General features: G+C 41.3%; 2 protein-coding genes across 2 annotated transcripts in view; both read right to left on the bottom strand.

Annotated features, from left to right (window-relative positions):
• LOC128665100 (perilipin-2-like) overlaps window positions 1-3,149 on the bottom strand; it is a 102,799-nt gene extending 99,650 nt beyond the window's left edge. Inside the window, exon 1 of the mRNA XM_053719848.1 lies at window positions 2,995-3,149. The gene's annotated coding sequence lies outside the window, so the exon portion shown is untranslated. The remainder of the gene's footprint in view (window positions 1-2,994) is intronic.
• A 23,748-nt stretch (window positions 3,150-26,897) lies between these two features.
• PEX11B (peroxisomal biogenesis factor 11 beta) lies at window positions 26,898-135,578 on the bottom strand. Its single transcript, XM_053704492.1, has 4 exons — window positions 135,445-135,578; window positions 99,350-99,465; window positions 31,474-31,675; window positions 26,898-29,951 (listed from the first exon to the last, which is right to left on the bottom strand). The coding sequence occupies exons 1-4, from the start codon at window positions 135,498-135,500 to the stop codon at window positions 29,591-29,593; spliced, it is 735 nt and encodes a 244-aa protein (XP_053560467.1). The 5' UTR covers window positions 135,501-135,578; the 3' UTR covers window positions 26,898-29,590.
• Window positions 135,579-144,179: the final 8,601 nt, after the last annotated feature.

The raw sequence follows: 144,179 nt of genomic DNA, 5'->3' as shown, positions 1-144,179 counted from the left end.
TTTGATTGAAGGTATGAAACTAAGTAATGGATGATCCGTGGACTGGATACACTTAACAAGAGAAAAAATATTTTGCAATTATGCACCAACTATATATACAGATGAACAGCTGATGTAATGCTGGCAATTAATTATTCTGTTTGCTGCACAAAATTCAATAAATAATTAGCTCCTGTGTAGCCAAAAGGGTTATGCGGTAATAATATCAATTACGATGTAGGTAACATCTCAATATAATATATAGCAATCGGTTTGAGTTAAGATAACATGTATTTATATTAATATCCGCAACCGGTATTGCAGATAAACCATATAGAGGTAAGTTTATAATAACCAGTGTTCTAATATATCTAGCATCTCAACAACAACATGTATCTACACTGCATGTGTCCTGTACGCTAGCCTTCCTGTGTCTTGGTCTCCAAGCTAACAGTCTATGTTTTCTATTCTCTCAGCTAGCAGTCTGTGTTCCTGATCCAGATTTATCTTTTACATAAATTGGGAGGCTTAACAAATTAATACAGCCACACTTCTAATGGATTTAAATGCCATTTAAAATAACAGGCAAAAAACACACAAGAAACATATGCATTCATGAAGTAATCCAATATTAAATATAATATAAACTTGTGTTACTTCAAGCTTTAAAGGAATAGGAAAGTCAACATTAAATGTGCATGATTTAGCATGTCATTTTAAGACACTTTTAAATTCATGTCTATTTTCAAATATGCTTTGTTCTCTTGGTATCCCTTGTTGAAAAAGAATATGCACATATCCTACACCAGTGGGAGCTGCTGCTGATTGGTGCCTGTACACATTTGTATCGTGATTAGCTAACTAGATGTGTTTAGCTACCTGCCAATGTTCCTTCAGCAATGGATAACAAGAGAATGAAGCAAATTTGATAATAGACGTAAATTGAAAAGTTTATTAAAATTGTATGTTCTATCCAAATCACAAAATAAAAATTTGGGGTTTCCTATCCCTTTAAGCCTTCACTATCAAATAAAACAAATGAACTACCATGGGCAGTGTTCCCTCTAAGGACAGTTTTGTGTGCAGCCCAGCAGTGAAACAGTTAACAAGAGAACCATACCTTACCATCTGCATTGTGCAGTGTTTGCTAATTGCAGGGTGTGGTTAACTAATTAACTGTTTCACTGCTGGGACGCACAAAAATCTGGCTTTAGAGGGAACACTGACCATGGGTGTCTAGGGGAGGTGCAAATATCTCCCCCCCCCCCCCCCCAGAATTTTACTCTTTAAAACCAAGGATAAACACCCAATTGAGTCAGCCTTTTGATGCCAATGAGCTTCCATTTTTAAAATGATGTGCAGCCCATTAATACAATAAGCAACTATTTCTGGAGAGAAAAGCCCCCTTGTATGTAGAATAACACACTAACCAATAGCCATAGCAACACAATACAACGCTGACCTCTTATGTTGGCATTTTGCTATACCATTTAATTAAAGGGATCTACTCTTGGGTTTTCTTTACACAAAGTTTCCAAAATAGTCCAAGTCCAACTTAGAAATTCTCAGTGTAGCTTCTGCCTATTTTTGCAGCAGAAGTCATCTTCTGATCATGGGCAATAAACTGACTGGAGCTATTTTACGTTGTCTCCTAGCAACACTTCAAAGGAAAAACAACTTCCTGTAGAGCGCCCAGCTTCATTGAGGTGCTGTGACAGGAAGTAATTGGCACTGCACTGCACAAATGAAGATAAAAAAAATAATAATTAAAGGTAAAATACTTTTAAAATTATAAATAATACATATTGCAATGATTTATATTAAGTATAGCCCACTGCTTAGTGCTTTTTTGTTACAATAAAACAGACTGTTTCATATCCCTTTAAAGTGACAGTCAACTCAAAAAGGTTATTGTTTAAAAATATAGATTATACCTTTATTACCCATTCCCCAGTTTTGCACAGCCAACATGTTTATATTAATATACTTTTAACCTCTGTGATTACCTTGTATCTAAGCTTCTTTTGACAGCCCCCTGATCACATTACTTTTTATTCATTATCTATTGACTTGCATTTTAGCTGTGTTGTGCAGAACCCTCGAGCGTGAGCACAATGTTATCTATGTGGCCCACATGAACTATCAGTCTCCTGTTGTGAAAAGCAAAATAAAAAAAGCATGTGATTAAAAGGCTGTCTATAGTAGTTTAGAATCAGGCAGAAAATTAGAGGTATAAATGTTATAAAGTATATTAATCTAGCAATGTTGGCTGTGCAAAGCTGGGGAATGGGTAGTAAAGGTATTATCTCTCTTTTTAAACAATAACCATTTTAGTGTTGACTGCCCCTTTAATCATCACAACATAGATAAACTCTACATTTTAACCCTAAAAGGTCCTGAAATCAACACTGAAATATAAGATATGGCATTATAATCAAAACAGGACCATATTAGACAGTATGTGAAACCACAATTAATATATTTATCAATACAAGTGTGCTTCCACAAATATCATCAAGCATCATACAGGACAAAAAATGTGTTTCAGTGTTCCAAACATTAGACACACTTGACAGCACATAAAGTAAATATTACAAAGTAAATATTATAACATCGGTTGCTAGTCTGTGTGTCTATAAATACCTCTATTATCTATGTCATAGAGTTCTGTACTAGAAATGGACACATCTAACCAGAAGGCTAAAGAATAAAGTTAGGAAACAATACAACACAGTGAACTTGGAATCTGAAACAAATATTCCTTTTGCATTGCAGAAAATCTGACACTGCCATATCAGAATAAAGAATTTTAGAGAAACAAACTAACCATCATGCTTAGAAGACAATTACATACAGCAGAGCTTGCAGCACAATACATGTCACATGATGAGAGACCCCTTATACAGCAACACGGCTCCCTAACAAACTTAGTAACAAATTATTATTTTATTATTGTGTTACCTTTGCATAATCTCTAATTTTATCACGCCAAAAGTACTTTGCATTGTATTATACCTTGTCTGTCCAGATAAAACGCCTTGAACAATCTGCAGAACCCTTCCAGTCTGTTTTAACATCAGGATGACAAAGGACTGTAAGGCTTATAAGTCCCCAGCACCTCCCAAACCATCTAAATGGGATTTCCCAGGCTGGTGTCTGAATAAACTGGCTCAGGGATTTGTGTATTGGTTACCAAACAGCATGATAACGTGTGACAAGTATTAGATATGGGAAGCTGACTCAACAAACATTATCAAACCATGGCAAATAATAAAAAATGTATCTTGGTTAACATTCTGGCTTCTACTGTCCAATTATATATAAGCACCCCATTGTTAATATAGTTTCTGTTTTCCACCAAGACCTGATATATATAGAAGCATTTAATCAAAATTATATAAAACCTAAGACCATGGCCAGTAGGAACATAGATTTACATGACCGTAAGACGTTAGTAAGAGAAGCTGAGTCTGATAGTGTACGTGTGAGAGGGTAGCATGCAGTAAGGCAAAACTGATCATTTACTATACGTATCCCAAACCTTTATGAAAATAAGACGCGCTCAAAGACCCAAAATAGTCCGAATGTAGCTCAAATGGAAAATATCAGAATCCAAATAAAGGTAAATTATATCACAGCTACTCCTTTCTTTCTTCAAAGGAAAAGTATTAATGCCACAGAAGCTGTAAAACAGTAAGATGGCACAACATTGTGTAGAAACACCTTTGTATGTTGAATGGTAGTTGTGAACAGAATGAACTCACAAAATGAATAGCACCCTCATGTGCTAATAGACACAGACTGGACTTTTGGCATTGGGCATCAGGAACGCTCCCAGGGCAGGAACAAAACAGCAGCAGCAGGAAGTGGATATATAAAAGTGTTTCTTAAAGCATCAACTAAACAGGGAAACTTTTAGTTAGAAGTCCCAAAAAAGATGCAACACGTTTCTTAGCAGACCAACCCCAGTTTCATCAAGCATATTCAGGGCCGTCTTTAATATTGACTGGACCCTGGGCAAAAATGTTCTTGGGCCCCCCCACCCCATGCAATTTCGCTCTCCACCCCAACATCCCAAAAAACAACTAAATCAATTTATTTTATTAAAAAATATATATATTAGCCCAGAAGTGAATCATGCACTGCAATATTTGAAACTGGACCTAAGCAGTGCTAATAAGTAAATAAATATATAAATTCCTCCACTTTGGATTCATTTAATATGCTTTTTAATGTGATTCTGGTGTGAGGTTAGCTGGTTAAAGAGATTTAGGACAGCTAACAGGAGCAAAGCAAGGTAAAGACTGAGGAGGAAGCTTGGAGGTGCAGACAATGTTTATTGACTGGAACAGCAGAACTACTATGTGAAGCTGTAAACTCTGAGACAGAGAGAAAACAAAAACTATAAAAATAAACCTTACATTAATGTGTGAAGTATCAGCATGACACTATACATCAGCCACAGCAGCACATGTCCCTTCTTTACTAGGAACAAGTTCCCTCTCACCCTGTACTAGACAATGCTGCATGGGGAGGGGCATGTGTGCACTCACTTATTCTTCTCACTGACACCTTTCTACAAAGCACTGTTCCCCTAACACACTTCAGTTAGTTGATCTTAGGGCCACAGCAGAAAGAGCGGGGCTAAGGGGACCAGCAGACTGGATGCTGCCTGCCCAAGGCTGCATGTATCCAGTGTGAGACAAGTCACACAGCCTCAAGACTGAAGAGAGCAGTGTATCCAGCTGTACAGATGCTCAAATCCTCACGTGCCTGCCACTCCAGCTTTTTGCTGCATGTCAGCCCTACCCAGAAACAATCCCCACCATCAGAGCAGTTACCTGGTAACAGTGGTAACCCCAGCAGGACCTTTTCTGATGCAGTGGGAATGGCTGGATGCCGAGTTAGGGTTTAGCATTCAGTGCTGCACAGTGCACATCTAAAACAGCACATGGCAATAGCTTGGCATGTCACATGACACTGGCACGGTGTGGCAGTTTCTCACAAATAAATTCAAGCAGAGAACTTTTGACTGTGACAATATTAGGACTGACTGTGTGTGTTCCCCATGTCACATCAGCAATATGAACCCAAAAAAATAAAAAAATATTTTTATTTTTTTTTTGGACTCTTGGGCCCCTCAACAAATACTGGGCCCTGGGCAGCTGCCCCTTTTGCCCTGTGTTAAAGACAGCCCTGAGCATATTTTACAAAACCAATTACAGGTTTAAATATACACCCGACACCAATCCAAATGCAAATTATTTTAATAAATAAACTCCCCCACAGTTCTATTCTTCTATTCAGTGCTCTCCTTGAACACAGACAGTGAACTCCGCAGTGGCAGCAAGAAGACACTAGCCTGTATGTACCTGCAGTGTGTGTGCACTAAGTGCTAGATAGATAGACAGATAGATAAAAAGACAGACACATATATTATTAAGAGTGAAGTTATCTGGACACGATTGCGCCCGTGTTTTTGCAATTGTTTGTTCGCCAGTTAAATTGCGCTCATATTACAATTTGAGTGCAATTGGAATTTACCCTAGAATCATTACCGCGTCTTCAGAACTGTGGTTAAGTGCTTTGCGAGTCAAAAAAGTGTCACAGAACACGTCAAAAAACAGAATTTATATCTTACCTGATAAATTCCTTTCTCCTACGGTGTGTCCGGTCCACGGCTTAATCCTTACTTGTGGGAATATTGTCTTCCCTAACAGGAAATGGCAAAGAGGCACACAGCAAAAGCTGTCCATATAGCCCCTCCTCTGGCCCCGCCCCCCAGTCATTCGACCGACGGTTAGGAGAAAAAGGAGAAACTATAGGGTGCCGTGGTGACTGTAGTGTACAGAGATAAAAAAATTTAAGCCTGACAAAAAAGCCAGGGCGGGCCGTGGACCGGACACACCGTAGGAGAAAGGAATTTATCAGGTAAGATATAAATTCTGTTTTCTCCTACATAGGTGTGTCCGGTCCACGGCTTCATCCTTACTTGTGGGAACCAATACCAAAGCTTTAGGACACGGATGAAGGGAGGGAACAAGTCAGGCCACCTAAACGGAAGGCACCACAGCTTGCAAAACCTTTCTCCCAAAAACAGCCTCCGAAGAAGCAAAAGTATCGAATTTGTAAAATTTTGTAAAAGTATGCAGTGAAGACCAAGTCGCTGCCTTACAGATCTGATCAACAGAAGCCTCGTTCTTGAAGGCCCATGTGGAAGCCACAGCCCTAGTAGAGTGAGCTGTAATTCGTTCAGGAGGCTGCCGTCCGGCAGTCTCATAAGCCAGTCGGATGATGCTTTTCAGCCAAAAGGAAAGAGAGGTAGCAGTAGCTTTCTGCCCTCTCCTCTTACCAGAATAAACGACAAACAAGGATGAAGTCTGTCTGAAATCCTTAGTTGCGTCTAAGTAGAATTTTAAAGCACGGACCACATCTAGGTTGTGTAACAAACGTTCCTTCTGTGAAACTGGATTCGGACACAGGGAAGGAACAACTATCTCCTGGTTAATATTCCTGTTGGAAACCACTTTTGGAAGAAAAACAGGCTTGGTACGTAAAACTACCCTATCTGTATGGAACACCAGATAGGGAGAAGAACACTGCAAAGCAGACAGTTCAGAAACTCTTCTAGCAGAAGAAATAGCAACCAAAAACAAAACTTTCCAAGATAGTAACTTAATATCTATGGAATGTAAGGGTTCAAACGGAACCCCTTGAAGAACTGAAAGAACTAAGTTTAGACTCCATGGAGGAGTCATAGGTCTGTAGACAGGCTTGATTCTAACTAACGCCTGTACAAACACCTGTACATCTGGCACGGCTGCCAGTCGTTTGTGTAACAAAACAGACAGAGCAGATATCTGTCCTTTTAAAGAGCTAGCTGACAAACCTTTATCCAAACCCTCTTGGAGAAAGGAAAGTATTCTAGGAATTTTGATTTTACTCCAAGAAAATCCTTTGGAATCGCACCAACGGATATACTTTAGCCATATTTTATGGTAAATTTTCCTAGTCACCAGTTTTCTGGCTTGGACCAGAGTATCTATAACCGAATCTGAAAACCCTCGCTTAGATAAAATCAAGCGTTCAATTTCCAAGCAGTCAGTTGCAGAGAGACTAGGTTTGGATGTCTGAATGGACCTTGTATTAGAAGATCCTGCCTCAAAGGTAGCTTCCATGGTGGAACCGATGACATATTCACCAGGTCTGCATACCAAGTCCTGCGTGGCCATGCAGGAGCTATAAGAATCACCGAGGCCTTCTCCTGTTTGATCCTGGCTACAAGCCTGGGAAGGAGAGGAAACGGTGGAAACACATAAGCCAGATTGAATGACCAGGGCGCCACTAATGCATCCACCAGTGCCGCCTTGGGATCTCTGGATCTGGACCCGTAGTGAGGAACCTTGAAGTTCTGACGAGACGCCATCAGATCCATCTCCGGAATGCCCCATAGTTGGGTTAACTGGGCAAAGACCTCCGGGTGAAGTTCCCACTCCCCCGGATGGAAAGTCTGACGACTCAGATAATCCGCTTCCCAGTTGTCTACTCCTGGGATGTGAATTGCAGATAGGTGGCAGGAGTGATCCTCTGCCCATTTGATGATCTTGGAGACCTCTCTCATCGCTAAGGAACTCTTTGTTCCCCCCTGATGATTGATGTACGCTACAGTCATCATGTTGTCCGACTGAAATCTTATGAACCTGGCCTTCGCTAGTTGAGGCCAAGCCAGGAGCGCATTGAATATCGCTCTCAGTTCCAAAATGTTTATCGGGAGAAGAGACTCTTCCCGAGACCATAGACCCTGAGCTTTCAGAGAGTCCCAGACCGCGCCCCAGCCCAAGAGGCTGGCGTCGGTCGTAACAATGACCCACTCCGGTCTGCAGAAACTCATTCCCTGAGAGAGGTGATCCTGAGTCAACCACCAGAGGAGCGAATCCCTGGTTACCTGGTCTACTTGAATTTGGGGAGACAAATCCGCATAATCCCCATTCCACTGTTTGAGCATGCACAGTTGCAAAGGTCTTAAATGAATTCGAGCAAAAGGAACCACGTCCATTGCTGCAACCATTAGTCTGATTACTTCCATGCACTGAGCTATGGAAGGCTGAGGAATAGATTGAAGAACTTGACAAGCGTTTAGAAGTTTTAACTTTCTGACCTCTGTCAGAAAAATCTTCATTTCTACGGAATCTATTATTGTTCCTAGAAAAGGAACCCTTGTGGACGGGGACAGGGAACTCTTTTCTATGTTCACCTTCCACCCGTGAGACCTGAGAAAGGCTAAAACAATGTCTGTATGAGTCTTTGCCTTTGAAAGGGACGACGCTTGGATTAGGATGTCGTCTAGGTAAGGTGCTACAGAAATGCCCCTCGGCCTTAGAACCGCTAGAAGGGGCCCTAGTACCTTTGTGAAAATTCTGGGAGCAGTGGCTAAACCGAATGGAAGAGCCACGAACTGGTAATGTTTGTCCAGAAAGGCGAACCTTAGGAACTGATGATGATCTTTGTGGATCGGAATATGCAGGTACGCATCCTTTAAGTCCACGGTAGTCATATATTGACCCTCCTGGATCGTTGGTAATATTGTCCGAATGGTTTCCATTTTGAATGATGGAACTCTGAGGAATTTGTTTAGAATTTTTAAATCCAGAATTGGCCTGAAAGTTCCCTCTTTTTTGGGAACTACAAATAGGTTTGAGTAAAAACCTAGACCTCGTTCCGCTGTTGGAACTGGGTTTATCACTCCCATCTTTAATAGGTCTCCTACGCAATGTAAGAATGCCTGTTTCTTTATCTGGTCTGAAGATAAGCGAGACATGTGGAACCTTCCCCTTGGAGGAAGTTCCTTGAACTCTAGAAGATATCCCTGGGAGACTATTTCTAGTGCCCAGGGATCCGGAACATCTCTTGCCCAAGCCTGAGCAAAGAGAGATAATCTGCCCCCTACTAGATCCGGTCCCGGATCGGGGGCTACCCCTTCATGCTGTCTTGGTAGCAGCAGCAGGCTTCTTGGCCTGTTTACCCTTGTTCCAGCCTTGCACAGGTTTCCATGCAGGTTTGGGCTGGGCAGCATTGCCCTCTTGTCTAGAGGCTGCAGAGTTAGAAGCCTGCCCGTTCCTGAAATTGCGAAAGGAACGAAAATTAGACTTGTTCTTAGCCTTGAAAGGCCTATCTTGTGGGAGGGCATGGCCCTTTCCCCCAGTGATGTCTGAAATAATCTCCTTCAATTCCGGCCCAAAAAGGGTCTTACCTTTGAAAGGAATATTAAGTAATTTAGTCTTGGACGACACATCTGCCGACCAGGATTTTAGCCAAAGCGCCCTGCGCGCCACTATAGCAAAACCTGAGTTTTTCGCCGCTAATTTCGTTATTTGAAAAGCGGCATCCAAAATAAAGGAATTAGCTAACTTAAGTGCGTGAATTCTGTCCATGACTTCATCATATGAAGTCTCCTTCTGGAGCGAGCTTTCTAATTCCTCGAACCAAAAAGACGCCGCTGAGGTGACAGTAATGATGCACGTAATTGGTTGAAGAAGGAGACCTTGCTGAACAAAAATCTTTTTAAGTAATCCTTCCAATTTTTTATCCATAGGATCTTTGAAAGCGCAACTGTCCTCTATAGGAATAGTTGTGCGCTTTGCTAACGTTGAAACTGCCCCCTCTACCTTAGGGTCCGTCTGCCAGGCGTCCCTTCTGGGGTCTACGATGGGGAACATTTTCTTAAATATAGGAGGTGGGACGAACGGTATACCCGGCTTCTCCCACTCCTTATTCACTATGTCCGCTACCCTCTTGGGTATCGGAAAAGCATCAGCGTGCACTGGGACCTCTAAGAATTTGTCTAATTTGCACAACTTCTCTGGGATTACCAAAGAATCACAATCATCCAGAGTAGCTAGTACCTCCTTAAGCATGGTGCGGAGATGTTCTAGCTTAAATTTAAATGCTACTATATCAGGTTCTGCCTGTTGAGAAATTTTTCCTGAGTCAGAAATTTCTCCCTCAGACAGCCCCTCCCTCACTGCCAATTCCGATTGGTGTGAGGGTAAAACAGATAAGGTATCGTCAGCATCTACTTGTTCATCCTTTTCTGTATTTAAAACTGAACAATCACGCTTTCTCTGAAATGCTGGCAGTTTGGATAAAAGATTTGCTATAGAATTATCCACTACTGCTGTTAATTGCTGCATAGTAACAAGCATTGGCGCGCTAGATGTACTAGGTATCGCCTATGCAGGCAAAACTGGTGTAGACACAGAAGGAGAGGATGATGAACTATCCCCACTACCTTCATTAGAAGAATCATCTTGGGCAATTTTATTAAATGTGACAGTATTGTCCTTACTTTGTTTGGACGCCATGGCACAATTATCACATACACTTAAAGGGGGGACCACCTTGGCCTCTATACACACAGAACATAAGCTATCTGATGGCACAGACATGTTAGGCAGATTTAGGCAGGCTATTAATGCAATAAAAACGATTTTAAAGAAAACCGTTATTGTCTCTTTAAATAATAAAATGACACACTTTATTTCTGAATGTTCAAAAAACTATGAAGGCAATATCCGATCTTTATAAAATTTATACCCCAGTGTCTTAATGCTTTGAAAGTATTGCACACCAAATATGAAGTCTCTAGACCCTTAAATAAGCAAACCGGAGCTAATTGTTCAATTTAACCGGTTTGACACACTACAGTCCCTGCTACAGCCTTTGCTGCAGCTTTTACCTTCCTTAGGGGTTATTCATCACAGAAATAAGCCTTCCGGAGTCTGTTTCTTATCCACAGGACCCTCTCACATGAAGCTACATGCACTGCCTTTGAAATTAACTGCGCAACTGAGGCACGAAAATGGGGCCTCCTCCCTCTGCATACTAGAGTGAAGGGGCCTTCCTGACTAGATTAGGCGTCTAAACCAATGCCAGGAATAAATAAAACGTTCCCCAAAGTGTATTAATGTTCACAAAACATTTAAAATGCCATAAAAATGTGATATAAGTGAATCGATTTGACCCACAACAGTGTCTACCAGTACAAAAACCCCAAAAAATAAGCCTGTAATCTGTTACTCAGTCTAAGAAAATGGCTTACCGGTCCCCTGAGGGAAAAACGGACAGTCATCTAGCATTACCATGTGTTGTTAGAAAAGAGACTGGTCATACCTGGAGCAGATGAGTCTGCAAACTGTTACCCCCAACTGAAGTTCTCTGGCTCAACAGTCCTGTGTGGTAACAGCAATGGATTCTAGTTACTTGTGCTAAAATCATATTCCTCTTTAACAGAAATCTTCATCACTTTCTGTTGTAGAGTAAATAGTACAAACCGGCACTATTTTAAAATAACAAACTCTTGATAGAAGAAATAAAAACTACAACTAAACACCACAAACTCTTTACCATCCCCGTGGAGATGCTACTTGTTCAGAGCGGCAAAGAGAATGACTGGGGGGCGGGACCAGAGGAGGGGCTATATGGACAGCTTTTGCTGTGTGCCTCTTTGACATTTCCTGTTAGGGAAGAGAATATTCCCACAAGTAAGGATGAAGCCGTGGACCGGACACACCTATGTAGGAGAAATACATTACAAAGTACAGTTACACTCATAACAACACTATCTAATAAAAATATATATTTTTTAAATTGCACAAAAAAGTTATAAGGGCTCAAAGATATGAGATCTCAGGTGTTAGGAAAAAAAGGCAGGCACTGGGATTTAACACTGAGATAAATACATATACATGTCTAAATATGTATACATATGTATTTATATGTGTATATATGAATTTACAGACATATTTCCACTTTTTTTTTTCTCCAGAAGTCTAATTGTGCTTGAAGTAAGCTCTTTGCGCTGATCAGGTTAGCGTGAGAGGGTTAACTTTTAACTTTCAGCTCATAATACCAGCACAAACCAACTAGAGCAAAAAGTTTAATTCTAGCGCAATTAGCACTCTAGTGGAAACGCAAAATACTGCTCCACTTGTAATCTGGCCCTTGATGGCAGACAAAACTGAGGCAGTGGCAAGAATTATCTGAGGTTTGAGTCCAAAAGAAATCAAAGCCAGCAGGTACCCACATAACAAGCATACAAAGAGAGAAGCGCTCTACCAGGAACGAACAACAGCTCAGTGGCTTGTTCTATGGCGATTTACCACCCGGAAGCAGCCTCTTTTAGACCAGTGTGCTTTTCACAGAAGAAAACTTTCCTGAAGTATATCAGTCTGATCCCGCCAAGTAAGATCAGTCCAACCCCCGAAATACCAGGCAATTCTCCTCTGAACAAGGAACATGACAACCCCAGACGATCGTTTCGGCCTCCTATGGGCCTCGTCAGTGAGGTGCAGCCACATTCCTCTAAGCACACTGGGCAAGGAGTCCACGTCTGGTTTCCCCCATCACCCATAGGGAGACTTCCCCAGGGTCATAATAATTTGCATACAAAGAGAGAAGCGCTCTACCAGGAACGAACAACAGCTCAGTGGCTTGTTCTATGGCGATTTACCACCTGGAAGCAGCCTCTTTTAGACCAGTGTGCTTTTCACAGAAGAAAACTTTCCTGAAGTATATCAGTCTGATCCCGCCAAGTAAGATCAGTCCAACCCCCGAAATACCAGGCAATTCTCCTCTGAACAAGGAACATGACAACCCCAGACGATCGTTTCGGCCTCCTATGGGCCTCGTCAGTGAGGTGCAGCCACATTCCTCTAAGCACACTGGGCAAGGAGTCCACGTCTGGTTTCCCCCATCACCCATAGGGAGACTTCCCCAGGGTCATAATAATTTGCATACAAAGAGAGAAGCGCTCTACCAGGAACGAACAACAGCTCAGTGGCTTGTTCTATGGCGATTTACCACCCGGAAGCAGCCTCTTTTAGACCAGTGTGCTTTTCACAGAAGAAAACTTTCCTGAAGTATATCAGTCTGATCCCGCCAAGTAAGGTCAGTCCAGCCCCGAAATACCAGGCAATTCTCCTCTGAACAAGGAACATGACAACCCCAGACGATCGTTTCGGCCTCCTATGGGCCTCGTCAGTGAGGTGCAGCCACATTCCTCTAAGCACACTGGGCAAGGAGTCCACGTCTGGTTTCCCCCATCACCCATAGGGAGACTTCCCCAGGGTCATAATAATTTGCATACAAAGAGAGAAGCGCTCTACCAGGAACAAACAACAGCTCAGTGGCTTGTTCTATGGCGATTTACCACCCGGGTGCAGCCTCTTTTAGACCAGTGTGCTTTTCACAGAAGAAAACTTTCCTGAAGTATATCAGTCTGATCCCGCCAAGTAAGGTCAGTCCAGCCCCGAAATACCAGGCAATTCTCCTCTGAACAAGGAACATGACAACCCCAGACGATCGTTTCGGCCTCCTATGGGCCTCGTCAGTGAGGTGCAGCCACATTCCTCTAAGCACACTGGGCAAGGAGTCCACGTCTGGTTTCCCCCATCACCCATAGGGAGACTTCCCCAGGGTCATAATAATTTGCATACAAAGAGAGAAGCGCTCTACCAGGAACGAACAACAGCTCAGTGGCTTGTTCTATGGCGATTTACCACCCGGAAGCAGCCTTTTTTAGAGAGGGATTGCCTGGTATTGCGGGGCTGGACTGTACTGTGAAGTCAGGATCAGACTGATATGCTTCAGGATAGTTCTTCTCTGTGAAAGGCACATGTTGAGCAAAAAGAGGCTGCTTCTTGGGTGGTAACTAGCCATAGAGCAAGCTATTATGCTTTTGTTCGTTCCCAGGTTGAGCGCTTCTCTCTTTTTATTTACCCACATAACAAGGCCTAGGATAACAGGACACTGGAGCAGGCAATGATCAGCTAAAGGTTAGCGAGACTCGATAACAGGTAAGCATCAGTTAGGATTGAGTAGTAGGTAACGGTCAGCAAACATGGTAGCAGGTGCCGAAAACCTATGGCAATTGCAAAAGCAGACTTGCACAATAGGCTGTGATAGATAATGGTCACTGGACAGTAGTCAGCAGGTAAAAATTGTATGAGCTGACCTGCAAGACAAAGAAGGAGGTAATAGCCTGCAGTATACAGACAGGACAATAGGTCAGAAAATGACCAGGAGCAAATTACATCACACAGGGAGCAAATAAAACATCCTTGTATCTATAAGATGCTTGTATTGTTCTTATTTAGATCGTTAGTGACATTTCAAAGCAACATCAGATTATTAGGGAGTGTGCAGGAAGGGAGCACATTGCCTAAAAGATAGATATCCCTGGAATAGAAGAAGACAGGCAAGAACAGTTTAGTTACTCGTTTGTGGCTAACTGGAAAACTGTAGCAACCTAAAATTATGTTTTCAACAAGTTACCAACAACAGACTCCGCCTGGGCTAAATATGAGTGTTATATTGTGCAAAATACTAGGGTATTTATGGAGGGTGAAATTAGGACACTATTTATGCTCCGGGAGAAGTGTTACAACTACCAGTGGAAAAGCTGATAATTGCTGTGGAGACCTTACTGAAGATCAATTAACAGTTCTTCTTAAATGGGACATGGTAGTGACCTTAAAGTTGTAAACATTTAATACAAATAATGCTTATTTTTCCAGGTCCTGAAGACCAAAATGCAGAGCCACTTATTATCTAACGATTTACAGTATAATCAAAACTTGGGAGCTCTGAATATTACATATGATTAACACCATTATTCTAAAGGTGAGAAAAGCTTTTCTGCACTATTCAATAACCATCCAACAATGTCTTTGTCAGTATGATTTCTGTATCAGCCACTAGGTATGTAAGCTTAAATTTTGTTCTTGACAATCCTGACCGCATAAAGAACATACATATATAACAACACACAGAATAGTCAGCACTTGGATACACACAGCTAGGCTAAAATCATAAAAGTGAAGAGTTAGTTACAGCATTTGGCCAAATGGTGATAAGCCCAGGAACCACTCCACAGTCTCTTCTTATGTTGGTAATAACCTACAGCCTTACATACTGCCTTCCAACCAAATGCACAGAGTGCTGCTGGTCCCGTGCAGAAAGAAGCTTTACAAATGGTCTCTGTGAACTACAAACTGAGAACCAAAATCTACATTCTCTTAATCGGAATATACTTTCAACAAGACCTACCACTTAAGATCCACCTAAACGCAAATATCTCCCCCCGAAAAAAATTCTGGAGACTGTTCCCAATTCAGAGAGTTTAAGAACACCTGTTTACTTCTGTTTTCTCAAAAACCAAAGACATTCAACTGACACAATAAAAGTCTGTACCGTTATCTCCTATCTTAGGGGTGAGCCCAGAGCTTGGGCTGATACTTTCTTTGAGTCCGAAGATACTATCCAAGATTCCATTTACTCCTTCAAGGCTATGTCCCTTTTATACGAAGATCCAAATAAGCAGATCACCGCTGAAAATGCTATACGATCATTGAAACAGGCGAAAAAGTCTGTTGAAGGTTGCATAGCAGAATCCAAAAGGTGGGCTAAGGATACTCAATGAAATGGCATCTAATTGAGAAATCAATTCAGACTCAACCTGAATTAGCCAGAACAGATCTAGCCCCCACATTGCAAGCTCTTAATACACTCTCTATATCCATCAACCGTCCTATAAGAGAAAGGAGACTAGGGCGAAACATACAAAAGATCAACACATCAACACAGATAGTTGAGACTCCCAGGCATACAACAGAACCTATGGAGATCGGTTTTGTTAAGGGTCCCCTATCACCAGAGGAAAAGAACAGTAGGAGATGCCAGAATGTATGTATGTACTGTGCATCAAAGGACTATGACGTAAAAAATTGCCCTTAACTATCAAAACAGAAAAAGGGTAAAACAGTAATAACACCTAGATTGCCTAACAACAAAATCTGACTCTAATTCTTACTGAACTCTCTTTGTTTCAATAAAGGCACCTCCCAGCTGAAGCAATTATAGACTCAGGGGCATGTGGATATTTTATTGACAAAACACTTGTAACACATACTAAAATTTCTCTTATTCAAAAGCATCAACCAGTGTCAATCTGTGTAATTGATGGTTCTCACATAATAAATGGACCCATTACTCATCATAGAGTTCATTTTGAGACAGGGTATTATATTAATACTTGCTTACCTTCAACTCCTATATTTCATACCTCAGAAACAGTTCTTCCACCACAATATGCAGATTTCAATGATGTTTTTGACTAAAAAAAGAAGCAGAAACCTTACCACACACAGGCCCTACAACTGCCCAATAGATTTACTACCTGGATCCTCTGTACAATATGGACATATTTATCCACTCTTACAGCCAGAATTACAGTACTTGAAAGGATACCTTGATGAGAACCTAAAAAAAGGTTTTATTCAACATCTACATCTCCAGCTGGAGCAGGGATTTTTTTTGTCCGGAACAAGGACAATACTTCGAGCTCTATTATAGAATATCGTCAGTTAAACAAAAGGACTATTAAGAGTTGGTACCCTCTTCCTTTGATACCTGAGCTAATCGAAAGATTACAAGAAGCAGTTATCTTCACCAAATTAGATCTTCATGGTTCACACAATTAAATAAGAATTAAATCTGGGGATGAATGGAAAACCGCTTTTAGAACACGCTATGGCTTATATGGAGTATACAGTGATGCCTTTTCAGATTGTGCAATGCACCAGCAACTTTCCAGCATTTTATAAACAATATCTTTAGGGATTTGCTGCGATATCCTGATATACTCTCAGTCCTGAAGAACATAAAAAACATGTTTGGTGGGTCCTGACAAGATTACGAACACATCAATTATATGCCAAACAAGAAAAATGTATTTTTGAATCAGATACCATTTCATTCTTAGGGTATCTTATTAGTCCCCATGGTATTCAAATGGATCCTATCAAAATACAAGCTATAATAGATTGGCCAATACCTACTACAAAAAAAGGCTATACAATGTTTTTTAGGTATTGCAAACTTCTATAGGAAACCCATTAAAGATTTTTCAGAGCTTGTGAAATGGACCTCGGCAGCCCAAAAAACATTTGACTTCCTTAAACAATGTATCACTACTGCTCCAATACTTCAACTACCTAACCCAACACAACATTTTTATCCTGGAAGTGGACGCTTCTGAATATGCATTGGGTGCAATACTATCTCAGAGGAAATCCCTCCATGACCCCATGCACCCAATAGCCTATTCTCCAGAGTTATAACGCAAGCAGAAATACAAATAAACTATCCAATTGGAGAAAAAAGAACTACTCGCAATAAAATCCCCCTTAGAACATTGGAGACCTTTCCTCGAACTAAAAAACATAATTTATGCGTACCTGATAAATTTATTTCTCTTGTAGTGTATCCAGTCCACGGATCATCCATTACTTGTGGGATATTCTTCTTCCCAACAGGAAGTTGCAAGAGGATCACCCACAGCAGAGCTGCTATATAGCTCCTCCCCTCCCTGCCATATCCAGTCATTCGACCGAAACAAGACGAGAAAGGAGAAACCATAGGGTGCAGTGGTGACTGTAGTTTAATTACAATTTAGACCTGCCTTAAAAGGACAGGGCGGGCCGTGGACTGGATACACTACAAGAGAAATAAATTTATCAGGTAAGCATAAATTATGTTTTCTCTTGTTAAGTGTATCCAGTCCACGGATCATCCATTACTTGTGGGATACCAATACCAAAGCTAAAGTACACGGATGATGGGAGGGACAAGGCAGGAACTTAAACGGAAAGAACCACTGCCTGTAGAACCTTTCTCCCAAAAACAGCCTCCGAAGAAGCAAAAGTGTCAAATTTGTAAAATTTTGAAAAGGTGTGAAGCGAAGACCAAGTCGCAGCCTTGCAAATCTGTTCAACAGAGGCCTCATTTTTAAAGGCCCAGGTGGAAGCCACAGCTCTAGTAGAATGAGCTGTAATCCTTTCAGGGGGGCTGCTGTCCAGCAGTCTCATAGGCTAAGCGTATTATGCTACGAAGCCAAAAGGAGAGAGAGGTTGCCGAAGCTTTTTGACCTCTCCTCTGTCCAGAGTAAACGACAAACAGGGCAGATGTTTGACGAAAATCTTTAGTAGCCTGTAAGTAAAACTTCAAGGCACGGACTACGTCCAGATTATGCAAAAGACGTTCCTTCTTTGAAGAAGGATTAGGACACAATGATGGAACAACAATCTTTTGATTGATATTCCTGTTAGAAACCACCTTAGGTAAAAACCCAGGTTTGGTACGCAGAACTACCTTGTCTGAATGAAAAATCAGATAAGGAGAATCACAATGTAAGGCAGATAACTCAGAGACTCTTCGAACCGAGGAAATAGCCATCAAAAACAGAACTTTCCAAGATAAAAGTTTAATATCAATGGAATGAAGGGGTTCAAACGGAACTCCCTGAAGAACTTTAAGAACCAAGTTTAAGCTCCACGGGGGAGCAACAGTTTTAAACACATGCTTAATCCTAACCAAAGCCTGACAAAATGCCTGGACGTCTGGAACTTCTGCCAGACGCTTGTGCAAAAGAATAGACAGAGCAGAGATCTGTCCTTTTAAAGAACTAGCTGATAAGCCTTGGAGAAAGGACAATATCCTAGGAATCCTAACCTTACTCCATGAGTAACTCTTGGATTCACACCAATAAAGATATTTACGCCATATCTTATGGTAGATTTTCCTGGTGACAGGCTTCCGAGCCTGTATTAAGGTATCAATGACTGACTCGGAGAAGCCACGCCTTGATAGAATCAAACGTTCAATCTCCATGCAGTCAGTCTCAGAGAAATTAGATTTGGATGATTGAAAGGACCTTGTATTAGAAGGTCCTGCCTCAGAGGCAGAGTCCATGGTGGAAGAGATGACATGTCCACTAAGTCTGCATACCAGGTCCTGCGTGGCCACGCAGGCGCTATCAGAATCACTGATGCTCTCTCCTGTTTGATTTTGACAATCAGTCGAGGGAGCAGAGGAAACGGTGGAAACACATAGGCCAGGTTGAAGAACCAAGGAGCTGCTAGAGCATCTATCAGCGTTGCTCCCGGGTCCCTGGACCTGGATCCGTAACAAGGAAGCTTGGCGTTCTGGCGAGACGCCATGAGATCCAGTTCTGGTTTGCCCCAACGATGGACCAGTTGAGCAAACACCTCCGGATGGAGTTCCCACTCCCCCGGATGAAAAGTCTGATGACTTAGAAAATCCGCCTCCCAGTTCTCTACGCCTGGGATGTGGATCGCTGACAGGTGGCAAGAGTGAGACTCTGCCCAGCGAATTATCTTTGAGACTTCTAACATCGCTAGGGAACTCCTGGTTCCCCCTTGATGGTTGATGTAAGCCACAGTCGTGATGTTGTCCGACTGAAATCTGATGAACCTCAGTGTTGCTAACTGAGGCCAAGCTAGAAGAGCCTTGAATATTGCTCTTAACTCCAGAATATTTATCCTGAGTCCACGATCCCTGAGCCTTCAGGGAGTTCCAGACTGCGCCCCAACCTAGAAGGCTGTCATCTGTTGTTACAATCGTCCAATCTGGCCTGCGAAAGGTCATACCCTTGGACAGATGGACCCGAGAAAGCCACCAGAGAAGAGAATCTCTGGTCTCTTGATCCAGATTTAGTAGAGGGGACACATCTGAGTAATCCCCATTCCACTGATGCAGGCGCAGAAATGGCACTATGTCCATTGCCGCTACCATTAAGCCGATTACTTCCATGCACTGAGCCACTGACGGGCGTGGAATGGAATGAAGGACACGGCAAGCATTTAGAAGTTTTGATAACCTGGACTCCGTCAGGTAAATTTTCATCTCTACAGAATCTATAAGAGTCCCTAGGAAGGAGACTCTTGTGAGTGGTGATAGAGAACTCTTTTCCATGTTCACTTTCCACCCATGCAACCTCAGAAATGCCAGAACTATCTCTGTATGAGACTTGGCAATTTGAAAGCTTGACGCCTGTATCAGGATGTCGTCTAGATACGGAGCCACCGCTATGCCTCGCGGTCTTAGAACCGCCAGAAGTGAGCCCAGAACCTTTGTAAAAATTCTCGGGGCAGTGGCCAACCCGAAGGGAAGAGCTACAAATTGGTAATGCCTGTCTAGAAAGGCAAACCTTAGGAACCGATGATGATCTTTGTGAATCGGTATGTGAAGGTAGGCATCTTTTAAGTCCACTGTGGTCATGTACTGACCCTCTTGGATCATGGGTAGGATGGTCCGAATAGTTTCCATTTTGAATGATGGAACTCTGAGGAATTTGTTTAAGATCTTTAGATCCAAGACTGGTCTGAAGGTTCCATTTTTCTTGGGAACCACAAACAGATTTGAATAAAATCCCTGTCCTTGTTCCGTCCGCGGAACTGGATGGATCACTCCCATTACTAGGAGGTCGTGCACACAGCTTAGGAATGCCTCTTTCTTTATCTGGTTTGCTGATAACCTTGAAAGATGAAATCTCCCTTGTGGAGGAGAAGCTTTGAAGTCCAGAAGATATCCCTGAGATATGATCTCCAACGCCCAGGGATCCTGAACATCTCTTGCCCACGCCTGGGCGAAGAGAGAAAGTCTGCCCCCCACTAGATCTGTTTCCGGATAGGGGGCCGTTCCTTCATGCTGTCTTGGGGGCAGCAGCAGGCTTTCTGGCCTGCTTGCCCTTGTTCCAGGACTGGTTAGGTTTCCAGGCCTGTCTGGAATGAGCAACAGTTCCCTCTTGTTTTGAAGCGGAGGAAGTTGATGCTGCTCCTGCCTTGAAATTTCGAAAGGCACGAAAATTAGACTGTTTGGCCTTTGATTTGGCCCTGTCCTGAGGAAGGGTATGACCCTTGCCTCCAGTAATGTCAGCAATAATTTCCTTCAAGCCAGGCCCGAATAAGGTCTGCCCCTTGAAAGGAATGTTGAGTAATTTAGACTTTGAAGTCACGTCAGCTGACCAGGATTTAAACCATAGCGCCCTACGCACCTGGATGGCGAATCCGGAATTCTTAGCCGTTAGTTTAGTCAAATGAACAATGGCATCAGAAACAAATGAGTTAGCTAGCTTAAGCGTTCTAAGCTTGTCAATAATTTCATTCAATGGAGCTGTCTGGATGGCCTCTTCCAGGGCCTCAAACCAGAATGCTGCCGCAGCAGTGACAGGCGCAATGCATGCAAGGGGCTGTAAAATAAAACCTTGTTGAATAAACATTTTCTTAAGGTAACCCTCCAATTTTTTATCCATTGGATCTGAAAAAGCACAACTGTCCACAACCGGGATAATGGGACGCTTTGGTAAAGTAGAAACTGCTCCCTCCACCTTAGGGACCGTCTGCCATAAGTCCCGTGTAGTGGCGTCTATTGGAAACATTTTTCTAAATATAGGAGGTGGGGAAAAGGGCACACCGGGTCTATCCCACTCCTTGCTAATAATTTCTGTAAGCCTTTTAGGTATAGGAAAAACATCAGTACACACCGGCACCGCATAGTATCTATCCAGCCTACACAATTTCTCTGGAATTGCAACTGTGTTACAGTCATTCAGAGTAGCTAATACCTCCCCAAGCAATACACGGAGGTTCTCAAGCTTAAATTTAAAATTAGAAATCTCTGAATCAGGTTTCCCCGAGTCGGAGATGTCACCCACAGACTGAAGCTCTCCGTCCTCATGTTCTGCATACTGTGACGCAAGAATCAGACATGGCTCTAACAGCATTTGCGCGCTCTGTATCTCTCCTAACCCCAGAGCTATCGCGCTTGCCTCTTAATTCAGGCAATCTAGATAATACCTCTGACAGGGTATTATTCATGATTGCAGCCATGTCCTGCAAGGTAATCGCTATGGGCGTCCCTGATGTAATTGGCGCCATATTAGCGTGCGTCCCCTGAGCAGGAGGCGAAGGGTCTGACACGTGGGGAGAGTTAGTCGGCATAACTTCCCCCTCGATAGAACCCTCTGGTGATAATTCTTTTATAGATAAAGACTGATCTTTATTGTTTAAGGTGAAATCAATACATTTAGTACACATTCTCCTATGGGGCTCCACCATGGCTTTCAAACATAATGAACAAGTAGGTTCCTCTGTGTCAGACATGTTTAAACAGACTAGCAATGAGACTAGCAAGCTTGGAAAACACTTTAAAACAAGTTTACAAGCAATATAAAAAACGTTACTGCGCCTTTAAGAAACACAAATTTTCCCAAATTTTGAAATAACAGTGAAAAAATGCAGTTACACTAACGAAATTTTTACAGTGTATGTAATAAGTTAGCAGAGCATTGCACCCACTTGCAAATGGATGATTAACCCCTTAATACCAAAAACGGAATAACAAATGACAAAAACGTTTTTTAAACAGTCACAACAACTGCCACAGCTCTACTGTGGCTTTTTACCTCCCTCAATACGACTTTTGAAGCCTTTTGAGCCCTTCAGAGAAGTCCTGGATCATGCAGGAAGAAGCTGGATGTCTGTGTCTGTAATTTTTGCTGTGCAAAAAAAACGCTAAAATAGGCCCCTCCCACTCATATTACAACAGTGGGAAGCCTCAGGGAACTGTTTCTAGGCAAAATTCAAGCTAGCCATGTGGAAAAAACTAGGCCCCAATAAGTTTTATCACCAAACATATGTAAAAAAACGATTAAACATGCCAGCAAACGTTTTAAAATACACTTTTATAAGAGTATGTATCTCTATTAATAAGCCTGATACCAGTCGCTATCACTGCATTTAAGGCTTTACTTACATTACTTCGGTATCAGCAGCATTTTCTAGCAAATTCCATTCCTAGAAAAATATTTTAACTGCACATACCTTATTACAGGAAAACCTGCACGCTATTCCCCCTCAGAATATGTGAGAACAGCAAAGGATCTTAGTTACTTCTGCTAAGATCATAGAAAACGCAGGCAGATTCTTCTTCTAAATACTGCCTGAGATAAACAGTACACTCCGGTACCATTTAAAAATAACAAACTTTTGATTGAAGAAATAAACTAAGTATAAAACACCACAGTCCTCTTACGACCTCCATCTTAGTTGAGAGTTGCAAGAGAATGACTGGATATGGCAGTGAGGGGAGGAGCTATATAGCAGCTCTGCTGTGGGTGATCCTCTTGCAACTTCCTGTTGGGAAGGAGAATATCCCACAAGTAATGGATGATCCGTGGACTGGATACACTTAACAAGAGAAAGGTCCTTTTGCGGGGCATTGCCCCAAAGAAATCAGCTCTTTTACCTGTAAAAAAAAAAAAATACAAACACCCCCAACAGTAAAACCCACCACCCAACCAACCAACCCCCCCAAATAAAATCCATATCTATAAAACCTAAGCTCCCCATTGCCCTGAATTTGTATGGGCATTGCCCTTAAAAGGGCAGTTAGCTCTTTTACCTGCCCAGACCCTACTCTAAAAATAAAACCCACCCAAAAAAACTTTAAATAAACCTAACACTAAACCCAGACGATCCACTTACAGTTTTTGAAGTTCCGCTTGAAGGATCCATCCAGCCAGCAAGAAGTCTTCATCCATGCGGCGCAGAGCAGGTCCATCCTGAAGTCCGGCGAGGTGCTCCTCTTCAATACGGTCTCCCTCCGTAAACTGGATCTTGAATGCAAGTGACGTCATCCAAGATGGCGTCCCTTGCATTCCTATTGGCTGAAATGTTACAATCAGCCAATAGGATTAGAGCCTCTAAAATCCTGCCAACAGGATTTGAGCAGCTCTCATCCTATTGGCTGTTTTTATTTTTGATACTGTGTTTTTTTTTGTAACTTAGTGGGGTTTTTTTTAATGTAATTTAGTAATTTTTAATAGTAGATTTAAATAATTTGAGTAGGGTTAGTTTTTTTTTTTAATATGTAATATAGTTAATTTAATTGGTAGTTTAATGTTATTTTAGTATAATAGTTACGGTAGGTTAATTAATAGTTTAATTTAATTCTACAGGTAAGTTTTAATTTATTATAAGATAGGGATGTTGTAATTTTAATGTAAAGTTAGCGGGTTGTTAGGTTTAGGGGTTAATAGCTTAATTTAGTTTAAGGCGATGTGGGGGGCTGGCGGTTTAGGGGTTAATACTTGTATTTAGTTGCGGTGGGATCCGGGAGCAGGGGAATAGGGGTTAATACTTTTATTTAGTTACGGTGGGGTCCGGGAGCGGCGGAATAGAGGTTAATACTTTTATTTAGTTGCGGTGGGGTCCGGGAGTGGCAGAATAGGGGTTAATACTTTTATTTCGTTGCAGCAGGGTCCGGGAGCGGCGGGATAGGGGTTAAATTTTTTAAAGTGGGTAAAAAGCCGAATAGCCACAAGATCAATGACTGCTAGTTAACAACAGACTGCTGCTCATCGCTCCGTATTTGATGTGCGGCTTTTTGCCGTCTTTTTTTTATTAATATGGAGATCGTATTCAGGTCCGCGACCGCGATGTTAGGCAAGCGTATTGGTGCCGTTGAATGCAACAAAGTTGACGGCTTGATAGATATCCCAAGTATGGATTCAACGCAAAGTTCCATTTCTTGCCACAATATTCTTCACATTGTCCTTCTGTAACTGAGACATCCAAACAATTAAGGTTTCAAGACTATTTATGAGAACATAAAAGACACTTAAGGTAAACAAAAGCTGTAATTCGATTCACACAAATGACCACCACCTGTATATCAGATAGGAGATGTTTGGTTGTCTACAAAAAAAATCTGGAGCTACATACTCCTAGTAGAACACTCTGTAATCTCTACATATGTATGTATGTATTGGGTACTTGTAAAGCGCGGATAATCACCCGTAAGGGTCTCAAGGCGCTGCTCATTTTAGCAACCTCGGAAGGATGAAAGGCTGAGTGGACCTCGCCGGGAATCGAACCTGCAACCCTTGGGTTGCTACAGAGCTCAGCCACAGTGCCTTAGCATGCTGAGCTATCTGTCCGGGGTACATAGGTCCCTTCAAAATTATAAAAGAGATTAATACAAATACAATTACCCTGAAACTGCATGATTCATATAACATTCATCCAACCTTCCATGTATCTCTCTTAAAACGAGATTGTTTCTCTGAAAGAACTCCACCGCCTCCTCTTCCCCCAACTCTGGTGTAAGGTCAGGAGGAATGTGAAGTGGAACGCATCCTTAATTCCATTTTCCATAGGGGAATGTTGCAATATCTAGTCAGATGGAAGGGGTATGGACAAGAGGAGGATGCCTGTGAACCTGCCATTAATCTCAGAGCACATAGGTTGATATTGCAATACTATGGTCCTCATCTGGATAGACCTCATCCCTGAGTCACGCAGTGGTTTCCCTGAGGAGGGGGTATTGTAACATACCTGCTCCTTTAAATCAGTACCTTTCACTTCTCCTTACACCTGCTTACCTACGTCAGGAAGGCTAATAAAACACCAACCCACTATCTAACCTTGCTTGGTAACATCAAGCTCCGTTGAGAAGCTGCGCAGTTCTATCACGTAATTTATTCTCCTCTCAGCTTTTCCCCCAGACTGCTCCTGACTCTGGTGCAAGAACCCTGCTTACAACTTTGTTCACTCTGAGAAAAGAACCCAAATCCACCAGCAAGAATAGTTAAGGGATCTCCATTAACTTACAAGGTCTGTTCCTCCTCCTGACTGACGTCATCTCGGCAACATCCGTATACCAAGATGTACTGCCATCTCTTGCAGGGCTTGTGACCGAATGTCTTTTACTTGTCCATCTCATACAAAATATATTCCCATACTAGAAAGGAGTGGTTTCCTCAGTACAAGAATCATGCAGTTAGCTGCTGATTGGTGTATGCACATATATGCCTCTTGTCATTGGTTCATCTGTGCTGAGCTAGCTCACAGTGGTGCATTGCTGCTCCTTTAACAAAGTATACAAAGAGAATGAAGCAAATTTGATAATAGAAGTAAATTGTAAAGTTGTTTAAAATTGTACGCTCTACCCGAATAATGAAAAAAAAATTTGGTTTCACGTCCCTTTAAGTTTAAGCTGCTGTCCAACTGCTGCTCTACTACCCTGAAGACTACCACATAGGAAATAGCAGACGAATGAATATTCATTAAAGGGACATCAAAACCCATTTTTTTTTTCTTTCCTGATTCAGATAGTGAATGCAATTTTTACTCCTAATATCTAATTTGCTTTATTCTCTTGTTATCCTTTGTTGAAGAAGCAGCAATGCACTACTGGGAACTAGCTGAATGCATTAGGTGAGCCACAATTCAACCCGATCGAGTACGATCGGGTTTACTGACACCTCCCTGCTGGCGGCCCATTGGCCGCGAGTCTGCAGGGGGCAGCGTTGCACCATTAGCTCTTGTGAGCTGCTGGTGCAATGCTGAATACGGAGAGCAATTCAGCGATGTCTGTCGAAACCTGATCCGCACTGTCGGATCAGGTCCGACAGACATTTGATAATTCGGCCTCTTTGTCCAAAATAATATAAAAAATGTCTCAGTGTCTATCACCTATAACCAATGTACTGGCAAATTCTCCAAACTAATTATTAATTTTTTCCTTGAAATCACAGAACTTCCTACTCAAAAATGTATAGGTTTTCTATGTATAAAACCCCAGACTACTTTCTTTTTAGGCATTATGTTCAGTGCATGAATGATGTTGAATATTTCTGGTATGACTTTACTAATTACCTGGTTGCATTACATTTAATTGGAACTGATTGTCATACTTTGTATGTCTGTGATGCTACATGGAATGCTGTGCACTGTTTTCTTCTCAGCCAATAGATATCATCTTCATATTACTTTGTTAAATTCTTAGTCACAAAACAAGACATGCTTTTATGTTATCTAGGTGACAAAAGCGTAGGAGCGACAGGTAAACTTGGGGTAACAAGATTTTAAAAAAGTGTAGGAACAAGATGGAGTATAAAGAGCAACTAATTGTCGTAAGTTCAGTGTAAGATGTGAAAGTTCTATTTGTTTTTTTTATAATGTGACCCTAGACAAAAATGAAGTACAGAACAAGACATGAATGAGTTAACTGTTTAATTTTAAAACATTGGAAATCTGTATATACAAAATTACAGTGATACAATATTTACAGAAAGTCATTCTCCAAATTCCACCTATTGTGACTGAACAGAACATCACATGAAATATTAGTAGCCATTGCACAGGACAATGAATCCTCTAGTTTGGCATTTCAGAAACTTACACAAAATCATATTCCAGATTTGGGGACCATTTCCTTTACAATTTTGTAAAATGTCCGATTCATGCAAATCAAATCTTCAAGGGATCTGAATCAAAATCACCTTCTTTCTTTAGAAAATGAGAATTTCACAGTTAAGTGCTACACATCAGCTCGCTGAATTAGTGCAATCAGACAAAGTATTTTGTATAATTACAGTTATAGAAAATTACAGTAGGCAACCTGATAAAACTGGCAAGAAAAAAAAAAAAAAAAGATGATGAACATACATTGGTAATACATAGAGGGATATTTTCTTTATGAAATGTTCAGAATGCCCAAAGCTTTAGCAAAACTTAACCCATTATTAAAAAATATTTCATTATAAAGGGGGACATTATGTTAATATCACCTATAATACAAATAATGAGACAATTTACATAGAATAAGTTCCAAATAATGAATTGGGTTCATGTTACTAAAAACCATCTGGTGCTGTGGAAGTTAAAAGGACCTTGAGAAGATGTTAGGTCAGGATTATCTCAGTCTATCCATAAAGCTGTTGGTGGTTTCTCTTTTAGCCAGTAAGCAGGAGCTGTGCACAAACATTTTTTGTAATGTTATATTATATGTGTGTGGTGTGGATGTGGAGAGGGTATAGGTGTGGATGTGTGTGTGTAAATGCTGTTCTGAAATATACAGAATATGTCCCTTTAAAGATTACATATCTTTATAATGGAAATCCAGTGTTACAATCTCATTAAAGTTATGCGTTAACAAATGTAATTCATATAAAGTGATATTTATATTAGTGTGTTAGAAATATGGCTACACTAGGTTACTGATCCTATATTTAGTATTCTGAAAAGCTCTTCTTAGTGTGATTATTAAACCTGCTTCTACCTCATCATATTTAAATGCTACTAAAGTATGCTTAGAAATTCTCTATATAATTTGTGTCTGTGGAGATCTGGTGGATGTGTTCACTTCTGGGTAAGGCAAACGGCAGCTCCATTGTATAAACAACTGAAAATTGGTTATAAGATTTTACAAATGTGGGTAAAGCTAAACATTTATATAGATTGCAGGCAGCATCGCTATACAGGTCTACTCTATTAAAAATGTGAAACATTATAAACCGTGGTATGGGGATTACAGATTTTAAATGAACATGAAACTCTAAACGCTTCAGATACAGCATATCATTTTAAACAGCTTTCCAGTTTACTTTACTTGTCAAATTAGCATTGTTCTCTTGGTATCCTTTGATAAAGAGCATGCATCTAACTGGAGCATTATATGGTATCTATTTTACACCAATGTTTTTAATACTGTTCAAAAGAGAACAAAGTTATTTTGATAACAAATGTCATTTTGAGAAGTTGTTTCTTTGCTTTTTTATTGCTTGTTCTAGCTGAAGCATGAAAGAAAAAGTTTGTTATTCATGTCCTTTTTTCTTTTGCAGTATCGGACCTCCAAACCTCTGAAACCATGATCAGACCACACTCAAATAATTGCTCTGACCTGTTAGAGAACGTCATTTTAGGACTATCTACTCTACACTACTGTGTTTTGAACCACCACAAAGGGGTTAAACACACAGTAGAAATACAGTTCAGTACTTGCAGAGCACTGCTGGTGCTGAGCGGAATACGGCTTCCTCCAATTGTGCTTCCTTTGGCGTCCAGCTCGTGGGGCACGCAACGATTGGAGGAGGCCGGATCGTCATCAGAATGCTAATGAAAGCAGGAGATGAGGGCGAAGGTATTTTAAAAAATAAGTGTCTTTGTAATCTTTCATGAATTAAAGTGCCCCTGTTTTTAAGATTATTATTTAATACTGGGCTTTATTCATTAAAGTTTACAATCACTTTAAGCTTTAAGTGCTTCAAATCAGTGTGATTGACCTGCACTCAGATAGATAAATCCTTTATAGATGACATGTTTATGTACTTCAGGAATTTATTTAAATCATCATTTTTTTTAAATTTAACTGGTTAGATTTTAAGCTTTTCCAGATGTTGCTAATTAGTAAAACAATAATTAACTAGAACAGGGAGCTCCTAGTGTCTTATGGATACCCGCGGACTGACATGTAAAACTTAATCTAACTTGCTATGCTGCAGGCCGAACCTAACTTGACTAATATTGTGGCACAGAAATATGTCATTTATTCATGGAGAATGAATCTTGGTGCACAGACCCCTGCATAAGACACCCTACTGCGAGCCTCTCTGTTGTACCCTTAAGTGCAAGGTCCCTCCCGCAAGCCCCTGTGCAGAACCTTAAAGCACACAACACAATGCATTATCATCATCCATCTTCAGAGGCAACATTACACATCTAATGCAAGATGAGAAAATACATAGGTTTTCCCATTCCCCGTGCTGAAATAATGAATTTACTAATTATACGTGCTATGTTTAGCTGGGTTTCCCTTTCATTTAATCTACCACATTCTGGTTTGCAATGCAATTATTCACCAGGGGGGGGTTCCCCTTACACTTGCTGTTCCTATAAGGAACACTGGATGCTCAAGGCTTCAGTTTAAGCCAAGGATAAACAATGGTCAAGATGGACAGTATAGAAGAGGTCAGACCACAAAGACCAATGAAGCCTGGGTTGGTCTTGTATAGGCCCAGCTTGTCAAGTGGGATAAATATGTCACAGGTGTTCTTCAGGACATCAAGGAGGACTGGGGGATTATTCCTCAAGATGTTTAAAATCAGGTAAAGCTGGGTCTGTAGAGCATGGTATGGGGGATCATCACCTGGAAGGACTGCTTCATTCTCAGCATTTAGCCTGGAGTGTTTGCCACTGGTTTCCACCTCCATTAGAAGCTTAATCTCATAAAGGTCTCTGCTTAGATTCATGATGAGGGAGAAAAGGTAATACCTGCAAGATGAATGTAAAATGTTTAAACAGACAATAAATGTAAAATAAAATGTGCAATTATAAGCAATAAAAATATTTTTTTAAAAAAACTTTGCAAAACTATTTCATAATTTCTTCTGTCTTCTTTTTTTTTTTTTTTTTTTTTTTAATTGCTGACTTTCCAGTTCCAGTTAAAAGAGGAAGTGCAGATTTAATATTTAACACTGCAATATTCCACACAGTGATTGATTACACACTCTAGAGACCCATTTCTAACTGTCCCTTACTTGGCCCAGCAGACAAGAAAACCTAGGTTACAACATTTAGGTGCCAATGGCTTTAACAAAAAAAAGCTGCATATTATTCTCAGGCAAATCATTCACTTAGTGTCTAACATGCGTTTAATGTGCGCCTGCACCACAGAGATGGCGAACATACGCATTCTATATTGGTAGGAGAGTGCTAACGCAGAATGACTCACTGCCAAGAGAGATTTACAACACAAGAGACGGTGACTGTACTTATTACTGCCAAAGAGAGAGAAAGCAGAGAAGAATGCAACAAAAGGCAGAAGTGAAAGCATAGAATAATAGATCTGACACCACGAGAGAGGAAAACGCACAGCCAACAACACACAACCACGGAGAAGAATAAAGTTAATATGTATGGGGGATGGAACAGAAAAATAGAACAGGAAATGAGAGAGAAGAAGATGCAAGAGAGACAATAACAGGAGCTCAGCAGCAACAGATCTACAGGAACAGAATCAGCACTCGAGTGACTACAAGAATAGCGTATGTGCACGTGCATGCACAACGGCCTACAGGTTGCAAGCAGAAGAAAATGTGTCACAAAAGCTGTAATACATATTAAAGAAACACTTTTCCAAAGTAAACATAAAGCAAAAATGATTCCCATTTAATTTTAAAGCTTGCTGAAAATTTCACATTCTATTTTATGTTCCATTAAACGTGCTCACGTATGGGAGACTAAAAAACAAACTAATACGGTTATCTTACAGCTTAGGAAATGCAGAGGGAGAGGTTTTTTTATGCCCACATCGCTCTAGAATAGAACGGAGCAAGTGTTACAGCAGATTTGTATGGGTGATTGTGTATGATCTTATACAGCATATTTATTTTATACACACACACAAAACAATACATTACACTAGCCCTGAGCACAAGGCAATTTTTGTACATATTATATTATTTAAAAAAGGCAATTGAAACCCTATATTGTATACCACTAATTTGAAAGAAAATGTAATAAATATTAAAAAGATTTATTTGTGTGTCATTAGAAACAAGTGACCCTATAAAGGGACACCAAAGTAAAATAAAAAAAATAAACCACTTTCTTGTGCTGGACAAGTTTATACATTTTGATGATTAGGCCCATGTTCAGATTCTTTATAAGTTTCTATATCTCAAATAAAAAAATAAAAAAGGAGAGCTGTATTTGTCGCACTGACAAAAGGATATAAGTCTATTCCTTTATAAATATATTAATAGCCAAGATAGGTTAGAGAAAGCTTACTAACCTGAATGAACGCTGACTCCATTTGTCCTGGTCCATATCGCGGGAAAGGCCGGTTTTCCCTGCCCACAGGATGTTGTCGCAGGCGAAGTACATGGCTCTGTTGAGGTGACTGACTGTGATACAAAAGCGTAGCACCACATCCGACAAGTGAATGGCACGCTTAGCTGATTCTATGGCGTCCGTTGAATTCCCCAACCGGAACACTGCAATAGAGATTGTATAAAAAGCCTCATTTACTTCTAGAATGCATGTGCCACATAGATAAGAGGGATTTATTTGAATTAGCATAAAAGTATGTTCTCTCTCAGTGATGTAAAAGCATTCAGCAACAAGCTTAGGTGCACCTCCAGTCTGATGGACAGGAACAGGGTAATACTCACTCAGATGCTGTGAAATAGCTATCCTGGCTCTCCAATGGCAAGAAATCACAAACTAAATATAACATTAAAAATTCATATATTCCTATATAACATGGTCCATAACCTGCTTAATACTTACCAGATGAGAGACCTCTGATCCAGAGAAAAATAAAAATGATATGTTTACCTGATAAATGTATTTATTTCCGGGTATGGAGAGTCCACAACGTCATTCCAATTACTAGTGGGATATTCACCTCCTGACCAGCAGGAGGCGGCAAAGAGCACCCCAGCAGAGCTGTTAAGTGTCACTTCCCTTACCCATAACCCCCAGTCATTCGGCCGAAGGGAAATGGAAAAAGAAGATAACACAAAAAGGTATAGAGGTGCCTGAGGTTTAACAAAAAAAACTGTCTTATTTAAGGGTGGGGTCGTGGACTCTCCATGCCCGGAAATAAATACATTTATTAGGTAAGCATACATTTTCTTTTCTTTCCTATAGCATGGAGAGTTCACGCCATCATTCCAATTACTAGTGGGAACCAATACCCAAGCTAGAGGGCACGGAATGTACAGGGAGGGAGACCTAAATAGAAGGCACAACCGATTGAAGAACCTTTCTTCCAAAAGAGGCCTCAGCCGAGGCAAAAGTATCAAATTTGTAGAATTTGGAAAAAGTATGCAGCGAGGACCATGTTGCCGCCTTGCAAATCTGTTCCACAGAAGCTTAATTTTTGAAAGCCCAAGATGAGGAGACATCCCTAGTGGAATGAGCCGTAATTCTCTCAGGATGCTGCTGTCCAGCAGTCTCATACGCAAAACAAATCATACTTCTTAATCAGGGAAAGAATAGTAGAAGTGGCCTTCTGTCCCTTACGCTTTCCAGAGAAAACAATGAACAAGGAACAATGAACAAGGCAGAAGAAAATCTTTAGTAGCTTGAAGGTCAAATTTTAGAGCAAGCAAAACATTCAAGTTATGCAAAAGATGTTCCTTATGAGAAGAAGGATTAGGACAAAAAGAACGAACAACAATTTCCTGATTAATGTTTTGATCCGACACCACCTTAGGGAGAAAACCCAATTTAGTATGAAGGACCGCCTTATCCGCATAAAAAATAAGGTAAGGGGAATCACACTGCAGAGCTGAGAGTTCAGAAACTCTGCAAGCAGAGGAAATAGCAATAAGGAACAAAACCTTCCAAGATAACAGCTTAATATCCACAGAATGCATCGGCTCAAACGGAGCCTGTTGCAAAACTCTAAGAACAAAGTTTAAGCTCCAAGAAGGAGCAACAAGTTTAAAACACAGGCCTGATTCTGATCAGGGCCTGAAAAAAAAAGATTGAAACTCGTACATCCGTCAGACATTTGAGAAAAAGAATAGACAGTGCAGAAATCTGGCCCTTCAGAGAACTGACTGACAAACCCTTCTCCAGACCTTCCTAGAGAAAAGATAAAATTCTGGGAATCCTGAACCTGCTCCAAGCAAAACCCTTTGATTCACACCAATATAGGTATTTGCGCCATACCTTATGGTAAATCTTACGAGTAACTGGTTTACGAGCCTGAAGCATGGTAGCAATAACCGGCTCTGAAAAACCATGCTTGGCCAAAACTAAGCATTCAATCTCCAAGCAGTCAGCTTTAAAGAGACTAGATTTGGATGGAAGAAAGGACCCAGAGTTAGAAGGTTCTTCCTCAGAGGTAACCTCCAAGGTAGAAAATATGACATCTGCACCAGATCCACGAACCAGATCCTGAGAGGCCATGCAGGAACTATTAAAATTACCGACGCTCTCTCCTGCTTGATACAAGCAATGACTTGTGGAAGGAGAGCAAATGGAGGAAATAGGTAGGCCAGACCAAAATCCCAAGGAATCGCCAGAGCATCTATCAGGGCGACCTGAGGATCTCTTGACCTTGAACCGTACCTTGGCAGCTTGGCGTTCTGGCGAGACGTCATCAGACCCAACTCCGGCACCCCCCACCTGAGGGTTATCCTGGTGAACACCTCCGGATGGAGAGCCCACTCCCCAGGATGAAAAGTCTGTCTGCTCAGAAAATCCGCCTCCCAGTTGTCCACCCACTGTATAATGCGAGTCACCTCCTTCATAGCCAAGGAACTCTGAGTTACTTCCTGGTGGTTGATGTAAGCCACTGAGCTGATGTTGTCGGACTAGGATCTGATAAACCGGACTAAAGACAACTGAGGCCAAGCTATCAAGGCATTGAAGATTGCCCTCAAAAAGATCTTTATGGGAAGAGAGTACTCCTCCCGAGTCCACAGGCCCTGAGCTTTTAAAGAGCCCCAGACTGCTCCCCAGCCTAAAAGACTGGCGTCAGTGGTCACAATCACCCAGGAGGGTCTTCGGAAGCATGTGCCCCGAAACAGATGATCCTGAGAAACCCATCACGAGAGAGAGTCTCTTGTTAGGGGATCCAGATCTATCCTCTGAGATAAATCTGAATGGTTTCCGTTCCATTGGCTGAGCATGCATAGCTGCAGAGCTCTCAGATGAAACCAAGCAAAAGGAATGATGTCCATGGAAGCAACCATCAGACCAAATAGCTCCATGCATTGAGCCACTGATGGACGAATAGCAGACTGGAGAGAGAGACCATGAAGAGAGAAGTTTGGATTTTCTGATATCCGTCAGAAAAATCTTCATGGATAGGGAATCTATGATGGTCCATAAGAAACACACCCTTGAACAAGGGAACTCTTCTCCAGATTCACTTTCCATCCGTGGGAGCATAGAAAAGACAACAAGATCTCTGTATGAAAGTTTGCTAGTTGAAAAGAGGACGCTTAAACCAAGATGTCGTCCAGGTAAGGCGCCACCGCAATTCCGAGATCTGACGACTGCCAAAAGAGCCCCCAGAACCTTTGTAAATATTCTGGGAGCTGTGGCAAGGCCAAACGGAAGAGCAACAAATCAAAAGTGCTTGTCTAGAAAAGCGAATCTCAGGAACTGGTGATGATCCCTGTGAATGGGAACATGAAGAAACGCATCCTTCAAGTCTATGGTCGTCATGAACTGACCCTCTTGGACCAAAGGAAGAATGGAACAAATGGTTTCCATCTTGAAGGACGGCACCCTGAGGAATTTGTCGAGACATTTTAGTTCTAAAATGGGTCAAAAAGTTCACTCTTTTTTGGGAACCACAAGTAGAATTGAATAGAATCCTTGACCCTGTTCCCTTACAGGAACTGAAACAATCGCTCCCAGGGAGAAAAGGTCCTGAACGCAGCTTAAAGGGACACTGAACCCAAAGTTTTTCTTTCATGATTCAGATAGAGCATGCAATTTTAAGCAACTTTCTAATTTATTCCTATTATCAAATTTTCTTCATTCTCTTTGTATCTTTATTTGAAATGCAAGAATGTAAATTTAGATGCCGGACCATTTTCGGTGAACAACCTGGGTTGTTATTGCTGATTGGTGGATACATTCATCTACCAATAAAAAAGTGATGTCCAGCTTAGATGCCTTCTTTTTTAAATAAAGATAGAAAGAGAACGAAGAAAAATTAAGGAGTAAATAAGTAAGTTGCTTAAAATTGCATGCGCTATCTGAATCACAACATTTTTTTGGGGGTTCAGTGTCCCTTTAAGAAGGCCTCTCTTTTACCTGGTCTGCAGGAAAATCTTGAGAGGATGAATCTGCCCCTGGGAGGACAAGTCTTGAATCCTATTTTGTAACCCTAAAATACTATGTCCACAGCCCAAGGATCTGGGATATTGCGTATACAAGCTTGATGAAAAAAGGAAAGTCTGCGCCCCACTTGATCCAATACCAGACCGGGGGCGGACCCTTCATGCTGATTTAGCCTCAGATGAAGGCTTATTTGCTTGCTTCTCCTTATTCCAAGGCTGGCTGGATCTCCAAGAGGACTTGGACTGCTCCGGCTTGGAGTAAAAAAGAGAGAGGGGAACTTTTGTCCTTTGAAGTTACGAAAGAACGAAACTGAGAATTTTGGCGACCCTTAGGTCTATTCTTCTTGTCCCGAGGTAGAAAAGACCCCTTTACACCTGTAATCTCAGAAATTATCTCCGCCAGACCAGGATCAAAAAGGGTTTTACCCTTATAAAGGTAAAAACAGGAGCTTGGACTTGGAAGTAACATAGAGCCCTGCAAGCTAGAACCGCGAAGCTAGACATCTTGGCTCCCAGTCTAATGACTTGCATGTTGTCATCAGAGATAAAAGAATTGGCCAGTTTAAGAACCTTGATCCTATCTTGGATCTCCTCTAAAGAAGTCTCTTCTAAAATCAGCTCAGATAAGGCATCACACCAATAAGATGCTGCGCTTGCAATCAAAGCAATACTATCAGCAGCTTATATCCCTGATGAATATACATCTTTTTTTAAATAAGCCTCAAGCTTCTTATCCATGGGATCCTTAAAAGAACAGCTATCCTCTATAGGAATTGTGGTTCTTTTGGCCAGAGCAGAAATAGCTCCTTCCACCTTAGGCACACAGTGTGCAAGAAATCCCGAATGGAGTCAGCAACAGGAAACATTTTTTTTAAAAACGGGAGAAGGGGAAAAAGGAATCCCTGGTTTATCCCATTCCTGAGTTATAATTTCCGACATACAGTCTGGAACAGGAAATACCTCCACAGAAGAAGGAACATCATAGTATTTATTAAGCTTACTAGATTTTTTAGGGTTGACAGCGACAGAAGGGTCGGAGTCGTCCAAAGTACTTAGTAGCTCCTTTAAAAGTTAACGAAGGTGTTCAAGCTTAAATCTGAAATTAACTTCTTCAGAATCAAAGGATTTATACTGTCCGAATCGGAAATCTCACCCTCAGAAGCTACCGTGTTACCATCCTCATCAGACTTATGGGAGAGATCAACCATCGCAGAAGAAGATGAGACAGACACCTTACTAGCAGTAAAATGATTTCAATCCCTCTTGCGCTTACCTGCACTAGGGAAAGTAGATAAAGCTGCAGACACCGCAGAAGATATCTGTGCAGCAAAATCCCCTGGCAAATAAACGCCTCCAGGAGGCTGAGAGGAAACCGCAGGGCACTGTATGTGAAACCATTGAGGCTTGGGATGCTTGAGGAGAAAGCTGTGGCATATCCTGAACAGCATTATCCTGAGAGACAATAGGCTCAGAAGGCAGTAATTTATCTTTAAATTTTAGAGTCTTAGCTAAACATGAGGAACAAAATTGCATAGGCAAAACAATTTGGGCCTATAAACACAATAAACATTTATCAAGAAAAACAGACTCCTGTTCAGTGTCCATAGCTGTATTAATACCCAAAAATTAAAGGAATAAAAAATACTGTCACATTAAGCAGGAAAGTATTCCTTCAGAGCGCTTAAGCACAAGTATACTAAAATAAGGAAAAATAAAGTATGCACCTCTACACCTCAGTCAGCCTGAGGTGGTGCTCTACCTTAACCTTCAATAGTTGCCCAAATGTAGAACTCTTCTGCAGATCGGCCAAACGATAGCACAGCCGTCACAAAAGAAAAAGTCACAGAAAAAGACATTGTTCCGCTCAGTATCTCAAGCGGAAGAGCGGGAAGTCACGTAAGCGGCAGAAAAATAAACTGGGCAACAGCATAAAAGCGCGCGTCTCTAACAGAAGCCTCAGAGGTATAAAAAATAAAACGGGATGTAAACGTTATCCAAAACATCTGAAAATCCCCAAATAATAACATCATTTCCAAACATCAGAAATCGACTAGGCTAATGAAATAAAGATATCCTTCAGCCTCAGAGGTACCAACCCATAAACTTTAAGGGAAGACAATAACCCCCTAGTCTCCAAACATACATTCAGTGCCTGCACACTGCCCCAAACAAAATCCTACATAAAGGAATAATTATGTCCCATGAGAATTATTGCAGAGATAATCATTCCAAGTGCAAGTCTCCAGAACCTAGAAGACAAAAGCACTTACCTGCAAATCTAGCTGTCGGAAAGAAAGACAGTTCACAAGGTGTGAAAGGACACATACACCTATCAGAGACCTGTAGAAAAAGAGAGAACAGAGTAACGAACTCTGGCTTTCTATAACAGGGGTAGCAGTAATGTTAGAAGTAAAGCAAAAACAACCTTGCCGCCTTCTAACTGCTAAAAGGCACCACTACTCTTACTAAAGAGATTGACATGGACACAGCTAGACCCCAATCCTTGCTTGCAGGGTAAAGTACCCATTAAAGGATCAAATCTTCTCAGACACTCATCTTCGCCGTCCTCCTGGTTACAGAGGCAAAGAATGACTGGGGGTTATGGGGAAGGGAAGCTCTGCTGGAGTGCTCTTTGCCTCCTCCTGCTGGCCAGGAGGTAAATATCCCACTAGTAATTGGAATGACGTTGTGGACTCTCCATGCCATAGGAAAGAAAACTCTACACCGCCCCTTACCACTCCAAGAGGTTTCCCAATTTCTTAGTGGATGTCCATACAAGCTTGGGAATTTTCTAGTTAAAAGTTAATTCCTCTCCGGAGTAGTCACTCAAGATTGTTCAGTAAGTTTACCCTAATTTTTATATGTGGGGACTCTATATTATATTACCCTGGATCCTCGGGTGCCACAATATAAATGGAGCTACACGGTGTATTGACAAGCTTTACCAACCACTAAATTAATTCAGTCTAACTCCCATTGTCATATATGAACGCATAGCCGGCAAGATTTTAGGGGATGCATCTAGTGGTGCTTTCCTTAACAACTACATTTGTCTTTTTTTAATATATTGTCTGCCTTTTAGGATTGGGTTTTATTGTTGCTATGGGATTTTTATGTGTGATACAATGTGCATAATTTATACCTTAATGCTGTGGCCATAACTATACTGTGATGCATAGCCTTATCTCAAAGCACCTGATACACATCTGATGCAGGCTGGTCCTACATTTATATTATTTTTACTCAGGGTCTCCTACCTTACAGCATCCTACATGTACCATTAATCTAGTGTGTGGTCAGCCTCTCTCTACCCTTCTCCTAGCAACTCATACGCCCATGAGACTTAATATATGGATACTATCCTGAGACTCTATATTTGATTCTTAACATACTTAAGTTACCACCTCCCCCCCCCCCCCCCACATAATATACCTCCTATTCTAGGAGGGTTAACTATGCGGTCTAGTCTATATCGCACCCTATTTATTCTTCTCATACAAACAACCTGCGGTTCAGCATACTATTGACCTTTTTTTTTCTCTCCAACCCTAGCTTAGCAGGAATATCTAGCATTTTTTCCTACAAGTTAATCTTAGTTCTCTATATTTAATGCAATGTACCTATAGGTGTCTAGTACACATAAACATGGAAGTTCCAAGTTCCTAAACAGCATTATCTATGATGTGAATCTTATCTATGATATGGAAACTGTTTTCTGAACTGTACCATCTATATATGTCTTATGATATGTTAGTCTGCACAAGCTTCTCATACAAACAACCTGCAGTTCAGCACACTATTGTCCTTTTTTTCTCCAACCATAGCTTACCAGGAATATCTAGCATTTTTTCCTACAAGTTAATCTTAGTTTTTTTATATCTAACGCAGTGTACCTATAGGTGTCTAGTACATATAAAAATGGAAAAGAGGTTCCAAGTGTCGAAACAGCATTATCTATGATGTGAATCTTATCTATGTATATGGAAACTGTTTATTTGAACTGTATCATCTATATATGTCTTATGATATGTTATTTTGTACAAAGTGTATTTGTTTTGCACAACCTCAATAAAATAATAATAATAATTTAAAAAAAAGTTAATTCCTCTCAATGGCCTAAGATGATTATTTTGGATATATTTTCCAACCATAAAGTTCTGGTGAGCTATTTAAAATGATAGCTTGAGTAACTTTTACTGATTAGAGGCAATTTATTTTTACTGTTGTATTGTATTAGCTTCATTGACAAGTATCAACAAAAACACAGCCAGACAAAATTCCAGACTAGGCTATCTCAAGATAAGTTTTAATGTGTATATGTTACAATGAGTCATGCAAATCACGTCTCAATTTTTTTTTTTTTTTACTTGTTTCCACAATCTGATTGAGATTATATGCATTATTACTAAAGGTACATGTTTAAATGTATAATGTAGTTCATATTCTTAGATAGGTCTTGGGAACTGGTTTATTATCCACCATAAATAAGACATTACACCCCTCTGCTCTCCCTGAAAGAAGGAAACAGGCTAGTAAATGGAGAAATGGAGTAAAATAACAAAATGTATGCTTACCTGATAAATTTCTTTCTTTTGTGATGTACAGAGTCCACGGTTTCATCATTACTTGTGGGATATTATCCTTTCTAACAGGAAGTGGCAAAGAGAGCACCCACAGCAGAGCTGTCTATATAGCTCCCCCCTAAACTCCACCCCCCAGTCATTCGACCGAAGGCCAAGGAAGAAAAAGGAGAAACTATAAAGGTACAGAGGTGACTGAAGTTTTCAATAAAAAATACTATCTGTCTTGAATAGACAGGGCGGGCCGTGGACTCGGTACATCGCAAAAGAAAGAAATTTATCAGGTAAGTTTTGTTTTCTTTTGCAAGATGTACCGAGTCCACGGTTTCATCCTTACTTGTGGGATACCAATACCAAAGCTTTAGCACACGGATGAAGGTAGGGACAAGACAGGAACCTAAACGGAAGGCACCACTGCTTGCAAAACCTTTCTCCCAAAAATAGCCTACGAAGAAGCAAAAGTATCAAATTTGTAAAATTTGGAAAAGGTATGAAGCGAAGACCAAGTCGCAGCCTTACAAATTTGTTCAACAGAAGCATCATTTTTAAAAGCCCATGTGGAAGCCACCGCTCTAGTAGAATGAGCTGTAATTCTTTCAGGAGGCTGCTGTCCAGCAGTCTCATAAGCCAAACGGATGATGCTTTTCAGCCAAAAGGAAAGAGAGGTAGCCGTAGCCTTTTGACCTCTACGCTTACCAGAATAGACAACAAACAAAGAAGATGTTTGACGAAAATCTTTGGTTGCCTGCAAATAAAACTTCAAAGCACGAACCACGTCCAAGTTGTGCAACAGACGTTCCTTCTTAGAAGGAGGATTAGGACACAGAGAAGGAACAACAATTTCCTGATTGATATTCCTGTTAGTAACAACCTTAGGGAGGAACCCAGGTTTGGTACGCAAAACAAGATAAGGTGAGTCACATTGTAAAGCAGATAGTTCAGAAACTCTTTGAGCTGAAGAGATAGCAACTAGAAACAGAACTTTCCAAGATAGAAGCTTAATATCTATGGAATGCATGGGTTCAAACAGAACCCCCTTAAGAACTTTAAGAACTAAATTTAGACTCCATGGCGGAGCAACAGGTTTAAACACAGGCTTGATTCTAACTAAAGCCTGACAGAAAGCCCGAACGTCTGGGACATCTGCCAGACGCTTGTGCAATAGAATAGACAAAGCAGATAGCTTTCCTTTTAAGGAACTAGCTGACAATCCTTTCTCCAATCCCTCTCGGAGAAAAGACAAAATCCTAGGAATCCTGATCTTACTCCATGAGTAACCTTTGGATTCGCACTAAGAAAGATATTTACGCCATATCTTATGATAGATTTTCCTGGTGACAGGCTTTCGAGCCTGAATCAAGGTATCTATGACCGATTCAGAGAAACCCCGCTTTGATAAAATCAAGCGTTCAATCTCCAAGCAGTCAGTTGCAGAGAAATTAGATTTGGATGCTTGAACGGACCTTGAATCAAAAGGTCCTGCCTTAATGGCAGAGACCATGGTGGCAGAGATGACATGTCCACCAGGTCTGCATACCAAGTCCTGCGTGGCCACGCAGGTGCTATCAAAATCACCGAAGCTCTCTCCTGTTTGATTCTGGCAATCAGACGCGGAAGGAGAGGAAATGGTGAAAACACATAAGCCAGGATACTGCTAGAGCATCTATCAGTACTGCCTGAGGATCCCTTGACGACCAGGATACTGCTAGAGCATCTATCAGTACTGTCTGAGGATCCCTTGACCTGGACACGTAACAAGGAAGTTTGGCGTTCTGACGAGACGCCATCAGATCCAATTCTGGTGTGCCCCATAACTGAACCAGTGTAGCAAACACCTCCGGATGAAGTTCCCACTTCCCCGGATGAAAAGTCTGACGACTTAGAATATCCGCCTCCCAGTTCTCTACCCCTGGGATATAGATTGCTGATAGATGGCAAGAGTGAGTCTATGCCCATCGGATTATCCTGGAAACTTCTATCATCAGGGGGGAACAAGGAGTTCCTTAGCGATGATTGATATAAGCCACAGTCGTGATGTTGTCCGACTGAAATCTGATGAATCTGGCCGAAGCCAGCTGAGGCCATGCCTGAAGAGCATTGAATATCGCTCTTAATTCCAGAATATTTATCAGAAGGAGGGCCTCCTCCCGAGTCCACAAACCCTGTGCTTTCAGGGAATTCCAGACTGCACCCCAGCCCAGAAGGCTGGCGTCCGTCGTCACTATAACCCACTTTGGCCAGCGGAAACACATTCCCTGGGACAGGTGATCCTGTGACAACCACCAAAGAAGAGAATATCTGGTCTCCTGATCCAGATTTATCTGAGGAGATAAATCTGCATAATCCACATTCCACTGACTGAGCATGCATAGTTGCAGTGGTCTGAGATGTAAGCGAGCAAACGGAACTATGTCCATTGCCGCTACCATTAGTCCGATTACCTCCACACACTGAGCCACTGACGGCCGAGAAATGGAATGAAGAGCTCGGCAGGTGGCTAGAATCTTTGATTTTCTGACCTCCGTCAGAAATATTTTCATGTCCACCGAGTCTATCAGAGTCCCTAGGAATGAAACTCTTGTGAGAGGGGAAAGAGAACTCATTTTTTACATTCACCTTCCACCCATGAGATCTTAGAAAGGCCAACACGAAGTCCGTGTGAGACTTGGCTAGTTGGAAAGTCGACGCTTGAATTAGAATGTCGTCTAGATAAGGCGCCACTGCTATGCCCCGCGGCCTTAGGACCGCCAGAAGGGACCATAGCACCTTTGTGAAAATTCTGGGAGCCCTGGCAAACCCGAAGGGAAGAGCCACAAACTTGAAATGCTTGTCCAGAAGGGCAAACCTGAGGAATTGGTGATGATCTTTGTGGATAGGAATGTGTAGATACGCATCGTTTAAATCCACAGTGGTCATATATTGACCCTCCTGGATCATTGGTAAAATAGTCCGAATGGTCTCCATCTTGAAGGATGAGACTCTGAGGAATTGGTTTAGGATCTAGAGATCTAAGATTGGTCTGAAGGTTCCCTCTTTTTTGGGAACCACAAACAGATTGAAGTAGAACCCCTGCCCCTGTTCTATTTTCGGAACTGGGCAGATCACTCCCATGGTAAATAGATCTTCTACACAGCGTTAAAACGCCTCTCTTTTTGTCTGGTTTACAGACAATTGCGAAAGATGGAATCTCCCCCTTGGAGGAGAATCTTTGAAATCTAGAAGATACCCCTGGGTTAAGAAAGAAAGTCTGCCCCCTACTAGATCCGCTCCCGGATCGGGGGCTACCCCTTCATGCTGTCTTGGTGGCAGCAGCAGGCTTCTTGGCCTGTTTACCTTTGTTCCAAGCTGGCTTGGATTGAGCAAAGTTCCCCTCTTGCCTTGCAGCAGGGGAAGAGGAAGCGGGACCACCTTTCGAAAGGAAAGAAAATTATTTTGTTTGGTCCTCATCTTATTTGACTTATCCTCAGGGAGGGCATGACCCTTCCCTCTAGTGATATCTGAAATGATCTCTTTCAGTTCAGGCCCGAATAGGGTCTTATCCTTGAAAGGGATGGTCAAAAGGTTAGATTTTGATGACACATCAGCCGACCAGGACTTAAGCCATAACGCTCTACGCGCTAAAATGGCAAAACCTATATTCTTTGCCGCTAATTTAGCCAGATGAAAAGCGGCACCTGTAATGAAAGAATTAGCTAGCTTAAGAGCCCTAATTCTATCCAGAATATCATCTAATGAGGTCTCCACCTGAAGAGCCTCCTCCAGAGCCTCGAACCAAAAGGCAGCTGCAGTGGTTACAGGAACAATGCACGCTATAGGCTGGAGAAGAAAACCCTGATGAACAAAAATTTTCTTTAGGAGACCCTCTAATTTTTTATCCATAGGATCTTTGAAAGCACAACTGTCCTCAATAGGTATAGTTGAACGTTTAGCCAGAGTAGAAATAGCTCCCTCCACCTTAGGGACCGTCTGCCACGAGTCTCGCATGGTGTCGGATATGGGAAACATCTTCTTAAAAATAGGAGCGGGAGCGAACGGAATACCTGGTCTATCCCACTCCTTAGTAACAATGTCCAAAATCCTCTTAGGGACCGTAAAAACATCAGTGTAGACAGGAACCTCTAAATATTTGTCCATTTTACACAATTTCTCTGGAACTACAATAGGGTCACAATCAGCCAGAGTCGCTAAAACCTCCCTGAGCAATAAGCGGAGGTGTTCTAGCTTAAATTTAAATGCGGTCATATCTGAATCTGTCTGAGGTAACATCTTTCCTGAATCAGAAATCTCTCCCTCAGACAGCAAATCCCTCACCCCTATCTCTGAACATTGTGAGGGTACATCGGATACGGCTACTAAAGCGTCGGAAGGCTCAGCATTTGTTTTTCTTAACCCAGAGCTACTACACTTCCCTTGCAACCCAGGCAGTTTAGATAAAACCTCTGTGAGAGTAGAATTCATATCTATGGCCATATCTTGCAAGGTGAAAGAATTAGACGCACTAGAGGTACTTGGCGTCGCTTGTGCGGGCATTACTGGTTGTGACACTTGGGGAGAAATAGATGGCATAACCTGATTTCCTTCTGTCTGAGAATCATCCAGTGCCAAACTCTTATAAGTCAAAATATGCTGTTAGCAATTTATAGACATATCAGTACATGTGGGACACATTCTAAGAGGGGGTTCCACAATGGCTTCTAAACATATTGAGCAAGGAGTTTCCTCAATGTCAGACATGTTGAACAGGCTAGTTATGAGACAAGCAAGCTTGGAAAACACTTTATTCAGTGAAAAAACAACAGTTATCAAAAACAGTACTGTGCCTTTAAGAGAAAAAAAGGCATACACAAACTGCGAACTGCTTAAAAATACCTCAAATCTTTCAAAATTTTTACAGTAGATTCAACAAGCTTTAGGAAGATTGCACCACAAGCAAATTAAACAATTAACCCCCAAAAATGGAAACCGGATTGACAAGTGTCAAAAAAACGGCAAAAACCTGTCAGCACCTTGCCACAGCTCTGCTGTGGCGCCTACCTGCCCTTAGGGATTGGTAATGTGGGGATAAAGCTTAGATTTGGCCCAAGAAGAGTACCAGGACCCTCCGGTGTTGTAGCTTGCTGCTTGTCAAGAGAAAATAAATGCGCAACTTAGGCGCAAAATTAGGCCCCGCCCATCTCACTCAATGTTACTAAGGCCTCAAAAAAACACACCAAGCGTTTTACCAGCCATGTGGGTTCTAAAAACCCCAAAAAGCCAAGTGTACCCTCAAAACAGTTGTCCCTTAAAGGATTATTAACAGCACTTCCCAAAACACACAACCGTTTGTTATAGTATTCAAACTGAGTGTCAACCATAAATATAGCCCTTTATGCAAGCTTAGTAATGCCTGTCTAGCTCTTAACATTACTGCTTACCCTTACCCTCATGGGGATACTGTCAGCCTTTCTGAAATATCACAGTCTCTCCAGAAAAAATGACTGAACATACCTCATTGCTGTATAGCAAGAAACCGTTCCTCACACTGAAGTTTTCCTGTATTCCTCAGCTTCTGTGGGAACAGCAGTGGACCTTAGTTACAAATGCTAAGATCATCATCCTCTAGGCAGAAATCTTCATCCTTCTCCTGCCTGAGAGTAAATAGTACACACTGGTACCATTTAAAAATAACAAACTCTTGCTTGAAGAAAAATAAAAACTAACAGTTTATCACCTCGTTCACTTTACCCTTCCTGCTTAGAGCCGGCAAAGAGAATGACTGGGGGGTGGAGTTAAGGGGGAGCTATATAGACAGCTCTGCTGTGGGTGCTCTCTTTACCACTTCCTGTTAGGAAGGATAATATCCCACAAGTAAGGATGAAACCATGGACTCGGTACATCTTGCAAAAGAAATAGTATGTGTACTGTGATACAGAACATTTGGTATTCACTTGAAAGCCAACAATCAATTAGATTAATATCTTTTCTTTCTCCAATCTCCCTTGGGCAGAAAACTAAAATGTTATTTTCTGCTTTTTATTTTAATCCGTTTGAATTTTCATCTCTTTTTATGAAGATGCACTGTTACTATTTTTTGTTCATAATAAATATTCCTTTATAAAAGTTCTCCTTTGTCTAATATATGAATTATGTTACTGAAGAAACAGTTATATCAGTATTGTCTTTTATATATATATATTTTTTTTTAGTGATTTGTGTTTCTGTGTTTTAATTTATTACAGCTAGATTACAAGTTTGTGCGTTCGTCTTTTAACTCTGAAAATATGGTATTTTCAGCGTTAAAACAGCACCGCAGCCATTACGAGTCTTGTCGGTATAGGTATAACGCAAGCCTTTTAGCCTGTAACGCAACGTCAGTACCGCACTTGTATTACGAGTTTTGCGTTCTGGCTAAAAAAACGGCGTTACAGCCTAAAACGACAAGATCCGTAACGCAATCTAAAAGCAGTAGTTATGAATGTTACGCTACAAATCTGTAACATTAAAACTCATAACTAAACTGCTACAAAGTACACTAAACCGCCATAAACTACCTATAAACCCCTAAACCGAGGCCCTCCTGCATCGCAAACACTATAATAAATTTATTAACCCCTAATCTGCCGCTCCCGATATCGCCGCCACTTAATTTTTTTATTAACCCCTATTTTGCCGCTCCCCAACATTGTCACCACTATACTAAAGTTATTAACCCATAAACAGCCTCCTCCCGCATCGCAAACACTATTTAAATATTATTAACCCCTAATCTGCCGTCCGCCCACATTGTCCCCACTATACTAAAGTTATTAAGCCCTACACCGCCGCCACTATAATAAATCTATTAACCCCTAAACCGAATGCCCCCCACAACGAAATATAATAAATTAAACTATTAACCCCTAAACCGGAAGTCCCCCACATCGCAATTAACTAATTTAAACTAGTAACCCCTAAACCCAACGTTCCCCTAACGTTATATTAAAATTAAAATTTTCCTATCTTAATTTAAAACTTACCTGTCAAATTAAAAAAACAGAATTTATGCTTACCTGATAAATTAATTTCTCCAACGGTGTGTCCAGTCCACGGCGTCATCCTTACTTGTGGGATATTCTCTTCCCCAACAGGAAATGGCAAAGAGTCCCAGCAAAGCTGGTCACATGATCCCTCCTAGGCTCCGCCCACCCCAGTCATTCGACCGACGGACAGGAGGAAATATATATAGGAGAAATCATATGATACCGTGGTGACTGTAGTTAGAGAAAATAATTCATCAGACCTGATTAAAAAAACCAGGGCGGGCCGTGGACCGGACACACCGTTGGAGAAAGTAATTTATCAGGTAAGCATAAATTCTGTTTTCTCCAACATTGGTGTGTCCGGTCCACGGCGTCATCCTTACTTGTGGGAACCAATACCAAAGCTTTAGGACACGGATGAAGGGAGGGAGCAAATCAGGTCACCTAAACGGAAGGCACCACAGCTTGCAAAACCTTTCTCCCAAAAATAGCCTCCGAAGAAGCAAAAGTATCAAATTTGTAAAATTTGGCAAAAGTGTGCAGTGAAGACCAAGTCGCTGCCTTACATATCTGGTCAACAGAAGCCTCGTTCTTGAAGGCCCATGTGGAAGCCACAGCCCTAGTGGAGTGACCTGTGATTCGTTCAGGAGGCTGCCGTCCGGCAGTCTCATAAGCCAAACGGATAATGTTTTTAAGCCAAAAGGAAAGAGAGGTAGAAGTCGCTTTTTGACCTCTCCTTTTACCAGAATAAACAACAAACAAGGATGATGTTTGTCTGAAATCTTTAGTAGCCTCTAAATAGAATTTTAGAGCACGGACAACGTCCAAATTGTGTAACAAACGCTCCTTCTTTGAAACTGGATTCGGACACAAAGAAGGTACAACTATCTCCTGGTTAATATTTTTGTTAGAAACAACTTTAGGAAGAAAACCAGGCTTAGTACGCAAAACCACCTTATCTGCATGGAACACCAGATAAGGAGGAGAACACTGCAGAGCAGATAACTCTGAAACTCTTCTAGCAGAAGAGATTGCAACCAAAAACAAAACTTTCCAAGATAGTAACTTAATATCTACGGAATGTAAGGGTTCAAACGGAACCCCTTGAAGAACTGAAAGAACTAGATTTAAACTCCAGGGAGGAGTCAAAGGTCTGTAAACAGGCTTGATCCTAACCAGAGCCTGAACAAATGCTTTAACATCTGGCATAGCTGCCAGTCGTTTGTGTAGTAAGACAGATAAAGCAGAAATCTGTCCCTTTAGAGAACTTGCAGATAATCCTTTCTCCAAACCTTCTTGTAGAAAGGATAGAATCTTAGGAATCTTTATCTTGTTCCATGGCAATCCTTTGGATTCACACCAACAGATATATTTTTTCCATATTTTATGGTAAATTTTTCTAGTTACAGGCTTTCTAGCCTGAATCAGAGTATTTATTACAGAATCTGAAAACCCACGCTTTGATAAAATCAAGCGTTCAATCTCCAAGCCGTCAGCTGGAGGGAAACCAGATTCGGATGTTCTAATGGACCTTGAACAAGAAGGTCCTGTCTCAAAGGTAGCTTCCATGGTGGAGCCAATGACATATTCACCAGGTCTGCATACCAAGTCCTGCGTGGCCACGCAGGAGCTATCAAGATCACCGAAGCCCTCTCCTGATTGATCCTGGCTACCAGCCTGGGAATGAGAGGAAATGGTGGGAATACATAAGCTAGGTTGAAGGTCCAAGGTGCTACTAGTGCATCTACTAGAGTCGCCTTGGGATCCCTGGATCTGGACCCGTAGCAAGGAACCTTGAAGTTCTGACGAGACGCCATCAGATCCATGTCTGGAATGCCCCATAATTGAGTTATTTGGGCAAAGATTTCCGGATGGAGTTCCCACTCCCCCGGATGGAATGTCTGACGACTCAGAAAATCCGCTTCCCAATTTTCCACTCCTGGGATGTGGATCGCAGACAAGTGGCAGGAGTGATCCTCCGCCCATTGAATTATTTTGGTCACTTCTTCCATCGCCAGGGAACTCCTTGTTCCCCCCTGATGATTGATATATGCAACAGTCGTCATGTTGTCTGATTGAAACCTTATGAATTTGGCCTTTGCTAGTTGAGGCCAAGCTTTGAGAGCATTGAATATCGCTCTCAGTTCCAGAATGTTTATCGGGAGAAGAGATTCTTCCCGAGACCATAGACCCTGAGTTTTCAGGGGTTCCCAGACCGCACCCCAGCCCACCAGGCTGGCGTCGGTCGTGACAATGACCCACTCTGGTCTGCGGAAGCTCATTCCCTGTGACAGATTGTCCAGGGTCAGCCAACAACGGAGTGAATCTCTGGTCTTCTGATCTACTTGTATCGTCGGAGACAAGTCTGTATAGTCCCCATTCCACTGTCTGAGCATGCACAGTTGTAATGGTCTTAGATGAATTCGTGCAAAAGGAACTATGTCCATTGCTGCAACCATCAATCCTATTACTTCCATGCACTGCGCTATGGAAGGACGAAAAACAGAATGAAGTACTTGACAAGAGCTTAGAATTTTTGATTTTCTGACCTCTGTCAGAAAAATCCTCATTTCTAAGGAGTCTATTATTGTTCCCAAGAAGGGAACCCTTGTTGACGGAGATAGAGAACTTTTTTCTACGTTCACTTTCCACCCGTGAGATCTGAGAAAGGCCAGGACAATGTCCGTGTGAGCCTTTGCTTGAGGAAGGGACGACGCTTGAATCAGAATGTCGTCCAAGTAAGGTACTACTGCAATGCCCCTTGGTCTTAGCACCGCTAGAAGGGACCCTAGTACCTTTGTGAAAATCCTTGGAGCAGTGGCTAATCCGAACGGAAGTGCCACAAACTGGTAATGCTTGTCCAGGAATGCGAACCTTAGGAACCGATGATGTTCCTTGTGGATAGGAATATGTAGATACGCATCCTTTAAATCCACCGTGGTCATGAATTGACCTTCCTGGATGGAAGGAAGAATTGTTCGAATGGTTTCCATTTTGAACGATGGAACCTTGAGAAACTTATTTAGGATCTTGAGATCTAAGATTGGTCTGAATGTTCCCTCTTTTTTGGGAACTACGAACAGATTGGAGTAGAACCCCATCCCTTGTTCTCCTAAAGGAACAGGATGAATCACTCCCATTTTTAACAGGTCTTCTACACAATGTAAGAATGCCTGTCTTTTCATGTGGTCTGAAGACAATTGAGACCTGTGGAACCTCCCCCTTGGGGGAGGCCCCTTGAATTCCAGAAGATAACCTTGGGAGACTATTTCTAGTGCCCAAGGATCCAGAACATCTCTTGCCCAAGCCTGAGCGAAGAGAGAAAGTCTGCCCCCCACCAGATCCGGTCCCGGATCGGGGGCCAACATTTCATGCTGTCTTGGTAGCAGTGGCAGGCTTCTTGGCCTGCTTTCCCTTGTTCCAGCCTTGCATTGGTCTCCAGGCTGGCTTGGCTTGAGAAGAATTACCCTCTTGCTTAGAGGACGTAGCACTTGGGGCTGGTCCGTTTCTACGAAAGGGACGAAAATTAGGTTTATTTTTGGCCTTGAAAGACCTATCCTGAGGAAGGGCGTGGCCCTTACCCCCAGTGATATCAGAGATAATCTCTTTCAAGTCAGGGCCAAACAGCGTTTTCCCCTTGAAAGGAATGTTAAGCAATTTGTTCTTGGAAGACGCATCCGCTGACCAAGATTTCAACCAAAGCGCTCTGCGCGCCACAATAGCAAACCCAGAATTTTTCGCCGCTAACCTAGCCAATTGCAAAGTGGCGTCTAGGGTGAAAGAATTAGCCAATTTGAGAGCACGGATTCTGTCCATAATCTCCTCATAAGGAGGAGAATCACTATCGATCGCCTTTTCTAGCTCATCGAACCAGAAACACGCGGCTGTAGTGACAGGGACAATGCATGAAATTGGTTGTAGAAGGTAACCTTGCTGAACAAACATCTTTTTAAGCAAACCTTCTAATTTTTTATCCATAGGATCTTGAAAGCGCAACTATCTTCTATGGGTATAGTGGTGCGTTTGTTTAAAGTAGAAACCGCCCCCTCGACCTTGGGGACTGTCTGCCATAAGTCCTTTCTGGGGTCGACCATGGGAAACAATTTTTTAAATATGGGGGGAGGGACGAAAGGTATACCGGGCCTTTCCCATTCTTTATTTACAATGTCCGCCACCCGCTTGGGTATAGGAAAAGCTTCTGGGGGCCCCGGGACCTCTAGGAACTTGTCCATTTTACATAGTTTCTCTGGGATGATCAAATTCTCACAATCATCCAGAGTGGATAACACCTCCTTAAGCAGAGCGCGGAGATGTTCCAACTTAAATTTAAATGTAATCACATCAGGTTCAGCTTGTTGAGAAATTTTCCCTGAATCTGAAATTTCTCCCTCAAACAAAACCTCCCTGGCCCCCTCAGACTGGTGTAGGGGCATATCAGAACCATTATCCTCAGCGTCCTCATGCTCTTCAGTATCTAAAACAGAGCAGTCGCGCTTACGCTGATAAGTGGGCATTTTGGCTAAAATGTTTTTGATAGAATTATCCATTACAGCCGTTAATTGTTGCATAGTAAGGAGTATTGGCGCGCTAGATGTACTAGGGGCCTCCTGAGTGGGCAAGACTGGTGTAGACGAAGGAGGGAATGATGCAGTACCATGCTTACTCCCCTCACTTGAGGAATCATCTTGGGCATCATTTTCAGTGTCACATAAATCACATCTATTTAAATGAGAAGGAACCTTGGCTTCCCCACATTCAGAACACAGTCTATCTGGTAGTTCAGACATGTTAAACAGGCATAAACTTGATAACAAAGTACAAAAAACGTTTTAAAATAAAACCGTTACTGTCACTTTAAATTTTAAACTGAACACACTTTATTACTGCAATTGCGAAAAAGTATGAAGGAATTGTTCAAAATTCACCAAAATTTCACCACAGTGTCTTAAAGCCTTAAAAGTATTGCACACCAAATTTGGAAGCTTTAACCCTTAAAATAACGGAACCGGAGCCGTTTTTATCTTTAACCCCTTTACAGTCCCTGGTATCTGCTTTGCTGAGACCCAACCAAGCCCAAAGGGGAATACGATACCAAATGACGCCTTCAGAAAGTCTTTTTTATGTATCAGAGCTCCTCACACATGCGACTGCATGCCATGCTTCTCAAAAACAAGTGCGCAATACCGGCGCGAAAATGAGGCTCTGCCTATGATTAGGGAAAGCCCCTAGAGAATAAGGTGTCTAAAACAGTGCCTGCCGATATTATTTTACAAAAATACCCATATTAAATGATTCCTCAAGGCTAAATATGTTATATATGAATCGATTTAGCCCAGAAAATGTCTACAGTCTTAACAAGCCCTTGTGAAGCCCTTATTTATTCTGTAATAAAAATGGCTTACCGGATCCCATAGGGAAAATGACAGCTTCCAGCATTACATCGTCTTGTTAGAATGTGTCATACCTCAAGCAGCAAAAGTCTGCTCACTGTTCCCCCAACTGAAGTTAATTCCTCTCAACAGTCCTGTGTGGAACAGCCATCGATTTTAGTAACGGTTGCTAAAATCATTTTCCTCTTACAAACAGAAATCTTCATCTCTTTTCTGTTTCAGAGTAAATAGTACATACCAGCACTATTTTAAAATAACAAACTCTTGATTGAATAATAAAAACTACAGTTAAACACTAAAAAACTCTAAGCCATCTCCGTGGAGATGTTGCCTGTACAACGGCAAAGAGAATGACTGGGGAAGGCGGAGCCTAGGAGGGATCATGTGACCAGCTTTGCTGGGCTCTTTGCCATTTCCTGTTGGGGAAGAGAATATCCCACAAGTAAGGATGACGCCGTGGACCGGACACACCTATGTTGGAGAAATGAGGCTCTGTCTATAACTAGAAAAGGAGAAAAAGTGATTGGGATAGCGCTACGCAGCTGCGAGTCTTATAAAGTGAAATAAATATATATTAGTTTGGATCTATTTTTATCTGAATATGAAGGTGTCCCTGTTTTGGGTTGTTCAATTATGGGATTACTATTTTGATATATAAGGATCCCCGGTTTATTTTGATCATATAACCTGGATGATAGAGTAATTTCTATATTTTTAAAATAGTCTTATGTCCTATGTTTTTTATATATAAGTATCTTATAGATATTATTATAAAATATGATGTAAAAGAAGAGAGAGGAGCAAGTGCTTTAAGATATATGTATTTTATTCCTATACAGATAAGGTTCTTATCGTATAATAGTCAACAATAAAATCTAACACATAGATGCCGGCATCTAGATTTAAAACCACATTAAAACAGTTTTTTATTTGAAATTTATACTTGTTATATTCTATCAGTATTACTGCTGGTTTTGGACTATAACCGTGGTTTTATGAAAGCAGCTCTGATTGGCAACATCTGATAAAAAACAAAAAGTTTCTATTCCTTGACATACATGTATCGTATATTTTGTTTGTTACAATTACAATTTTTCAGTGCAGATCTAGTTTTACAATATATTAGCTAGATGAGTGTGAATACCACGTATTTTTACTTAGACATTGATATTCCAGGTCTACGGTGGTTTGTCACAGCGGTAAATGGTAGTAAGTGGATTTATCTGTCATATATACGTGTATAAGCAGATTGTCTCTTGTTATAAAAACCTTTTTATATTGTCCATATTCTGGATCTCCTCCGTTAAAGTTGTGACCGACCGGTCCTTTGGTGAAGTAGTTCTGTATGTTCTCCCTTGTTTTCTTTTTTTTGGTTAAAATCCGGGTTCTTCAGGTATTTCCTGATCCAATTGTGGATTTTCTCCTTGTGTCTGTGTAGCCCTTAAGCCAGGTGATTGAGGCTGGAGCGGTTACTGGATCCTTGGATAGGAATTACACATATGGAGTCTGTCCCTAGAAAGTGGGATATGGATCTTGATAAAGGCCCCAGGCTGAAACGCGTAGAGATTGCTGACAGTCACAGGATATCTAAACACAGAACCCAGCAGGTGAGAGGTCTTTCTCGTGTTTGGGCTGGCTAGGATAGGTACATCGAGCCATATCCCACTTTCTAGGGACAGACTCCATATGTGTAATTCCTATCCAAGGATCCAGTAACCGCTCCAGCCTCAATCACCTGGCTTAAGGGCTACACAGACACAAGGAGAAAATCCACAATTGGATCAGGAAATACCTGAAGAACCCGGATTTTAACCAAAAAAAAGAAAACAAGGGAGAACATACGGAACTACTTCACCAAAGGACCGGCCGGTCACAACTTTAACGGAGGAGATCCAGAATATGGACACTATAAAAAGGTTTTTATAACAAGAGACAATCTGCTTATACACGTATATATGACAGATAAATCCACTTACTACCATTTACCGCTGTGACAAACCACCGTAGACCTGGAATATCAATGTCTAAGTAAAAATACGTCGTATTCACACTCATCTAGCTAATATATTGTAAAACTAGATCTGCACTGAAAAATTGTAATTGTAACAAACAAAATATACGATACATGTATGTCAAGGAATAGAAACTTTTTGTTTTTTATCAGATGTTGCCAATCAGAGCTGCTTTCATAAAACCACGGTTATAGTCCAAAACCAGCAGTAATACTGATAGAATATAACAAGTATAAATTTCAAATAAAAAACTGTTTTAATGTGGTTTTAAATCTAGATGCCGGCATCTATGTGTTAGATTTTATTGTTAACTATTATACGATAAGAACCTTATCTGTATAGGAATAAAATACATATATCTTAAAGCACTTGCTCCTCTCTCTTCTTTTACATCATATTTTATAATAATATCTATAAGATACTTATATATAAAAAACATAGGACATAAGACTATTTTAAAAATATAGAAATTACTCTATCATCCAGGTTATATGATCAAAATAAACCGGGGATCCTTATATATCAAAATAGTAATCCCATAATTGAACAACCCAAAACAGGGACACCTTCATATTCAGATAAAAATAGATCCAAACTAATATATATTTATTTCACTTTATAAGACTCGCAGCTGCGTAGCGCTATCCCAATCACTTTTTCTTCTCTTCTAAACTTCGGTGATAGTGTTTTTGAGGTTACATCACCATTTGGGATTAGCTAAGAGTCTGAGTGTAGAATCTTTGTATTAACTTTAACCCTCTATAGTATAACTAGAAAAGGCCCCCATCTGAAAAAGGTGTCCAACACAGTGCCTGCCGTTTTTCTAAACAATCCCCAAGATTATAATAACCATTATTAGTTAGAATCTGCATAATATGCCTAGTAAAGCAATCGTTTTAGCCCAGAAAAATGTCTACCAGTTTTTTAAGCCCTTTTTGAAGCCCTTTATTCTTTTATGTTTAACTAAGAAAATGGCTTACCGGTCCCCATGAGGGGAAATGACAGCCTTCCAGCATTACATGGTCTTGTTAGAAATATGGCTAGTCATACCTTAAGCAGAAAGGTCTGCTGTTTCCCCCAACTGAAGTTACTTCATCTCAACAGTCCTGTGTGGAAACAGCAATCGATTGTAGTAACTGTCTGCTAAAATCATCTTCCTCTTACAAACAGAAATCTTCATCCTTTTTCTGTTTCAGAGTAAATAGTACATACCAGCACTATTTTAAAATAACAAACACTTGATAGAAGAATAAAAACTACATTTAAACACCAAAAAAACTCTTAACCATCTCCGTGGAGATGTTGCCTGTGCAACGGCAAAGAGAATGACAGGGGTGGGCGGAGCCTAGGAGGGATCATGTGACCAGCTTTGCTGGGACTCTTTGCCATTTCCTGTTGGGGAAGAGAATATCCCACAAGTAAGGATGACGCCGTGGACCGGACACACCAATGTTGGAGAAACTAAGTTTAAACTAACAATTAAACTAATATAATTATTAAACTAAAATTTAACTACCAATTAAATAAACTAAACTACACATTAAAAAAAAATCCTAACACTACTCTAAAAATTACAAAGTATCTAATTACAAAAACCCCCCACTAAATTACGGAAAATAACAAACTAAAGTATCAAAAATAAAAAATAATTACACCTAATCTAATACCCCTATAAAAATTCAATAGAATTAGAGCTGCTTAAATCCTATTGGATTTTAGCAGCTCTCATTCTACTGGCGGATTCAAATGTTTCAGCCAATAGGAATGCAAGGGACGCCATTTTCAATCGTGTACCTTGCATTGAAGATTCAGTATACGGCGGCGACCGTATGAAGAGGATGCTTCGCGCCGGATGTCTTCAGGATGGACCAGCTCCGCGCCGCTGGGATCAAGATAGAAGATGCCGTCTGGATGAAGATTGAAGAGGCCGCCTGGATGAAGACTTCTCCCCCTCTGGATGAGGACTTCTCCACCGGGATGAAGATAGTTCAAGCGGGACTTCAAAAACTGTAAGTGGATCATCTTGGTGTTAGTGTTAGGTTTTTTTTAAGGGTGGATTTTATTTTAAGATTAGGGTTTTGGCAGTAAAAGAGCTAAATGCCCTTTTAAGGGCAATGCCCATACAAATGCCCTTTTCAGGGCAATGGGTGGCTTAGGTTTTTTCTGTAGTTTTTTTATTTTGTGGGTTTGGACGGGTGGGGGTTTGTAATGTTAGTGAGTATTTGTATATTTTTTTTCAGAAAAAGAGCTGATATCTTTAGGGCAATGCCCTACAAAAGGCTCTTTTAAGAGACATTGGTAGTTTATTCTAGATTAGGTTTTTTATTTTGGGGTGTTTTTTTTTTTCAAATGGGTATTAGAATAGGAATAATTTTTATTATTTTCGATAATTTATTTGTTATTTTGTGTAATGTATTTTTTTTAGGGGGTGTTTGTTTTTCTTTTGCAGGAAAGAGCTATTTTCTTTAGGGCAATGCCCTACAAAAGGCCCTTTTAAGGGCCCTTGGTAGTTTGGGGAATGGGGGTTTGTAATACTGTTAGGGGGTGTTTGTTTGTTTTTTTGCAACAAAAGAGCTGTTTAACTTAGGGCAATGCCCTACAAAAGACCCTTTTAAGGGCCCTTGGTAGTTTATTTTAGATTAGGCTTTTTTTATTTTAAAGGGTATTAGAATAGGAATAATTTTTATTATTTTGAATAATTTCATTTTTTTTTGTAATGGTAGGTTTTTTTATTTTTTGTAATGGTAGGTTTTTTTTAATTTTTGTAATGTTAGGTTTTAGTGTAAGGTAGCTTAGGTTTTATTTAACAGGTAAGTTTGTATTTATTTTAACTAGGTAGGAAGTTAATAACTATTTACTAACTAGTCTACCTAGTTAAAATAAATACAAACTTGCCTGTGAAATAAAAATAAAACCTAAGCTAGCTACAATATAACTATTAGTTATATTGTAGCTAGCTTAGGTTTTATTTCACAGGTAAGTATTTAGTTTTAAATATGTATTATTTAGTTAATAATTGTAAATTTAATTTAGATCTATTTTAATTATGTTAAATTTAGGGGGTGTTAGGTTTAGTGGTAGGTGTTAATAGTTTAATTTAGGTTGTTGCAATGTGGGGGCTGGCAGTTTAGTGGTTAATAGGTTAGTTAATAATTGTAAGTTTAATTTAGCTCTATTTTAATTATGTTAAAGTTTAGGGGGTGTTGGGGTTACGTTCGGGTTAGGGGTTAATAGTTTAAGTTGTTGCGATGTGGGGGGCTGGCGGTTTAGGGGTTAATAGGTTTATGTAGTGGTAGTGATGTGGGAGGCCAGAGGTTTAGGGGTCAATAGCTTTATTTAGTTGCGGCGATGTTGGGGAGCGGCGGAATAGGGGTTAATTGATTTATTATAGTGGCGGCGATGTTGGGGTGCGGCGGAATAGAAGTTTATAACTTTAGTATAGTGACGGCGATATCAGGATCGGCAGATTAGGGGTTAATAACTGTAGGCAGGCATCGGCGATGTCGGGGGCAGCAGATAAGGGGTGTTTAGACTCGGGATTTATGTTGTTTTTCCCCATAGGCATCAATAGGGCTGCGTTACGGAGCTTTTCTTTCCGCAATCACAGGTGTTAGGTTTTTTTCTGACCCGCTATCCCGATTGATGTCTATGGAGAAAACATAATTTATGCTTACCTGATAAATTTATTTCTCTTGTAGTGTGTTCAGTCCACGGGTCATCCATTACTTATGGGATATATTCTCCTTCCCAACAGGAAGTTGCAAGAGGATCACCCAAGCAGAGCTGCTATATAGCTCCTCCCCTCACATGTCATATCCAGTCATTCGACCGAAACTAGACGAGAAAGGAGAAACTATAGGGTGCAGTGGTGACTGGAGTTATAATTTAAAATTTAGAACCTGCCTCAAAAAAGACAGGCCGGGCCGTGGACTGAACACACTACAAGAGAAATAAATTTATCAGGTAAGCATAAATTATGTTTTCTCTTGTTAAGTGTGTTCAGTCCACGGGTCATCCATTACTTATGGGATACCAATACCAAAGCTAAAGTACACGGATGATGGGAGGGACAAGGCAGGAACATTAAACAGAAAGAACCACTGCCTGTAGAACCTTTCTCCCAAAAACAGCCTCCGAAGAAGCAAAAGTGTCAAATTTGGAAAAAGTATGAAGTGAAGACCAAGTTGCAGCCTTGCAAATCTGTTCAACAGAGGCCTCATTCTTAAAGGCCCAGGTGGAAGCCACAGCTCTAGTGGAATGAGCTGTAATTCTTTCAGGAGGCTGCTGTCCAGCAGTCTCATAGGCTAAACATATTATGCTACAAAGCCAAAAAGAGAGAGAGGTAGCCGAAGCCTTTTGACCTCTCCTCTGTCCAGAGTAAACGACAAACAGAGAAGAAGTTTGCCGAAAATCTTTAGTTGCCTGTAAGTAGAACTTCAGGGCACGGACCACGTCTAGATTATGCAAAAGACGTTCCTTCTTTGAAGAAGGGTTAGGACATAATGATGGAACAACAATCTCTTGATTGATATTCCTGTTAGAAACAACCTTAGGTAAGAACCCAGGTTTAGTACGCAGGACTACCTTGTCTGAATGAAAGATCAGATAAGGAGAATCACAATGTAAGGCAGATAACTCAGAGACTCTTCGAGCCGAGGAAATAGCCATCAAAAACAGAACTTTCCAAGATAAAAGCTTAATATCAATGGAATGAAGGGGTTCAAACGGAACACCCTGAAGAACTTTAAGAACCAAGATTAAGCTCCACGGAGGAGCAACAGCTTTAAACACAGGCTTAATCCTAGCCAAAGCCTGACAAAAAGCCTGGACGTCTGGGTTCTCTGCCAGACGTTTGTGTAAAAGAATAGACAGAGCAGAAATCTGTCCCTTTAGCGAACTAGCGGATAAACCCTTTTCTAAACCCTCTTGTAGAAAAGCCAATATCCTAGGAATCCTAACCTTACTCCATGAGTAACTCTTGGATTCACACCAATATAAATATTTACGCCATATCTTATGGTAAATTTTTCTGGTCACAGGTTTCCGAGCCTGTATTAATGTATCAATAACCGACTCCGAGAAACCACGCTTCGATAGAATCAAGCGTTCAATCTCCATGCAGTCAGCCTCAGAGAAATTAGGTTTGGATGGTTGAAAGGACCCTGAATTAGAAGGTCCTGCCTCAGAGGTAGAGACCATGGTGGACAGGACGACATGTCCACTAGGTCTGCATACCAGGTCCTGCGTGGCCACGCAGGCGCTATCAGAATCACCGATGCTCTCTCCTGTTTGATCCTGGCAATCAGTCGAGGTAGCAACGGAAAAGGTGGAAACACATAAGCTATGTTGAAAACCCAAGGGGCTGCTAGTGCATCTACCAGCACCGCTCCCGGGTCCCTGGACCTGGATCCGTAACAAGGAAGCTTGGCGTTCTGGCGAGATGCCATGAGATCCAGATCCGGTTTACCCCAACGACGAATCAGTTGAGCAAATACCTCCGGGTGAAGTTCCCACTCCCCCGGATGAAAAGTCTGGCGACTTAGAAAATCCGCCTCCCAGTTCTCCACGCCTGGGATGTAGATCGCTGACAGGTGGCAAGAGTGAGACTCTGCCCAGCGAATTATCTTCGAGACTTCCACCATCGCTAGGGAACTCTTGGTTCCCCCTTGATGATTGATGTAAGCCACAGTCGTGATGTTGTCCGACTGAAATCTGATGAACCTCAGTGTTGCTAACTGAGGCCAAGCTAGAAGAGCACTGAATATTGCTCTTAATTCTAGAATGTTTATTGGGAGGAGTTTCTCCTCCTGAGTCCACGAGTTCCAGACTGCTCCCCAGCCTAGTAGGCTGGCATCTGTTGTTACAATCGTCCAATCTGGTCTGCGAAAGGTCATTCCTTCGGACAGATGAACCCGTGACAACCACCAGTGAAGAGAATCTCTGGTCTCCTGGTCCAGATTTAGCAAAGGGGACAGATCTGAGTAATCCCCGTTCCACTGACTTAGCATGCATAGTTGCAGCGGTCTGAGATGCAGGCGCGCAAATGGCACTATGTCCATTGCCGCGACCATTAAGCCGATTACTTCCATGCACTGAGCTACTGATGGGCTTGGAATGGAGTGAAGGACACGGCAAGCATTGAGAATCTTTGATAACCTGGACTCCGTCAGGTAAATCTTCATCTCTACAGAATCTATAAGAGTCCCTAGAAAAGGAACCCTTGTGAGTGGTAACAGAGAACTCTTTTCCACGTTCACTTTCCACCCATGCGACCTCAGAAATGCTAGAACTATCTCTGTATGAGACTTTGCATTTTGAAAACTTGACGCTTGTATCAGAATGTCGTCTAGGTACGGAGCCACCGCTATGCCTCGTGGTCTTAGTACCGCCAGAAGTGAGCCCAGAACCTTTGTAAAAATTCTCAGGGCCGTAGCTAACCCGAAGGGAAGAGCTACAAACTGGTAATGCCTGTCTAGAAAGGCAAACCTTAGGTACCGATAATGATGTTTGTGAATCGGTATGTGAAGGTAGGCATCCTTTAAGTCCACTGTGGTCATATATTGACCCTCTTGGATCATGGGTAGGATGGTCCGAATGGTTTCCATCTTGAACGATGGAACCCTTAGGAATTTGTTTAAGATTTTTAAGTCTAAGATTGGTCTGAAGGTTCCCTCTTTTTTGGGAACCACAAACAGATTTGAGTAAAACCCTTGCCCTTGTTCCGCTCGCGGAACTGGGTGGATCACTCCCATCACTAAGAGGTCTTGTACACATTGTAGAAATGCCTCTTTCTTTACTAGGTTTGTTGATAACCTTGACAGATGAAACCTCCCTTGTGGAGGAGAAGTTTTGAAATCCAGAAGGTATCCCTGAGATATAATCTCCAACGTCCAGGGATCCTGTACATCTCTTGCCCAAGCCTGGGCGAAGAGAGAAAGTCTGCCCCCCACTAGATCCGTCTCCGGAAAGGGAGCCCTGTCTTCATGCTGTCTAAGGGGCGGAAGTAGGCTTTCTGGCCTGCTTGCCCTTGTTCCATGACTGGTTGCCTTTCCAACCCTGTCTGTAACGAGCAGTAGTTCCTTCCTGTTTTGGAGCGGAGGAAGTTGATGCTGCTCCTGCCTTGAAATTACGAAAGGCACGAAAATTAGACTGTTTGGCCTTTGATTTGGCCCTGTCCTGAGGAAGGGTGTTGCCCTTACCTCCAGTAATGTCAGCAATAATTTCCTTCAAGCCTGGCCCGAATAAGGTCAGTAGTTTAGACTTAGAAGTTACATCTGCTGACCAGGATTTAAGCCATAGCGCTCTGCGCGCCTGTATGGCGAATCCGGAATTCTTAGCCGTAAGTTTGGTTAAATGCACTACGGCATCCGAAACAAACGCATTAGCCAGCTTAAGGGTTCTAAGCTTGCTCAAAGTCTCATCCAATGGTGCTGTGCGAATCGCCTCTTCCAGAGACTCAAACCAGAATGCCGCTGCAGCAGTGACAGGCGCAATGCATGCAAGAGGCTGTAATATAAAACCTTGTTGAACAAACATTTTCTTAAGGTAACCCTCTAATTTTTTATCCATTGGATCTGAGAAAGCACAGCTATCCTCCACCGGGATAGTGGTACGCTTGGCTAAAGTAGAAACTGCTCCCTCCACCTTAGGGACCGTCTGCCATAAGTCTCGTGTGGTGGCGTCTATAGGGAACATTTTTCTAAATATCGGAGGAGGGGAAAAAGGCACACCGGGTCTATCCCACTCCTTGCTAATTTTCTCTGTAAGCCTTTTTGGTATAGGAAAAACGTCAGTACACACCGGTACCGCATAGTATTTATCCAGCCTACATAATTTCTCTGGGATTGCCACCGTGTCACAATCATTCAGAGCCGCTAACACCTCCCCTAGCAACACGCGGAGGTTCTCAAGCTTAAATTTAAAATTTGACATTTCTGAATCCGGTCTCCCCGAATAAGAACCGTCACCCACAGAATGAAGCTCTCTGTCCTCATGTTCTGCAAATTGTGACGCAGTATCAGACATGGCTCTCGTGTCATCGGCGCGCTCTGTCCTTAACCCAGAGCTGTCGCGCTTGCCTCTTAACTCGGGCATATTGTATAATACTTCTTTCATAACATTAGCCATATCATGTAAAGTGATTTGTAAGGGCCTTGATGTACTTGGCGCCTCAATCTCACGCACCTCCCGAGCGGGAGACGAAGGTACTGACACGTGAGGAGAGTTAGACGGCATAACTTCCCCCTCGTTGTCTGGTGATAATTTCTTTATCGGTACAGATTGACTTTTATTCAAAGTAATATCAATACAATTGGTACACATATTTCTATTGGGCTCCACATCGGCTTTTGAACATAATGAACAAGCAGATTCCTCTGTATCAGACATGTTTAAACAGACTAGCAATGAAGCTAGCAAGCTTGGAAATTACTTTCAATAAGTTTACAAGCAATATAAAAAACGCTGCAGCGCTTTTAAAAACACAGTTGAATAACAAAGAACTAATTCAGTTATAGTCAACAATTCTTAACGGTAAATGTATTAATTAGCAGAGGATTGCACCCATTAGCAAAAGGATGATTAACCCCTCAATACCCAAAAACGGATATCAAATTAAGATTTAACGCTTTTATCACAGTCAAACACACTGTCACAGGTCTGCTGTAACTGATTACCTCCCTCAAAAACGAATTTTGAAGACCCCTGAGCTCTCTAGAGACGTCCTGGATCAAGGAGGAAGAAGCAGGAAGACTGTGCTAGAATTTTAACTGCGCAACAAGGCGCTTAAAAAAAGGCCCCTCCCACTCATATTACAACAGTGGGAGACCTGATATAACGGTTTCTATGCAGAAAAATACGTTAGCCATGTGGAAAAAAATCATGCCCAAAAGGATTTATCACCAAAGTACCTCACAAAACGAATAACATGCCAGTAAACGTTTTAAAAACAAACTTTTTTAATGTCATGCAAAGTTATCACTAAGCCTGCTACCAGTCGCTTCCACTGCAGATAAGGCTTAAGCATTATTTCAGTATTAACAGTATTTTCTCAGTCAAATTCTAGTCCCTAGAAAATAACTCGACTGCGCATACATTTATCAGCCTGATACCAGTCGCTACTACTGCATTTAAGGCTGTACTTACATCATATGGGTAACGGCAGTCTTTTCTTAGTCAATTCCATTCCCAGAAAATATTGTACTGCACATACCTCATTTGCGGGGGACCCCGCATGCTATTCCCATTTTCTGAAGTTACCCCACTCCTCAGAATGTCGAGAACAGCCAGTGGATCTTAGTTACGCCTGCTAAGATCATAGAAAACACAGGCAGATTCTTCTTCCAAATACTGCCTGAGATAGAAAAAACAGCACACTCCGGTGCCATTTAAAATAACAAACTTTGAAGAATAATTAAGTAAAAACTCCAACTCCTCTCGCGACCTCCTTCTTTGTTGAGGGTTGCAAGAGAATGACTGGATATGACATGTGAGGGGAGGAGCTATATAGCAGCTCTGCTTGGGTGATCCTCTTGCAACTTCCTGTTGGGAAGGAGAATATATCCCATAAGTAATGGATGACCCGTGGACTGAACACACTTAACAAGAGAAAGCTTGTTTTTGGTGTGGTATGGAGCTCAACGCAACCATATTGCACACACAAGCCTGGTTTTTTAAAACTTGAAATGGCAGCGCTATAGGGGATTAAATAACGCCACTTTTGTTGCGTTTGTTAATTTCCCTATAGCGCTCAATACTCGTAATCTATTCGTTAGTTTGGGAAAACCTTGGACTCCCCATTTTAATTGTCCTGTGCCATGACCACAGAGATATATCGGTGTGGATGACACTAAAAGGGAATTTTTGGTCATTTTCTAGGTTGAGTACAAACTATAGACTGTTTTCTTTAACACAAAAATTAAAACAAGGGGGGGACTTCCGGGCGGCAGCCATGATCGGTTGTGTTGTTGTAAGCTGCTCCAGCATTTCCACAAGTTCTGCAAAATATCATTAGAACCAGCTACCATCCAGACGCCAAACAGCAAATATCTATTCATAGATAAGCCCTTCTCCCAAAGGATGACTTTTTATTGGGGATTGCTGCTTGCTACAACTATCTGGAGCGGCCTCATTTCTAACCCCCCCCAGTGGTATACCCTCGGGTTGCGCTGTTGCTTAGTGCCTGAGTGCGCTAATATTGCCTAAGAATCTATTTGGAGCAAACAAGAATAAACAAAGGCATTGTGATCAACACAGTAGTCTCGAGAGATAATGGCGCTGAGCAGCAACGTCCTGATAGCTACACTGACAGACTTGTTAGATGATCATCTTCGGCGCCTAACACACCAGCTGAATACTGAATGGGAAAGAACACACAGCGTGGCGGATCAGAAAGAGAGATAGCCTCCGCTAAATAGTGAGCTACCTAGGAATACTTGACTGAACTGGATTCTCTCCCAATACAAAGTGAGACAGCAGAGACAATCGACCAGACATACTATAAATCTGCCCCGGCAGCGGATCATCAGGACAGGGAATGGACCCTAATAGTACCTCATGATCATGGAGCGGTGGCATTGGTACTCGCCGTAAGGCGTCCGTTCGTGGTGGGAATGATCTCTGACTCTGCACTGGCTCCTGTGGACTATGACCTCTATAACATTTATTACATGCTCGACTAGTGGGCTCCCGGACAGTAGCTACGTGAACAAAATGGTAAAGGATGTAAAAGATACATTATCAGCAATACAATATGAACGGAGACCTCTCTTTCTGGAGACTATCTACCTTAGACAGTTACGACATGTAAATTGTTCCTGCCATGCCCTTACAGGATTGTATTGCAAGCAGAGCCCAGCAGTAATACAGCTTGTGTCTAAAATAGACTGAGCTCACGAGGAGAACCTCAGGAGTGGGTTAACTGCCTTTAGTTATATCTTTGTGGGATTGAAGTAATCATACTGATATACTTACTCACAAATCAAATTTGTTCTTGTGCGATTCTCACATACACCAAATGTTAAAATGGATTGTTGGCGGGGGGCGGAGCAAGCCTGGGAACTGAACAGTCGCACTTCACTTCAGCTCCGCTGAAATTGCTTATAATTTTATTTAATATACCGTCAGCCCAGTTTAAATTCACTTCACAGGCATCCCTAGTTCCTAAGAGGGGGTCAGGAACCCTTGGGACACCGAATGGTGGTTACAAGGAGTAGCTGGATATCAAGCCAACTAACGATCAGATTACCCAGGAGCTGCCGTCTTCTCTCCCACGTGGAAGATAAGGAACATGGCCTCTAGTAGGGAAGAAAGCTTACATTTACTACGTACCCATTCCCAGAAGTTGGAGCATGAATTAATCCTGGCATTTTCGTCTTTGAGTGGCAATGTATCCCCCGAGGATACCCAGCAACACTTGCCAATGCACAAGGTCTCGCAGAATGTACCCGACGAATCTCAGAGTGCCGCAAGCAAGCCAGTACACACGGTACAAACCACTAGAGTTTATGGCTGGCCTAATGCAGGTATCCACAGCCACGCTATCGATCCCAGACCCTTGCAGAACGTTCTGGCCCTCCACTTGGCATTGCAAGATGGAGCTCAGCAGGTTCGGTTCCGGTTTCAATGTACTACAGGAGGCACAATACCTGACCGATTACCGGAAAAAGTATAGAATCTGAGGAGTGTGTGGACATACAGAAACCTGAGGTGAGAGTATTATCCCAGTTAGTGCCTCAGCATATGCTGAATAAGTGCGTTGTCTGGGCTGACACCAAGACTTCTTACACAGGGGAACTGCTTGCAGACTATGTAGATGATCCTGCGGAGCTACAGACCATATTCCCTCTGTCCACGGGTGCAGAGGGGGAGATGTTGGTCAAGGAAGTAACCCCCACAGAGTGGTTCTCATACAAAATTACCCCAGCTCTTATTCCACGGCGCATCAGGCTATATATGCTGGAGAAGATCGGCCGGATCTTACAGTACTGCAAGCGTGAAAGACTGTCAGTGACTCTTACATTAAGCATAAATTACTATGAAAGGAGATAGGCATGGCAGAAATTTGACTTATTACAGTACTAACCCATCTATGGGATCCTGTTAGGGTTAAGTTTTGGAGTCTTGGGTTTGACAATTGTATGTTTGCAGTTTAAAATAAGTCGACTACCTTGTATTCTTGATGTTTAATGTGCTGCAAAGCTATCACATGTTTGAAATGTATATACAGTAACCGTTCACATATGGGATCTTTTCATGCCTATAAGTTACCCTAAGGTCTAAGCTAGCTCTCCCTTGGAACTACGTGTTAAAATCCCACTTTATTCTCTGAGTTGGTCAAATACTTCTTGCCATCTGTCGTAATTTTAACAATAGAGATTTGCAAGTTATGTCACCTAGACACCAGATCACATTAACATGATTTTAGCCATTTTAGTCAGCTCTGATGGACTCCGAGTAAGATTACTAGAACAGAATCATGTCTTCTTTTCCGATTGCATTATGTGCTTAGGAGTATGCCAAAAACTTAACCAAGTGTAACAATAATATAATGTGTTTTGCTTCTCTACACACTTTAGACCATCTAACAGCTAGATACCCGTTTATTCTAAAATGTATGCATATACAGTATCTCATCCAGAGTTTATGGTAAGGGCTGCGCATGAAACATATGCCTACCTGCTTTATATTTTTGCTGGTGTTTAGCTCCTAATCTGGCATCTCAATGTAGTTCTACTCCCGATTGGATAATCGTTTAAAATGTGCAATTTTAATTACGCTATTTAGAGAGTATAGCTTAGTCATTAGAGACATATACACCTGGTCTCTTATTCTGCCTAGACCTTATATTCTGCAGAATAAGGATATTGAGCTGCCCATGCTAATTTTTACATTTATACTCATGTTGGTGTATAACGACAATAATATCATTTCATAAGTGTGTTACTGTTGGATTCATTTGTCAAATGTTTGGGTATATACAATTGAACCCAGTTCCTAGTTGCTCCTTTAGAAGTGAAACTTTCCCTCAGTTATGTGTGTTAAACCCAGGAGCTTACTAGGTTATCTTCCCTTTTAGCTATAATAACTCGGCTAATACATGTATTACAAGAACACATGGGCGTATTTAAGTTCCCCATGATACTCCCACATTCTTACACTTAGTATTTTGAGGTTCCTTATGTACACCAGACAAGCATTCAATATGTTCTATACATACTTAACTGCTCTTCTTGTATAGCCAAGTAATACTTAGGTTACGTTACCTAGCCCATTTACTCCTGCTTAAGCCTCTTAGAATTTGTCATATTCTCCTCTCCTTTAGTCACAAATATTTTCTAGCCAACATGGTTCACCTGCGCTGAGTGTAGGGCCCACACTCAGTAGACGGGTCCAAATTAAGTGATGCCTTTATATTTTGCCTTACGCTAACAAAAGGTCATATGACAGTAATCTTTTTCATACAGAGGTAATTGCAATACCACACAATAAACCTAGCTTATCTCTATTATATTTATGTGAGCAATGGGATATACTTGTATATGGTATGAACAGTTCGTGAGGCAGGCAGGTACTATTCATAAGAGAGGAGCTACACCTGGACTCTCCTTGGATAAATATTATACTGGGGTTGTAGAGCAATACCGCTAGGATGTTAGTGGATTTAATCCTATTATTAATGTTTGCTGTCTGTGTGTACGCACATTAGAGCCTTGTTCATCTTGAATAAATTGCTTCCAGTTGATTTGGTATTACGCTCCTATTAACCCCCATGCATTAAGCCTGGAGGCGACTCATTATCTACTCTCTAGATCATCTGCATGCTAACATAACACATATAGATATAAAACCTATTTCAGCCCTTTACTCCAAAGAATTTCCTACTTTAATAGTAAGCTTTCCCAGCTACCTGCTAATTTTAGCTAAGTTTATTTTAGCCCCTTAATGCTAATTTTGATTCATAACATTTTATATTTACTATCGTCTGACTATACCATAAGCCATCCAGAGGCTGACAAGTGGTTCCGAGAAGTTCAGCATCCTTTAGTAAACTAGCTCTGGTAAATCCTCCCTACCCCAGTAGCATAAGATCCACCGCACTTAACCCACCCCCCATCATATACTGAGCCCCCTGAATTAGGAGGACTACATATGGAGGTTTTTCTTGTGTATACCACAACCTTAGTAACTCCCTTAGTATTTACTCTCATATAATTCCATACTGTTGACTTTATCTACCCTACTTGGCTCAGCAAGCCTGATTAACACTACTTACCATCTGAATCTATAATCTTAAAATACATTTTTTTTTTTTTAAGTTGCCTTCTTTGCAGCTACTAAGATCAGGAATGGGCCCAAGTGACCCACTGTGACAGTTTGAAGGCCTCGCTACCGATTATATTTAAACTAAAACCTGAGGTTTAGATACCGACACCCGCATGTGGTCTCTCACTTTTGAAGCAACCTTTGGTTATTGCTCTGTATTCCATTTGATTTGTGGCCCAAGTGTGGTCTCTTTAAAGGTTTAAACTTTTTCATTGGCATATTGCTGTACTGTTTTCTTTCTTCTTGCAGCAATCGTATGTGTTATTTGTTTTCCATCATATAGATAACAATCAGTGTTTATTACATATGCGACTCTAATATGTAACCCATATGATGTATCTTGCTATAAGCAATTTAAAAAAATGTGTTGTATATTGCAGCAATCCCTTGTTTGCATGCCAAATCATTGCCTCGATAAAAATATATATATTTTTTTTTTTAAAAGTTTTGTTGGCCACGATGTTGAGTGTTAGTTTACATGACAACTATACGTTTGAGAATTTAAAGGGACATAATACTCATATGCTAAATCACTTACTGATGCAGTATAACTGTAAAAAGCTGACAGGAAATATATATATTAGGTATGAAATGGAACTCTAATGTGAATAGGACATTCCAGAGCCTATGTAATAACCTTGCTATCATTATATTCACCTCATTTGAATTAAGGCCCCAATAGTTCTATTGATGTTTTCAGCTAATAATATATATCCTATATCACCCCTTCTATGTCTGATGAGTCTGTTAGCCGGACCTGGAGAGACTATTATTACTCAACAGAGGGGAGTCTTAATCTTTACTTCTGCCTCCACTTTTAATGTTAAGATATGGTTTTTAGGCTCCTACAGTCTATGTTTCTTATATTGTTATAAAATCCTTTTACATATGCTATAAAACAAGAAAAAAAAGAGGTACATTACCCAGGACCCAAGAGTGGTCTCCTATTGACCGTGGTTGTCTTCTGTAACTGTTATTTTTATAGTACACTGAGGTCCAAAAGAGGTCTCATGTCACTTGGAAGACATATAGTTTAACCGGCAAATACTCTGTTTATTTCCATTTCTGGACATGTCATATAAATGTGAGTTGTCTATTTGTTTAACTGTTTAGACTAAAATGTCAAGTTGTTTGTTTATATGCCGTGAATGTAACCTCAATAAAAATATAAAAAAAATTAAATCATGGCTCAGAGTAGCTGGACCATGACAATTATATTAAAAGCATATAACAATATTAAGTGCAATGGAAATAAAAATAGAACTGTGCTAAAGAACTGACATCCCTTGATTATTCTTGTTTTTTAAATGACATCAAAACAAATTCTGGATAACTTCACTGTTCTGCTATTTTGTTGATAACTTTCTTGTGAAATTGCCATTCCCCCTTGGAAAGAGGGCTTGTTTTCTTTAAGTATATGTACAGATTGTCCTGGCAGAGTTTCCTGAAAATGGCACAATGCAAGAGAGACTGTTCTGAAGGCAAAATGGACTCCACTGGCTGGACTCTGTCTTCTCTAAAAATCTTAAAGGGACATTCCAGCCCAAATTAAAATGCACATGGGTGCATTTCAGGTTTGAATAGAAGCATTTTTGTAATATACATGTATTAGCAAAAATGCTTCTAATAAAAGCTACAGCTGTTTCAAACGTGTATTTAAGTATGCTCCGTGCACCAGCATTTTAAACACAGCACTTGCTAAGACAGCCTAAGTGGCACACTAAACAGACCAGATATCTTCAGCGATGCTCACGGGCTGCTGAACGCCAGTGGAGGAAATCACGCACCTGTGCTGATTTCCAACATTATAAATTCACCCTTAAGTCCTACAACTCTGCGCTCAGAATGGCCAAACAAGTCTATTTCTCCTCCCTTGTGTCATCTCACGCATCCAACCCCAGAAAACTTTTCTCAAACTTTAACTCCCTTCTACGTCTGCCTGCCCCCCCCCCCGCCCACTACCAACCTCACTGCTCAAATTATTGCTGAGAACTTCAAAAATAAAATTGACACCATTAGAAAAGAGATCTGCACCTCACACCCCTCAAACCCAGCAATCCTACCCACCCCTTCTAATAACAAAAACCTATGCTACTTCCCTCCTGTAACAGAGGGAGAAGTCTCTGCACTCCTATCCTTGGCTCATCTCACAACCTGCCCACTTGACCCTATTCCTTCACAACTTATTCCCTCTCTCTCTGCTTCACTAACCCCTACCCTAACTCATCTCTTTAACCAGTCTCTCACCGCTGGCACATTTCCTGACATATTCAAGCATGCGTCAATCATACCAATCCTAAAAAAGCCCTCGCTTGACCCCTCCACGCCTTCTAACTATCGACCGGTCTCCTTTTCTTCCCTTTGCTTCAAAATTATTGGAATGACTTGTCTATAATCGGCTAACTCAATTTCTCACAAATAACTCCTTACTTGATCCAATACAATCTGGTTTTCGCCCTAAACACTCAACAGAAACCGCTGTTGCTAAAGTAACAAATGACCTGTTATCAGCTAAAGCACTGGACACTGGAGACTTGCAACGGAGCAGGAGGCTCCGGATAGCCGCCTCATAACAGGCTACAGATAAACGGAAGAGAAGAACAGTGGTATAATCCAGCTTTCTACGGGATCAACTTACCTCTATCGGCTGACTGCGGACACCACTCCGGAGGGTCGGGGCTCCGCTCCGGAGAACTACAGTGGTGATTGCAGGAAGGCGGGGGACAGCGACATCATTCTCAGCCCAGATCTTAGGATTGCAGCTTCACGGAACCTAGCAGAGCAGCCTTCTCTAACACATACCCCTAATCCGAGACATTACCTGTGACCGGCACACGAAGGTTTCTCTGGCAGGCACTCCTAGCGGGATAGGGAAGGCATCTTGCTCCGAAGTCGGGTCGGCCCTGTTGTGGCGCGAAACTCCGCCATTTTTGCTGCGGCCTATTACGGCCCCTAATACCACCGGACCCAGCTGGCTGCAGGAGGAACTCTAGCGACTACCCAAACTAACCGCAGGAACATGTGAACAGGGGTAAGAAGCCTTTCTCTGATTCCCCTTAGACTGTTCAATATAATAACATTAGGAGGGTGGTAAAAGCGGGGAAAAAAAAAAAAGGAAAAGACCCATATAACTGAGCCTCCTAGGAACACGCAGAATCTGCAGCTGGAGGGGATCCGACTCCTCCAATTCAGACAACGCTGCTTATGAAACTAGTTAGCGACTTCTAGACTAACTGAGGACAGTGTTAGCAGCTAAAATAAAACTATTTCAAATCCTTTTTATAAGAAGCAGCAGGCAACTAAAGAAGCCACTCTGTGGCAGAATCGTCACATAAAAAGACAGATAAAATAGTCTATACTGCTCCTCACCAAGCAAGAGTTTCTGCAATTCACAGCCTGTTGTACTATTTTCACACAAGTAACATCTCCCTCATTGCTTTAAAGTGTATCTAAATGCACACAGTCCCTCTCCACATCTACCCTTCTAAGATTAAGGATAGCAGTGAGCTCCCACATCGGCTACGACTAGCTGGGTATGATAAACCACACCAGTCATACAGCTCCGCTTAACAACACATGACATACAATCCTTACAGTAGGAATTAAGGGGGCTGACAGAGGCCTTTGCCTTATTGACTTCCATACTCTATGCAATAGCAGCGGCCCTGTGTGAAGTAGCACCTAATAAGTACCTCTCCTTCTCCATTTCCCACTGAGGTCCTCTCAGTGGGTCATATCCACGTTCCCTGCCCGGTCTCGTCCAAAGGTGACACTTTCCCCAGAAGGAGAGGACTTAGGCAATATATTTTCTGGGCCCTAACACACCCATCCTTATTAAAAACCAGTGTGGTCCCTGTTTTGCTGGCAGGGTTTGCATAAAAGAGTGCCCATCAAGCCCTTGTCATATCATCAGGGCCTTTAAAAGTATATGCAGATTGGAACCCAGAGAGTGTCTTCCGCCGGACTAGCTATGTTGTGCACTTAACCTGGCACATATCTGGGGGGTAATGAAATAAAGGCTTCTCCATAAGGGGTATTCAGCCTCTTTGTTCCATTGTGAGGAAATGAGTTGTGATTCCTATCTTGGACCCTTGGTGAAATACTACAGGATCTGAGACACTAGTGGATATCTACTTGCTGAATGCCCTACTTTCTTACACTAAAGCAATCGTGAGTCTGTGGGTTGAAGAGCAAACATGATGATAAAGAAAATGTACCCATAGGCTCTAACTAATGGACTACAAGGTGTTTTATAAGCTCTGTCACACAGGGGTGACTCTATGTTTCTTTGAATCTCATCTAATTAATGCTTGAAGGTGATCTTTCTGAGGTTATACATCTAGCAGAGTTTACTATTTAATATACTTCCCTCTTCAGATAATGAAAGGTAAAACTCAATCAGTTAAAGACTGTCTATCCAAAGCACAAGCAAAAAAGAAAGCCATGCTCCAGGATAAATCAGCTACTCCAGAAGGAGAGGTTTCAGACACCATGCTGGACAGCAATGCAGAGGATCAAACACAACCTCAGACTAATAATTTAGTCCAACAGATAAAGGAAGTTTTCAAAATAGAACTGAAGGCGGCAATACAGGACATAAGGGCTGACATCAAAGAAATAAGCCAAAGAACCTCGGATCTGGAGGATAAAGTGGGGGAAATCATCGAAGAAATTCCAAATATTCAGAGCTCTTTGCAAAGTCAAACTGATAAAATAGAGCAACTAGAGTCACAACTCGAGGACTTAGAAAATAGGTCTAGGAGATCTAACGTTAGATTAAGAAACCTCCCTGAAACCTACGATAAACTTACTGTTACCCTCACCCAAATTTTGAGACAATTATTACCGGAAGTAGAAGAAAACTTTTTCCTGATCGACAGAATACACAGAGCCCTCAACAAGCCAAAAACACCAAAAGTGCCTAGGGATGTCATCCTTAAGTTTCACTATTACACAACTAAGGAACAACTCCTACAAGTAACCAGAATGAAACCAGACTTTGAATTTGAAGGTCATAAGCTCCAATTTTTTGCTGACCTTTCCCCTATAACTCTACGAAAAAGAAGAGAACTCAAACCAGTTACCATGGCCCTCATGAAAGCACAGATCAGATACCGCTGGTCATTTCCTTTTAGACTTGTCTTTCTCTACAACAAAACTACATACTCCTGTACAACTATTGAGGAAGGTACAGAACTAATTAGGCGTTTACAATTGACAGGGGGGGATTCCCCTACGCCATTACCACCTAGACTGCCTAAGAAACAAACACACCAGATGGGGAGCAAAACTTCTAGAGTCACTGATTCTCGAGATAGACTTAGAACACCCCCAGGAACAGAATGGGCTCAGCAGTCCCAAAGTGAGTCTGCTAGCTGAAGAAACTTCTCATACAAGAACTCTAATCATTTAGCTGGGCATCTCCCTAAAAAATTTTTTTGTTATGTTTGAGATCTGAGGATCCAGGGTTGATCATTTTTGTGTTCTCATAACTATTGTTAGCCGAGTAGGAGAGGATCCTGAAATTCTGATCCTGGTTTAATAATAATATTCGGCTCTGTGTTCTTATTCAATGCATCACCTTTGTTTATTGCATCATTTATACACCTTGTAGTCATTAATTTCAATATATAGGATTATTAGGTATCTCATACCGATACTACTGTTGTTATTTGTTAATATGTATGTGGTTTATGTTTCTCTCTTTCTGACTTTTCTCTTTTCTTTCCTGAGCACCCGTGGAACTCTACTAGAGGTAAAATTGGAAGTTGATTTTGGGGAGCGGAAGATGATCCGTCAGTACTACGACTACAGTTATGGTATGGTGTGGGGTTGGCAAAGGGCCGTTATGAGGTTTATTCGCTTAACAAAAGGTACTTAACATGACGTTTAAAATTATTACACATAATGTGAGGGGGCTCCACTCACATATTAAACGAAAGAAAGCTATTGCAGAGTACAAAAGTAAACAGGCCCATGTCATAATGCTACAGGAGACCCACTTTACTTCTACTCAATTCCCGAAATATTGGGATTCGGCCTTTCCGACCCAGTATCATGCTTTTGGTCATAAAAAAAAGAGAGGAGTTTCTATTATTTTACATGCTTCTCTGAACTTCCAAGAGGAGGAAGTAATTAGAGACTCTGAGGGTAGATTTATAATACTTAGGGGGAAAATACATGGTAACTCGATTGTACTAGTGAACATTTATGCTCCAAATGAAAATCAGGGTCATTTTTTGGCCAAGATTAGCAAGATATTGACTTCCTGGAAAAGATATAAAATCATTTTAGGAGGCGACTTTAATTTGACACTTAATGACAAAATAGACAGATCCCCCCCCCGCTAACACCCCACCTAAAAAAAATTTAAGCGACTTTATATTGGACCATAACTTATTAGATGTTTGGAGAATCCATAACAGGGGAGTTAAAAATTATACATATTACTCTGCAGCACATAACTCTTTCTCTAGAATTGATTATCTTTTTGCTAGCCAGATCCTTTGCCCACTCACAACGCATGCCAATATCACACAAACCAGTTGGTCTGATCATTCTATAGTGGAGATATCGATGAGAGGATTCTTTGACCCATCTAGAGATAGATCCTGGTCCTTAGACACATCTCTGTTAAGAGATGAGATAATATGCCAAAAACTAACTCAACAAATTCGTCATTTTTGGTCGGACAATAAAAACTCAACCCCCAATCCCTTATTTATATGGGGAGCGTTTAAAGCTTTCCTAAGGGGTTTCTTAATTCAAGAAAAGGCAAACCTTAACAAACAAAAGAAACAGCAGATAGAGGAAATAAAGCTAGAGATTGAACACCTCAATAGACTATTTGTGGAATCCAGGGGATCCAATCTAGCCAGACTAATAACAACAAAAAAAAGAGAACTAGATAAGTTACTTGACGAAGAGGCGTTGGCCTCTCTAAGGATTATTGACGCACAATATTTTATTTACGCCAATAAGCCCGACCGAATGTTAGCCAGAAAGATAAGAAATATTACTAGATCCGCTTCTATACCCCAGATTCAAAATGCTGCAGGCTCCACTACTAGTGACCCCCCGAAAATTGCTAATTCATTTGCAGAATTCTATCAGTCCCTATATGGTCTGACGAGGCACCAGTCGGAATCCAGAATAAGTAAAATACGGAAGTTTTTAATAGACTGTAACCTCCCTAAGCTAGAGCAAGCTACGCAAGACCAGTTAAATGCCCCAATTACGGCTCAGGAGATTATCATAGCAATTAAACAACTTAAAAGTAATAAGGCACCTGGACCCGATGGGTATTCGGGTAGTTTCTATAAAAGATTCTCGGTTGAATTAGTTCCCCACCTGGTGGAATCATTCAACTACATAATGGAGGGAGGAAAAATCCCTACTGAACTATTAATGGCCCGAATATGTGTAGTCCCTAAGCCGGGTAAAGATAGGTTCCACTGTAAGAATTATAGGCCAATATCTCTTATAAACTTAGATCTTAAGCTGCTAACTAAAATAATGGCCACTAGACTAAACGCACATATGTCTACACTCATTTCTAATGATCAAGTGGGATTTATCACTGGGAGAGAGGCTCCTGACAATGTGCGTAGGATTATTGATTTGATAGACTTTGCCTCTAAGGAAAGGGTGCCTTCTCTGTTTCTATCCTTGGACGCAGAGAAGGCATTCGACCGAATCCATTGGGATTATATGTTTGAAACTTTGTCACAGTTTGGGATATCAGGCTCCTTTATGAAAGCAATACAAGCCATCTATAGTACTCCCTCAGCTTACCTTAGAGTTGCAGGATACCAATCCAAAAGAATTCTTATCCATAATGGAACCCGGCAGGGGTGTCCATTGTCGCCCCTCTTATTCGCTATATGCATCGAGCCCCTAGCTACTAGCATTAGGAATCAAAGGGACATCTCGGGTATAACAGTTGGTCAAACAGAACACAAACTCTCATTATTCGCTGATGACATTATACTCACGATTAGCAAACCTCTACTGTCTTTACCAATCTTATATGAACTTCTATCACAGTTTAGCATCCTATCGGGCTATAAAGTCAATAATGATAAATGTGAGGCGATAGAGGTCCATCTCCCCAGCCATACCAAAAAGTTGTTAGAAATTAATTTTAACTTTAAGTGGGCCACCCAAGCAATTAAGTACCTTGGGGTATTAATACCATACAACCTGAAAGAGCTATATAAACTTAACTATCCCCCACTATATAAATATTTACGCAATGAAATGAAAACCTGGAGTACTTATAAAATTTCATTCTATGGTAGAATGGTGGTTAGCAAGATGGTGATACTTCCAAAACTGTTGTACTTGTTTAGATCACTGCCTATTGATGTTCCTCCCAGTGACCTTAAAAAGGTCCAAAGAAACATCTTTGAATTCATATGGGCCAATAAAAAAGCAAGAATAAATAGAAGTACTCTTGTGAAACCCAAATCAGAGGGGGGATTGGGAGTCCCTGACCTCATACACTATTTTAATGCAGCTAGACTAGCTCAGATGGCGCTCATGCATAACTCTCTTAGTCAATTAGCATGGGTTCATCTAGAAAGTAATATGTTAGAACTTAATCCAATATATCAGATCTTCTGGACCATTAAAAAAGACAGACCAGGCTTGTGGACGAAATACATTTCATTAGCACACACTCTGAGTACCTGGGATAATCTACAAAAACAATATAAACTAATTCCATTGGGGTCTCCCCTTACACCACTATGGACATTCCCTGATAGTCGTAGCAATCAAGTTCATGGGATATGGGCCAATAAAAGTCTATATAGGATAGCTGATACCCTGCGAAATTCTGAGACCATCACATTCCAACAATATAGCGATATCTTGCCCCCCACACCACATGCCTGGTTTCATTACCTTCAACTAAAAACTAGAATAGATGTAGTCCGCAAGCAGAGAACCTCAAACAGCCCCACGCTATTTGAGAAAATATGTGGCTCCATATCTAGAAATAGGGGCACAATTTCTAGCCTATACAAATTTTTATTTACCAAACAAAAGTCGGAGAAGCTATACTTTATCAAGAAATGGGAAAATGAGATTGCCCTTACTAGAGACTCGGGAGAATGGGCCATCATGATTCAAAAGGGCTTGGCTTGCTCAATAAGTGCAAATCTAAAAGAAAACTTCATTAAAACAACATATAGGTGGTACAACTTTCCAATTAGATTTAAATACCACAAACTAGATACCAACACAGTAGGCCCAGCACACTGTTACCGAGGATGCCAATTAGAAGGTACCTACGTTCATATGTGGTGGGAGTGCCAAGATAGTAAGAGAATTTGGGAGTCTACCTCCGAGCTACTTAGTAAGATTTTTGATAGACATATAACGTTGTCCATCGAACAGGCTCTTCTACATTCCCCTATCGAAGGCCTCAACAGACATTCATTAAAACTAGTGGGTATAATATGTACTGCGGTTAGAACAGTGATTGCGAAATTCTGGAAAACCACTGTACCCCATTATGATATTATAATAAACAAAATTAGATATTATCATCAAATGGAGTCCATAGCCTCATCACTATTAGATAAAAGACAGGAATTTCTTAAAATATGGGAAGAATGGAAAATGTGGGAGGACTCTACGAGAATGCAAGCGAGGAGGGCGTTAGAGGCCGAGATAGGACAGGAAGGCGGACATGTTAGGTAGGATCTTCACGGGTGCTTCATCCACATCTCTCTTCACTTCTTCTCTCTTTCTTCCTTCTTTCTTCTTCAAAAATGGAAAAATGTTCTTCTTGTTTTTTTTTTTCTCCTTTAATAATAGTTCATCAGTTTATAATAGAAGCCTTCCTTGGATACGACCTATATGGCTAGTAAGTGTTTAATATGAAAAAATCTAAGTGTTTATGAGATATAAGCCATATTGTGACTAGATGCAATTTTGTAACATGGACTAAGATAGTTTCTTGAATTACACTGTAATGTAATGGATGTTACTATTCATGTACTGATTTGAAGGATTCAATAAAAAGATTTTCAAATAAAAATACTACATTCATTTGGCATCCGAGACACAGCCCTCTCCTGGTTTGCATCATATCTTTCAAACCGCTCGTTTTCAGTTTCCTTTAACAACATATCTTGTGATCCTATGCCTCTCTCTGTTGGGGTACCGCAAGGCTCTGTCTTGGGCCCCTTGCTTTTCTCTCTTAATACATCCTGCCTTGGAAAACTTATAGACTCCTTTGGATTCCAGTACCACCTATATGCTGATGATACCCAAATCTATCTTTCCTCAACTGATATCTCTCCCTCTTTACTCAACCAGATTTCTGACTGCCTCTCTGCAATTTTCTCTTGGATGTCTTCACACTACCTCCAACTCAATCTGTCCAAAACTGAGCTGCTTCTTATCCCCCCCTCTTTGAGACATCCAACACTTGACATTTCTCTGATGGTTGGAGACTCTATTCTCAACACCTCACCCCAGGTCCGCTGTCTTGGGGTCACACTAGACTCAGAACTCACATTCAACCCACACATACAAGCGCTTACCAAATCCTGACGTTCACACCTACGCAACATTTCCAGAATTCGTCCCTTCCTTACTCAAAAAACTACAAAAATACTTATTCATTCCCTCATTTTGTCATTGATTATTGCAATCTACTCCTAAATGGCCTTCCAAAACACTGCCTCTCCTCCCTCCAATCTATTATGAATGCTTCTGCTAGACTCATCCACCTAAGTCGACGATCTACATCAGCTGCTCCGCTCTGACAGTCTCTACACTGGCTCCCCATACACTCCAGAATACAATTTAAAGTATTAGCCCTAACCTACAAAGCACTCAACAGTCTAACTCCCAACTATATTTCCTCTCTCATCGTGAAATATTCCCCATCCCGTCCTCTTCGATCAACCTCTGACCTACGTCTCAACACTCCTGTTATCTCTACGTCCCACTCCCGCCTCCAAGACTTTGCACGTGCTGCTCCTGTCCTCTGGAACTCTCTACTCCGCTCCATTAGACTGTCTCCAACCTTGTATAGCTTCAGACAATCCTTGAAAACTCAGCTATTCAGAGAGGCTTACCATCTCTCCTCCATCCCGCATCCGAACCAAACTAATACATGTACATGAACTGCCTGACTCACTGCTGCAAATACAACCGATGTAACAAGCTACCCCAACATTATGTCTCTGCACCCTAAACATATAGACTGTGAGCTCTCCGGAGCAGGGCCCTTTTCCTCCTGTACTAGATTTGTTCCGTTTTGTTATGTTTTGTATTTTATCACAAATCTTTGTCATTGTATACCCTTATCACTGTACCCAGCGCTACGGAATTTGGCGGCGCTATACAAATAAATGATAATAATAATAATACTCAATTTGTTAATGGCTCACATGATACAAGACCTACTGGTGTTCTGAGCAGCTGCAGTATTTAAAATGCTGGTTCAATGACAATATCTAGCTATTTTTCACATTCACGTGCAGAGAAAAATGCTCACACTAAAACAGTGATAACTTTTACTAGAAGCATTTTTGCCAATACATGTTTATTGCAAATATGTTTCTATTCAAAGATGTAATTCGTCTATGTGCATTTAAATTTTGACTGGAATGTCCCTCTAATACTAAGGCGTTTGTGAAGAGAAAGATTCTGCTGAGATAAAAACCTGAAACCACCACTTTTCAACCAGTTAATGATAATGAACAAAAAAAAGTAGCCCAGCATTAACCAAAGAAACACTGAGTATATAAAAAATAACTTTTTTTGTTGTATTTTTAAAGCCCTGATAAACAATCATGGGACTTTCATCTTTGTTTATATAATAAAAAAAAAAACATTTTAAAAACCTTCTTCTTCCGTTCTCTATTTCTCTTCTACTTTTGTATCTGTTCAAATTTTAAAAAATTGGCAAAGTATGTATAAAATTCTTTGAGTGATTTATTATTATCATCATTTATTTGCATAGCGCCGCAACATTCTATAGCGCTGATTTAGACAAACGATTCGTATAAATCCATTGTAATTTGATATACAGGTAGCCCTCAGTTTACGCTGGGGTTAGGTTCCAGAAGGAATGGTTGTAAATCAAAACTGTTGTAAATTGAAACCCAGTTTATAATGCAAGTCAATGGGAAGTGAGGGAGTTGGGTTCCAGGCCCCTCTCAATATTGTCATAAGTAACACCTAATACATTATTTTTAAAGCTTTGAAATGAAGACTTTAAATGCTAAACCGCATTATAAACCTAATAAAATAATCACACAACACAGAATATATAATTAAACTAAGTTAAATTAACAAAAACATTTGCTAAACAGCATTATAAACCTAATAAAATAATCACACAACACAGACTTCACTTGCATTTTTCTGCAAACAGTTCTTTCTATGCATTCCAATTTGGACTGATTTATAGACAGGAAGATCTTGTTCCTTTGAAATCTGCTTGATAGCTCAGGTCTGGTTAAACTGATTGATTTCAGCTTGCTTGGCTTTGCTGCAACACAAGCGGACAGCTCCACCTACTGGCTATTTTAATAAATGCACTGCTTCTCAAAGCTTTTCAATAGCAGTCACATGACTGGGAAAAAAGGTTGTTATTCTGAAACGGTGTAAATTGAACCGTTGTAAAACGAGGGCCACCTGTATATGTTTATGTATATAAGATATTTATGGAACTTTAATAAAAGCAGATTTAAAATAAAAACACAAAAACACATTTTCAAAGCAAAAACAAAATTTATGCTTACCTGATAAATTTCTTTCTTTTGCGATGTACCGAGTCCACGGTTTCATCCTTACTTGTGGGATATTATCCTTCCTAACAGGAAGTGGCAAAGAGAGCACCACAGCAGAGCTGTCTATATAGCTCCCCCCTTAACTCCACCCCCCAGTCATTCTCTTTGCCGGCTCTAAGCAGGAAGGGTAAAGTGAACGAGGTGATAAACTGTTAGTTTTTATTTTATCTTCAAGCAAGAGTTTGTTATTTTTAAATGGTACCGGTGTGTACTATTTACTCTCAGGCAGGAGATAGATGAAGATTTCTGCCTAGAGGATGATGATCTTAGCATTTGTAACTAAGGTCCACTGCTGTTCCAACAGAAGCTGAGGAGTACAGGAAAACTTCAGTGTGAGGAACGGTTTCTTGCTATACAGCAATGAGGTATGTTCAGTCATTTTTTCTGTAGAGACTGTGTTAACTCAGAAAGGCTGACAGTATCCCCATAAGGGGAAGGGTAAGCAGTAATCCTAGTTTTATAAGGGGCATTACTAGCTTGCATGAAGGGCTAAACTTATGGGACACTCAGTTTGAATGATATTTAGCAAACGTTTGTGTGTTCTGGGAGTGCTATTTATGTTACTTGAAGGGACAACTGTATTGAGGGTAAACTTGGCTTTTTGGGGTATTTATAACCCACATGGCTGTAAAAACGCTTGGTTGATTTTTCTGAAGGCCTCAGTAACATTGAGTGAGATGGGCGGGGCCTATTTTTGCGCCTCAGTTGCGCAGTTGTTTTCTCTAAGACAAGCAGCAAGCTACAACACCGGAGGGTCCTAGTGAACTTCTTGGACCTAATCGATGCTTTATCCCCACATTATCAATCCCTAAGGGCCGGTAGGCGCCACAGCAGAGCTGTGGCAGGGTGCTAACAGGGGTTTTTACCGGTCTTTGACACTTTGTCAATCCGGTTTTCATATTTGGGGGTTAATTGTTAAATTGCTTGTGGTGCAATCTTACTAAAGCTTAGGGAGTCTAATGCAAAATGTCGGAAAATTTGAGGTAATTTTAAGCAGTTTGTGTATGTCTGACACTGAGGAAACTCATTGCTCAATTTGTTTAGAAGCCATTGTGGAACCCCCTCTTAGAATGTGTCCCATTTGTACTGATATGTCTATAAATTGCAAACATATTTTGACTTATAAGAGTTTGGCACTGGATGATTCTCAGATAGAAGGAAATCAGGTTTTGCCATCTAGTTCTCCCCAAGTGTCACAAACAGTAACGCCCACACAAGTGATGCCAAGTACTTCTAGTGCGTCTAATTCTTTCACCTTGCAAGATATGGCTTCAGTTATGAATACTACCCTCAAAGAGGTTTTATCTAAACTGCCTGGGTTGCAAGAAAAACAGAATTTATGCTTACCTGATAAATTACTTTCTCCAACGGTGTGTCCGGTCCACGGCGTCATCCTTACTTGTGGGATATTCTCTTCCCCAACAGGAAATGGCAAAGAGTCCCAGCAAAGCTGGTCACATGATCCCTCCTAGGCTCCGCCCACCCCAGTCATTCGACCGACGGACAGGAGGAAATATATATAGGAGAAACCATATGGTACCGTGGTGACTGTAGTTAGAGAAAATAATTCATCAGACCTGATTAAAAAAAAAAACAGGGCGGGCCGTGGACCGGACACACCGTTGGAGAAAGTAATTTATCAGGTAAGCATAAATTCTGTTTTCTCCAACATTGGTGTGTCCGGTCCACGGCGTCATCCTTACTTGTGGGAACCAATACCAAAGCTTTAGGACACGGATGAAGGGAGGGAGCAAATCAGGTCACCTAAACAGAAGGCACCACAGCTTGCAAAACCTTTCTCCCAAAAATAGCCTCCGAAGAAGCAAAAGTATCAAATTTGTAAAATTTGGCAAAAGTGTGCAGTGAAGACCAAGTCGCTGCCTTACATATCTGGTCAACAGAAGCCTCGTTCTTGAAGGCCCATGTGGAAGCCACAGCCCTAGTGGAGTGAGCTGTGATTGTTTCAGGAGGCTGCCGTCCGGCAGTCTCATAAGCCAATCGGATAATGCTTTTAAGCCAAAAGGAAAGAGAGGTAGAAGTCGCTTTTAGACCTCTCCTTTTACCAGAATAAACAACAAACAAGGAAGATGTTTGTCTGAAATCTTTAGTAACCTCTAAATAGAACTTTAGAGCACGGACAACGTCCAAATTGTGTAACAAACGTTCCTTCTTTGAAACTGGATTCGGACACAAAGAAGGTACAACTATCTCCTGGTTAATATTTTTGTTAGAAACAACTTTAGGAAGAAAACCAGGCTTAGTACGCAAAACCACCTTATCTGCATGGAACACCAGATAAGGAGGAGAACACTGCAGAGCAGATAACTCTGAAACTCTTCTAGCAGAAGAAATTGCAACCAAAAACAAAACTTTCCAAGATAGTAACTTAATATCTATGGAATGTAAGGGTTCAAACGGAACCCCTTGAAGAACTGAAAGAACTAGATTTAGACTCCAGGGAGGAGTCAAAGGTCTGTAAACAGGCTTGATCCTAACCAGAGCCTGAACAAAAGCTTGAACATCTGGCACAGCTGCCAGTCTTTTGTGTAGTAAGACCGATAAAGCAGAGATCTGTCCCTTTAGAGAACTTGCAGATAATCCTTTCTCCAAACCTTCTTGAAGAAAGGAGAGAATCTTAGGAATTTTTATCTTATTCCATGGGAATCCTTTGGATTCACACCAACAGATATATTTTTTCCATATTTTATGGTAAATTTTTCTAGTTACAGGTTTTCTGCCCTGAACCAGAGTATCTATCACCGAATCTGAAAACCCACGCTTTGATAGAATCAAGCGTTCAATCTCCAAGCCGTCAGTTGGAGGGAGACCAGATTTGGGTGTTCGAATGGACCTTGAACAAGAAGGTCCTGTCTCAAAAGGTAGCTTCCGTGGTGGAGCCGATGACATATTCACCAGGTCTGCATACCAAGTCCTGCGTGGCCACGCAGGAGCTATCAAGATCACCGAGGCCCTATCCTGATTGATCCTGGCTATCAGCCTGGGAATGAGAGGAAACGGTGGGAATACGTAAGCTAGGTTGAAAGTCCAAGGTGCTACTAGTGCATCTACTAGAGTCGCCTTGGGATCCCTGGATCTGGACCCGTAGCAAGGAACCTTGAAGTTCTGACGAGACGCCATCAGATCCATGTCTGGAATGCCCCATAATTGAGTTATTTGGGCAAAGATTTCCGGATGGAGTTCCCACTCCCCCGGATGAAATGTCTGACGACTCAGAAAATCCGCTTCCCAATTTTCCACTCCTGGGATGTGGATCGCAGACAAGTGTCAGGAGTGATCCTCCGCCCATTGAATTATTTTGGTCACTTCTTTCATCGCCAGGGAACTCTTTGTTCCCCCTTGATGATTGATATAAGCAACAGTCGTCATGTTGTCTGATTGGAACCTTATGAATTTGGCCTTTGCTAGTTGAGGCCAAGCACTGAGAGCATTGAATATCGCTCTCAGTTCCAGAATGTTTATCGGGAGAAGAGACTCCTCCCGAGACCATAGACCCTGAGCTTTCAGGGATTCCCAGACCGCACCCCAGCCCACTAAACTGGCGTCGGTCGTGACAATGACCCACTCTGGCCTGCGGAAGCTCATTCCCCGAGACAGATGGTCCAGGGTCAGCCACCAACGGAGTGAATCTCTGGTCTTTTGATCTACTTGAATCATTGGAGACAAGTCTGTATAATCCCCATTCCACTGTTTGAGCATGCACAGTTGTAATGGTCTTAGATGAATTCGTGCAAAGGGAACTATGTCCATTGTTGCAACCATCAATCCTATTACTTCCATGCACTGCGCTATGGAAGGACGAGGAACAGAATGAAGCACTTGACAAGAGCTTAGAAGTTTTGATTTTCTGACCTCTGTCAGAAAAATCCTCATTTCTAAGGAATCTATTATTGTTCCCAAGAAGGGAACTCTTGTTGACGGGGACAGAGAACTCTTTTCTTTGTTCACCTTCCATCCGTGAGATGTGAGAAAGGCTAGAACGATGTCCGTATGAGCCTTTGCCTTTGACAGGGACGACGCTTGTATTAGAATGTCGTCCAAGTAAGGTACTACTGCAATGCCCCTTGGTCTTAGAACCGCTAGAAGGGACCCTAGCACCTTTGTGAAAATCCTTGGAGCAGTGGCTAATCCGAATGGAAGAGCCACAAACTGGTAATGTTTGTCCAGAAAAGCGAACCTTAGGAACTGATGATGTTCCTTGTGGATAGGGATATGTAGGTACGCATCCTTTAGATCCACGGTAGTCATAAATTGACTTTCCTGGATGGTGGGTAGAATCGTTCGAATGGTTTCCATTTTGAACGATGGTACCCTGAGAAATTTGTTTAGGATCTTCAAATCCAAAATTGGTCTGAACGTTCCCTCTTTTTTGGGAACTACGAACAGATTGGAATAAAATCCCATTCCTTGTTCCTTTATTGGAACTGGGTGTATCACTCCCGTCTTTAACAGGTCTTCTACACAATGTAAGAATGCCTGTCTCTTTATTTGGTTTGAGGATAAGTGAGACTTGTGGAACCTTCCCCTTGGGGGTAGTTCCTTGAATTCCAGGAGATAACCTTGAGAAACTATTTCTAGCGCCCAAGGATCCTGAACATCTCTTGCTCAAGCCTGAGCAAAGAGAGAAAGTCTGCCCCCCACCAGATCCGGTCCCGGATCGGGGGCTACTCCTTCATGCTGTTTTGTTAGCCTCTTGGCCTGCTTACCCTTGTTCCAGCCTTGCATTGGTTTCCAGGCTGGTTTGGGTTGTGAGGCATTACCCTCTTGCTTAGAGGATGCAGAATTAGAGGCTGGTCCATTTCTGCGAAAGGGACGAAAATGAGGTTTATTTTTAGCCTTAAAAGACCTATCCTGTGGAAGGGCGTGGCCCTTTCCCCCAGTGATGTCTGAAATAATCTCTTTCAAATCAGGTCCAAATAAAGTTTTACCTTTGAAAGGAATGTTAAGCAATTTTGTCTTGGATGACACATCCGCTGACCAAGACTTTAGCCAAAGCGCTCTGCGCGCCACGATAGCAAACCATGAATTTTTCGCCGCTAATTTTGCTAATTGCAAAGCGGCATCTAAAATAAAAGAGTTAGCCAATTTAAGTGCGTGAACTCTGTCCATAACCTCCTCATATGGAGTTTCTCTACTGAGCGACTTTTCTAGTTCCTCGAACCAGAACCACGCTGCCGTAGTGACAGGAACAATGAATGAAATTGGTTGTAGAAGGTAGCCTTGCTGTACAAAAATCTAGAAACTGCCCCCTCGACCTTGGGGACTGTCTGACATAAGTCCTTTCTGGGGTCGACCATAGGAAATAATTTCTTAAATATAGGGGGAGGAACAAAAGGTATGCCGGGCTTTTCCCACTCTTTATTTACTATGTCCGCCACCCGCTTGGGTATAGGAAAAGCGTCGGGGGGCACCGGAACCTCTAGGAACCTGTCCATCTTGCATAATTTCTCTGGAATGACCAAATTGTCACAATCATCCAGAGTAGATAACACCTCCTTAAGCAGTACTCGGAGATGTTCTAATTTAAATTTAAATGTCACAACATCAGGTTCAGCTTGATGAGAAATTTTTCCTGAATCTGAAATTTCTCCCTCAGACAAAACCTCCCTCATGGCCACTTCAGATTGGTGTGAGGGTATGACAGAACAATTATCATCAGCGTCCTCTTGCTCTTCAGTGTTTAAAACAGAGCAATCGCGCTTTCTCTGATAAGTAGGCATTTTGGATAAAAAATTTGCTATGGAGTTATCCATTACAGCCGTTAATTGTTGCATGGTAATAAGTATTGGCGCACTAGATGTACTAGGGGCCTCCTGCATGGGCAAAACTGGTGTAGACACAGTAGGAGATGATGTACTATCATGTTTACTCCCCTCATTTGAGGAATCATCTTGGGCAATATCATTATTTGTGGCAGTACTGTCCTTACTTTGTTTGGACGCTATGGCACAATTATCACATAAATTTAAATGGGGAGACACATTGGCTTTCATACATATAGAACATAGCTTATCTGAAGGTACAGACATGTTAAACAGGCTTAAACTTGTCAACAAAGCACAAAAAACGTTTTAAAATAAAACCGTTACTGTCACTTTAAATTTCAAACAGAAAACACTTTATTACTGAATATGTGAAAAAGTATGAAGGAATTGTTCAAAAATTACCAAAATTTCACCACAGTGTCTTAAAGCCTTAAAAGTATTGCACACCAAATTTCAGAGCTTTAACCCTTAAAATAACGGAACCGGAGCCGTTTTTCAATTTAACCCCTATACAGTCCCAGATATAGTCTTTGCTAAGACCCAACCAAGCCCTGAGGGGAATACGATACCAAATGACGCCTTCTAAAATCTTTTTCAGAGATTCTTAGATCCTCACACATGCATCTGCATGCCCTGCTCTCAAAAAACAACTGCGCATTAATGGCGCGAAAATGAGGCTCAGTCTATGACTAGAAAGGCCCCCTGACTGAAAAAGGTGTCCAATACAGTGCCTGCCGTTTTATAAACGTTCCCCAAGATTATAAATGCCAATTGTTAGCCTAAATCTGAATAATATGCACAAATAAAGCAATCGATTTAGCCCATAAAAATGTCTACCAGTTTTTTAGCCCATAATAAGCCCTTTATTCTGTTTGTTTTTGACTAAGAAAATGGCTTACCGGTCCCCATGAGGGGAAATGACAGCCTTCCAGCATTACACAGTCTTGTTAGAAATATGGCTAGTCATACCTTAAGCAGAAAAAGTCTGCTAACTGTTTCCCCCAACTGAAGTTACTTCATCTCAACAGTCCTATGTGGAAACAGCAACCGATTTTAGTTACTGTCTGCTAAAATCATCTTCCTCTTACAAACAGAAATCTTCATCCTTTTCTGTTTCAGAGTAAATAGTACATAGCAGCACTATTTTAAAATAACAAACACTTTATAGAAGAATAAAAACTACATTTAAACACCAAAAAACTCTTAACCATCTCCGTGGAGATGTTGCCTGTGCAACGGCAAAGAGAATGACTGGGGTGGGCGGAGCCTAGGAGGGATCATGTGACCAGCTTTGCTGGGACTCTTTGCCATTTCCTGTTGGGGAAGAGAATATCCCACAAGTAAGGATGACGCCGTGGACCGGACACACCAATTTTGGAGAAAGTGCAGTAGCTCTGGGTTAAGAACGAATGCTGAGCCTTCTGACGCTTTAGTAGCCGTATCCGATATACCCTCACAATGTTCAGAGGTAGGGGTGAGGGATTTGCTCTCTGAGGGAGAGATTTCTGATTCAGGAAAAATGTTCCCTCAGACAGATTCAGATATGACGGCATTTAAATTTAAGCTAGAACACCTCCGCTTATTGTTCAGGGAGGTTTTAGCGACTGGATGATTGTGACCCTATTGTAGTTCCAGTGAAATTGTGTAAAATGGATACATTTTTAGAGGTTTACACTGTTTACACTGATGTTTATCCAGTCCCTAAGAGGATTTTGGACATTGTTACTGAGGAGTGGGATAGACCAGGTATTCCGTTCGCTCCCCCTCCTGTTTTTAAGAAGATGTTTCCCATATCTGACACCATGCGGGACTCATGGCAGATAGTCCCTAAGGTGGAGGGAGCTATTTCTACCCTGGCTAAGCGTACAACTATACCTACTGACGACAGTTGTGCTTTCATAGATCCTATGGATAAAAAATTAGAGGGACTCCTAAAGAAAATTTTTGTTCATCAGGGTTTTCTTCTCCAGCCTATAGCATGCATTGTTCCTGTAACCACTGCAGCTGCCTTTTGGTTTGAGGCTCTGGAAGAGGCTCTTCAGGTGGAGACCCCATTAGATGATATTCTGGACAGAATTAGGGCTCTTAAGCTAGCTAATTATTTCATTACTGACGCTGCTTTTCATCTAGCTAAATTAGCGGCAAAGAATTCAGGTTTTGCCATTTTAGCGCATAGAGCGTTATGGCTTAAGTCCTGGTCGGCGGATGTGTCATCAAAATCTAAACTTTTGACCATCCCTTTCAAAGGTAAGACCCTATTCGGGCCTGAACTGAAAGAGATCATTTCAGATATCACTGGAGGGAAGTTTCATGCCCTCCCTCAGGATAAGTCAAATAAGACGAGGACCAAACAAAATAATTTTCGTTCCTTTCGAAACTTCAAGGGTGGTCCCGTTTCCTCTTCCCCTGTTGCAAAGCAAGAGGGGAACTTTGCTCAATCCAGGCCACTCTGGAGACCTAACCAGGCTTGGAACAAGGGTAAACAGGCCAAGAAGCCTGCTGCAGCCACCAAGACTGCATGAAGGGGTAGCCCCCGATCCGGGATCGGATCTAGTAGGGGGCAGACTCTCCCTCTTTGCTCAGGCTTGGGCAAGAGACGTTCAGGACTCCTGGGCTGTAGAAATCGTAACCCAAGGGTATCTTCTAGATTTCAAAGATTCTCCTCCAAGGGGGAGATTCCATCTTTCTCAACTGTCTGTAAACCAGACAAAAAGAGAGGCGTTCTTACGCTGTGTAGAAGATCTGTTTACCATGGGAGTGATCTGCCCAGTTCCAAAAATAGAACAGGGGCAGGGGTTCTACTCCAATCTGTTTGTGGTTCCCAAAAAAGAGGGAACCTTCAGACCAATTTTAGATCTCAAGATCCTAAACCAATTCCTAAAAGTTCCATCCTTCAAGATGGAGACCATTCGGACTATTTTACCAATGATCCAGGAGGGTCAATATATGACCACCGTGGACTTAAAGGATGCGTATCTACACATTCCTATCCACAAAGATCATCACCAGTTCCTCAGGTTTGCCTTTCTGGACAAGCATTACCAGTTTGTGGCTCTTCCCTTCGGGTTGGCCACGGCGCCAAGAATCTTCACAAAGGTACTAGGGTCCCTTCTGGCGGTCCTAAGGCCGTGGGGCATAGCAGTGGCGCCTTATCTAGACGACATCCTAATTCAAGCGTCGACTTTCCAACTAGCCAAGTCTCACACGGACTTAGTGTTGGCCTTTCTAAGATCTCATGGGTGGAAGGTGAACGTAAAAAAAGAGTTCTCTTTCCCCTCTTACAAGAGTTTCATTTCTAGGGACTCAGACTCGGTGGACATGAACATTTTTCTGACGGAGGTCAGGAAATCAAAGATTTTGACCACCTGCCGAGCTCTTCATTCCATTCCTCGGCCGTCAGTGGCTCAGTGTATGGAGGTAATCGATTAATGGTAGCGGCAATGGACGTAGTTCCATATGCTCGATTACATCTCCGACCACGGCAACTATGCATGCTCAGACAGTGGAATGGGGATTATGCAGATTTATCTCCTCAGATAAATCTGGATCTAGAGACCAGAGACTCTCTTCTTTGGTGGTTGTCACAGGATCACCTGTCCCGGGGAATGTGTTATTCAATGCTCTTCAGGCGTGGCCTCAGCTGGCTTCGGCCGGATTCATCAGATTTCAGTCGGACAACATCACGACTGTGGCTTATATCAATCATCAGGGGGGAACAAGGAGTTCCTTAGCGATGATAGTTTCCAGGATAATCTGATGGGCAGAGACTCACTCTTGCCATCTATCAGCGATCTATATCCCAGGGGTAGAGAACTGGGAGGCAGATTTTCTAAGTCGTCAGACTTTTCATCCGGGGGAATGGGAGCTCCATTCGGAGGAGTTTGCTCAACTGGTTCAGCTATGGGGCACACCAGAATTGGATCTGATGGCGTCTCGTCAGAACACCAAAGTTCCTCGTTATGGATCCAGGTCAAGGGATCCTCAGGCAGTACTGATAGATGCTCTAGCAGTACCCTGGTCGTTCAACCTGGCTTATGTGTTTCCACCTTTCCCTCTCCTTCTGCGTCTGATTGCCAGAATCAAACAGGAGAGAGCTTCTGTGATTTTGATAGCACCTGCGTAGTCACGCAGGACTTGGTATGCAGACCTGGTGGACATGTCATCTCTGCCACCATGGACTCTGCCACTGAGACAGGACCTTATGATTCAAGGTCCGTTCAAGCATCCAAATCTAATTTCTCTGCAACTGACTGCTTGGAGATTGAACGCTTGATTTTATCAAAGCGGGGTTTCTCTGAGTCTGTCATAGATACCTTGATTCAGGCTCGAAAGCCTGTCACCAGAATCTATCATAAGATATGGCGTAAATATCTTTTTTGGTGCGAATCCAAAGGCTACCCATGGAGTAAGATCAGGATTCCTAGGATTTTGTCCTTTCTTCAAGAGGGATTGGAGAAAGGATTGTCAGCTAGTTCCTTAAAAGGACAGATATCTGCTTTGTCTATTCTATTGCACAAGAGTCTGGCAGATGTCCCAGACATTCTGGCTTTTTGTCAGGCTTTAGTTAGAATCAAGCCTGTGTTTAAACCTGTTGCTCCGCCATGGAGTCTAAATTTAGTTCTTAAAGTTCTTCAAGGGGTTCCGTTTGAACCCATGCATTCCATAGATATTAAGCTTCTATCTTGGAAAGTTCTGTTCCTGGTTGCTATCTCTTCAGCTCGAAGAGTTTCTGAACTATCTGCATTACAATGTGACTCGCCTTATCTTGTTTTCCATGCTGATAAGGTGGTTTTGCATACCAAACCTGGGTTCCTCCCTAAGGTTGTTACTAACAGGAATATCAATCAGGAGATTGTGGTTACTTCTCTGTGTCCTAATCCTTCTTCTAAGAAGGAACGTTTATTGCACAACTTGGAAGTGGTTCGTGCTTTAAAGTTCTATTTGCAGGCAACCAAAGATTTTCGTCAAACATCTTCTTTGTTTGTTGTCTATTCTGGAAAGCGTAGGCTACCTCTCTTTCCTTTTGGCTGAAAAGCATCATCCGTTTGGCTTATGAGACTGCTGGACAGCAGCCTCCTGAAAGAATTACTGCTCACTCTACTAGAGCGGTGGCTTCCACATGGGCTTTTAAAAATGATACTTCTGTTGAACAGATTTGTAAGGCTGCGACTTGGTCTTCGCTTCATACTTTTTCCAAATTTTACAAATTTGATACTTTTGCTTCTTCGGGGGCTATTTTTGGGAGAAAGGTTTTACAAGCAGTGGTGCCTTCCGTTTAGGTTCCTGTCTTGTCCCTCCCTTCATCCGTGTCCTAAAGCTTTGGTATTGGTATCCCACAAGTAAGGGTGAAACCGTGGACTCAGTACATCTTGCAAAAGAAAACAAAATTTATGCTTACCTGATAAAACAGAATTTATGTTTACCTGATAAATTACTTTCTCCAACGGTGTGTCCGGTCCACGGCGTCATCCTTACTTGTGGGATATTCTCTTCCCCAACAGGAAATGGCAAAGAGCCCAGCAAAGCTGGTCACATGATCCCTCCTAGGCTCCGCCTACCCCAGTCATTCGACCGACGTTAAGGAGGAATATTTGCATAGGAGAAACCATATGTTACCGTGGTGACTGTAGTTAAAGAAAATAAATTATCAGACCTGATTAAAAAAACCAGGGCGGGCCGTGGACCGGACACACCGTTGGAGAAAGTAATTTATCAGGTAAACATAAATTCTGTTTTCTCCAACATAGGTGTGTCCGGTCCACGGCGTCATCCTTACTTGTGGGAACCAATACCAAAGCTTTAGGACACGGATGAAGGGAGGGAGCAAATCAGGTCACCTAAATGGAAGGCACCACGGCTTGCAAAACCTTTCTCCCAAAAATAGCCTCAGAAGAAGCAAAAGTATCAAATTTGTAAAATTTAGAAAAAGTGTGCAGTGAAGACCAAGTCGCTGCCTTACATATCTGATCAACAGAAGCCTCGTTCTTGAAGGCCCATGTGGAAGCCACAGCCCTAGTGGAGTGAGCTGTGATTCTTTCAGGCGGCTGCCGTCCGGCAGTCTCATAAGCCAATCGGATAATGCTTTTAATCCAGAAGGAGAGAGAGGTAGAAGTTGCTTTTTGACCTCTCCGTTTACCAGAATAAACAACAAACAAAGACAAAGTTTGTCTGAAATCCTTAGTAGCTGCTAAGTAAAATTTGAGAGCACGAACTACATCCAAGTTGTGCAACAAACGTTCCTTCTTTGAAACTGGATTAGGACACAAAGAAGGCACAACTATCTCCTGGTTAATGTTTTTGTTAGAAACAACTTTTGGAAGAAAACCAGGTTTAGTACGCAAAACCACCTTATCTGCATGGAACTCCAGATAAGGAGAAGAACACTGCAGAGCAGATAATTCTGAAACTCTTCTAGCAGAAGAAATTGCAACCAAAAACAAAACTTTCCAAGATAATAACTTAATATCAACGGAATGTAAGGGTTCAAACGGAACCCCCTGAAGAACTGAAAGAACTAGGTTGAGACTCCGAGGAGGAGTCAAAATTTTGTAAACAGGCTTGATTCTAACCAGAGCCTGAACAAAGGCTAGAACATCTGGCACAGCTGCCAGCTTTTTGTGAAGTAACACAGACAAGGCAGAAATCTGTCCCATCAAGGAACTTGCAGATAATCCTTTTTCCAATCCTTCTCGAAGGAAGGATAGACTCTTAGGAATCTTAACCTTGTCCCAAGGGAATCCTGCAGATTTACACCAACAGATATACCAAATTATGTGGTAATTTTTCTGGTTACAGGCTTTCAGGCCTGAACAAGAGTATTAATAACAGAATCTGAGAACCCTCGCTTTGATAAGATCAAGCGTTCAATCTCCAAGCAGTCAGCTGGAGTGGGTCGAACGGACCTAGAACAAGAAGGTCTCGTCTCAAAGGTAGCTTCCATGGTGGAGCCGATGACATATTCACCAGATCTGCATACCAAGTCCTGCGTGGCCACGCAGGAGCTATCAAAATCACCGACGCCCTCTCCTGATTGATCCTGGCTACCAGCCTGGGGATGAGAGGAAACGGCGGGAACACATAAGCTAGTTTGAAGGTCCAAGGTGCTACTAGTGCATCCACTAGAGCCGCCTTGGGATCCCTGGATCTGTACCCGTAGTAAGGAACTCTGAAGTTCTGACGAGAGGCCATCAGATCCATGTCTGGAATGCCCCACGGTTGAGTGACTTGGGCAAAGATTTCCGGATGGAGTTCCCACTCCCCCGGATGCAATGTCTGACGACTCAGAAAATCCGCTTCCCAATTTTCCACTCCTGGGATGTGGATAGCAGACAGGTGGCAGGAGTGAGACTCCGCCCATAGAATGATTTTGGTCACTTCTTCCATCGCTAGGGAACTCCTTGTTCCCCCCTGATGGTTGATGTATGAACTTGGCCCTCGCTAGCTGAGGCCAAGCTTTGAGAGCATTGAATATCGCTCTCAGTTCCAGAATATTTATCGGTAGAAGAGATTCTACCCGAGACCAAAGACCCTGAGCTTTCAGGGATCCCCAGACCGCGCCCCAGCCCATCAGACTGGCGTCGGTCGTGACAATGACCCACTCTGGTCTGCGGAAGGTCATCCCTTGTGACAGGTTGTCCAGGGACAGCCACCAACGGAATGAGTCTCTGGTCCTCTGATTTACTTGTATCTTCGGAGACAAGTCTGAATAGTCCCCATTCCACTGACTGAGCATGAACAGTTGTAATGGTCTTAGATGAATGCGCACAAAAGGAACTATGTCCATTGCCGCTACCATCAAACCTATCACTTCCATGCACTGCGCTATGGAAGGAAGAGGAACGGAATGAAGTATCCGACAAGAGTCTAGAAGTTTTGTTTTTCTGGCTTCTGTCAGAAAAATCCTCATTTCTAAGGAGTCTATTATAGTTCCCAAGAAGGGAACCCTCGTTGACAGAGATAGAGAACTCTTTTCCACGTTCACTTTCCATCCGTGAGATCTGAGAAAAGCCAGGACAATGTCCGTGTGAGCCTTTACTTGAGGAAGGGACGACGCTCGAATCAGAATGTCGTCCAAGTAAGGTACTACAGCAATGCCCCTTGGTCTTAGCACCGCCAGAAGGGACCCTAGTACCTATGAGAAAATCCTAGGAGCAGTGGCTAATCCGAAAGAAAACGCCACGAACTGGAAATGCTTGTCCAGGAATGCAAACCTTAGGAACCGATGATGTTCCTTGTGGATAGGAATATGTAGATACGCATCCTTGAAATCCACCTTGGTCATGAATTGACCTTCCTGGATGGAAGGAAGAAGTGTTCGAATGGTTTCCATCTTGAACGATGGAACCTTGAGAAACTTGTTCAAGATCTTGAGATCTAAGATTGGTCTGAACGTTCCCTCTTTTTTGGGAACTATGAACAGATTGGAGTAGAACCCCATCCCTTGTTCTCCTAATGGAACAGGATGAATCACTCCCATTTTTAGCAGGTCTTCTACCCAATGTAAGAATGCCTGTCTTCTTATGTGGTCTGAAGACAACTGAGACCTGTGGAACCTCCCCCTTGGAGGAAGCCCCTTGAACTCCAGAGAATAACCTTGGGAGACTATTTCTAGCGCCCAAGGATCCAGAACATCTCTTGCCCCAGCCTGAGCGAAGAGAGAGAGTCTGCCCCCCACCAGATCCGGTCCCGGATCGGGGGCCCGCATTTCATGCTGTCTTGGTAGCAGTGGCAGGTTTCCTGGCCTGCTTTCCTTTGTTCCAGCCTTGCATAGGTCTCCAGGCTGGATTGGCTTGAGAAGTATTACCTTCCTGCTTAGAGGACGTAGCCCTTGGGGCTGATCCGTTTCTGCGAAAGGGACGAAACTTAGGTTTATTTTTGGTCTTGAAAAGACCTATCCTGAGGAAGGGCGTGGCCCTTGCCCCCAGTGATATCAGAGATAATCTCTTTCAAGTCAGGGCCAAAGAGTGTTTTCCCCTTGAAAGGAATGTCAAGCAATTTGTTCTTGGAAGACGCATCCGCTGCCCAAGATTTTAACCAAAGCGCTCTGCGCCACAATAGCAAACCCAGAATTTTTTCGCCGCTAACCTAGCCAATTGCAAGGTGGCGTCTAGGGTGAAAGAATTAGCCAATTTAAGAGCACGAATTCTGTCCATAATCTCCTCATAAGAAGAAGAATTACTAATAATCGCCTTTCCTAGCTCATCAAACTAGAAACACGCGGCTGCAGTGACAGGGACAATGCATGCAATTGGTTGTAGAAGGGAACCTTGCTGAACAAACATCTTTAGCAGACCTTCTAATTTTTTATCCATAGGATCTTGGAAAGCACAACTATCTTCTATGGGTATAGTGGCGCGCTTGTGTAGAGTAGAAACCGCCCCCTCGACCTTGGGGACTGTCTGCCATCAGTCCTTTCTGGGGTCGACTATAGGAAAACAATTTTATAAATATGGGGGGAGGTACTAAAGGTATACCGGGCCTGTCCCATTCTTTACTAACAATGTACGCCACCCGCTTGGATATAGGAAAAGCTTCGGGGGGCCCCGGGGCCTCTAAGAACTTTTCCATTTTACATAGTGGTTCTGGAATGACCAGATAATCACAATCATCCAAATTGGATAACACCTCCTTAAGCAGAGCGCGGAGATGTTCCAACTTAAATTTAAAATTAATCACATCAGGTTCAGCTTGTTGAGAAATGTTTCCTGAATCTGAAATTTCTCCCTCAGACAAAACCTCCCTGGCCCCCTCAGACTGGTGTAGGGGCCCTTCAGAAACCATATCATCAGCGTTCTCATGCTCTACAGAATTTTCTAAAACAGAGCAGTCGCGCTTTCGCTGATAAGTGGGCATATTGGCTAAAATGTTTTTGATAGAATTATCCATTACAGCCGTTAAATGTTGCATAGTAAGGAGTATTGGCGCACTAGATGTACTAGGGGCCTCCTGTATGGGCAAGACTGGTGTAGACGAAGTAGGGGATGATGCAGTACCATGCTTACTCCCCTCACTTGAGGAATCATCTTGGGCATCATTTTTACTAAATTTTTTTTATGACATAAAATACATATAGTTAAATGAGAAGGAACCTTGGTTTCCCCACAGTCAGAACACAATCTATCTGGTAGTTCAGACATGTTAAACAGGCATAAACTTGATAACAAAGCACAAAAAACGTTTTAAAATAAAACCGTTACTGTCACTTTAAATTTTAAACTAAACACACTTTATTACTGCAATTGCGAAAAAGTATGAAGGAATTGTTCAAAATTCACCAAAATTTCACCACAGTGTCTTAAAGCCTTAAAAGTATTGCACACCAAATTTGGAAGCTTTAACCCTTAAAATAACGGAACCGGAGCCGTTTTTATATTTAACCCCTTTACAGTCCCTGGAATCTGCTTTGCTGAGACCCAACCAAGCCCAAAGGGGAATACGATACCAAATGATGCCTTCAGAAAGACTTTTCTATGTATCAGAGCTCCACACACATGCAGCTGCATGCCATGCTGTCCTCAAAAACAAGTGCGCCATACCGGCGCGAAAATGAGGCTCTGACTATGATTAGGGAAAGCCCCTAAAGAATAAGGTGTCAAAAACAGTGCCTGCCGATATAATCATATCAAAATACCCAGAATAAATGATTCCTCAAGGCTAAATATGTGTTAATAATGAATCGATTTAGCCCAGAAAAAGTCTACAGTCTTAATAAGCCCTTGTGAAGCCCTTATTTACTATCTTAATAAAAATGGCTTACCGGATCCCATAGGGAAAATGACAGCTTCCAGCATTACATCGTCTTGTTAGAATGTGTCATACCTCAAGCAGTAAGAGACTGCACACTGTTCCCCCAACTGAAGTTAATTGCTCTCAACAGTCCTGTGTGGAACAGCCATGGATTTTAGTTACGGTGCTAAAATCATTTTCCTCATACAAACAGAAATCTTCATCTCTTTTCTGTTTCTGAGTAAATAGTACATACCAGCACTATTTTAAAATAACAAACTCTTGATTGAATAATAAAAACTACAGTTAAACACTAAAAAACTCTAAGCCATCTCCGTGGAGATGTTGCCTGTACAACGGCAAAGAGAATGACTGGGGTAGGCGGAGCCTAGGAGGGATCATGTGACCAGCTTTGCTGGGCTCTTTGCCATTTCCTGTTGGGGAAGAGAATATCCCACAAGTAAGGATGACGCCGTGGACCGGACACACCTATGTTGGAGAAATTTCTTTCTTTTGAGATGTACCGAGTCCATGGCCCGCCCTGTCTATTCAAGACAGATAGTATTTTATATTGAAAACTTCAGTCACCTCTGCACCTTATAGTCTCCTTTTTCTTCCTTGGCCTTCGGTCGAATGACTGGGGGGGTGGAGTTAAGGGGGGAGCTATATAGACAGCTCTGCTGTGGTGCTCTCTTTGCCACTTCCTGTTAGGAAGGATAATATTGATAATATCCCACAAGTAAGGATGAAACCGTGGACTCGGTACATCTTGCAAAAGAAATAAGGGTGTAGCCTCAAGATGCCCAAAGTGACTCTCTTCTGCAACATGTTAACACACAGGGAGGGGAAAATTGGAGCATCTAATTAGAACTCATATGGGTAGAGAACACAAACTTAGCCCTGTCCTTCCTGGGGCAGAATAAGAATGAGGGATCCTTCAGGGCAAACTGTCTTTATAGTGGTAGATCGCGGAAGGTCAATTGCTGTCCATCCCCCTGGAGGAGGAGTCTCTCACCTGGTAAGTATCAGCTTAACGAGCTTTACTAGCTGAAAATATAACAATGCTAAACAGGTAGAGTTTGGTGAATGCCTCTACTGTTCAGAGTAAAAAAAATAGTATAATTTCCATTTAAGTTACTGGGTGGGAATAATTCAACAGAGAGAATGTCATATGTCATTATAATGGCAGCTGTAAAATAAATGCACAGTAACAACTACACAAAAACTTACACTTTCTCCCCAGACTCAGGTGAGCCTCTAGCTGTTTAATGCTGGCCACAAGCTCATTGCTGGCTCCATTCTTCTGCAAGGTATATCCAAGTAACGTGCAGGCATATTGTGCTGCTCTAAAGCAATGGAAATAACAGGGGATTAGTAAATGGAGACAAAAAAAAAATTCTAATGAAGCATAAAAAATATAAAGTCACATCACATTACGCGCACACACGTATTTGTTTATATTTTCTGTGAGTGTGAGAACGTATGTATCTATACACGTACGTACGTATGCATGTATACATATATACAAAAATGTATTATACATTATATGTATACAAGTGTGTTTGAGGGGTAGATTTACTGTCCCTACTGTCTGCCTGCATTTGCCACTTGCGGTGCTGCATTGCACAAGAAGTGAGCATGCAATAACCAACAAATGTAATACGATTTTAAAAATGTACTTTGTACTCTGTATCTCCTTTGTTTAAAAGCATGTTTCTATAGCAATCTTGGGCAGCAGTTTTTGCTATAAACAATGCTACAAACACTGCTGTCAGATGGCTAAAGAGCTGAGCTCACCTAGCATTACGCTTTACCAAAGGAAACCGAGAGAAAAAAGCAAAATTGATAATACAAGTAAAGTGGGCAATTGCTATAGATTCCATGCTCTAGCCAAATGAGTTAAGTTTAATTTTAACTTTACTGTCTCTGTTATATTTTTCTCTACATGGTGGATGACAGAACCATGGTTACTTTAACCTTTTAAAGCCGTTATGCCGTTCCATTCCGTCATAATTAGACTGGGCTTTAAAGCCGTTATGACGGAATGGAACGTCATAACTAACGGCTGTCCTGAAGCCTTCTGTGCTTCAGGGATTTAATCGCGGTCTGGAGGGCGTTCCTAGGATTGTAGGGACGCCCCCCAGATGCGATCCAATAATTGAAATCTCGCGATCGTATGCACGATCGCGTAGTTTCAATTTGTCTACATCGGAACAGTTGTTCCGATGTAGGCACTTTAACCCTGTCACGAAAGGGTTAAAATATACCCAAAATATTGTAGGTTGTCAGCTTCACTCACATAGATCATTAATCGCTTGCCCATCATGAAAGGGCTTCTTAGAGGGATACAGTGTTACAAAGAGCGGTTTATGAGATTTTTGCACGATCAAGCCTCTCTCAGAGGAGAATTAGAGATCATTGTCATCATAAACCCACAATCACATGTCTCAATAGCTTAAACTGTTACAAATGTGATCTGTATGATGTATGTGCAGTAACAAATGATTTTATTCTTATCCACAGAGCTGGCACTGGTAGCATTAAAAATAGAGTTAGGAGCGGAGAAATGTATCAATTTGACCCCAAAATCCACTGACAATAACAAATATGTATTAACACGCAGGAAGGTACAATGTGTCAGCTGTTTATGTGTTGTTAAAGGGACATTACACATTTTCTGTAAAGAATATAAAAACAAAAAAAAAAAAATATATGATAAGGGTATGATGATAAGGGTAATATAAAGCTGCTTAAATTGATACGGAACTAGCAGGGAAGGATGCCATGGACTAAATGCTTATTGGTTGGTAAGGACAATTCCCACTACTGTAATGGTGGCGACAGGCATGAAAGAATTGGTTTACTTTATTCAGTATAAAAAAAAAATCTTTAACGCACAATATTGCCTATTGTTGCTTTGCTTTTTTGAATCTTAGGTAAAACAATCTTCATTAAACTCTGGGGATTTGTTGCAGATAAATGATATATTATAGTTTCCATTTGGAATAAAATGTACTACACATAAGAAACTTGTCATGTTAACATCCTTGTACAACAGTGTAGCAAATACCCCATGCAATTTTAAGATATTTCTTAAATGCATTTCTATTATGAAATTTACTTTGTACTCTTGTTATCATTTGTTGAAAAGCACACTTAGGTAAGCTCAGGTGTAGCAATGCACTACTAGGAGGTAGTTGGTGGCTAAACACATGTCTCTTGTCATTGTCTCACCAGATGTTTCCTGTTAAATCCCAGTAGATCACTGCTGCACAGGAGATCAATCTGTGTGTTTACCAGGTAAATCCCTTAATGACACAGAAGTACCCAGTACGTTGCGTGTCCTTGGGCAGTTTTCAGCGAGGATCTCGCCAATTGCGCTTTTTCTGCATGCCTCACTCCAGGAGGGAATGAGCAATAGCACAAAGATGCTATTTAAAGGGATAGGAAAATATGTATTTCATGATTTGGATAGAACATACAGTTTTAAACAACTTTCCAACATATCTATTATCAAATTTACTTCATTCTCTTGTTATTCTTTGCTGAAGGAACAGCATTGCACTATTGGCAGTTACATGAACACAACTATTTAGCCAATCACAATAGACAAAAGTGTGCAGGCACCAATCAGCAGCTTGCTCCCACTAGTGTAGGATATGTGTGTATTCTTTTTCAACAAGGGATATTAAGAAAACGAAGCACATTTGAAAATAGAAATGAATTTAAAAGTGTCTTAAAATTACACGCTCTATCTAAACCATGCAAGTAGAATTTTGACTTCCCTATCCCTTTTACTTCTTAAAGTGAAAACAATAGCCGACGTGCTCTCGCGAATGGGGTTAAATACATAGTTATTGGCAAGCTACAGTACAATAAATGCTCTTACTGATTAGAGCATTTTATTATTGCACTATTATGCCCTAGGCTTATGATAATAATAACGGTTTCCTAAAATAACAATAATTATTGTCACAATACCTCATTTTAGGGCTGCAATAACTAATCGGTACGATTGATCATAAAAATAGTTGTCAATCAATCTCATTATTTTTGTTTAGGTGGTTAGCTGTACGGCACCAGCTGCTTCACTGCAATAAACTCCTGCACATGGTATTGTGCAAAAAAAGGTATTTATTAGTTGTTTTTCTTTTCTTTTTATTCGATTAATCAGATAACTATCAGCCAATTTTTTGCACAATACCATGTGCTGGAGCTCATCAAAGTTGAGCAGTTGGTACAGTGCAACTAACCAACTAATCGCAGATCATCTAATCAATAATGAGATTCGCGGACAACTATTATTGTGGTCAATCGTACCAATTAGTTGTTGCGGCCCTACTTAATTTTACTGCTCCTGTACCTAGAATGCCACTTGTTTTCTTTTTTAATTCATAAGTGTATCTTATATCATATGATCAATTACAGCCAGTCCTTATGTTTCAGGATAGACCCAAAATAATATATTAGTTATCTATCCTCTAATTTTATATACTTACATTGATATGTGTGTATATATATATATATATATATATATATATATATATATATATATATATATATATATATATATATATATATATATATATATATATATATATATATATATATATATAAAACACAGGAATGGACCGCACTCACAGACTGGACTGGGTACACATCCTAAGCCACTGTTAACTCCACAGCCCTGAACACTGACAGACAGCTGCAAAGTTCCCAGCAACCCAGGCAGTTAACCCTTGAACAGCCTGGGTGACAGGCCTGCAGGGAAGCATTACAAACATTATAAACACAACACACAGAAAACCCGGCACTCGCCAGCAGACACTCAGTAATGTTTAAAAGCAAAACTGGCGGAAGGAAGTCAGTTACATTTGGCGTCAAAGGATAAAGTCCGGGACCACGTCGAAGGTCTCCCCCTTCCTGGAACCCTAAACCAGCACCCACAAAATGCATACTTTCAAACAAACCAACTGGGAGCCTCCCAGGGTGACACAGCCTTTTGTAACACAGGAATGGACCACACTCACAGACTGGACTGGGTACACATCCTAAGCCACTGTTAACTCCACAGCCCTGAACACTGACAGACAGTTGCACAGTTCCCAGCAACCCAGGCAGTTAACCCCTGAAAAGCCTGGGTGACAGGCCTGCAGGGAAGCATTTAAACAGGGTTTAGGGTCCCAGGAAGGGGGAGACCTTGACGTGGCCCTGGGCTTGATCCTTTGGTGCCAAATGTAACTGACTTTCCCCAGGTTTGCTTTTAAACATTACTGAGTATCTGCTGGTATATATATATATATATATATATATATATTTATATTTATATATATATATATATTTACACACACACACACATATATATTCACACACACACATACATATACAGTATATACATACATACAGTTGTGCTCATAAGTTTACATACCCTGGCCGAATTTATGATTTCTTGGCCATTTTTCAGAGAATATGAATGATAACACAATAACTTTTCTTTCACTCATGGTTAGTGTTTGGCTGAAGCTATTTATTAACCTTTTAAAGCCGTTATGACGTTCTATTCTGTCATAATTAGACTGGGCTTTAAAGCCGTTATGACGGAATAGAACGTCATAACTAACGGCTGTCCTGAAGCCTTCTGTGCAGTCAGGACTTGATCGCAGTCTTGGGGGCATTCCTAGGGTTGTAGGGACGCCCCCCAGACGCGATCCAATAATTGAAATCTCGCGATCGTGTGCACGATCGCGTGGTTTCAATTTATCTACGCGGAACAGTTGTTCCGATGTAGGCATTTTAGCCCAGACTCGAAAGGGTTATCAATCAACTGTGTTTACTCTTTTTAAATCATAATGACAACAGAAACTACCCAAATGACCCTGATCAAATGTTTACATACCCTGGTGATTTTGGCCTGATAACAGGCACACAAGTTGACACAAAGGGGTTTGAATGGCTATTAAAGGTAACCATCCTCACCTGTGATCTGTTTTCTTGTAATTAGTGTGTGTATAAAAAGGTCAATGAGTTTCTGGATTCCTGACATACCCTTGCATCTTTCATCTAGTGCTGCACTGACGATTCTGAGTCATGGGGAAAGCAAAAGAATTGTCATAGGATCTGCGGGAAAAGGTAGTTGAACTGTATAAAACGGGAAAGGGATGTAAAAAGATATCCAAGGAATTGAGAATGCAAATCAGCAGTGTTCAGAGCATGTAATTTTAAGCAACTTTCAAGATGGCGTATGGGTAGGAATTGGAGCTATCACTTTAGAGGGACAGTCAAGTCCAAAAAAAAAACTTTCATGTTTCAAATAGGGCATGTAATTTTTTTTTTTTTTTTTTTTTATTGATTTTTTTCTCAGAAAATACAATCAGGAAAAGAAAGATAAGATTAGATATATATGTTATCATAAACACTTTACAAGGAATTACCATCATTCCTTGGATTTATAAACCAAAACCATTTATGTAATATTGGGAAGAATCTCAACCCCTTTTTTTTCTCTTTTTTCCTTTAGTATTACAGCAACACAATTATCATAAACAATAATTATCATTTTGGACCCTCAATCAGGAATTCTTATTTTGCTTTCCCTTTCAAGGTAGTTGAACTGTATAAAATGGGAAAGGGATGTAAAAAGATATCCAAGGAATTGAGAATGCAAATCAGCAGTGTTCAGAGCATGTAATTTTAAGCAACTTTCTAATTTACTCCTATTATGAAATTTTCTTTGTTCTCTAGCTATCTTTATTTAAAAAGCAGGAATATGGACTTCCGGTGGGAGGGCGTAGAGTGTGGAAGCAGAGGACAGGAGCTCCGATGCTTTTAGCTCTAGAATCGGAGAAAAATCTCACATAGCGCCCGGTAAATGTGCTGCTACCCTTGGCAGAAAACAAAAATAACTGCCCGGTCCAAGACAGCAAGGAATCAGACATCGGATTCCCCCACCGCATAAGCCGACAGACAGAGGTAGAAGAGACCGGCTGCAGCTGCAGCCATAGAAACAGACACTCCACAGTGACCCGGAATACCCGCAAAGCAACATAAGGGTGAGCGACAGGCGGTTACTGCCTGGGGTGATTTAGGGACATTGGACAGATCACTACACAGATCGGGAGGGTTGGAGTGGTCCAAGGCGGGAAAACCGCCATCTTGCCCCCAGTATCCAGGATACAAAGACAAAACAAGACGGCTTATACCTGACAAGCTACAACACTAAACAGCCCTCTGCAGGAAAGGCTGGAAACGGCCAAACTTCTGGGGACATACCTAATCTTATTTACAGCTTAAAAAACGGCATCAAGCACAAACTATAGGGGATTGAATACTACACCCCTCACTTAACACTCAGCAGGGTGATACATACAAAGCTGATTGGCAAAACTGTGAACGCAGATCAGACCCAATTAGTTAAATAAAGGGACAAGAATACTATCTGAGAGATCAGGAGTCATAGAACTGCACATATTAAATTGATCCCTTGATAGACATGAAACACCCTCACCTTGCTATCAACTAGGAAAATCCAAACTGACAAGATAAAACCTTCTTTTCTTTTCCTACTGCTGAGAGCTGAGGAGATTGAATAGTGCCCTCAAATAACGAATGCTTCACTCCCCTAACTTACATTTCATACCAATAATACCCTCTACTACAGAAATGATGCAGGGCTAAAGGCGAGGATCCCATAACCCCCCCTGCTCATCCACCGCCTACTAAAGCTAGATCACTTATCACTCTGTACCCAGAAAGACACCTATTAAGACTCATAGATCAGCAAGTAAATAAACGCAGTACTATACCTCAGCTGAGGAATACAGCGAGGGAACTCTTGGATCTGTATGCAAAAATATTATACCTCATATAGTAAAAAAACAGACACAATGGCGAACAGATTGAAACATGCAGACAAGAAAAGGAATCAAACAGAGCCGCTGCAGTCCCCTATAAGTGCTGAAGAGGCCCCAAGCATTAACACCGGAGATACCCACCCAATTGTTGCCCAAATATCTGCACTGTTTCTACCAAAAATAGAGCAGCTGCAAACGGGAATGGACTCGCTCACAGCAGAAGTTAAATCTTTTAATGGTAGATTGACCCAAGTCGAGCAAAAGGTGGCAGAGGGAGAAGCTCGACATAGAGAAACAGAAGCTACTGTCCATACCTTACAACAACAAACCGACCGCTTGTGGGCAAAAATCGACGACCTGGAAAACAGGTCGAGAAGAAATAACCTGCGAATAGTGGGAATCCCGGAATCTCTTCCAGGGGCACAGTTAATAGACTTTGCAGAAACCACACTCCCAAAGCTGCTGCATGTTTCTCAACCAAACCTCCCGTGCACTGTGGAAAGAGCCCACAGAGTCGGGGACCCGAGAAGACAAGAAGAAAACAATCAACAGCCGAGACAGGTCATGGTAAAATACCTTAACTTCAAAGCAAAAATTGCCATTCTCCAAGCCTACAGGAAGATCCCATCCTTAGAATTCGAGGGAAGGAAACTATACCTATTCCAGGATTACTCTGCAGCAGTAGCAGCTAGAAGAAAAGAATTCTCACCTTACTGCAAACAACTGATAGAGCAAGGTAGAACAGCAGCCCTACTATATCCAGCCAGACTACGACTGAATACAGCAAGAGGACCCTTATTCTTTGAATCGCCAAAGCAACTCAAGCTCCACTTACAGAGGGAGAACGAGCAACAGAATGCATCCAATAATGGAAGATCTTCCTCGGCCTCAGGAAACTGAAGCTAGGTGTCAGGGACACAGAAGAAAGGCAGTAAAACATGCCATGAACTAACCCATGTAGAACTATATCCTTTACAATTGAGGGGGGGGGGGGGGACTTTTTCTTCGCAGGTGAAGAGACTCTGTTTATTACTGAATTGTTGGGAGGGATAGGGGAGAGGAAGATTACTGTTTTACTGTTCTGTTTACTAACTGTTTTGTTTAGCAATAGATTTAGAATAACCAGTCTCGAGGCGCTTCCCCAGGGTAAAAAAGGACAGACCCTAGGAACAACACAAGTAAGTAATTTTAGTATATTTTAGTATATCTAGATTTACTCTAACAACTGCGCACACACCACTATATACCCCTACACTGATAGACAACCACTAATACAGGAGATAGCCACACACCCCCAGCAGAATGAAAATTATTATTTGGAACGTGGGAGGGATAACATCGCCCATTAAAAGAAAAGCGATCCTAAGACAGCTTAACGCTAAAAAGACAGACGTTGCGATATTAGAAGAAACACACCTCTCGCAACAGGAGCACCAGAAGCTCAAACAAAGCTGGGTAGGGGAAGTACTTTACACCCCCTATGAGGGGAAGAGAGCGAGAGGAGTGGCAATGTTGTTTCGTAGGGGCCTAAACTATAGCATTTCACGGACAGTGGCTGACAAAGAGGGCAGGTATTTGATTACTAGTCTGCAATTAGGCACACAACATTTAGCACTATGTGGGATCTATGGTCCCCAAACGGGAAAGAGGGAATTCCTTACTCACCTTCAAAGTCAGCTTATACAGTTCTCAGATCTCCCCATCGTAGCGGGGGGAGACTATAACATTGCACCACACACGCCAGCTGATAGATTCCGCAATCCTAACAGTATCCCTCAACCAATTCATCCTTGGGTGGGCTCCAAAAGGGAAACCAGAATACTGAAAAACTTCAGAAACACCCTATCTCTTATAGATGTTTGGAGAGAGAGAAACCCGGAGGCACGTGACTATACATGCTCCCACCCGTCTAAAACTACTCTCTCCCGCATAGATTATTTTCTAATCTCCAAATCTCTCTGCTCCAGAGTTAGGGAGATAAGAATAGACCCCCATCACCATATCAGACCATGCCCCAGTTACGATGGAACTACACACTGACACACCACAGAGAAAAACTCGCAGATGGAGTTTCCCTACACACCTGTACCATGACCTGAACCTTCAAAAGCACTTAATAGGGGAATGGTTAGTGTACAAAGAACTAAACAGTCAACACCTGAACGACATATCCCTTTTTTGGGAAACCGCGAAGGCGGTGCTGAGAGGAACAGTCACTGCATACACGGCGAAGCTAACCAAAACCCGTAGGGCTAGAGGGGAGCTACACTTGCGCCAGCTCTTAAATGCCAGGAATCAATACTTACGACACCCAACAGAGCAGAATAGACTCAAATACAGAAACATCAAAACCCTTAGAGATACACACCTCATACAATCCTCAGTTAATGCTCAGAACCGACTATGTGCAAAATTCTACCGCTATGGAAATCGCACAGGGAAATTACTGGCCAAAATCACAAAGTTAGACAGAAAGCCCAATATTATAACAGCCATCCGGAATGAGGACAATATACTGACACAGGAAAAAGACATACAGAAAACATTTACTGATTACTATTCTACACTTTATAGCTCCCAAGAAGTAAATGTAGAGAGGAAACAAACTTTCTGGAAAGATATGATCCTTCCACAGATAGATAGCAACAAACACTGTGGGGGACTTTAAAAATGCATGGGACAAGCATAGGGCTATCCTACGAACTAGATAAGTTTATACTGTTAGGTAAGGTGGGGCAGACTTGCTGGGCCTATGGCTCTTATCTGCCGTCAATATCTATGTTTCTATGTTTCTAAGACAACGGACAACTACAAAAACTAAACGCCCCTATATGCCCCCTGGAGGTAATTAGATCAATTGAAACATTGCCCCTGGAGAAGACCCCTGGACCCGATGGGTTACCAGGGGAATTCTATAAAATGCTCAAAAAAGAGACTTCAGAGACACTCACACTGCTTTATAATGCGATTCTGGAGGGGAAGGCAAAACTGACTAACAGATTTACAGAGGCAAATGTGACAATTATCCCTAAACCAGACAGAGACCCACTACTGACGTCCTCCTACAGACCGATTTCTCTGCTCAATTCGGACTACAAACTGTTTACAAAAATTATGGCCAACAGACTAGCAGAGATACTCCCTTCCTTAGTACACGAGGACCAGACAGGGTTTGTGAAGGGCAGATCTTCGGTTAAAAATATGAGAAAAATACAACTAGTACTCACACATTACTGGGAGAAAACCAAGCAAGATAGAGCCCAAGATACTGAAGATGCTTGTCTGATACTTGTGGATGCCGAAAAAGCATTCGACAAGATTCTGTGGGACCACTTGACCACTACCCTAGAGAAATTCGGTATACAGGGAGCCTTCATGATGGCAATAAATAGCATTTACAACGAACCCTGCGCAGCGATCCTGATTAATGGCACACCAACCAAGCCATTCCCGATTCTGAGGGGTACAAGACAGGGTTGCCCCCTGTCCCCCCTCCTCTTTGACCTCGCATTAGAGCCACTGGCAATAAAAATCAGACGAGACACGGAAGGTTTGAGTATAGGCAAAGAGACTATTCACTTATCCCTCTTTGCGGACGATATGATCCTTTACACGAGAGACCCCAGAAGGAATATCCCCCATATAATGCGCATTATCACAGAGTTTGGGGAAATCTCGGGATACTGTGTAAATAGAGACAAATCAGAACTTCTGTGGTTGCAGAATAGGAGACCTGCAGAACCTCTAAAGGATACATTCAAAATAGTGACCAATACATTTAAATATCTAGGCATCACCTTAGCTAGAAACCCTGCCCAATGGCATGAGATCAACTTCCGACCACTGCTCAGAGACCTACGACAGACCCTAACAAACTGGTTCGCACTGCCACTGACATTGTCGGGAAGAGTGGGATTAATCAAAATGATACTGTTCCCCAAATTGTTATACACTATGCAAATGCTCCCAGAGCTCATACACAAACAAGACCTCAAGATCTTAAATAGGGACATACTACATTTCCTGTGGAAGGGGAAAAAACATAGAATAAGCTTTCTCAAGATGACATGCCCACCAGAGAGGGGAGGCTTCGGGCTTCGAAACATTGAACACTATAACTGGGCAGCCTTGGCTAAATATGTGATGGACTGGTTACTGGACAGGGGACATTTCACTAACCACAAACTAGAGACGGAAACCGTTAAACCTTGGTCCCTAAAGATGCTCCCACACATGACACGCACACAAATCGATGCGATCGCTGGAGGTGCAACCCTCTTTCTCCACCCTATAAAAGCGTGGTGGAAGATCTGCAGAGCACTTGGAGTCTCGCACCGACACACCATATATCTCCCACTACGAGGTAACCCAGACTTCCAGTCTGGGTTCACCACAAAACCCTTCATGCAATGGGAGGAGTGGGGAGTAACGACCCTCAGACAGGTACTATCAGAGAATCAGCAAACTGTCAGACCATTTAGAGACTTACAGACAAGCTATAATATACCACATAAGCATCACTTTGCTTTTCTCCAGATGAGACACTATGTACAGGATCTCCTGAAAACTGGGACTATGCCAGACGCCAAAAGTGACATTTACAAACTGTTGACACTGACCAAAGCAGGAATGACCTCCATATCACATACATACCGGGCGTTACAAACTAACCCCAACACGGTAGCTGAAACACAACTCCAAGTCATCTGGAGCAAACTGACTGGACAGACAACCTTAGACAAACAGATTGAAAACAGCTTCACAAAAGTGAGAAAGGCATCTTTGTCCAATGACATACGCGAATCACACACAAAGCTAATACACAACACATACATAACACCTAAAATGCTTCATAAATGGAACCCTGAGACTACAGGTCTATGCCCAAGATGCTCGCACATTAACCCAAACATCATACACATGATATGGCAATGCCCGAGATTAACGAAATTCTGGGGGATGACACGAAGATGGATAGAGAGTATTACAGGAGAAAGAATAGAACTGACAATGGAAATGGTGTTTTTTTTGCACTCGCAATCTGAGACACGGCAGCACACACGATTTACCCACAACACAATATTACTAGCCAGAAAACTCATTCTCAAACAATGGACGGCACCCACACCGCCACACCTAACACACCTTAGGCAGGTACTACAGCAACAAATGATATATGAACAGATAGACACGCAGGGAGATATCACGTTAAGAACCAAGCATTTCTTAGCCAAATGGGAGCCTCTTATCTGTAGCCTAGACTTGCAACACCAGAAACAGATTATATACCCACTAAGAAATTCAGAACATCTGTTAGAAGCCCAACTGCACGGAAAATGGAATATCTTCCATTGAAAAATCTACGAGAATGTTAGAAGAACTGAAAGGAGAAGGAGAGGAAAGACCCTGGGGGGGCGCCTCGGGTGGAGACTGAGGAGTACAGACTTCGAGGATAAGGTGAAGGGAAGTGATAGGAAAGAAGTAAGAAATGTTAACGTTAATTGTTGCCTGAATGTTATACAACCTTTTTAAAAGGCAAAAGCCGTGTTGACCATATGTTAAAGCTAATCTGAAGCCACAACCCTTGCCGGACCTACCAGCTAGCCTATAGAGCGATGTAGAACTACCCTAACTATTAAGGACACATGAGCAAGACATATTAATAGAAAGAACTTTAATGTGTAACAAATTGCCCCAGGAGAAGATAAGCGCAGGGTAGATTAGGAGTGGACGGTAGATAGAGGATAGAAGCTAAATGGAGTCCTGTGGAAGTAAGATAAAAGAAAATGTAAAAGACCCAGTGCAATTGTGGTAACAATACTCTTCACTGTACTTTGCAAAGTTTTCTTGTATTTACACTGTTTGTTGCTGTGATTTGTGCTGGAAATAAATAAAGTATTAAAAAAAAAAAAAAAGCAGGAATATGATGCATAGGAGCCGGCCCATTTATGGTTGAGAACCTGGGTTATGCTTGCTTATTGGTGGCTAAATGTAAACCACCAATAAGCAAAAATTGATAAGAGGAGTACATTAGGAAGTTGCTTAAAATGTCATGCTCTATCTGAATCATGAAAGAAAAAATGAGGGTTTAGTGTCCCTTTAAGTCATAAATTGCAAAATGATCTCCATATAAAATAAATGCTTTAAAATCATTTGAAACTTGCAAATCTTTTCCAAGTATACATGCTTAAGTGAAGATCAATAATAAACTACTTAAAAACTCTGAGTATTTTTATTAGGGTTGCACCAATACCATTTTTTTTAAGACCGAGTACAAGTACCGATACTTTTTTTATGTCATGACAGTTTACCAGTCACAATACAGACTAATGATTTAAGATCGCTTCTTTATAATTATGAACTGTATCTCAAAAGACATTTTGAAATAATAACACAGTTGTATGTGCTTGTTGTCACAAAGTTCATAGAACATGTTTATAAATAAAAATATTACAACAACATATATTAATAATAACAACAATAAATAACAGCTGAAGCAGCTGGGGCTGAAAAGCTACAATTTACAGGGGTGATTACTGGATGCAATTGGGTTGTAGGGTGCCTATATAACTCATCAATCTGACATCTCTACTTAATACAAAGTAATATAATTTAATTCTGAAAATAATATTGAGGAAGGAGTATCCCAGTAATTCACTTTGAGAAAAATAGGGCATTTGCATTCTACTGACTCAACAGAAAATAGGGCTGGTCTTCATATGTTTCCAGGGCTGCTTTTTATTCCCAGTCCAGCCCTGGCTAAGGTTGTTCCTCAGAGTACAGTATGTTTTGAGCATAATTGTGCAAGATGAGAACTAGCAGTATAAAACGTTAGTGGCAAGTTCTTATTAAGTAACAGAAGCATCTCTGCATGTTCAGCTATAAGTCTGTTTCTACTATCAGTAAGGACGTTTGCCGCTAAGATGAACAGTCTCTCACTTTTCACACTACTGCATGGGTCAGAAAGATATTTTTGGGCCATTAAATCTCAGTTTATTAACGGCCCAGTACTTCAGCGGGTTGTCTGAATAAGGTACAGTGATCTCTCCTAGGTAGGCTTCCAGCTGTAAAGTAGCAGCTTTTGGAGCACTGCTCTGACGTACAATAATACAAATAACAGCAATTTGTATTGGCAGAACAGAAGTGAACCATTTTTAGTTAAAGGGACATGAAACCCAAAATGTTTCATTCATGCATCAGATAGAGAATACAATTTTAAACAACTTTCCAATTTACTTCTATTATTTAATTTGCTTCCTTCTCTTGTTATCCTTTGCTGAAAGGTTTATCAAGGCAAGCTCAGGAGCAGCAGAGAACCTAGGTTCTAGCTGTTGATTGGTGGGTGAATATATATATTGATCGTGATTGGCTTACCCATGAGTTCAGTTAGAAACCATTAGTGCATTGCTGCTTCTTCAACAAATGATACCAAGAAACAAATTAGATAATATAAGTAAATTAGAAAGTTGTTTAAAATAGTTTTTTCTGTCTGAAACATGAGAGAAAAAAATGTGGGTTTCATGTCCCTTTAAGTCTCCACTCCAGCTTAAAATGAAACGGGAACATACAGTTGGAAAAACGCCACAAGATGGCATATGGGTAGGAATTGGAGCTATCACTTTAGAGGGACAGTCAAGTCCAAAAAAAACTTTCATGTTTCAAATAGGGCATGTAATTTTAAACAACTTTCCAATTTACTTTTATCACCAATTTTGCTTTGTTCTCTTGGTATTCTTAGTTGAAAGCTAAACCTAGGAGGTTCATATGCTAATTTCTTAGACCTTGAAGGCCGCCTCTAATCTAAATGCATTTTGATAGTTTTTCACCACTAGAGGGCATCAGTTCACGTTTTTCATATAGATAACATTGAGCTCATGCACGTGAATTTACCATGGAGACAACTCTGATTGGCTAAAATGCAAGTCTGTCAAAACAACTGAAATAAGGGGGCAGTCTGCAGATGCTTAGATACCAGGTAATTACAGAGGTAAAACGTGTATAATTATAACTGTGTTGGTTATGCAAAACTGGGGAATTGGTAATTAAGGGATTATCTATCTTTTAAAACAACAAACATTCAGGTGTTGACTGTCCCTTTAAGTATTGGTGCATTTGCACGAGTACAAGTACGAATGCAAATACTTGGTATCGGTACAGATACTAGTATCGGTGCAACCCTAATTTTTATCTTCTTGCTACTAACTGTAACCAATTAAGAGCCTGTAAGAAATAGGTGTGTGCAGTGCTATTAGCAGTCAATGTGGGCTGTGTGAATCTGGCCCCCCTACAATCGTCACAAATAAAAAATCCACTGTGTTTCGTTAGTGCTACGTTTGTGCTGTTTTGTACCGCAAAAATTAAGATTTGTGCTGCTTTTTTTTATTAAGATAATAGCAATTGTTTTTGAGTTATTACAGATGAAATAAAGGTCACCAAAGGTGACCCAGCCCCCATACAACAGCCAAAAGACATGAAACTGGGCTGGTTGGTTAGTGCTGCTAAATTTTTTATTTGTGCCGTTTTGTTTTTTTTAGTTATAACAGTTTGTTTTTTTGTCAGTGAAAATTATGTAACCCACCATCCAATTCGCCTCAGCTGTGTAAAGTTGGCACTCCATGTTTTTAAAATGTGAATAAAAATATACCATTAATTTGTGCTGGGTTTCTGCTGATTTGTGCTCAAAAATTAACATTAGTGCCAGTTTTGTTTTGCACATATTAAGCATTATATATGATCAAACTCCGCCCACTTTGCACTTCACATTATTATATTTTAAAAACAAACATAACATTAGTTTGTGCTGAGATTCTGTTGATTTGTGTTAAAAAAATTAACGTTTGTGCTGGTTTGGTTTCGGAAATATTGATTATTATATTTGATCAAACGCCGCCCACTTTGCACCCCACATTATACATTTTAAAAACAAATATACCATTTGTATGTGCTGCTTTTGTGCTGATTTGTGCAGCTAAATCGAATATTTGTGCCAGTTTCGTTTTTGAAATATTAAGCATTATATATGAACAAACTCCGCTCACTTTGCACCACACATTATTACATTTTAAAAACAAATATACTTTTTGTTTGTGCTGCATTTCTGCTGATTTGTGTTGCAAAAAAGTATGTTTGTGACAGTTTGGTTTTGGAAATATTTATTATTATATTTGCTCCGCCCACTTTGCACCACACATTATTAATTTTTTTTTTTTTTAAAACATACCATTTGTTTGTGCAGAGTTTCTGCTGATTTGTGCTAAAAAATTAACGTTTGTGCTGGTTTGGTTTTGAAAATATTGAGCATTATATTTTATTAAACCCCGCCCAAAGGTGTGCTGCTTTTATTTTTAAGATAATAGCAATTGTTTTTTGAGTTATTACAGATTAAATTTAAAAAAAAAAAATTACATGAAATTGGCTGATTGGTTAGTGCTGCGTTTGTGCTGTTTAAATCTCTATTCTATCTCATTTAGTTTTTGATTTATTAACGATTTAATAAAGGTCACCCAGCCCCCCTACAACAGCCAAACACAGGGAACTGAGCTGGTTGGTTATTGCTGTGTTTGTGCCGTTAACATTTTTATTCGTGCTGCTTTGGTTTTTTAATTATAACAGTTTGTTTTTTTGTCAGTGAAAATTATGTAACCCACGCTCCAATTCGCCTCAGCTGTGTAAAGTTGGCACTCCTTACATATGCGTCATCGGGCGCAAAACTCAGCGTCGACAATTTTTAGTCGGATCTAGTGATCACATTAAAGGCACAGCATACAAGTTACGCATATTTCACACGTCACCCGCAGTTTTTACTCCCATAAACTAACAGAACCGGCGTCGCAAGTCAGTATCACATATTCAGCGCAAGGACTTACGCAGCGATAATGGAGAAAAAAAAAAGATAGAGGGCGCCACATAGTGCAAATCAGGCTGATAAACCAAATGAGTACAGACAATGTCAATCCTACTCACATGATGGAAAGCACAATTGTGCAGTATGGGCAGGCCGGAACCAATCAGTCGTCCGGCAGACTCTTAGGCATACCTGGAACAGCGGATATCCTCGTCCCACCAGAGGGAGTCCAGAGATATTCTTGAGTATCGCAGGGAGTGACAAACCACAGTCAATGGTAGACAAAGTGGCAGTGTAATGACGTCCAGATGAATAAAGTGCAGCAGCAGAGTATAAGTAGGTTAAAAAATTTAATAAAAACATTAAAACAGCAACGCGTTTCTCAGTGGCACAGCACTGTTTCCTCAGGCTATACAAACAAACTCACAGCTGCTACACTTATACCTAATGGCATCCAATCAGCAATCAGAATTACTACACACCCACTGAATGCAGGAAATGTCGTATAAATAATATAACATATATAACTCAATACTATTTATTTGGAGAAAAATCCCAATAGATTCAGTGTTCAAATAGTCTCCATGATCACAGAATCATGTTTATTTTGCCAAATACTGTAAATCCAAAAACATTTATAATACAATGAAAACAGTCAATACTATATGTGTGATCAAGGACGTCAGATTCTTCATATCATGTGAGCCAATAGTATCAAGGAGGCGTAATTAGATGAATCGTTAACCATTGATAATATTAAAGACTAATATACATAGGTCTAACTAATATATGTCAACAACTTTTGGGGCATATATTGGCACACATGACAATCAAGGGTGAAAATTATAGATCACCAGTGGTGGATCATCTAAGAGACGATCGTGCATAGGATTACTCTAATAAGAGGTGTGATCAAGACGGGGGCGTGGTTTGATAACTTCATCCTTACTAGAAAGCGAAGTCAAAAGTATACTGGAGCTACGTAATGACCAACAATATTAAAATAATTGGCAGATCAGTAAATAATAATAACAACATATAAGTGTAGTATATTAAAAGGCTAAAAAATTGTGATTCATGTAATTAGTAGTTACCTAAGGGAAGAAGACTTGAAAGTGACGTAATATGCGTCACCAGAATATAGTGGTGTGTGAGGGAGGATCCTCAATAGGAGACATATATCTATTGGACAATTAAAGGCCAGTAGGATAAAAAATAGGGGCGTGAAAATCACGCTGTAAACAAAACACTCATGATAGCACTTCCACATATGTAAATAGAGACATAGTACTACTGTTCAGTAGGATGCAGTTTAATAAAAAAAAAAATATATATATATTGGTGTGTCTGCTGTCAGTATATGAATAAACAATGTGTATGGGAGAATATGTGTGTAGGGATGATAAAAGAGCAAGGTGGGGGTGGGTGGCGTATTGAACTAAGGATGGTGATGTAAAATAGGGAACATGAGACGTGACCTAAAATGTGATTAGTATATATAAGAGAGGGTGAAAAGGGAACAAAAAGAGCTCCAAAAATTATGTATGAGCGCTAGTCTATCAAAATCATTAACATCATTGCTTAAAAATAAGAGTAAGAGTGAAACTGCCGCAATCACCATCGGAACAGAATCCATAATCAACACAAGATACATGATACTAGACATGTACAGAGATAATAATGAGAGAACCACAGGCATATACCAAACCAAAAAACATCTAGTGGGGCTAACAGAACCTAAACTAAAGTGATCAAGGAGAATCAGTGTTTGTGTCAATACCATATAAGCAAATCAAGAGAATGGAGTCGAAGATGGGGAAGAGACCCTAGATAGAGATCATAAATCATATGATCAGTGGGTGCCAATGAAGAAATAAGGGGGACATAAGTGTTACACTATAATCAGTACGGTGTTATCACTCATACGTATAAAATCATAGTACTGCTCGCTTAAATGCAGTTAAAGAGTGATTAAATAGATAAATGTATCAACTGTCAGCATACAAATGAACTAATGTAGAAAAATTAGCATATAAAATAAATATTACATAAAACAAAACTAAAGACAAATCATATATGTATGATAGGAAGGGGGTAGGTCAGATAAATAAGGGGCTCCGATACTCCTGATGAACGCCAGTGTCAATATATTGTGATATTAAAGTGAAACAGTAAAAAGAGAATCCGTGATCATATACCAGACCAATAAGGCATCTAATAAGGGATATGGGAAGAAGGGGGGAAAAAAAGGAGTGATAGCATATATGGTATCTAGACAAAGGCTTAAAATGCAGCCAAACCCATATTCATATTGAGACCAAAGGGAAACAGGGTCTTAAGCTTATAAATCCAGTAGGTCTCCCTTTGTCTCAGCCTATTGAATCTATTGTATAAGTGGGAAGGAGGAATAGTTTCTGATACTACTGATACTCTGCTGCTGCACTTTATTCATCTGGACGTCATTACACTGCCATTGTGCACTTTGTCTACCATTGACTGTGGTTTGTCACTCCCTGCGATACTCAAGAATATCTCTGGACTCCCTCTGGTAGGATGAGGATATCCGCTGTTCCAGGTGTGCCTAAGAGTCTGCCGGACGACTGATTGGTTCCGACCTGCCCATACTGCACAATTGTGCATTCCATCATGTGAGTAGGATTGACATCATCTGTACTCATTTGGTTTATCAGCCCGATTAGCACTATGTGGCGCCCTCTATCTTTTGTATTTTAGACCTTCCTATCCTGTGTCGTGGCGTTCAGAGAGGGATTGCCTGGTATTTCGGGGCTGGACTGTAATGTTAAGTCAGGATCGGACTGATATGCTACAGGAAAGTTCTTCTCTGTGAAAGGCACATATTGAGCAAAAAGAGGCTGCTTCTAGGGTGGTAACTAGCCATAGAACAAGCTATTATGCTATTGTTCGTTCCCAGGTTGAGCACTTCTCTCTTTTTATTTATGCAAATTATGACACTTAGGGAAGTCTCCCTAAGTGTGATGCGGGAATCCAGACGTGGACCCGTTGCTCAGTGTGCCTAGAGGGATATGGCTGCACCTCACTGACGAGGCCCACAATAGGCCGAAACGTACGTCTGGGGTTTTGCTGTTTCTCTCGTTCAGAGAGGGATTGCCTGGTATTTCGGGGCTGGACTGCACTGTTAAGTCAGGATCAGACTGATATGCTACAGAAAAGTTCTTCTCTGTGAAAGGCACATATTGAGCAAAAAGAGGCTGCTTCTAGGGTGGTAACTAGCCATAGAACAAGCTATTATGCTATTGTTCGTTCCCAGGTTGAGCGCTTCTCTCTTTTTATTTACACTAGAGGAGCTGCCTGAAGTCGTGGACTCTCCTATTATTGAACAAAGATCCTCACAAGGACTATTAATATTTTTTTATTTTTTTTCTATTAACTCATTACTATTCTGATATTCTGGACTTTTGTTTCTCATATTTGTCAATATTATATTTTATTTGTTTATTATACCCAGTAGTTTCACACATATGCATATTATATGTCATCCATAGTGGATATGCTATAGATTGTGGTAAGATTTGCTCCACTGATATTTAAGGGATTCTAGTAAGGTATATTATATTATTGGCTATACCATAGTATCCTACGTTTGGCGCCTCTTCTAGATACTAGCTCTTGCACCTTTGTGGCATATAGCGTATCTTTTGTATACCTGATAAAGTTATTAACCCCTTAACGACACAAGTCGTACAGGGTACGTCGCACACAACCTGGTCTTTAAAGACCAGCGACGTACCCTGTACGACTTTGGGGATTAAAGCGGCTGGAAGCGATCCTGATCGCTTCCAGCCGCTTTACAGTTATTGCAGTGATGCCTCGATATCGAGGCATCCTGCAATAACATTTTTCCCCCATCCGATGCAGAGAGAGCCACTCTGTGGCCCTCTCTGCACAGGCATCGATGGCCGCAATCGTTGGTGGGTGGGAGCTGACGTGGGAGGCGGGTGGGCGGCCATCAATGAAAGGCTGAAGAGAGAGGAGGGCGGGATCGCGGGCGGGGTTGTCGGAAGTGCGCACCGGAGCGCGCGCGTGCACGGGGGGCGGCGGGCGGGCGCGTGCACGGGGAGGGAGCGGGTGGGAACCGCTTCACTACGGAAAAAGACATTGTACAGAAGTGGCAGTAAGGGGGGATAAAATCCCTAATAAAAGTTAATCTAAGGGATCTGGGAGCGGGTGGGGGATTGGTGGGGGGGGAAGCTACACTACACTACAGAAAAAAGGAAAATAAATAAAAAAAAAATTAAAAAAAATACATTTTTATTTGCAAACTGGGTACTGGCAGACAGCTGCCAGTACCCAAGATGGCTCCCAGTAAGTTAGAGGTGGAGGGTAGAGAGCTGTTTGGGGGGGGATCAGGGAGGTTGGGGGCTAAGGGGGGATCCTACACAGCTGCATATGTAAATATGCTATACAATTTTTTTATTTTTTTTTAAATACACCTTTTATTTTAGTACTGGCAGACTTTCTGCCAGTACTTAAGATGGCGGGGGCAATTGTGGGGTGGGGGAGGGAAGGGAGCTGTTTGGGAGGGATCAGGGGGTGGGATGTGTCAGATGGGAGGCTGATCTCTACGCTAAAGCTAAAATTAACCCTGCACGCTCCCTACAAATGACCTAATTAACCCCTGCACTGCTGGGCATAATACACGTGTGGTGCGCAGCGGCATTTAGCGGTCTTATAATTACCAAAAAGCAACGCCAAAGCCATATATGTCTGCTATTTCTGAACAAAGGGGATCCCAGAGAAGTATTTACAATCATTTATGCCATGCTTGCAAAAGTTGTTTGTAAATAATTTCAGTGAGAAACCTAAAATTGTGAAAAATTTTACGTTTTTTTTTATTTAATCGCATTTAGCGGTGAAATGGTAGCATGAAATATACCAAGATGGGCCTAGATCAATACTTGGGGTTGTCTACTACACTACACTAAAGCTAAAATTAACCCTAGACGCTCCCTACATGCTCCCTAATTAACCCCTTCACTGCTGGGCATAATACACGTGTGATGCGCAGTGGCATTTAGCGGCCTTCTAATTACCAAAAAGCAACGCCAAAGTCATATATGTCTGCTATTTCTGAACAAAGGGGATCCCAGAGAAGCATTTACAACCATTTATGCCATAATTGCACAAGTTGTTTGTAAATAATTTCAGTGAGGAACCTAAAGTTTGTGAAAATATTTGGGAAAAAGTGAACAATTTTTTTTATTTGATTGCATTTGGTGGTGAAATGGTGGCATGAAATATACCAAAATGGGCCTACATCAATACTTTGGGATGTCTTCTAAAAAAAAATATGTACATGTAAAGGGATATTCAGGGATTCCTGAAAGATATCAGTGTTCCAATGTAACTAGCGCTAATTGTATTTATGGCCCTATAACTTGCAAAAAAAGCAAAGAACATGTAAACATTGGGTTTTTCTAAACTCAGGACAAAATTTAGAAACTATTTAGCATGGGTGTTTTTTGGTGGTTGTAGATGTGTAACAGATTGTGGGGGTCAAAGTTAGAAAAAACAGAATTTATGTTTACCTGATAAATTACTTTCTCCAACGGTGTGTCCGGTCCACGGCGTCATCCTTACTTGTGGGATATTCTCCTCCCCAACAGGAAATGGCAAAGAGCCCAGCAAAGCTGGTCACATGATCCCTCCTAGGCTCCGCCTACCCCAGTCATTCGACCGACGTTAAGGAGGAATATTTGCATAGGAGAAACCATATGATACCGTGGTGACTGTAGTTAAAGAAAATAAATTATCAGACCTGATTAAAAAAACCAGGGCGGGCCGTGGACCGGACACACCGTTGGAGAAAGTAATTTATCAGGTAAACATAAATTCTGTTTTCTCCAACATAGGTGTGTCCGGTCCACGGCGTCATCCTTACTTGTGGGAACCAATACCAAAGCTTTAGGACACGGATGAAGGGAGGGAGCAAATCAGGTCACCTAAATGGAAGGCACCACGGCTTGCAAAACCTTTCTCCCAAAAATAGCCTCAGAAGAAGCAAAAGTATCAAACTTGTAAAATTTGGTAAAAGTGTGCAGTGAAGACCAAGTCGCTGCCCTACATATCTGATCAACAGAAGCCTCGTTCTTGAAGGCCCATGTGGAAGCCACAGCCCTAGTGGAATGAGCTGTGATTCTTTCGGGAGGCTGCCGTCCGGCAGTCTCGTAAGCCAATCTGATGATGCTTTTAATCCAAAAAGAGAGAGAGGTAGAAGTTGCTTTTTGACCTCTCCTTTTACCAGAATAAACAACAAACAAGGAAGATGTTTGTCTAAAATCCTTTGTAGCATCTAAATAGAATTTTAGAGCGCGAACAACATCCAAATTGTGCAACAAACGTTCCTTCTTTGAAACTGGTTTCGGACACAGAGAAGGTACGATAATCTCCTGGTTAATGTTTTTGTTAGAAACAACTTTTGGAAGAAAACCAGGCTTAGTACGTAAAACCACCTTATCTGCATGGAACACCAGATAAGGAGGAGAACACTGCAGAGCAGATAATTCTGAAACTCTTCTAGCAGAAGAGATTGCAACTAAAAACAAAACTTTCCAAGATAATAACTTAATATCAACGGAATGTAAGGGTTCAAACGGAACCCCCTGAAGAACTGAAAGAACTAAATTGAGACTCCAAGGAGGAGTCAAAGGTTTGTAAACAGGCTTAATTCTAACCAGAGCCTGAACAAAGGCTTGAACATCTGGCACAGCTGCCAGCTTTTTGTGAAGTAACACAGACAAGGCAGAAATCTGTCCCTTCAGGGAACTTGCAGATAATCCTTTTTCCAATCCTTCTTGAAGGAAGGATAGAATCTTAGGAATCTTAACCTTGTCCCAAGGGAATCCTTTAGATTCACACCAACAGATATATTTTTTCCAAATTTTGTGGTAAATTTTTCTAGTTACAGGCTTTCTGGCCTGAACAAGAGTATCGATAACAGAATCTGAGAACCCTCGCTTCGATAAGATCAAGCGTTCAATCTCCAAGCAGTCAGCTGGAGTGAAACCAGGTTCGGATGTTCGAACGGACCCTGAACAAGAAGGTCTCGTCTCAAAGGTAGCTTCCAAGGTGGAGCCGATGACATATTCACCAGATCTGCATACCAAGTCCTGCGTGGCCACGCAGGAGCTATCAAGATCACCGACGCCCTCTCCCGATTGATCCTGGCTACCAGCCTGGGGATGAGAGGAAACGGCGGGAACACATAAGCTAGTTTGAAGGTCCAAGGTGCTACTAGTGCATCCACTAGAGCCGCCTTGGGATCCCTGGATCTGGACCCGTAGCAAGGAACTTTGAAGTTCTGACGAGAGGCCATCAGATCCATGTCTGGAATGCCCCACAGCTGAGTGACTTGGGCAAAGATTTCCGGATGGAGTTCCCACTCCCCCGGATGCAATGTCTGACGACTCAGAAAATCCGCTTCCCAATTTTCCACTCCTGGGATGTGGATAGCGGACAGGTGGCAGGAGTGAGACTCCGCCCATAGAACGATTTTGGTCACTTCTTCCATCGCTAGAGAACTCCTTGTTCCCCCCTGATGGTTGATGTCATGTTGTCTGATTGAAACCGTATGAACTTGGCCCTCGCTAGCTGAGGCCAAGCCTTGAGAGTATTGAATATCGCTCTCAGTTCCAGAATATTTATCGGTAGAAGAGATTCTTCCCGAGACCAAAGACCCTGAGCTTTCAGGGCTCCCCAGACCGCGCCCCAGCCCATCAGACTGGCGTCGGTCGTGACAATGACCCACTCTGGTCTGCGGAATGTCATCCCTTGTGACAGGTTGTCCAGGGACAGCCACCAACGGAGTGAGTCTCTGGTCCTCTGATTTACTTGTATCTTCGGAGACAAGTCTGTATAATCCCCAATCCACTGACTGAGCATGCACAGTTGTAATGGTCTTAGATGAATGCGCGCAAAAGGAACTATGTCCATTGCCGCTACCATCAACCCGATCACTTCCATGCACTGAGCTATGGAAGGAAGAGGAACGGAATGAAGTATCCGACAAGAGTCTAGAAGCTTTGTTTTTCTGGCCTCTGTCAGAAAAATCCTCATTTCTAAGGAGTCTATTATTGTTCCCAAGAAGGGAACCCTTGTTGACGGGGATAGAGAACTCTTTTCCACGTTCACTTTCCATCCGTGAGATCTGAGAAAGACCAGGACAATGTCCGTGTGAGCCTTTGCTTGAGGAAGGGACGACGCTTGAATCAGAATGTCGTCCAAGTAAGGTACTACAGCAATGCCCCTTGGTCTTAGCACAGCTAGAAGGGACCCTAGTACCTTTGTGAAAATCCTTGGAGCAGTGGCTAATCCGAAAGGAAGCGCCACGAACTGGTAATGTTTGTCCAGGAATGCGAACCTTAGGAACCGATGATGTTCCTTGTGGATAGGAATATGTAGATACGCATCCTTTAAATCCACCGTGGTCATGAATTGACCTTCCTGGATGGAAGGAAGAATAGTTCGAATGGTTTCCATCTTGAACGATGGAACCTTGAGAAACTTGTTTAAGATCTTGAGATCTAAGATTGGTCTGAACGTTCCCTCTTTTTTGGGAACTATGAACAGATTGGAGTAGAACCCCATCCCTTGTTCTCTTAATGGAACAGGATGAATCACTCCCATTTTTAACAGGTCTTCTACACAATGTAAGAATGCCTGTCTTTTTATGTGGTCTGAAGACAACTGAGACCTGTGGAACCTCCCCCTTGGGGGAAGTCCCTTGAATTCCAGAAGATAACCTTGGGAGACTATTTCTAGCGCCCAAGGATCCAGAACATCTCTTGCCCAAGCCTGAGCGAAGAGAGAGAGTCTGCCCCCCACCAGATCCGGTCCCGGATCGGGGGCCAACTTTTCATGCAGTCTTGATAGCAGTGGCAGGTTTCTTGGCCTGCTTTCCCTTGTTCCAGCCTTGCATTGGTCTCCAAGCTGGCTTGGCTTGAGAAGTATTACCCTCTTGCTTAGAGGACGTAGCACCTCGGGCTGGTCCGTTTCTACGAAAGGGACGAAAAGTAGGTTTATTTTTTGCCTTGAAAGGCCGATCCTGGGGAAGGGCGTGGCCCTTACCCCCAGTGATATCAGAGATAATCTCTTTCAAGTCAGGGCCAAACAGCGTTTTCCCCTTGAAAGGAATGTTAAGTAGCTTGTTCTTGGAAGACGCATCAGCCGACCAAGATTTCAACCAAAGCGCTCTGCGCGCCACAATAGCAAACCCAGAATTCTTAGCCGCTAACCTAGCCAATTGCAAAGTGGCGTCTAGGGTGAAAGAATTAGCCAATTTGAGAGCATTGATTCTGTCCATAATCTCCTCATAAGGAGGAGAATCACTATCGACCGCCTTTATCAGCTCATCGAACCAGAAACATGCGGCTGTAGCGACAGGGACAATGCATGCAATTGGTTGTAGAAGGTAACCCTGCTGAACAAACATCTTTTTAAGCAAACCTTCTAATTTTTTATCCATAGGATCTTTGAAAGCACAACTATCCTCTATGGGTATAGTGGTGCGTTTGTTTAAAGTGGAAACCGCCCCCTCGACCTTGGGGACTGTCTGCCATAAGTCCTTTCTAGGGTCGACCAAAGGAAACAATTTTTTAAATATGGGGGGAGGGACGAAAGGAATACCGGGCCTTTCCCATTCTTTATTAACAATGTCCGCCACCCGCTTGGGTATAGGAAAAGCTTCTGGGAGCCCCGGCACCTCTAGGAACTTGTCCATTTTACATAGTTTCTCTGGGATGACCAACTTGTCACAATCATCCAGAGTGGATAATACCTCCTTAAGCAGAATGCGGAGATGTTCCAACTTAAATTTAAATGCAATCACATCAGGTTCAGCCTGTTGAGAAATGTTCCCTGAATCAGTAATTTCTCCCTCAGACAAAACTTCCCTGGCCCCATCAGACTGGGTTAGGGGCCCTTCAGAGATATTAGTATCAGCGTTGCCATGCTCTTCAGTATCTAAAACAGAGCAGCCGCGCTTACGCTGACAAGTGTTCATTTGGGCTAAAATGTTTTTGACAGAATTATCCATTACAGCCGTTAATTGTTGCATAGTAAGGAGTATTGGCGCGCTAGATGTACTAGGGGCCTCCTGAGTGGGCAAGACTCGTGTAGACGAAGGAGGGAATGATGCAGTACCATGCTTACTCCCCTCACTTGAGGAATCATCTTGGGCATCATTGTCATTATCACATAAATCACATTTATTTAAATGAATAGGAATTCTGGCTTCCCCACATTCAGAACACAGTCTATCTGGTAGTTCAGACATGTTAAACAGGCATAAACTTGATAACAAAGTACAAAAAACGTTTTAAAATAAAACCGTTACTGTCACTTTAAATTTTAAACTGAACACACTTTATTACTGCAATTGCGAAAAAACATGAAGGAATTGTGCAAAATTCACCAAATTTTCACCACAGTGTCTTAAAGCCTTAAAAGTATTGCACACCAAATTTGGAAGCTTTAACCCTTAAAATAACGGAACCGGAGCCGTTTTAAACTTTAACCCCTTTACAGTCCCTGGTATCTGCTTTGCTGAGACCCAACCAAGCCCAAAGGGGAATACGATACCAAATGACGCCTTCAGAAAGTCTTTTCTAAGTGTCAGAGCTCCTCTCACATGCGACTGCATGCCATGCCTCTCAAAAACAAGTGCGCCACACCGGCGCGAAAATGAGGCTCTGCTTATGCTTTGGGAAAGCCCCTAAGGTATAAGGTGTCTAATACAGTGCCTGCCGATATTATTATATCAAAATACCCAGATAAAATGATTCCTCAAGGCTAAATATGTGTTAATAATGAATCGATTTAGCCCAAAAAAAGTCTACAGTCTTAATAAGCCCTTGTGAAGCCCTTATTTACGATCGTAATAAACATGGCTTACCGGATCCCATAGGGAAAATGACAGCTTCCAGCATTACATCGTCTTGTTAGAATGTGTCATACCTCAAGCAGCAAGAGACTGCATACTGTTCCCCCAACTGAAGTTAATTGCTCTCAACAGTCCTGTGTGGAACAGCCATGGATTTTAGTTACGGTTGCTAAAATCATTTTCCTCATACAAACAGAAATCTTCATCTCTTTTCTGTTTCTGAGTAAATAGTACATACCAGCACTATTTCAAAATAACAAACTCTTGATTGAATAATAAAAACTACAGTTAAACACTAAAAAACTCTAAGCCATCTCCGTGGAGATGTTGCCTGTACAACGGCAAAGAGAATGACTGGGGTAGGCGGAGCCTAGGAGGGATCATGTGACCAGCTTTGCTGGGCTCTTTGCCATTTCCTGTTGGGGAGGAGAATATCCCACAAGTAAGGATGACGCCGTGGACCGGACACACCTATGTTGGAGAAAGTGTGTTTTTTTTCCATTTTTTCCTCATATTTTATCATTTTTTTAAAGTAAATGATAAGATATGATAAAAATAATGGTATCTTTAGAAAGTCCATTTAATGGCGAGAAAAACGGTATATAATATGTGTGGGTACAGTAAATGAGTAAGAGGAAAATTACAGCTAAACACAAACACTGCAGAAATTTAAAAAAAGCCCTGGTCCTTCAGGGAAAGAAATTGAAAAATGGCCGTGTCCTTAAGGGGTTCACCTCTAATCTGCCAACCCTCCACTTCGCAAAGTACCTAATTAACCTATTAACACCTAAACCGCCAACCTCCCCCAACACAAAGTATTAAACTTATAACTAAGCCCCCTAACACTAACATAAAATAAAAAAATACTAACTACATTATAAAATAATAAACATTTACAAAAAAAACTAAAATTACTTTAACCCCTTAAGGACCAGCGACGTACCCTGTATGTCGCTGGCCTTTTTTTGGGACTTGATTGTTTAATAGCGCGGTCTTGCCACCAGCTTTGTGACTGCTCTATTCCACAAAGCCTGCTGGAGGGAGGGCATTAATAGCGTGTTCTTGCTAGACTATTATGTCCTGAAAAACCCCTTAACGACCAGTGACATACAGGGTACATTGTGGTCATTAAGGGGTTAAAAACCCTAACATTACTCAAAATAAAAAAAAATCTACCCTTACTCAAAATAAAAAAAATAACAGTACACTTAAAAAAAACAAAAATTACAAAAATAAAACACTAAGATTACAAAAAATAAACTAAATTATCCAAAATAAAAAAAAGTTATTTCTATTCTATTTAAAAACAGAAAAGCCACCACAAAATAAAAACAACACCCCCTAATCTAAGAATAAACTACCAATAGGGGCATTTCCCTAAACTGACCAGCTCTTTTTCTAAAAACAAAAACAAAGCCGTCCTAACAATACAACCCCCCCACCCACCCAAAATAAAAAAAAATAAAAAATTATGTACCCATTGCCCCTAAAGGGGCATTTGTATGGGCAATGCCCGTGAAAATAAAAAAGAACCCTAATCTAAAAAACAAACAACAACCCCAAAAAAACTAACACTAACCCCGAAATAGGTATTCACCATCCCTTAAGTTCGGACATCCATCTTCTTCCAGGCGGAGAAAAGTCTTCATCTAGAAGATGTTCAAATTAGCCAATAGGATTTAATCAGCTCTCATCCTATTGGCTGATTTTAAATTTTCAGCCAATAGCAATGCAAGTTACCCCAACATAAAAAAACGTACGTTTGTGCCAGTTTGGTTTTGGAAATATTTATTATTATATTTGATCAGACTCCGCCTACTTTGCACTCCACATTATAAAATTTTAAAAACAAATATACCATGTGTATGTGTTGCCTTTGTGCTGATTTGTGCAGCAAAATTTAACATTTGTACCAGTTTCGCTTTTGAAATATTGAGCATTATATAAGATCAAAATCCACCCACTTTTTCACAACTCATTATTACATTTTAAAAACAAATAAAACATTTGTTTTTGCAGAGTTTCTGCTGGTTTGTGCTAAAAAAATTAACGTTTGTGCCGGTTTGGTTTTGGAAATATTTAGCATTATATTTGATCAAACCGCCTGCATACTTTGCAATCCATGTTATTAAATTTTAAAAGCAAATATACCATTTGTTTGTGCCGATTTGTGCCACAAAAAACTAAGTTTGTGTCGGTTTGGTTTTGGAAATATTGGGCACTATAAATAATCAAACACTGCTCAATTTGTACCCCACATTATAACATTTTAAAATTAAATATACCATTTGTTTGGGCTGCTATTGTGCTGATTTGAGCTGCAAAAACGAACGTTTGTGCCAGTTTGGTTTTGGAAATATTGCGCATTATATATAATCAACCCCACCCACTTTGCACCCCACATTATTAAATTTGAAAAAACAAATATAACATTTGCTTGTGCTGTGTTTGTGCCGTTAAAACTGTTATTTGTGCGGATTTGGTTTATTAGTTTTAACTTTTTTTTGGGGGGGGGGAAATCATGTAACCCAGCACCCATTTTGACTCAGATTTTGCCCAAACCTGACTGTTTTGGTAGGGTTGTGTATGCACCTGTTAGTTTCATTTAAATAAATCTATTATAGTTACTAAAATGATGATTTAAAGATCACAAAACAGTACGTTAGTGCCACATTTGTGCTGTTTACATCTCAGTTGTCTTTTTTTTTGCTTGCACGTTATTAAAGGGACAGTATACACCAATTTTCATATAACTGCATGTAATAGACACTACTGTAAAGAATAATATGCACAGATACTGATATAAAAATCCAGTATAAAACCTTTTAAAAATTTTCTTAGAAGGTTCCAGTTTAGCACTGATAAAAAGGCTAGGCTGAGACACCGGCTAAAATGGTCTGGAAAGCAAAAAGAGCAGACCCCCCCCCCCCCATGCATATGAAAAGACCCTTTATACAAATAGTAGCAAGCTGGAGTAGGTAGACAACATTCTACTTCTAAAACTTTGAGGCTTGGTTAGGAGAAATTTATTAACATGGATTGTAAAGTCGGCAGTGTTTGATCAAATAGAATGCTCAATATTTTCAAAACCAAATTGGCATAAACATACTTTTTTGAAGCACAAATCAGCAAAAATTCAGCACAAAGAAAAAGTACATTTGTTTTTAAAATGTAATAATGTGTGGTGAAAAGTGGGCGGAGTTTAATCATATATAATGCTGAATATTTAAAAAACAAAACTGGCACAAATGTTCGTTTTTGCTGCACAAATCAGCACAAAGGTAGCACATACAAATGGTATATTTGTTTTAAAAAATGTATAATGTGGGGTGCAAAGTAGGTGGAGTTTGATCATATATAATGCTCAGTATTTTAAAAAAGAAATTGGTACAAATGTTTGTTTTTGCTGCACAAATCAGCACAAATGCAGCACATACAAAAAGTATATTTGTTTTAAAAATGTAACAATGTGTGGTGCAAAGTAGGCGGAGTTTGATCATATATAATTCTCAATATTTCAAAAACAAAACTGCCACAAATGTTCGATTTTGCTGCACAAATCAGCACAAAGGCAGCACATACAAATGGTATATTTGTTTTTAAAATTTTATAATGTGGGGTGCAAAGTGGGCGGAGTTTGATAAAATATAATAATCAATATTTCCGAAACCAAACCAGCACAAACGTTAATTTTTTTTAGCACAAATCAACAGAATCTCAGCACAAACTAATGTTATGTTTGTTTTCTAAATTTAATAATGTGGAGTGCAAAGTGGGCGGAGTTTGATCATATATAATGCTTAATATGTCCAAAACAAAACTGGCACTAATGTTAATTTTTTAGCAAAAATAGGCAGAAACACAGCACAAATGAATGGTATATTTTTATTCACATTTTAAAAACATGGAGTGCCAACTTTAAACAGCTGAGGCGAGTTGGATGGCGGGTTACATAATTTTCACTGACAAAAAACAAAAAAACTGTTATAACTAAAAAAACAAAGCAGCACAAATAAAAAATTTAACGGCACAAACCGGCACAAACGTAGCACTAACCAACCAGCCCGTTTCATGTCTTTTGGCTGTTATAGGGGGGCTGGGTGACCTTTGGTGACCTTTATTAAATTGTTAATAAATAGAAAAAGAAATCAGATAGAACTGAGATTTAAACAGCACAAACCAGCACAAACTCAGCCCTAACATACCACCCGTTTTCATGTGGTTTGGCTGTTGTAGGGGGGCTGGATGACCCTTAGTGACCTTTATTAAATCGCTAATAAGTCAAAAACTAAACAAGATAGCACAGACGTAGCACTAACCAACCAGCCTGGTTTCATATCTTTTGGCTTTTTTAGGGGGGCTGGGTGACCTTTGGTGACCTTTATTTAATCTGTAATAACTCAAAAAACAATTGCTATTATCTTAAAAATAAAAGCAGCACAAATCCTAATTTTTGCGGCACAAAACAGCACAAATGTAGCACTAACGAAACACAGTGGATTTTTTATTTGTGACGATTCTAGGGGGGCCAGCTTCTGAGTGAGTCAATTCAAAGCAAATGTAAGAAATTTGAGTTGCAGTCACACAAGGGGAAGGCCACCCAAACCAAGTTTTTTTGTTTGGCCTTTGCTAGTACTTATAAAAAAAAATGCCATGTTTATATGTACCACATTTCTAAATAAAAGTAGTAATGGGTTAGATTAAATGTATGAATAGTAACTGATGTATAATTTTTAACTAAACTGTGATTAAAGTCTATTTTTATTTTTAAGCATTATATTTAACATAAATGGGGATATAATGTAATAAGGCTCATGGCCAATTATACCATTACTGGCTGGCCCTCGACTTTGATACCCTTGCTCTAGGGCAGTGCTTTCCAAACTGTGTGCCACGACACATTAGTGTGTCGGCGGCAGTATGTAGGTGTGTTGCACGAAGTGCAGAACATTTTGCGGAAGGGCACCATAGAGCTCCCTTACTCGCGTCCCTTGGTCCCTCCATCGGAACTTCCTAATGTTAGTGTGACTGGCGGTGTCAGAGTGGTAGGGAGTGAACGGAGCAAGGAGTTACACCACCCCCAACTCTCGGCTGTGCTGAGCAGAGAAGTTCCCTGGTGGTCCTGGGACTGCAAAGTGCAGGCCGTGTGCCATCTTGGCCAATAGTGTGGAGGCCAGAAGCCTCTGAATCAGTGTGCAATCACCCGGGTGAGCGCAGCTGCAGGCTTTCACCCACTCAACCCACCTGCTGCTGGCTGAAGGTAGGCCACCCTCCCAAACCCAACAAAGCAAACAGCAAGGCACGTGGCTTTGATTTCTGCTATTTATTTTTACTTGGCTCTAATTGTGGATTGACCACCCACAGCCAGTGTACTGGAGAGTGCTGGAAGAGGACTCAGGATACATAATTAATGTATGTTCCGTATCTCTTAAAACAAGTTAGTTCAACCTCCTGTTTGCTAGTACAACTGAATTACTGTGTCACGAGGTCTTAAAAGTGTCACCAACATGAAAAGTTTGGAAAGCTCTGCCCGTCTAGGGGGGTAAAGAACAAACACAATTTTAAAAAGGTAATTTATAGAAATAAAACAAGCAATATAAATAATACATTGTATATGTACAATTTTTTTTGTTTTAAAATGTACTGATTTATTAGGAAGTTTTTAAAATGTATTGTCCCAGTAATTACTGTTATATACTGTGCATATATTTAGAATAGTTTTATGTTAAAGGGTTTGTTATAGTGAAACCAAACAAAACAGAAAGTAATAGCGATACCACAAAAAAAAGAAAAAAAGAAAGAGTTAAATAAGAGTATCTAGTTGTTCAAGCTGACAGTCTAAGAAAAGAACCTCTAGATTGGAGTAACTAGAAAAAGAAACAATAGACAGCTGAAACAATATTGTTCAATAAAAATAGAATATAGTTATTAAATGAAGTATGTAAAAACCATGTTACAATTTAATAAAATACATAAAAACAAGGATACTTGCATGACGTTGGAGATCCACAAACGTATTTTTGAGGTTTCACCTCTTCATAAGGCCACTGACCTGATGAAGAGGTGGAACCTTGAAACACATTGTGTTTGTCACATAGTCTGGCCAGACTCAAATGAGTGAAGTAACAACATTTGTAAAAAAAAAATACATGCTTTAATTTGTTAGAGCATGTAATTTCAACACTAGTAATGCTGCAAGTTAGTTTAACCCCAACAAAATGGTTAAACACATAGTTAATGTACCATCTGGGAGCCACAGAGAACTGCTAGTCCCAAGCATAAACTGCTGCTAATCCAAAACAGATGCTGCAGTCATGCAGCTGAGTTGTGAGAATACTAATGCTGATGTTTCCACTATGGACCAGCAGTTTTCGGCAGCTCAAGATTAGTATTTTAATTATGTGCTTATCCTCACTACTGGGGCTCAAAACTTGTAGCGTCACCATTGTCAAAATAGCATACTCTAATGAATAAGAGCATGTCATATGTTCACTATAATGGCCCTTTAAAGGGATAGTTCACCCAAAAATGTTCTCCCATTTAAATTGTTCCCAATTATCCATTTTACCTGCTGCAGTGTATTAAATTGTTTACAAGTAGCCCCTTTACCCCTATTTTGGCATTTGAAATAGCTGCTTTAATCTGTAGTATTCCCACCTATAGTAAAAATTTGTATACTGGAGTCTAGGCTATTGAATTGCCTAAGTAAACACAGCCAGCAGAAGAAATCACACTCCCAGTGGGTTGCAGGATAGTTAAAGATAATGTAAATTTTGATGCTAAAGTGCCCGGTTTTTAAAAATTCGATTAAAAACAGGGGCACTTTAATTCATCAAAATTTACATTTCACTCGTTGTGAAGAAATACTTACCTTTTAAACTTGACAGCAGCTCCAGCTTCCTCCGGTCGTCGCAAGTCATTTCTGATGTCAGAAATGATGGATAGGTCATCCTCCAATCACGGCTTCCCCCCCGGGGAATCAGTGTCTGATTCAATGCCGTGATTGGAGGAAGCCAGATTCATTTTAGACCCAGCAAGAGGCTTTGCGACAGGTGGAGGAAGCTGGAGCTGCTGTCAAGATTAAAAGGTACGTTTTTTTTCACAGCACAAGTAAAATGTTATTTTTTCCATTGTTCTCTCTAAGTATTGAGCTTTGGTTTTTCAGACAAATATAAGATAAGGAAGCAAGTGTGTGTACACAAAGTGATAACATAATGAGATCTGATATTACCTGCAAGCTCAACCCACTGTAAAAGGCTGTGTTTTAAAAGCACAAAACCAGCTACTTCATATACACAAATAAACCTGAAAATGCAATTTATCATACATTTTTTACTCTTCAGCTGGTATAACAAGTCCTTAAACATGCATTAATATAAAAACAATTTTACAGTGTACTGTCCCTTTAGTCTCTTAACAACCAGAGCCGTACCCTGTACGGAGCTGGTTGTTTATCCCTTAAGGACCAGTGTCGTACTGTCCTGTGCTCTTTCTGCAGTGATCTCTCTGACAGCGGCAAGATTGCGCTATATCGGCATGCCCCACATGTGGGGCAGGGCAAAAATAGTAGTGCAGAAGATCACTGATGCCGAGACACCCTGTGTTCCTCTCTGCATCGGTTTGCACTGGTGCCGTACATTGGTGGTGTGGTAGGGTCAGGTAGGAGGCGGGTGGATGGTCCATCGTTGGAGGGGGGCGGGACTGCTACACTGCAGAAAAGGAGTGAGAGGGAGGGATCCACTACCTACAGAAAATGTATAGGGAGAGCCTACAGAATGATCACTTTGAGGGGGGCAGCTACACTAAAGAAAAATGTATTGTTTTTAAAGAAATAAAAAAGGTACAAATGTATATGAACTGGATACTGGCAGACAGATGCCAGTATCTAAGATGGCAGTTACTACTTAGAGGGGGAAGTGTTAGAGAGCTGTTTGGGAGGATCAGGGAGGTAATACTACACATTTAGAAATGCCCTAAAACTTCACATTGGCAGACTGTCTGCCAGTACCTACGATGGTAGTGACCAGTGGGGGGTGAGGCATAACAGGTGGGAGGGTAATATATAGTTTTAATAGGTAAATACATAAAACTTTTTCTGTTTAAATGGAGTGATAGTAAAAATGATCAAAATAACCTGGTCTTTTAGATAAAAAATGTTGTCTGAAATTCCAGGTCCTTAAAGAAAATATGCAGGTAGCTTCAATTGAGTCTGACCAGGAAACATGGAAGCTAATTTGAGTGCAACGCGATAACAAAATAAAAATATATATTTTTATTTATTTAATTCAACATGGTGCTTTCGTGTTAATAACTAGTATCTGCCAATACTTTATCCGAACTGGCTGTTAAACTTTTATCAACAGAGACACACACTATTGGAACCAAATCCAAACATATCTTTCTTGTACAGGAATTGCACAGATCAGATCTATATCTGTGCGGGAAATACATTATGATAAGGCTGTTATACACGGTTACAATGGCTACATTTCAACAAAATTATCATCAGTTTCACTAATTGTTCATAAACTGTTCTATAATTAATTGCTCGCTATTCTGCATTATATTAAGTAATACAGCTATTGTTTGACTACCTAATGTACATATCTTAGTAAAGGATCTGGTATGCTATTTGTCATGTAAATATGTGTATCATAATGGGAGAGTACACTATCAGCCTAGCTTCCACCACTTCCCTTTCAGTCTCTCTCACCTGAAAACCCGCTCCTTAGCCTGACTCTGACTGCTAAACCTAACCCACGAGTCCATGTGTCCGATCGCTGTAACAACGGCCTCTCACACTGTATTGAGTTTAAAGATCACATCGGCTAACGTCTCTTCCGGAATTCGTAGGGTGTCAGGAAAGGGACAAACAACCTCAGTACAGGACACGGCAAAGGACAAACAGTGCAATAGCAACCGTGTTGAAAGTAACGGGTCGGGAAATCGTTATGATGATTGAATTCCCCTCTTACTGACTAATTGTGTATGATATATATGTTATATGTTATCAATACATAACTCCTACATATAAAAAAAATCTTAAAGATACAGTAGTTATTTTTGAAATGATACATCGTATTTATAATATGATCATGCATATAGTTGTGGAATTATTAAAAGAATAAGAAAAAAATGTACTTTTCATTCTAAAGAGGTAGGAAATCGATAAACCAAGGCCATAGGAAAAACTGCTGCACCAATCTTTTTGAAAGTTGGCATATAATATAGTTAGATTTTGAAGTGGATGTATTATTATTATTATTACTTTAGTTTGTTACAGACTAGTGGTTACTGAGATATGAAGGTTAAAACCTCAATTAAAGGGACATTAAACACCTCAAGATATTAATGTAAATTGTTTAATTACATGTAGTAAAACAACTTTGGAATATCCTTTCATTATTTATTTTGTTCTCCTTTCCTGTAATTTAATTCTGAATATTGTGAGCTTTCCAATTCATGTTAAACATGAAAGTGCAGACACAGCTATATTCTATACAGTCATTGGTTGCACACTCTAGTAAGCCATTTATAATAACCATTCCTAATTGGCCTCAGCAGAAAAGGTAACCTAAGTTACTATATGGCGGCGCCCACTGCTTTATGGTATTAAAGGTACAGTATACTGTAAAATTTCTAAAGTGAACATTTTATAAGTGAGGCACTAATAAGAATTATACAAGAATTGAACAAGGCTTGAACAAGGGGCAAGACATAAGGCAAGTCTCTCTTGTAATATTGTGTTTTATGTATCTCATTGTTTCCTTATGCAAGTGCTGCTGTAATACTGTGTCTTATGTGTTTAATTGGTTCCCTCTTTTGTAAAAAATGCTCAATATATTTATATTCCTTTTTGCTACCTCCTGTCTCTATAACAAACGTTATTCAATTACTCATTCTCCCTCTCCACCTGCACTGTTCATTAGCCCATCTCTCTTAAACTTACCTTACTTTTGTACTCATGAACTTTACCTATTCCTAAACAGTCTCTCTCCCCCTTGCACCTTGCCTCAAAAACAGTCTCATTACTGCAAATATGTATCTCACCTCATGTCACTCTCCCTCTTGCTCATACTAGCTGCTGGTGAGATCTCCCCTTTTCCTGGTCCCTAACAACTTCCTAGCCGTGCACATCAATGTGTGCCGTTCCATAGACTCAGAAAACAAAACTCTGGTAACCTTACTCACATTCCTCTTGCATCTAAAGCCACTACCCCTTTCACTTGTGCACTCTGGAACTCTTGCTCTGTTTGAAACAAGCTCACTTCTATACTTGACCTCTTTATTTCCTGCTCCCTCAACCTTCTGGCTCTAACAGAAACCTGGCTCTCTCCCCTAGACACAGCATCCACTGCTGCTCTGTCACATGGGGGTCTCAACTTCAACCACACTCCTAGGTCTGATAATAGAGAAGGAGGTGATGTAGGTATTTTACTTTCCTCTTGTTGCACCTTTCAACAAATACGTCCCATCTCTTCCCTCACATTTTCCTCATTCGAAACCCACATCATTTGCTTATTCTCTCCCCTCTCTATACGTGTTGCAGTCATATTACGACCCCCTGGCTCCTCAACTCAATTTCTAGATCACTTGGCTTCCTGGCTACCTTATTTCCTTTCCTCAGGCACCCCTGCCCTCATTCTTGGTGATTTCAACATCCTTCTTGACAATCCCACTGCCTCCTCTGCAGAACAACTTCTTCAACTTACTTCCTCTTTCAGGTTTGTCACAATGGACTGACTCTCCCATTCACTGGTCACTCCCTTCACATGATCTTTAGCTTTCAATGCACTATTTCAAACTTAAAAAACTCTCCTTTTCCTCTTTCTGACCACCATCTCCTCACTTGCAACATCTCATCCCTCCCTACAACTCTCCCTCCTTCTACGTCTCACACCAAACTTCACAAAAGTATTATGTCATTAGATCAGCAACAGCTTGCTAATTCCCTTGAACCTCTCCTCTCATCCATCTCCTCCTTCTCCTGCCCTGACCAATCTATCTGCCACTATAATTCCACCCTTACATCGGTCCTTGACAATCTGGCCCCTCTTACCATTGCTTGGAAATCACACACTCATCCTCAGCCCTGGCATACTCCTCTGACACAGTACCTACGCAGATGTTTCCGTACTGCTGAGCGGCACTGGAGAAAATCTCGAAGTTCAGCTGATTTCCTTCATTACAAGTTCATTTTGAATTCCTACTATTCTGCCCTTAATCTCTATAAGCAACATTACTTCTATACTCCTATCTCTAATCTTTCTTCAAACCTAAAACATCTGTCCTCCACTTTCAATACTCTTCTCCCCCCACCCCCTAATACAGCTTCTCTGTCAGCTCAAGACTTTGCCAGCCACTTCAATAACAAAATTGACTCTGTCAGAAACTAAATCAGCTCTCAACATACTTCCATTCTCTCACCCCCTCAAACGCTCGCAATCAACCACAACCCACATAGCCATAAATTTAACTCTTTCTCCCCTGTTACTGAGGAAGAAGTTTCGGCACTTATACTGAGCTCTCACCTCACTACCTGTCCTCTTGACCCTATCCCCTCAAAGCTGCTCCACTCCCTCTCTTCTACGCTTACCCCTATACTCACACACATTTTCAACCTCTCCCTCAGCACCGGTATATTTCCCTCATCTCTGAAACATGCACTGGTCTCACCTATCTTTAAAAAAACCTTCTCTTAATCCAACCTTCCCATCCAAATACCGCCCTATTTCCCTACTCCCTCTTGCCTCAAAGCTTCTCGAAAAGCTAGTATATGCACACCTATCCCATTTCCTTACATTAAGCTCCCTCCTCGCCCCACTGCAATCTGGATTTCGTCCCCATCACTCCACAGAGACAGCAATCGTTAAGGTTACCAACGACCTACTTACAGCAAAATCAAAAGACCATTTCTCTCTGCTTATCCTCCTTGTTCTGTCCGCAGTCTTTGATACTGTTAACCACCCTCTTTTGCTCCAAACCCTCCACTCCTTCGGCATTTGTGACACAGCCCTCTCGTGGTTCTCTTCCTACCTGTCAAACCGTACCTTTAGTGTAGCCTTCTCTGGGGCCTTCTCTGCCCCATCACCCGTTTCTGTTGGGGTACCGTAAGGCTCTGTCCGTGGTCCCCTTCTCTTCTCAATCTACACGTTATCATTAGGTTCCCTAATAAAGTCCCACAGGTTCCAATATCATTTGTATGCAGACGACACCCAAATCTACTTCTCTGCACCAAACCTATCTCCTTCCTTGCTAACCCGTGTCACTAACTGTCTTTCTCACATCTCTTCCTGGATGTCCTCTCACTACCTCAAGCTAAATCTCTCCAAAAATTAGCTCCTTATTTTCCCTCCTTCCAAAATCTCCACCCCCAATCTGTCTATAACTGTTGACAACGCCATTATCACCCCTACCCCACATTCCCGATGTTTTGGGGTCACACTTGACTCAGACCTTTCTTTCACTCCTCACATTCAGTCCTTGGCTAAATCCTGCTGCTTCCACCTTAAAAACATCTCTAAAATTAGACATTTCCTTACACAAGACACAACTTAGATTATCCACTCTCTCATCCTTTCCCGCCTCGATTACCTCAACTCTGTCCTCTCTGGTCTCCCAAGCTGCTGCCTAGCTCCTTTACAATCCTTAATGAATGCCTCTGCCAGGCTCATCTTCCTTACACGTCGCTCTTCATCTGCTGCACCTCTCTGCCAATCCCTTCACTGGCTTCCTCTTGCCTCTAGGATTAAACACAAAATTCTCACTCTAACATACAAAGCCCTCAACTGCACTGCTCCCCCTATATCTCAGACCTTGTCTCCAGATACTCTCCCTCCCATCCCCTTCGCTCCGCTCATGACCTCCTACTCTTCTCCTCTCTTGTTACCGCCTCACACTCCCACTTACAGGACTTCTCCAGACTGGCTCCCATTTTGTGAAACTCTCTGCCTCGCTTCACAAGACTCTCCCCTAGTTTTAAAAGCTTCAAGCGCTCCATAAAGACTCTACTGTTCAAGGATGCATACAACCTACACTAACCTTTCTTTATACCATTTCCTCTCCTCCATTGCTATCCCCTTGAAACCCCTTAGCATGTAAGCCTAAGAGCCATGCTGTTTGTAGATCACCTTCTTTAGAGCTGACTACCAAAGTGCAACTCTTGGCAGGGCCCTCTACCCGTCTGATTCCTATAAATGTTTCCTTGTGTTCTGCCTATGTTTATAGCACTGCAGAATCAGTTGGCGCTCTACAAATAACCAATAATAATAATAATAAATGTGTTTTTCCCTTAAAGTGATGGTAAATCCTAACGTTTGTGAAACGCAAGGATTTACCAGTGGAACAAATAAAGGGGACTTTCCGTCAAAAAGTATAAAATACTTAATGCTGAAAGTTTCTTTATTTGTTTGAAGTGTTCACCGCACTGATCTGCTCAGACACCCCACGGCAGAACGCTATTTTGCTGTGAGGTGACGTTTCCACCTCTTAGCAAACAGCAGCGGACCATCTGTCACCAAGCCAGATAGCCCGCAGTTTAATGTGTTTTCAAATAGTTTTTTTTAACATCTGCAGAGTATAAAATGTATGAGAATTTGCTTTTTAAGGTTTATTTGTGTATATTAAATAACTGATTTTGTTTTTTGAAGCCACAACCTAATAAAATGGGTTGAACTTGTAGGTATTATAAGATCTTATTACTTTATCACATTTTGTACATATACATGCATCTTTATCTTATTTCTGTCTGTAAACCAAAGACCAATACTTGGAGAGAACAATGGAAAATTAACATTTTATTACCTTATCTCTTCTATACCCCACTGGGAGTGTAATTTCTTCTGCTAGCTGTATTTACACAGCTAGCTTGTGTCATGAGATGAAGGACACAGTATGGAAGGTACAACTCAATTTTATTGCGGAGCATATAAGTAACAGACTGCATAACACATCCAGCTTGATAACTGCGACACAGATTATAACAGCCACAGGCCACGCCCACTTCCGGTGATGTCACCCCCCCCCACTCTCATCACATCTCCCCCCTTTTCAAAGAACTAAGCATACACATTTTTTTTTCTGAATACAACAGATATACAACAGTATAAAAGAACACATATATAAATAACAAAAGATACAGTCCTGTCTTGGACATCGGGTAGACTACCCTAGTCTACAGTGACTATGGGATTATTCTGCCCATTCTTCTGGTCACTGCTCTAACTACAGTGGTAATCTCGGTAGCGGGCTGGAAGTTCTACAACTCTTCATCTTGGCGTCATTTTACAAGAACTATCTTTTGATGCAGTAGTGGGTAATTGAGAGTCCGATGAAAGCACTGAAGCATCCCGCTGTGGTCTTGCTGCAGGGAAATTGCCCCTCTTATAATAGGGGATCCTACCAGCTGTGGCTCTGAAGCATCCACTCCCAAACTCTCAGGTACTGGCTGAAAATGTCTTCTATTTTGGCGTGTGACAGTCCCTCCCTCAGGGCTCAGATTGCTTTAAAATAAACTTGGTGGTTTGAACCGCCCTTTCGGTCATTCCATTAACCTGCGGGTAATGCAGACTTGACGTAGAATGAATGAAGTCATATTCACTGCTGAAAGAACTGAACTCCATAGAAGCAAACTGCATCCCATTATCACTCACTAGCTCCATTGGTATGCCCCACCGGGCGAACAAACTTTTAAGGCGGGTGATGACAGCCAGACTAGTGGTCTCACCCAAGGGTGCGAACTCCAAATACCTGGAATAATAGTCGATCACAACCAAGTATTTCTTCCCATAGAGTTTGCACAAATCTTCGGCAATCTTCTGCCACGGACCTGCAGGCAGTGGGGTGGAAATTAAGGGCTCTCTTCTCTGAGTGGGCCGGCGTTCCGGGCAAAAGGCACATTTTGAAACATATCCTGCAATGTCGGTACTGATCCCAGGCCACCACACCGCTGTAGCTGTGCTTTCCCTGCATTTTGTAATGCCCAAGTGGCCATTGTGAATTCCGCTTAGCATTTCCTGCCGCATGCTGACAGGTATAACAATGCGGTCTTGGAACAGAACCAAACCGTCCAGCTCTGTGAGCTGTGTCCTCTCTGACTGGTAAAAGCTCAACAACTTCCAGGCTGCCCGGCTCTCGGGCCAACCTCCCATTATATACTTGATCATTTCCTGAAAATCTGTCTCCCTTCTTATCTGCTCTAACTTCCTCAAGAGATGGATTTAGATGCCAGAACTGAATCCACGTACACTTTTACATCTGACTCAGTTGAAGACACTTCAGCAAGAGCCAGCAGGAGCCTGGAAAGTGTATCTGCCACTACCAGTTGTTTCCCCGGCACATGCACTGCCTGAACGTTGAACCTGACCAGCCTCATCAGAAGTCTCTGACATCTTAGGGGTGTCTTGTCAATATCATAGGAATTAATTAGAGTAACTAATGGTTTATGGTTGGTTTCCAGACTGAACTTCTCCAGACCCACTAGGTAACGTTGGAAGCGCTCACAGGCCCAAACCCCAGCCAAGCATTCTTTTTTCATTTGAGCCTGTTTTGTGTCTGCAGCCGTCAGTGTACGGCAGCAGTAAGCGATGGGCTGTAGTTTATTCTCATTTAACTGCAGGAGAGTGGCTCCTAACCAATAACTGCTTGCATCACTAACCACAGTCTTTTTGGAAGGGTCATAGAACCCCAGCACCGGGGGCAGACCCAGCAGGGACTTGACCCGTGTACAGGCCTCTTCTTGTGGTGGTCCCCAGACCCAGGCAACATCTTTTTTTCAACAAAAACAGGACTGTGAACCTTCGTCATGACTTTCACAAAGTGAGGTTGTCGAGGCAGTTTCATGATTGCTGCAAGGGACATAACTGTAATGTCTGCTCCTGTGTCACTCTTAAAAGCAACCGTGGCTCCCATCACTGTAGGGGTAACCCGCAAATCTTCATCTGAACCGGATTGTTCTACAACAGACCCTACAAAGGACACCTCTTGAGCTTCTTGGTCACTGTCCACCTGCATCTCTTTAACCCCTTAACGACCAATGACATGCAGGGTACGTCCTCCAAAAAAATACACTTAACGACCGAGGACGTACCCTGCACGTCGTCAGTCTTGGAAAGCGGTAGAAGTGATCCTGATCGCTTCCAGACACTTTCCAGTTATTGCAGTGATGCCTTGATATTGAGGCATCCTGCAATAACCCTCCTTGGCCATCCAAAGCAGAGAGAGCAACTCTGTGGCCCTCTCTGCATCGTACATCGATGGCCGCAATCGTTGGTGGGTGGGCGGCCATCGATGGATCCTGTGATGCAGAGGGGGGCGGGATTGTGGGCGGGGTAGCCAGGGCGCGCACGAACGCGTGCACGGGGGCGGGACCGGACGCGTGCACGGGGCAGGAGCTGGTGGGAACTGCTACACTACAGAAAATGTTTGTAATAAAAGTGGGAGAGAGGGGGGAAATAATTAAAATAAAACGGATCTAAGGGATCTGGAAGGGGTGGGGGTTGGTCTTTGGGGGGGGAGATACACTACAGAAAAAAAAAATCTTTTTTTGTAAACTGGGTACTGGCAGACAGCTGCCAGTATCCAAGATGGCCACCAATAAGTTAGAGGAGGAGGGTTAGAGAGCTGTTTGGGGGGGATCAGGGAGGTTGTGGGCTAAGCATATGCAATGATGCTAAAAAAAAAAGATAGCTTTTATTTTAGTACTGGCAGACTTTCTGCCAGTACTTAAGATGGCGGGGACAATTGTGGGGTGGAGTAGGGATGAGAGCTGTTTGGGAGGGATCAGGGGTTGTGATGTGTCAGGTGGGAGGCTGATCTCTACACTAAAGGCCTTCTAATTACCAAAAAGCAACGTCAAAGCCAAATATGTCTGCTATTTCTGAACAAAAGGGATCCCAGAGGAGCATTTACAACCATTTATGCCATAATTGTACAACCTGTGTGTTAATAATTTCAGTGAGAAACCTAAAGGTTGTGAAAAAGTTTGTGAAAAAGTGAACAATTTTTTTTATTTGATCGCATTTGGCGGTGAAATGGTGGCATGAAATATACCAAAATGGGCCTATATCAATACTTAGGGTTGTCTACTACACTGCACTAAAGCTAAAATTAACCCTAGAAGCTCCCTACATGTTACCTAATTAACCCCTTCACTGCTGGGCATAATACACGTGTGGTGAGCAGTGGCATTTAGCGGCCTTCTAATTACCAAAAAGCAACGCCAAAGCCATTTATCTCTGCTATTTCTGAAACAAAGGGGATCCCAGAGAAGCATTTACAACCATTTATGCCATAATTGCACAAGCTGTTTGTAAATAATTTCAGTGAGAAACCTAAAGTTTGTGAAAACGTGAACAATTTTTTTTATTTGATCGCATTTGGCGGTGAAATGGGGGCATGAAATATATCAAAATGGGCCTAGATCAATACTTTGGGATGTCTTCTAAAAAA

Source organism: Bombina bombina, chromosome 1, assembly GCF_027579735.1.
Source record: "Bombina bombina isolate aBomBom1 chromosome 1, aBomBom1.pri, whole genome shotgun sequence".
Taxonomy (NCBI): Eukaryota; Metazoa; Chordata; class Amphibia; order Anura; family Bombinatoridae; genus Bombina; species Bombina bombina.
Note: the sequence above shows the minus strand (reverse complement) of the source record. Positions and strands in the feature narration are given on the sequence as shown.

Bases quoted from the DNA above. Each gene is read 5' to 3' on its own strand.
- PEX11B (XM_053704492.1), bottom strand. From the start codon at position 135,500: ATGGACTCGTGGGTTAGGTTTAGCAGTCAGAGTCAGGCTAAGGAGCGG. The intron at 31,676-99,349 runs GTAAGTTTTTGT...TCTCTATTGCAG, and splicing joins CCTGAGTCTGGGGAGAAAGT to TGTTCCGGTTGGGGAATTCA. The intron at 29,952-31,473 runs GTTAGTAAGCTT...TTCATCTTGCAG, and splicing joins TGGAGTCAGCGTTCATTCAG to GTATTACCTTTTCTCCCTCA.